Source organism: Lithobates pipiens, unplaced genomic scaffold (genome assembly GCF_037356315.1).
Source record: "Lithobates pipiens isolate NorthernLeopardFrog02 unplaced genomic scaffold, aLitPip1_a1.2 Scaffold_18, whole genome shotgun sequence".
Classification (NCBI taxonomy): Eukaryota; Metazoa; Chordata; class Amphibia; order Anura; family Ranidae; genus Lithobates; species Lithobates pipiens.
Genome location: NW_027507758.1, coordinates 656,097,773 through 656,230,711, shown reverse-complemented (window position 1 = coordinate 656,230,711; position 132,939 = coordinate 656,097,773). Strand labels below are relative to the sequence as shown.

Sequence of the window (132,939 nt, the reverse complement as noted above, 5' to 3'; positions counted from 1 at the left end):
GGTTCCGATGAGCGGAAGGTCCACTTTAGGGTGGACTTCCGCTTTAATTATCTAAGATGAGCTCGATACAGAAGACACCGAGAACCTAAATCCATAGAGCAGAACTTCTCCTAAAATGTTTGGAAGAACCAACCTGCCGTGTCCCTCAGACTGGAGATCCAATGCTGCTTGAAAGCCGGAGTGCCACTGGACACTGAATATCTGATTTTTAAGGTGGTGGGGGGGGGGGGGTGTTTATTTTATATTCTTTTTTTCTTAATGCAATTTCGTTTTTGAATGCATTCTCAGCATTTTTTTCACCACTAACCTTTCTATTGCAAAAATTGCAGTCTGGCCCTAAATTTTTAAATTTTACCTTTTTTGTGTGGAGGTGGCTCCCTGTATCCTCGGGTGTAGATAAAAGCGCTAGTTGTCTGACCCTCTTCACACGGGTGTGGCGGTTCCTTGTTTAATGGTCTTGTCTCGGTGGATTGTGTGTTTTGCAGTTACCAGATCTGGTCCCTCAGCTCGGGTCCCTCTACCAGCTCATGGAGACACGGGTGAAGACTCTGAATAAAATGTCCCGGCTGAATGGAAAGCTTTATCTTCTCATCACACAGGTGAGACGGGTCGTGGGGTGGTGACGGGGTTTCACCCTAATCCCTGTATTGGGTATTTGCTCGATTTGTACGGACACAGGCAGGGAAAGGGGTATAGGGGGCGCTCCTGTGACGTTTGTCCGGTCCTGATGGGTTATTTTTGTTTTGCTGTAGGTGGCCACATCTGAGATCTCACAGAGGATACAAGCCAACCAGGAGGCCCAAGTCGTGTATGAGGAAGGTGAGTTCCGGGGGGCGGCTTCCATGTAAAGACCACACCAAAGATTGGCTGTAAGCAGGGGGTGCAGTGTACGGTCGGCTGTAATTCTCTGCCTAGGACTTGCAGCCTGTCCAGAGCGACTGTACAGCGATCGATTCACCTCTGAGTGGTGCTCGTGTCTGGGGGTGTATGCACTGCCCCCAATGCATGTGACTCCGCTATGAATACATTGCATGTCTATTCACTGGTATATCAGAGGGGGGAGAGGCGGACTCGCTGTAATTGTTGTTTTTGTTTTGCAGAGTCTTCAGATGAGGAATCTGGAGAGGAGCAGAATTCGGACTCTGATGTGAGTATATTATAGATTTGTTGGGAGTCTCCCATTGCTGTGAGTTCTCTGAACGCAGCGAATCGCATGGTGTGGAGAGCAAATGCTTCCTGAAACCGCTGAAATGTGTCTTGCAGCAGCTGTGCACGGTACAGCCCTGGGTTGAAGGAGAGTATTGTAGCAAAAGCCTTTTAGCCCTACCCCATATCGGGTGTCCTATAGTAATTGACTTCTTCTGCATTACGGAGAGATCACTCTTTGCTTAAAGCAGTGTTCCAGTCTAGGGGGGGGGGGAAATGTCCAGCGCCTGAGCTTGTCTGGACTGATGCCCACCTCAGCAAGCCGCTCAGCGCTCCAGTGAGCTTGCGGGGGTTAGGGGCGGAGGGCTGCTGACTGATGGGCAGCAGCTCTCCTCTTGGGGTCTTGCAGTCTCCCCATTCCTGCACCCCCCCCCCCCCCCCCCAGCAGGCACTGGAAGGGGGGAGAAAGCAGGTCAGCTGTGTATCCACTTCTGGGTGGAACCCCACTTTAAATTAAAGCTGAGCTCCACCCACTTGTTTTGCACCCTAAGCGTGTGGACGGCAATAGGACAGCCAGGGGAGTACAAAGGGAAGAAGGGGTTATGACTGGAGTTGGATGGAGGATGGGAGTTGGATTGTTGGGGAGAAGTAGGTGGTTCAGGGGGATAATGGGAGTTAGGGGAAGAAAGTGGTATGGGGGGAGGACTGAAGTTGGATGGATGGAAGTGTGGGGGTGGATGGGAGTACAGGGGGGAGGAGGGTGGGATGATGGGAGTACAGAGGGAAGAAGTGGGAAGGGGGGAGGATGATGGGAGTACAGAGGGAAGAAGTGGGTATGGGGGAGGATGATGGGAGTACAGAGGGAAGAAGTGGGTATGGGGGAGGATGATGGGAGTACAGAGGGAATAAGTGGGTATGGGGGAGGATGATGGGAGTAGAGGGAAGAAGTGGGTATGGGGGAGGATGATGGGAGTACAGAGGGAAGAAGTGGGTATGGGGGGAGGATGATGGGAGTACAGAGGGAAGAAGTGGGTATGGGGGAGGATGATGGGAGTACAGAGGGAATAAGTGGGTATGGGGGAGGATGATGGGAGTAGAGGGAAGAAGTGGGTATGGGGGAGGATGATGGGAGTACAGAGGGAAGAAGTGGGTATGGGGGGAGGATGATGGGAGTAGAGGGAAGAAGTGGGTATGGGGGAGGATGATGGGAGTACAGAGGGAAGAAGTGGGTATGGGGGGAGGATGATGGGAGTAGAGGGAAGAAGTGGGTATGGGGGAGGATGATGGGAGTACAGAGGGAAGAAGTGGGTATGGGGGGAGGATGATGGGAGTACAGAGGGAAGAAGTAGGTATGGGGGAGGATGATGGGAGTACAGAGGGAAGAAGTAGGTATGGGGGAGGATGATGGGAGTACAGAGGGAAGAAGTGGGTATGGGGGAGGATGATGGGAGTAGAGAGGGAAGAAGTAGGTATGGGGGGAGGATGATGGGAGTACAGAGGGAAGAAGTGGGTATGGGGGGAGGATGATGGGAGTACGGGGGGGGACGATGGTAGTTGGGCGGATGGCGTTGGCCTTTTTAAGGTTTAATTTAGCTTTGTAAAAATTCTCTTCATTTCTTAGGATAATTGGGAGGAGGAGGAAGACGAGGATGATGGAGAATCTGAGACATCGGGAGATTCTGAGGAGGACATGAATGTGGACAAAGTAAATGGCGATTCTGATGGCGATCCGGGGAACGAAAGTGAAGAAGAATAGCAGTTTCGCTGTAGAAGGGACGATTGTTCTATAATGCCCAAAACTGTCCGGCCCGTCACTGTGCAGACTCTCGGCAGCTGTGCTGAAAGATGGGGTGACGTCAGCAAGATTGGGAGTCAGACCAACCTACGGAATGTTTAACCACATCTGCCTTTTCACTGAGAATCGCATCCGCCCTCCCGGTTCCAAACTTCGCAACTAGTCCAGACCTTCCTCAGAGGTTTCCTCCATAACCTTCGGTTCATTTCCGTGTACATTTCTGCTGTCCTTTTTCCTTGTGTTTTTTTTTTTTTCCCCCCTCCCATGTGACACCTCCAATCGTGTTCTTGGTTTCATTTGGTTAGTTGGCGCCATTATTGGTAGCAAACCAATTTTGCGGGAAATGGCGAAATTTCTCAGACATTTCATTATTGTTCCTCGGCCTCATGGAAAGGAACTGAACAAACTTTTTCAAGCAGTCCAAACCCATGAATTTATCTTATTTTTCGGTCCCAGATTAAGCCAATCGAGCGTGGAATTCAGTCGCTGTCCGATCACCACTTTGTCCATTCTCCAACTATTTAATTTTTACTGTTTTTGCTGATTTTTACATATAAATCCGTGTCATTGGCTTTTTTTTTTTTTGTGCATTTATTTTTAAAAATGAGTAAACGGACTTCGGTTTCCTTTTTTTTATTTTTAAATTAAGCCTGTACATTTCTGAAAATGGCCATCGATCCTTAGGGTGTAAAATAAACCTTTAAAAAAAAAAAAAAAAAAAATCCCCCTATCTTTAATGCAAATTTTTTTTTTTTTCTTCAGCAATTCTGGTTTCATTTTTTTGTTTTTTGAAGGCTGAATTTGTGTTTTTATTTTTAAGAGGCAACTGCAGTTGTTTGTATAACCTCCAGGATATAATGTACAGTATATTTGTCTATAAAGCTGTTAATGGCATCGTTAATAACGCCACCTTTGTAAAGTGAATAAAAAAAATCTAGTTCTCCTTTGTCCTGTGTTTTGGTGTTGTGAAGATCACGTGGTCATCTGTTTGCTGATGGTAACCAATCACATCGCCTTGTTCTGCACCTCAAAGTTCAATTTTTATTTTGTTCAACAAAAGTTTTCCAGCGTCATTCTCGTTAAAGGTTTATCTTGAAGCTTTCAAAAAAATGTGACAACAGTTGTGATCACGTGGGGAATATTGCTTTTGTAAGGCTCCAGCATGTCCCTTTTGACAAAAATCTATTGGCCTCTATCAAGTGGGGGTGGCTACACATCGATCACAATTCCGGGGGTCTCTGCTGAACCTGGCCGGTGTTGTGCCATATAGTGTCCGCCACGTACTGCGCATGCGTAGTACAGAGCAGACGAAGCTTCGGAAAATCTCCGAAGATGAACGGCGCCTGCACCGTGAGTGGAGGTGGTGGCCCCACCATCCAAGCGGACATAGGGTTGTGAATATTAGAGGGCCCCTCGCGGGCGAGCTTTGCTCGCCATGCTTCAGGCTCGGCCTCTCTGCGCGCGGCTCTTTTATATTCCTACTCTATGTCCACTTAGATAGTGGGGATAGAACCTGGACTCACGGCGCAGGCGCCGTTTGTCCTCGGCAATTTTCGGAATCTGTGTTGTGTACTGCGCATGCGCAGTACGCAGCGGACACTATCGGATGGAGGACCTTATATGATAAGACACTGGCCTTATCTGTGTTGGGTATGGTGTCCTTGGCTCTATCCTGGGAGAAATTTTCACTAGGCACTGCTGGTACAGAAAGGGAGGGGCAGAGTGTGCAGCACAGTGGTGTAGTGGTTAGCACTCTCACCTAGCAGTAAGAAGGGTCGCTGGTTCAAATCCCGACCACCACACTACCTGCCTGGTGTTTGCATGTTCTCCCTGTGCCTGCGTGGGTTTCCTCCCACAATCCAAAGACATGCAGGTAGGTTAATTGGCTTCTGTCCAAAATTGGCCCTAGTATATGAATGGGGACCTTGGATTGTGGGCTCCTTGAAGGTAGGGACTGGTGTGAGTGTACAGGGATGGGGACAGTTGTAGACACTCAGTAAGGTTGAATAGACACCAGTTCAACCTGAGTAACTATGAAACTATGAATGTATGGTCCAAACCAGTGATGGTGAACCTCGGCACCCCAGATGTTTTGGAACTACGTTTCCCATGATTGATGCTCATGCACTATGCAGTGTAGTTGAGCATCATGGGAAATGTAGTTCCAAAACATCTGGGTTGCCAAGGTTTACCATCGCTGGTCTAAGCTAACCTGGATGGATGGGGATAGGATTTGTGCTCAGGTCATCCTTGGATCTGGTAAGTGGGTCTTGATGAAAATTGAATGGGTGACCTCTCCCTGGCTTGGTGTAGCCTCATTGAAGGTTCCTGTTGGTGTAGTCTGGAGCTGAAGGCTTGCTTGGTCCTTCTGGCAGTGGAGGGTCTGGTGTCAAGATGTCGTGCCCCCCCTTGGCAATGACTGCTGGGAAAGGAAGACTTTTCTTCCTGTCTCGTGGGCAGGTGCCGCTGTATGATGTCACTTCCGGTGCCGGGGACAGGAACTTGAATGGTGGCCATCTAGGTACACCCTAATGCGTCCAGGAGGAAAAATCTGTGTGTATGGCTGGGATTACAGCACCAGGTAAGCCCTTATGCTATACAGGTGGTGCCATTTCCATAGTGCCGCTCTGGCTATTCCACTCCACCATATAAAAGGGTGTAGACAAAGCATGGCGTCTGGTGACTTCAGGTGAGCTAGCATGGAGAAGGCAGGTCTGGAGGTGCCAGCAGCTGATGCCGGCCCGAAGCTAAGAAAGCAGGGGGCTAGTTTGTGCTCTTCCTTTCCCTCCTGTGGTGGAGGCACAGGGGTGTTTTTTTTTTTTTTGCATAGTGGACAGGGGTTTCACTGATTAGTGCCAGCTCCGGTGGTGGGTGCTTTCCGAACTATCCAGTGTGTGTTTGGTAGGGGTGCAACGGATCAAAAAACGATCGGATCATTTTTCAGATCAGCAAATAATTGAATTTGCAAAAACCTGTGAAAATTCCACCACCATATAGTCCCCACTGTAATATCCACAATCTCCCCTACTCTAACTTCCATGTCCCCCACCCCACTGTAATATTGGCAGGGTATGGAGGGATGGCTGCTTCCATCCGCTCTCTCCCATCCACTGTACAGATTAATACAGAGAGGGGAGAGAGAAAACTGTCCTGACATGACTCCGGTTTGTTTACAAGTGACTGCTCCGTTGCGGGCAATCGCATTGTAAACGGCCTGGGTGTAGAAAGGAAAGGCCGCGGCTTCGGCGGCCAACTAAGGCTGAGACCATGGAGCGGATCGGGGCATGTGCCGATCTGAGCGGGGGTGACCCGTTTGGATCACGGATCGGTGACGATCCATTGCACCCCCTAGTGTTTGGTTATGTCTGTTACTACAGAGGAAGTAATTGGGATCCTTTACCACAGTGGTTCTCAACCTCAGTCCTCAAATACCCCCCCACAGGCCATGTTTTTGGAACTTCCCTTAGATCAGGCATGTCCAAAGTCTGGCCTGCATTCCGGTTTAATATGGACCCCCTGCTAATTTTGGATATTTCTTTTGTGGTCCCCCAGGGCCACAAAAGAGATTCCGCATTTATCGGTGCTGCCTCGCAGGGGGTGGGACAAGTGCTCTGTTTACATACAGGAGAATGTTAACATGGCAGCCTCTGTAGGAGGAAGTCCCCTCTCCTGGGTTGGCATTGGCCGACTGTTCTGTCTATCATAGGAGGTGAGACTTTGTATTAAAGAGGGTGCTGAGTAACCAGGAGATTCTCCTGTTTGTAATCTGTTGGCACTCGTCCGCTCCCCTTTTGAGGGTGTAGATGGGCATGGATCAGGCTGCACTAATGGCAATGGTGAGGCTGCATTCATGGCCACTGACACTTACAGGTGCTATTCAAAAAATTAGAATATCATGCAAAAGTTCATTTATTTCGCTCATTCTACTTGAAAGGTAAAACTAATGAGATTATCTCTGTTGCTTTGCATCTAAGGTGTGATTTGTTATAATTGTGATTATTATGGCTTACAGTTCATAAAAACCCCAAATCCACAATCTCAGAAAATTAGAACATTACATGCAATCAATAAAACAAGGATTGTACATAGAACAATATCTGACATCTGAAAAGTATAAGTATGCAGATGTACTTGGTTTGTGCCCCTTTTGCAGCGATTACTGCCACAATGTGGTGTGGCATGGAAGCGATCAGCCTGTGGCACTGCTGAGGTTTTATGGACGACCAGGATCCTTCAATGGCGGCCTTCAGCTCTTCCACATTGTTGGGTCTCATGTCTGTCATCTTTCTCTTGGCAATGCCCTATAGCTTCTCTATGGGGTTCAGGTCATGTGAGTTTGCTGGCTAATCAAGCCCAGTAATCCCACGGTCATTGAACTGAGTTTTGGCGCTGTGGGCAGGTGGTGCCAAGTCCTGCTGGAAAAATGAAGTCAACATTCCCATAGAGCTGGTCTGTGGATGGAAGGATGAAGTGTGCCAAAATCTCCTGGTAGACGGCTGCGATGACTCTGGACTTAATGAAGCACAGAGGACCAACAGCAGCAGATAACGTGGCTCCCCCAAATAAACACAAACTGTGGAAACTCCACGCAGTGTGCGCCTCTCCGTTCTTCCTCCGTACTCCCGATCCTTGGTTTCCAAATGAGATCCAAACTTTGCTCTGGTCAGAAAAGAGGACTTCGGACCACTGAGCAACAGACCCGCTCTGATTTTTCTTTAGCCCGGGTAAGACGCTTCAGATGTTTGTTTTTCAGGAGTGGCTTGACAAGAGGAATAGGACATTTGAAGCCCATGTCCCGGATCCGTCTGTGTGGTGGTGGCTCGTGATGCGCCAACTCCAGGCCGCAGTCCACTCCTTGTGAAGGTCCCCAACACTTAGGAATGGCCTTTTCCTGACAATCCTCTCCAGGCTGCGCTCATCCCTGTTGCTTGTGCACCTTTTTCTTACTTCTATTAATGTGCTTTGATACGGCACTTTCCATCCAACTTTTTTTGCAATTACCTTTTGAGGCTTTCCTTATGGAGGGCGTCAATGATGGTTTTCTGCCCAACTGTCAGGTCAGCAGTCTTTCCCATGATTGTGGTGCCTACAGACTGAGAGACCATTTAAAGGCTCAGGAACCCTTTGCTGGTGTTAAAGAGGAAGTAAAGGCTATTAAAAAAAAAAAAAAAAAGGGCAACCTGCAAGGCAAAGGCATAATGAGCTAGTATGCATAGCATACCAGCTCATTATGAATAACTTACCTGAGAACAAAGCCCCCGAAGCGGTCCTCTGTCTTCAGATTCGCCGCTGCCATGTATCCCGGAGTGACTTCCGGGTCTCGCTGCTCCGACGCTGTGATTCGCCGGAGCTGCGATGATGTCGCGTATGCGCACGGGAGCCGACACGAGCGGCATATCGCAGTGATCTGTGGCCGGCTCAGTGCGCCTCTGTCTACGGCGCATGCGCCGTAGACAGCAGTGCCTGTCTTTTAGTAAATATCTCCTAAACCGTATAGGTTTAGGAGATATTTCTTGGACCTACAGGTAAGTCTTAATTTAGGCTCACCTGTAGGTCAAAGTGGTTTGTAAGGGTTTACAAGCACTTTAAGGCTTAATTATCTGAATAGAGCGGGACACTTTGAGCCTAGAGTGTCGCACCTTTTCACAATATTCTAATTTTCTGTGGATTTGGGGTTTTCATGAGCTGTAAGCCATAATCATCACAATGATGACAGATCAGGGCTTGCACTATCTTGCTTTGCATGTAATGAGTCCGTCTCATATATTAGTTTCACCTTTAAAGTTGCATTAGTGAAATAAATTAACTTTTGCACAATATTCTAATTTCTTGAGTATGGCCTGTATTTTTCTTCACAGTTCTTTATTGAAAATTGAAGTTATTTTTTCCTGAAACTTCCCTCTTAAAGTGAAGGTGTTTGTTATACACCAATAAATACGATCTATACAAATTACACGCCCAAGCTCATCCTTAGTCCTGGGCAGCATTCAGGGAGTCGTTGGGGGGGGGGCCACAAAAGACACATATATATATATATATTCTTGTTAGGCAGTGTATTATTGCTCTGAGGAACACACTTATGCCGCGTACACACGATCGGACATTCCGACAACAAAATCCATGGGATTTTGTTCCCGACAGATGTTGGCTCAAACTGGTCTTGCATACACACGGTCACACAATGTTGTTGGAAATTCTAAACGTCGAGAACGCGGTGACTTACAGCGCGTACGACGAGCCGATGTAAGGTCAATAGCCAGTGCGGCTGTTCTGCTTGATTCCGAGCAATGCGTGGAACTTTGTTGCGTCGAAATTGTGTACACGCGATCGGACTTTCCGACAATGGATTTTGTTGTTGGAAAATTTGAGATCCAGATCTCAAATTTTGTGTGTCGGAAATTCCGATGCAAAATGTCCGATGGAGCCCCGCACACGGTCGGAATTTCCGACAAAAAGCTCCCCTCGAACATTTTCCGTCTGAAAATCCGACCGCGTGTACGCGGCATTAGGCCGAATTTTAATGGTTCAAGGAATGTCAGACAAAATGGTCGGCCCTCACGCATGTTCACTTCATCAAATCTTTAAAAAAAAATAAAGTTTGGACATCCCCACCTTAGATAAAATAGCTCTCATCAATACCATGTCATTGATATTGATTTAAAGCAACTGCAGTTTAAAGGAAAACCTGAAAACATGGCCCATTGGGGGCGGGGGTACTTGAGGACTGAGGTTGAAAATCATTGCTATACCAGAACCTGGCCTGTAAAAAAAAAAAAAAAAAGTGGAGTTGCCGTGGGATACCTTTTATCAAGGGACTTGCCAGAGCCAAGAGTATTTGCTCTAATAAAAGAACCCCTAAGGCAGTGATGGTGAACCTCGGCACCCCAGATGTTTTGGAACTACATTTCCCATGATGCTCAACTACACTGCAGAGTACATGAGCATCATGGGAAATGTAGTTCCAAAACATCTGGAGTGCCAAGGTTCACCATCAATGCCCTAGGGTTTGGCTGAGAAGGGTTCCTTTGGTTACTCCCAGATCTCAACCACCAAAGCTTGGCTCAAACCTGGCATCCCGTTTGCCTGCAAAACCTGGTTGATTCCAAAAAATGTGGGAATCTGTTATCCTTTGCAGACGTTAGGATAGATCAGTGTTTCTCAACTCCAGTCCTTAAGGCGCCCCAACATGGCATGTTTTCAGGATTTCCCTCAGATGAAACAGCTGTGGTAATTACTAAGGCAGTGAAACTGTTAAAATCACCTGTGCAAAATAATGGAGAGCCTGAAAACATGGCCTGTTGGCCTTGAGGGCTGGAGTTGAGAAACGCTGGGGTAGATGAATGAATACCCGGGGCTCTTCTCTCGGCTCCTCGCTTTTGCTTTCCAACCTGCCCACGTCACTGCACAGGATAGCAGATCTTCAAGCAGCCCGTTTTCTGGAATGTCCCTGGGTCAGAATGGATTCAGGTTTTCTACCCCAACCTGTTCACAGCTTCCAAGTTAATGGAGGGCGTGTATCTACCCTTGTCTGGTTCTCAGGGCACTAAATGTCTTCATTAAGGCCCAGAAACATCTGCATGGAATCCAAGTCTTTCATAACCTCCTTAGCCAGGGAGACTTTCTGACCTCTGTGGACATCAATGGTGGTCTCCTTCCAGGCGGTCCTGTTTGCCCAGTTCCACTCCAAACCCCTACAACTCAACATCCTTACATCTTGGTTGAAGTTCAGTCCTTGGACGGGCTTCTTTGCCTGGCGCTGATGATCAGGTTGGGCCTGGCCAGGTGGCTAAAAAATACTGTGATGAGGAAGAAGTCTTTTCTTTGATCTCTTGGAAGATCCCCAGGATGGATATCAGCCTTTCGGCTGGGAAGAAGTCCTGGAAACCTTGTTGGTGCCGGGGACTTGGATCTCTGAGGAATGTCATTCTGGCTGACCTTCTGGGCCGCTCCAGTTGATCAGAAGGAGAACGCATTTGTGACGGACTGGGGTTTATATGGTCACAAAACAGACACCCCAAAGCAAAGTACATATTCATTTTTTTTTAATTTTATTTCTAAACATCTCCCTTCTATTCTATTAATAACCAGTAGATGGCAGAGAAGGTACACAAACAGAGTCTATATAAGGCCACACACCATGTGACTGGAAATTAAACTACTTCCAGCCATAAAGTCAGTGGTCATATCTCATTCTGTTTGTGTGATTCTTTGCAGGTATGTACTCTAAATTGTTCCTAATCTGTATTAACCTGTCATAGAAAGATTCCTAAACATCTTGAGCAGATGCAGAAAAAGTCTCAGCAGATTTTATGCTATAGTTTTGCTGTAATTAGAAGTTTAGAACAGCATGTGTCAGAAACAAGTGAAAAGTGCATAAGAACATGAAAATACTGCATTAGTCAGAACAAATGTCTATGATAAACACTAAACCTTTCTAAATAGGTATATTTAAACCTGATTTATTGAAAATGGCATAGATTTATAGAAGCACATGTTTTCTGTTATTTAATATAGAAAAACCTATTGTATGTAAAGCTTATGTATTGCATCATACAGACATGCAATGTGCACCATCTAGTGGTTAAAAAAGAGTACTACCATGAAAATATTTGTATTAAAGCAATGCATTGCCAGTATGATTATTGCACACTTAAAGTGTACCAGAGAGATAAGGATAATTATCTATAACACTGAATAACAGGGATATATATGTTATAAAATATAGTAATGTTCATTGTTATAACTACGTTTTAAAATACTTTAGTTAAAATCGGTATTATATATATTGTTAATGTTTATAAACATGTGACTATAAAAATGTAAAAGATGTATTGTTATGTAAAAATTAAACTACTTCCAGCCATAAAGTCAGTGGTCATATCTCATTCTGTTTGTGTGATTCTTTGCAGTCCACGCCAAGCTGATCACCTTATCTCATCGCGTCTACAATCATCGGCTCTCTTAATTCACATTTTGAGGCCGGTAACACATTGCCTAAATTAATCTTGTACCGAGTGTCCACCTCACAGACACTTATTTCATTAGAAGGACTGACTGTCATTATTAAAGGGGGACCAGATTCTCATTCTCCAATTGTTACTCAGGCTCAAAGGGCCCATCCATTCAAGCTTCTGGTATTAAGGTTTGGGTTCCACCATTTTCTACCGGATCTGAGTGCTATTTGTTTTTTTTTGGCATCAGTCTGCTGTTTTCTAGATATGCAAGACCCTCAATGAAGTGTCACTGAATGAACTCCAAGAAATGGATTTTTACAGTAGATATAAACATTTTTTTTGGTTGGTGGGTTTAGATCCACTCACCAAATTCCCCATCCTCTTTAATGTCTGATTCAGGTCACCATCCTATTGTAAAAACATGTAAAACTGGTGGCCATGTGCAGGCTGTCTCACCCCTTTGCGTGTTTAGAGGTTGAAGGAGACCACCACCGTTCCCATTCTATAGCGCTCCCCCACCACTCCTGTGTCCCCAGAATACCCTGTGCTTCCAGGTATAGGGGAAGCATGTGACCTCTTCCCATGTTGCAGTGCTCAGATCTAATGGCCACTAGTGGGATTTACATACATTGTGAGAGTGATGGGGAAATTTTTTTTCAGAATGATCTCTTGGCTGTTCTCTAGTTGATAAAGGCTTCACTTACGTACAAGACCCTGCAGACCATTTGCTGTGCCCGGAGCCACCAAACCACCCAGAAAGCCCGTAGACCATTTCCTGTGCCTGGAGTCACCAAACCACCCAGAAAGCCCGTAGACCATTTCCTGTGCCTGGAGTCACCAAACCACCCAGGAAGCCCGTAGACCATTTGCTGTGCCTGGAGCCACCCAGGAAGCCTGCAGACCAGGGCAGGACTTAGGGTGGTCGGGGCCCCTGGGCTTGAGTCACTTTTGGGCCCTATCTTCTATACATTACCATATTTATCAGCGTATAACACGCGCCCCAAGTTTAGGAGGGAATTGTAAGGAAAAAAACTTTTAGAAGGGAAGTTTAAGGAAAAAACTTACATTTAAATGCCCATCAATGCAGCCTTATCAGTGTCCATCTGCAGCCTTTCCCATCCATCAGCAGGCTTGTCCAGTGTCATTTGCAGCCTTGTCATTGCAGTCTTGAAGTTTAAAAATGGCGCCGCCGAGATACAGAGTCCTGTGTTTCTCGGCAGCTCTTGGGTCCTCTTGGCGGCTCTCAGGTCCTCTCAGCAGCTCTCGGGCCCTCTCGGCGGCTCTCGGGTCCCTTCACAGTCCCGAGCGGAGCCGAGAGTAGCCGAGTGTACTCGACTCGGCTCACAGTCACGCTCAGTCCCTGTGTTATGTCCATCATAGGGCAGGACTGGGCGTGACTATGAGAAGAGCCAAGCCGAGTACACTCGTCTGTGTATCTCGGGGGGCTTGCGGGGCCCCCTATTGGGCGGGGCCCATGGGCTTGAGCCCAGTCAAGCCCAATGGTAAGTCCAGCCCTGCTGCAGACCATTTACTGTGCCTGGAGCCACCCAGAAAGCCTGCAGACCATTTGCTGTGCCTGGAGTCACCAAACCACCCTAGGAGCCTGTAGAACAGGGGTGTTAAACTCAATTTCATAATGGGCTGCATCAGCATTATGGTTGTCCTCGGTTGTTATCTGATAGATGTCCAGAGCATCCTCCTATCTTCTCCTTACAAGAGATGTCAGGAGCCTCCCTTACATCACAGTGGACAGTGCAAAAAGTTCAGGGTCTGGCTGAGGACAGGAATCAGCTGCCAGAGTCTGCTGAATGCTGAGACCAGATGAGACGGAGATGAGGGGGTGCTGCGGCTGCACAGCAAAGCGCAGGATCTGTAGGAAGGAGTTCTGTCCTCTCTGCTGCCCACTGCTGGGATGGGGGTGGGGACCAAAGAGGAGCCTCTCTGCGGCTGCATGGAGAAGTGCAGGATTTGGTGGAGGAGTTCTGTCCTTTCTGCTGAGAGGAGGTGGGGGTGGAGATGAGGGGATGCCGGACAAGTGTGAGGGCCTGCTCATCTCACCAAACCACCCAGGAAGCCTGCAGACCATTTGCTGTGCCCGGAGCCACCAAACCACTTTTTTTTTTCTAAAAGGGGATGAGTGACAGGGGGGTATGTCTGATTGAGCCTATTGTGTACACGTAAAAGCTGAACTGTTGGTATCGGTGAAGCTTCTCGTGAACAATGTCACATTATTATTATTCCCCATATGAGCCCCTGGATAGGGTTGGGTGTGATGTGGCCTCCCCTAATCTTGGAGTTGCTCTATCGGTAGTATTAACCCTTTATTGGGGATCTGTAGACGGTGAGGACCCCCCCCCCCCCTCCCTTCTATGATTAGACCTCCATCAGTTGGCGTCCTTCACACGAGATCTCTCAGGGCCTCTCCCGCCGGCTCCATTCATTTAATATTCAATTCATGCTTCATGTTGTGAAAAGGGGTCTGCAAAATGATTAACCACCATGGGAATGGTTGTCCAGGGCAACCACCAAACAACAGACCCCTCCCCCCTCCCCAGAATTAAAATTCTCTTCCCTCTCTCTAGCAGAGAAGAGCCCGGAGGACCCCGGAGAACCCCGGAGAACAATGGCGGGGAGGAAAGTCACTTTTGGGGCGGATTCTAGTGAAGGTCGGTCGCCCTCGTGGGATTTATTGCTCCGTCTTTGTTGTGAGTAATTCATAAAATTCTCTCCGATGTTTCTGTTGAGTGGAAAAGTGTGACGGAGCGTTAGATTGTCACAAGTCTGCCAGAATATAAATGGTCAACCTGGAAAATCATCACTTAACTTATATCCGGAGAGCGGTGATGTCACTCCTGTATAATATATCTGGAGAGTGGTGATGTCACTCCTGTATAATATATCTGGAGAGCGGTGATGTCACTCCTGTATAATATATCCGGAGAGTGGTGATGTCACTCTTGTATAATATATCTTATATCTGGAGAGCGGTGATGTCACTCCTGTGTAATATATCTTATATCTGGAGAGTGGTGATGTCACTCCTGTATAATATATCTTATATCTGCAGGGCAGTGATGTCACTTCTGTATAATATATCTTATATCTGGAGAGCAGTGATGTCACTTCTGTATAATATATCTTATATCTGGAGGGCGGTGATGTCACTCCTGTATAATATATCTTATATCTGGAGAGTGGTGATGTCACTGCTGTATAATATATCTGGAGGGCGGTGATGTCACTCCTGTATAATATATCTTATATCTAGAGAGCGGTGATGTCATTCCCATATAATATATCTTATATCTGGAGAGCGGTGATGTCACTCCCATATAATATATCTTATATCCAGAGAGCGGTGATGTCACTCCTGTATAATATATCTTATATCTGGAGAGCGGTGATGTCACTCTTGTATAATATATCTTATATCTGGAGAGCGGTGATGTCACTCTTGTATAATATATCTTATATCTGGAGAGCGGTGATGTCACTCCTGTGTAATATATCTTATATCTGGAGAGCGGTGATGTCACTCCTGTGTAATATATCTTATATCCGGAGAGCGGTGATGTCACTCTTGTATAATATATCTTATATCTGGAGAGCGGTGATGTCATTCCCGTATAATATATCTTATATCTGGAGAGCGGTGATGTCACTCCCGTATAATATATCTTATATCCGGAGAGCGGTGATGTCACTCCTGTATAATATATCTTATATCTGGAGAGTGGTGATGTCACTCCTGTATAATATATCTTATATCTGGAGAGCGGTGATGTCACTCCTGTATAATATATCTTATATCTGGAGGGCGGTGATGTCACTCCTGTATAATATATCTTATATCTGGAGGGCGGTGATGTCACTCCTGTATAATATATCTTATATCTGGAGAGCGGTGATGTCACTCTTGTATAATATATCTTATATCTGGAGGGCGGTGATGTCACTCCCGTATAATATATCTTATATCTGGAGAGCGGTGATGTCACTCCTGTATAATATATCTTATATCTGGAGAGCGGTGATGTCACTCCTGTATAATATATCTTATATCTGGAGAGCGGTGATGTCACTCTTGTATAATATATCTTATATCTGGAGAGCGGTGATGTCACTCCTGTGTAATATATCTTATATCTGGAGAGCGGTGATGTCACTCGTGTGTAATATATCTTATATCTGGAGAGCGGTGATGTCACTCTTGTATAATATATCTTATATCTGGAGAGTGGTGATGTCACTCTTGTATAATATATCTTATATCTGGAGAGCGGTGATGTCACTCCTGTATAATATATCTTATATCTGGAGAGCGGTGATGTCACTCCTGTGTAATATATCTTATATCTGGAGAGCGGTGATGTCACTCTTGTATAATATATCTTATATCTGGAGAGCGGTGATGTCACTCCTGTGTAATATATCTTATATCTGGAGAGCGGTGATGTCACTCGTGTGTAATATATCTTATATCTGGAGAGCGGTGATGTCACTCTTGTATAATATATCTTATATCTGGAGAGCGGTGATGTCACTCCTGTATAATATATCTTATATCTGGAGAGCGGTGATGTCACTCCTGTGTAATATATCTTATATCTGGAGAGCGGTGATGTCACTCCTGTGTAATATATCTTATATCTGGAGAGCGGTGATGTCACTCTTGTATAATATATCTTATATCTGGAGAGTGGTGATGTCACTCCTGTATAATATATCTTATATCTGGAGAGCGATGATGTCACTCCTCTATAATATATCTTATATCTGGAGAGCGGTGATGTCACTCGTGTGTAATATATCTTATATCTGGAGAGTGGTGATGTCACTCCTGTATAATATATCTTATATCTGGAGAGCGATGATGTCACTCCTCTATAATATATCTTATATCTGGAGAGCGGTGATGTCACTCGTGTATAATATATCTTATATCTGGAGAGCGGTGATGTCACTCTTGTATAATATATCTTATATCTGGAGAGCGGTGATGTCACTCTTGTATAATATATCTTATATCCGGAGAGCGGTGATGTCACTCTTGTATAATATATCTTATATCTGGAGAGCGGTGATGTCACTCCTGTATAATATATCTTATATCTGGAGAGCGGTGATGTCACTCCTGTATAATATATCTTATATCTGGAGAGCGGTGATGTCACTCCTCTATAATATATCTTATATCTGGAGAGCGGTGATGTCACTCTTGTATAATATATCTTATATCTGGAGAGCGGTGATGTCACTCCTGTATAATATATCTTATATCTGGAGAGCGGTGATGTCACTCCTGTATAATATATCTTATATCCGGAGAGCGGTGATGTCACTCCTGTATAATATATCTTATATCTGGAGGGCGGTGATGTCACTCCTGTATAATATATCTTATATCTGGAGAGCGGTGATGTCACTCCTGTATAATATATCTTATATCTGGAGAGCGGTGATGTCACTCCTGTATAATATATCTTATATCCGGAGAGCGGTGATGTCACTCTTGTATAATATATCTTATATCTGGAGGGCGGTGATGTCACTCCTGTATAATATATCTTATATCTGGAGAGCGGTGATGTCACTCCTGTATAATATATCTTATATCTGGAGAGCGGTGATGTCACTCCTCTATAATATATCTTATATCTGGAGAGCGGTGATGTCACTCCTGTATAATATATCTTATATCTGGAGAGCGGTGATGTCACTCCTCTATAATATATCTTATATCTGGAGAGCGGTGATGTCACTCTTGTATAATATATCTTATATCTGGAGAGCGGTGATGTCACTCCTGTATAATATATCTTATATCTGGAGAGCGGTGATGTCACTCCTGTATAATATATCTTATATCCGGAGAGCGGTGATGTCACTCCTGTATAATATATCTTATATCTGGAGGGCGGTGATGTCACTCCTGTATAATATATCTTATATCTGGAGAGCGGTGATGTCACTCCTGTATAATATATCTTATATCTGGAGAGCGGTGATGTCACTCCTGTATAATATATCTTATATCCGGAGAGCGGTGATGTCACTCTTGTATAATATATCTTATATCTGGAGGGCGGTGATGTCACTCCTGTATAATATATCTTATATCTGGAGAGCGGTGATGTCACTCCTGTATAATATATCTTATATCTGGAGGGCGGTGATGTCACTCCTGTATAATATATCTTATATCTGGAGAGCGGTGATGTCACTCCTCTATAATATATCTTATATCTGGAGAGCGGTGATGTCACTCCTGTATAATATATCTTATATCTGGAGAGCGGTGATGTCACTCCTGTGTAATATATCTTATATCTGGAGAGCGGTGATGTCACTCTTGTATAATATATCTTATATCTGGAGAGCGGTGATGTCACTCCTGTATAATATATCTTATATCTGGAGAGTGGTGATGTCACTCTTGTATAATATATCTTATATCTGGAGAGCGGTGATGTCACTCCTCTATAATATATCTTATATCTGGAGAGCGGTGATGTCACTCCTGTGTAATATATCTTATATCTGGAGAGCGGTGATGTCACTCTTGTATAATATATCTTATATCTGGAGAGCGGTGATGTCACTCCTGTATAATATATCTTATATCTGGAGAGCGGTGATGTCACTCTTGTATAATATATCTTATATCTGGAGAGCGGTGATGTCACTCCTGTATAATATATCTTATATCTGCAGGGCAGTGATGTCACTTCTGTATAATATATCTTATATCTGGAGAGCAGTGATGTCACTTCTGTATAATATATCTTATATCTGGAGGGCGGTGATGTCACTCCTGTATAATATATCTTATATCTGGAGAGTGGTGATGTCACTGCTGTATAATATATCTGGAGGGCGGTGATGTCACTCCTGTATAATATATCTTATATCTAGAGAGCGGTGATGTCATTCCCATATAATATATCTTATATCTGGAGAGCGGTGATGTCACTCCCATATAATATATCTTATATCCAGAGAGCGGTGATGTCACTCCTGTATAATATATCTTATATCTGGAGAGCGGTGATGTCACTCCTGTGTAATATATCTTATATCCGGAGAGCGGTGATGTCACTCTTGTATAATATATCTTATATCTGGAGAGCGGTGATGTCACTCCTGTATAATATATCTTATATCTGGAGAGCGGTGATGTCACTCCTGTGTAATATATCTTATATCTGGAGAGCGGTGATGTCACTCTTGTATAATATATCTTATATCTGGAGAGCGGTGATGTCACTCCTGTGTAATATATCTTATATCTGGAGAGCGGTGATGTCACTCCTGTGTAATATATCTTATATCCGGAGAGCGGTGATGTCACTCTTGTATAATATATCTTATATCTGGAGAGCGGTGATGTCATTCCCGTATAATATATCTTATATCTGGAGAGCGGTGATGTCACTCCCGTATAATATATCTTATATCCGGAGAGCGGTGATGTCACTCCTGTATAATATATCTTATATCTGGAGAGTGGTGATGTCACTCCTGTATAATATATCTTATATCTGGAGAGCGGTGATGTCACTCCTGTATAATATATCTTATATCTGGAGGGCGGTGATGTCACTCCTGTATAATATATCTTATATCTGGAGGGCGGTGATGTCACTCCTGTATAATATATCTTATATCTGGAGAGCGGTGATGTCACTCTTGTATAATATATCTTATATCTGGAGGGCGGTGATGTCACTCCCGTATAATATATCTTATATCTGGAGAGCGGTGATGTCACTCCTGTATAATATATCTTATATCTGGAGAGCGGTGATGTCACTCCTGTATAATATATCTTATATCTGGAGAGCGGTGATGTCACTCTTGTATAATATATCTTATATCTGGAGAGCGGTGATGTCACTCCTGTGTAATATATCTTATATCTGGAGAGCGGTGATGTCACTCGTGTGTAATATATCTTATATCTGGAGAGCGGTGATGTCACTCTTGTATAATATATCTTATATCTGGAGAGTGGTGATGTCACTCTTGTATAATATATCTTATATCTGGAGAGCGGTGATGTCACTCCTGTATAATATATCTTATATCTGGAGAGCGGTGATGTCACTCCTGTGTAATATATCTTATATCTGGAGAGCGGTGATGTCACTCTTGTATAATATATCTTATATCTGGAGAGCGGTGATGTCACTCCTGTGTAATATATCTTATATCTGGAGAGCGGTGATGTCACTCGTGTGTAATATATCTTATATCTGGAGAGCGGTGATGTCACTCCTGTATAATATATCTTATATCTGGAGAGCGGTGATGTCACTCTTGTATAATATATCTTATATCTGGAGAGCGGTGATGTCACTCTTGTATAATATATCTTATATCTGGAGAGCGGTGATGTCACTCCTGTATAATATATCTTATATCTGGAGAGCGGTGATGTCACTCCTGTATAATATATCTTATATCTGGAGAGCGGTGATGTCACTCCTCTATAATATATCTTATATCTGGAGAGCGGTGATGTCACTCTTGTATAATATATCTTATATCTGGAGAGCGGTGATGTCACTCCTGTATAATATATCTTATATCTGGAGAGCGGTGATGTCACTCCTGTATAATATATCTTATATCCGGAGAGCGGTGATGTCACTCTTGTATAATATATCTTATATCTGGAGAGCGGTGATGTCACTCCTGTATAATATATCTTATATCTGGAGAGCGGTGATGTCACTCTTGTATAATATATCTTATATCTGGAGAGCGGTGATGTCACTCCTGTATAATATATCTTATATCTGGAGAGCGGTGATGTCACTCCTGTATAATATATCTTATATCTGGAGAGCGGTGATGTCACTCCTGTATAATATATCTTATATCTGGAGAGCGGTGATGTCACTCCTGTATAATATATCTTATATCTGGAGAGCGGTGATGTCACTCCTCTATAATATATCTTATATCTGGAGAGCGGTGATGTCACTCCTGTATAATATATCTTATATCTGGAGAGCGGTGATGTCACTCCTGTGTAATATATCTTATATCTGGAGAGCGGTGATGTCACTCTTGTATAATATATCTTATATCTGGAGAGCGGTGATGTCACTCCTGTATAATATATCTTATATCTGGAGAGTGGTGATGTCACTCTTGTATAATATATCTTATATCTGGAGAGCGGTGATGTCACTCCTCTATAATATATCTTATATCTGGAGAGCGGTGATGTCACTCCTGTGTAATATATCTTATATCTGGAGAGCGGTGATGTCACTCTTGTATAATATATCTTATATCTGGAGAGCGGTGATGTCACTCCTGTATAATATATCTTATATCTGGAGAGCGGTGATGTCACTCCTGTATAATATATCTTATATCTGCAGGGCAGTGATGTCACTTCTGTATAATATATCTTATATCTGGAGAGCAGTGATGTCACTTCTGTATAATATATCTTATATCTGGAGGGCGGTGATGTCACTCCTGTATAATATATCTTATATCTGGAGAGTGGTGATGTCACTGCTGTATAATATATCTGGAGGGCGGTGATGTCACTCCTGTATAATATATCTTATATCTAGAGAGCGGTGATGTCATTCCCATATAATATATCTTATATCTGGAGAGCGGTGATGTCACTCCCATATAATATATCTTATATCCAGAGAGCGGTGATGTCACTCCTGTATAATATATCTTATATCCGGAGAGCGGTGATGTCACTCTTGTATAATATATCTTATATCTGGAGAGCGGTGATGTCACTCCTGTATAATATATCTTATATCTGGAGAGCGGTGATGTCACTCCTGTGTAATATATCTTATATCTGGAGAGCGGTGATGTCACTCTTGTATAATATATCTTATATCTGGAGAGCGGTGATGTCACTCCTGTATAATATATCTTATATCCGGAGAGCGGTGATGTCACTCCTCTATAATATATCTTATATCTGGAGAGCGGTGATGTCACTCGTGTGTAATATATCTTATATCTGGAGAGTGGTGATGTCACTCTTGTATAATATATCTTATATCTGGAGAGCGGTGATGCCACTCCTCTATAATATATCTTATATCTGGAGAGCGGTGATATCACTCCTGTATAATATATCTTATATCTGGAGAGCGGTGATGTCACTCTTGTATAATATATCTTATATCTGGAGAGCGGTGATGTCACTCCTGTATAATATATCTTATATCCGGAGAGCGGTGATGTCACTCTTGTATAATATATCTTATATCTGGAGAGCGGTGATGTCACTCCTGTATAATATATCTTATATCTGGAGAGCGGTGATGTCACTCCTGTATAATATATCTTATATCTGGAGAGCGGTGATGTCACTCCTCTATAATATATCTTATATCTGGAGAGCGGTGATGTCACTCCTGTATAATATATCTTATATCTGGAGAGCGGTGATGTCACTCTTGTATAATATATCTTATATCTGGAGAGCGGTGATGTCACTCCTGTATAATATATCTTATATCTGGAGAGCGGTGATGTCACTCCTGTATAATATATCTTATATCCGGAGAGCGGTGATGTCACTCTTGTATAATATATCTTATATCTGGAGAGCGGTGATGTCACTCCTGTATAATATATCTTATATCTGGAGAGCGGTGATGTCACTCCTGTATAATATATCTTATATCTGGAGAGCGGTGATGTCACTCCTGTATAATATATCTTATATCTGGAGAGCGGTGATGTCACTCCTGTATAATATATCTTATATCTGGAGAGCGGTGATGTCACTCCTGTGTAATATATCTTATATCTGGAGAGCGGTGATGTCACTCTTGTATAATATATCTTATATCTGGAGAGCGGTGATGTCACTCCTGTATAATATATCTTATATCTGGAGAGTGGTGATGTCACTCTTGTATAATATATCTTATATCTGGAGAGCGGTGATGTCACTCCTCTATAATATATCTTATATCTGGAGAGCGGTGATGTCACTCCTGTGTAATATATCTTATATCTGGAGAGCGGTGATGTCACTCTTGTATAATATATCTTATATCTGGAGAGCGGTGATGTCACTCCTGTATAATATATCTTATATCTGGAGAGCGGTGATGTCACTCTTGTATAATATATCTTATATCTGGAGAGCGGTGATGTCACTCCTGTATAATATATCTTATATCTGGAGAGCGGTGATGTCACTCCTCTATAATATATCTTATATCTGGAGAGCGGTGATGTCACTCCTGTGTAATATATCTTATATCTGGAGAGCGGTGATGTCACTCCTCTATAATATATCTTATATCTGGAGAGCGGTGATGTCACTCCTGTATAATATATCTTATATCTGGAGAGCGGTGATGTCACTCTTGTATAATATATCTTATATCTGGAGAGCGGTGATGTCACTCCTGTATAATATATCTTATATCTGGAGAGCGGTGATGTCACTCCTGTATAATATATCTTATATCCGGAGAGCGGTGATGTCACTCTTGTATAATATATCTTATATCTGGAGAGCGGTGATGTCACTCCTGTATAATATATCTTATATCTGGAGAGCGGTGATGTCACTCTTGTATAATATATCTTATATCTGGAGGGCGGTGATGTCACTCCCGTATAATATATCTTATATCTGGAGAGCGGTGATGTCACTCCTGTATAATATATCTTATATCTGGAGAGCGGTGATGTCACTCCTGTATAATATATCTTATATCTGGAGAGCGGTGATGTCACTCTTGTATAATATATCTTATATCTGGAGAGCGGTGATGTCACTCCTGTGTAATATATCTTATATCTGGAGAGCGGTGATGTCACTCGTGTGTAATATATCTTATATCTGGAGAGCGGTGATGTCACTCTTGTATAATATATCTTATATCTGGAGAGTGGTGATGTCACTCTTGTATAATATATCTTATATCTGGAGAGCGGTGATGTCACTCCTGTATAATATATCTTATATCTGGAGAGCGGTGATGTCACTCCTGTGTAATATATCTTATATCTGGAGAGCGGTGATGTCACTCTTGTATAATATATCTTATATCTGGAGAGCGGTGATGTCACTCCTGTGTAATATATCTTATATCTGGAGAGCGGTGATGTCACTCGTGTGTAATATATCTTATATCTGGAGAGCGGTGATGTCACTCCTGTATAATATATCTTATATCTGGAGAGCGGTGATGTCACTCTTGTATAATATATCTTATATCTGGAGAGCGGTGATGTCACTCTTGTATAATATATCTTATATCTGGAGAGCGGTGATGTCACTCCTGTATAATATATCTTATATCTGGAGAGCGGTGATGTCACTCCTGTATAATATATCTTATATCTGGAGAGCGGTGATGTCACTCCTCTATAATATATCTTATATCTGGAGAGCGGTGATGTCACTCTTGTATAATATATCTTATATCTGGAGAGCGGTGATGTCACTCCTGTATAATATATCTTATATCTGGAGAGCGGTGATGTCACTCCTGTATAATATATCTTATATCCGGAGAGCGGTGATGTCACTCTTGTATAATATATCTTATATCTGGAGAGCGGTGATGTCACTCCTGTATAATATATCTTATATCTGGAGAGCGGTGATGTCACTCTTGTATAATATATCTTATATCTGGAGAGCGGTGATGTCACTCCTGTATAATATATCTTATATCTGGAGAGCGGTGATGTCACTCCTGTATAATATATCTTATATCTGGAGAGCGGTGATGTCACTCCTGTATAATATATCTTATATCTGGAGAGCGGTGATGTCACTCCTGTATAATATATCTTATATCTGGAGAGCGGTGATGTCACTCCTCTATAATATATCTTATATCTGGAGAGCGGTGATGTCACTCCTGTATAATATATCTTATATCTGGAGAGCGGTGATGTCACTCCTGTGTAATATATCTTATATCTGGAGAGCGGTGATGTCACTCTTGTATAATATATCTTATATCTGGAGAGCGGTGATGTCACTCCTGTATAATATATCTTATATCTGGAGAGTGGTGATGTCACTCTTGTATAATATATCTTATATCTGGAGAGCGGTGATGTCACTCCTCTATAATATATCTTATATCTGGAGAGCGGTGATGTCACTCCTGTGTAATATATCTTATATCTGGAGAGCGGTGATGTCACTCTTGTATAATATATCTTATATCTGGAGAGCGGTGATGTCACTCCTGTATAATATATCTTATATCTGGAGAGCGGTGATGTCACTCCTGTATAATATATCTTATATCTGCAGGGCAGTGATGTCACTTCTGTATAATATATCTTATATCTGGAGAGCAGTGATGTCACTTCTGTATAATATATCTTATATCTGGAGGGCGGTGATGTCACTCCTGTATAATATATCTTATATCTGGAGAGTGGTGATGTCACTGCTGTATAATATATCTGGAGGGCGGTGATGTCACTCCTGTATAATATATCTTATATCTAGAGAGCGGTGATGTCATTCCCATATAATATATCTTATATCTGGAGAGCGGTGATGTCACTCCCATATAATATATCTTATATCCAGAGAGCGGTGATGTCACTCCTGTATAATATATCTTATATCCGGAGAGCGGTGATGTCACTCTTGTATAATATATCTTATATCTGGAGAGCGGTGATGTCACTCCTGTATAATATATCTTATATCTGGAGAGCGGTGATGTCACTCCTGTGTAATATATCTTATATCTGGAGAGCGGTGATGTCACTCTTGTATAATATATCTTATATCTGGAGAGCGGTGATGTCACTCCTGTATAATATATCTTATATCCGGAGAGCGGTGATGTCACTCCTCTATAATATATCTTATATCTGGAGAGCGGTGATGTCACTCGTGTGTAATATATCTTATATCTGGAGAGTGGTGATGTCACTCTTGTATAATATATCTTATATCTGGAGAGCGGTGATGCCACTCCTCTATAATATATCTTATATCTGGAGAGCGGTGATATCACTCCTGTATAATATATCTTATATCTGGAGAGCGGTGATGTCACTCTTGTATAATATATCTTATATCTGGAGAGCGGTGATGTCACTCCTGTATAATATATCTTATATCCGGAGAGCGGTGATGTCACTCTTGTATAATATATCTTATATCTGGAGAGCGGTGATGTCACTCCTGTATAATATATCTTATATCTGGAGAGCGGTGATGTCACTCCTGTATAATATATCTTATATCTGGAGAGCGGTGATGTCACTCCTCTATAATATATCTTATATCTGGAGAGCGGTGATGTCACTCCTGTATAATATATCTTATATCTGGAGAGCGGTGATGTCACTCTTGTATAATATATCTTATATCTGGAGAGCGGTGATGTCACTCCTGTATAATATATCTTATATCTGGAGAGCGGTGATGTCACTCCTGTATAATATATCTTATATCCGGAGAGCGGTGATGTCACTCTTGTATAATATATCTTATATCTGGAGAGCGGTGATGTCACTCCTGTATAATATATCTTATATCTGGAGAGCGGTGATGTCACTCCTGTATAATATATCTTATATCTGGAGAGCGGTGATGTCACTCCTGTATAATATATCTTATATCTGGAGAGCGGTGATGTCACTCCTGTATAATATATCTTATATCTGGAGAGCGGTGATGTCACTCCTGTGTAATATATCTTATATCTGGAGAGCGGTGATGTCACTCTTGTATAATATATCTTATATCTGGAGAGCGGTGATGTCACTCCTGTATAATATATCTTATATCTGGAGAGTGGTGATGTCACTCTTGTATAATATATCTTATATCTGGAGAGCGGTGATGTCACTCCTCTATAATATATCTTATATCTGGAGAGCGGTGATGTCACTCCTGTGTAATATATCTTATATCTGGAGAGCGGTGATGTCACTCTTGTATAATATATCTTATATCTGGAGAGCGGTGATGTCACTCCTGTATAATATATCTTATATCTGGAGAGCGGTGATGTCACTCAAGTATAATATATCTTATATCTGGAGAGCGGTGATGTCACTCCTGTATAATATATCTTATATCTGGAGAGCGGTGATGTCACTCCTGTATAATATATCTTATATCCGGAGAGCGGTGATGTCACTCCTGTATAATATATCTTATATCCGGAGAGCGGTGATGTCACTCCTGTATAATATATCTTATATCCGGAGAGCGGTGATGTCACTCCTGTATAATATATCTTATATCCGGAGAGCGGTGATGTCACTCCTGTATAATATATCTTATATCTGGAGAGCGGTGATGTCACTCTTGTATAATATATCTTATATCTGGAGAGCGGTGATGTCACTCCTGTATAATATATCTTATATCTGGAGAGCGGTGATGTCACTCCTGTATAATATATCTTATATCTGGAGAGCGGTGATGTCACTCTTGTATAATATATCTTATATCTGGAGAGCGGTGATGTCACTCCTGTATAATATATCTTATATCTGGAGAGCAGTGATGTCACTCCTGTATAATATATCTTATATCTGGAGAGCGGTGATGTCACTCCTGTATAATATATCTTATATCTGGAGAGCGGTGATGTCACTCCTGTATAATATATCTTATATCTGGAGAGTGGTGATGTCACTCCCGTATAATATATCTTATATCTGTAGAGTGGTGATGTCACTCTTGTATAATATATCTTATATCTGGAGAGCGGTGATGTCACTCCTGTGTAATATATCTTATATCTGGAGAGCGGTGATGTCACTCTTGTATAATATATCTTATATCTGGAGAGCGATGATGTCACTCGTGTGTAATATATCTTATATCTGGAGAGCGGTGATGTCACTCTTGTATAATATATCTTATATCTGGAGAGCGATGATGTCACTCCTGTGTAATATATCTTATATCTGGAGAGCGGTGATGTCACTCCTGTATAATATATCTTATATCTGGAGAGCGGTGATGTCACTCGTGTGTAATATATCTTATATCTGGAGAGCGATGATGTCACTCGTGTGTAATATATCTTATATCTGGAGAGCGGTGATGTCACTCTTGTATAATATATATTATATCTGGAGAGCGATGATGTCACTCCTGTGTAATATATCTTATATCTGGAGAGCGGTGATGTCACTCCTGTATAATATATCTTATATCTGGAGAGCGGTGATGTCACTCCTGTATAATATATCTTATATCTGGAGAGTGGTGATGTCACTCCCGTATAATATATCTTATATCTGTAGAGTGGTGATGTCACTCTTGTATAATATATCTTATATCTGGAGAGCGGTGATGTCACTCCTGTGTAATATATCTTATATCTGGAGAGCGGTGATGTCACTCCTGTATAATATATCTTATATCTGGAGAGCGGTGATGTCACTCTTGTATAATATATCTTATATCTGGAGAGCGGTGATGTCACTCTTGTATAATATATCTTATATCTGGAGAGCGGTGATGTCACTCCTGTATAATATATCTTATATCTGGAGAGCGGTGATGTCACTCCTGTATAATATATCTTATATCTGGAGAGCGGTGATGTCACTCCTGTATAATATATCTTATATCTGGAGAGCGGTGATGTCACTCTTGTATAATATATCTTATATCTGGAGAGCGGTGATGTCACTCCTGTATAATATATCTTATATCTGGAGAGCGGTGATGTCACTCTTGTATAATATATCTTATATCTGGAGAGCGGTGATGTCACTCTTGTATAATATATCTTATATCTGGAGAGCAGTGATGTCACTCTTGTATAATATATCTTATATCTGGAGAGCGGTGATGTCACTCTTGTATAATATATCTTATATCTGGAGAGCGGTGATGTCACTCGTGTGTAATATATCTTATATCTGGAGAGCGGTGATATCACTCCTGTATAATATATCTTATATCTGGAGAGCGGTGATGTCACTCCTGTATAATATATCTTATATCTGGAGAGCGGTGGTGTCACTCCTGTATAATATATCTTATATCTGGAGAGCGGTGATGTCACTCTTGTATAATATATCTTATATCTGGAGAGCGGTGATGTCACTCTTGTATAATATATCTTATATCTGGAGAGCGGTGATGTCACTCCTGTGTAATATATCTTATATCTGGAGAGCGGTGATATCACTCCTGTATAATATATCTTATATCTGGAGAGCGGTGATGTCACTCTTGTATAATATATCTTATATCTGGAGAGCGGTGATGTCACTCTTGTATAATATATCTTATATCTGGAGAGCGGTGATGTCACTCCTGTATAATATATCTTATATCTGGAGAGCGGTGATGTCACTCGTGTGTAATATATCTTATATCTGGAGAGCGATGATGTCACTCGTGTGTAATATATCTTATATCTGGAGAGCGGTGATGTCACTCTTGTATAATATATCTTATATCTGGAGAGCGATGATGTCACTCCTGTGTAATATATCTTATATCTGGAGAGCGGTGATGTCACTCCTGTATAATATATCTTATATCTGGAGAGCGGTGATGTCACTCCTGTATAATATATCTTATATCTGGAGAGTGGTGATGTCACTCCCGTATAATATATCTTATATCTGGAGAGCGGTGATGTCACTCTTGTATAATATATCTTATATCTGGAGAGCGGTGATGTCACTCCTGTGTAATATATCTTATATCTGGAGAGCGGTGATATCACTCCTGTATAATATATCTTATATCTGGAGAGCGGTGATGTCACTCTTGTATAATATATCTTATATCTGGAGAGTGGTGATGTCACTCCTGTATAATATATCTGATCTAATATATTGTTATGGTTGTTACCATCTGCCGCAGAGTAGTTTATAGCTCGGTGTATATGGCTTTGTACTGTATATACAGATATATTTCAGATTTGGGTTTTCAGCACAAGCTCATTATTCTTCCCTCTCCTCCGGTGTCCAGCTTGGGAAAGTGACTCCTAATTATTATATGACATCATTATTGTCATATTATATTCAATGTGTGTATATATATATATATATATATATATTATTACAAGTTTTCAGTCTCTGCTGGCTTGTTTGTCATCCTGATCCGTCACTATCAGGATCAGCTAAGTAATAAATAATGAGAATTATTGGCTCCTCATTCTTCCAATCAGAAATGATTTACCCAAATACACCAACATGATTCTTTACCAGTATGGGGGAGGGAGGTTTTCATTGCTGGCTGTGTCCCCATTGGAGTTTTTCCCTCACTTCCTGTCTGCATTAAATCATGAGCGAACCCCCCCCCCCTCTCCAATAAGATTTATAGAAAACGTCACACCAGTCTCCACCCCTGAGGAGCTCATTATAACCCCCGAGGAGTCACACCCTGGGGACAATGTGATAAAGTAGAGCTCTAACTACATTTCTTTTCATCCCCCAATATGAAAAATTCCCAATCAATCAGCTGCCCCCAGGGCACCCCCCCCTCCCAGGCTTTCTGTTCCTCCATCCAGCCCCAGCATTCCTCATTGACATTCTGCCCCCTTCCTCTGACCCCAGACTGTCATTTGCATGTCTCCCATAGGGGGCGCCTCACCACACAGCCTGATCCCCCTGTACTCTGTGTAATGATGTGTGCGCCGCTCAGTCCGTGAGGAATGCCCACCCCCGATCCCTACCCCGCTGTGCTCTGTGGTTCCTCCTACTGGTCACCTATGTCATTACAGGAAACGGGGACTGGTGGATCAAACCACTGAGCACGGCGGGGTGGGGGGGTTCTCGGGAATGCAACGTGTTTGGCCGGTGTCATGTCATGTCACTCCTGTGTAATATATCTTATATCTGGAGAGTGGTGATGTCACTCCTGTATAATATATCTTATATCTGGAGGGCAGTGATGTCACTCCCGTATAATATATCTTATATCTGGAGAGTGGTGATGTCACTCCTGTATAATATATCTTATATCTGGAGAGCGGTGATGTCACTCCCGTATAATATATCTTATATCTGGAGAGCGGTGATGTCACTCTTGTATAATATATCATTACACAGAGTACAGGGGGATCAGGCTGTGTGGTGAGGCGCCCCCTATGTCATTACAGGAAACGGGGACTGGTGGATCAAACCACTGAGCATGGCGGGGTGGGAGGGTTGTCGGGAATCCAACGTGTTTGGCCGGTGTCATGTCAAATAGTGTCCCCCGTTGGATAGTGTCGGCTGTGTACTGTGCATGCGCAGTACACAGGACAAGTAGATTTGGAAAATCTCTGAAGATGAACGGCGCCTGCGCCGTGAGTCCTGGTGCAAGCCCCACCATCCAAGTGGACGTGCCCGAAGTGTGGCGAGCGAAGCGTGGCAAGGGGCCCTCTAATATGTGCAGCCCTATGTCCACTTGGATGGTGGGGCTTGCACCTCGACTCGCGGCGCAGGCGCCGTTCATCTTCGGAGATTTTCCGTATCTCTTTGTGCCCCGTACTGCGCAAGCGCTGCGCCTGCGCAGTACACAGCGGACACTATTTGATAGGCGGACATTTTTGAACACCGGAACTTGGGTTGGGACCCAACCTGTAAGGTAGATGTCACTCACTCCCACTGCTGCCCAATCAACTGCCGCCAGGGCATTCGGCACCCCGCAGCTGCACAGAGGGGCAGGGAACGTCATGACATCATTGATGGCCATATTAGGTCACCTACATTGAACCCTGCAGTCATATTAGGCCAATGATGTCATGAGCATCTCCACCCCTTTGTGCATCTGTTGGAGGGCGGGGAACCCCTGGTGACAGGTGATTGGGTGACAGTGGTCAAGATTGACATCCTCCCTTTCCAGGATTGGTTAGAACCCAAGTTCAGAGCAAACCCATGCTCACCCTATGTGGGGACAGGTAGGTGTTCATTCTGTTTTTAGGGAAGTTGTCTTTTACTGTAGTTCCGGCTTCCAGCCCGGATCTTTCCACGGCTGAGCTGCATTCCCAGCCGGATTTGTACCCGGGGGATTACCATGACTACGGTTCCCATAGTTCGGAATGCTGAGAATGTTTCCTGTTGGGCGCAGAGACGAAGCTCCTCCCCCTGGTGGTGCGTCGGTCTCCCCATACACCGTACAATGGCTTCTCATCCATCATTTTACCATTATTCGTTCTTTCCTTGTTATGCGGGAAAGAACGTTGTTTCTTTTTTTTTTTTTTCCTTGTTTTCATCAAAGTAAATTGTTTTCCTCTCACACTAATAATGATGACCCCTGAGATGACGGGGGGCAGAGATAAGACACCCCCTGAAAATAAACCCTAGTGTGTTATTTGTAGCCAAAAATTAATTATAAGACCCGGTCTTATTTTCCGGGAAACACAGTAGTATTGTTCCCCCGGGGATAGCATTGTTCAATGCATAAACATGACAGTTGTAGATGGAAGCCAATCAGCCCAGCCCCCACCCCCCCACCCACCCTACAATCACATGGTGAACGTTTTCCATCTCATCCAATTGGCCTTCCATTAACTATCATTGAATTTTTTTTTGCAAAATGAATAAAAAATATATATATATTTTGTATGGGAATAGAGTGGCAGAGCAATGTACAGGGCCAGCCGCCTATCCCCGGCATCGGTGAGAATGGAGCCGGGGCGATGGAACGCCAGCTGTTACTTGTTCCGGGGGGGTGGGGCGGGGGCGGGACTCAGATTGGGGCAAGTAGTATTTTTCATCAGGAGTTCGGCATTGGCTGTTCCATATTACTCTCACGATAGGTTCGTTTATCGATGTCTTTGTCACGCATCGCGGTGGAAGCGAAAGTGGTGAGAGGACTTCCCTTTGCGGCTCCCTGAAATGTGGAATCAGGAGTGAGGCTAATGTCGCGTACACACCACCGGACTTTCCGCCAGACTAGGTCCGACGGTCTTCCCGACTGACTTTTCAGCGGAGTTCCCACGGACTTTCCGAACGAACGGACTTGCCCACACACAATCACACCAAAGTCCGACGGATTCGACCGTGATGACGTACGACCGGACTAGAATAAGGAAGTTCATAGCCAGTAGCCAATAGCTGCCCTCGCGTCGGTTTCTGTCCGTCAGACTAGCATACAGATGAACGGATATTTGGACCGGACTCAAGTCCGTCGGAAAGATTTGATGTAATTCTGCCCACTTCCTCTGACCCCAGACTGTCATTTGCATGTCTCCCATAGGGGGCGCCTCACCACAGCCTGATCTCCCTGTACTCCGTGTAATGATGTGTGCGTGCCCCCGATTCCCTGCCACGCTGTGCTCTGTGGTTCCTCCTGCTGGTCACCTATGCCATTACAGGAAACAGGGACTGGTGGATCAAACCACTGAGCACGGCGGGGTGGGGGTGTCTGGAATCCAACGTGTTTGGCCGGTGTCATGTCAAATATTGTCCCCCGTTGGATACTGTCCACTGTGTACTGCGCATGCAAGCAGAGAGGACTTCCCTTTGTGACTCCGGTCCAAACACCCCTGAATGTGGAATCAGGAGTGAGGCTAATGTCGCGTACACACGACCGGACTCTCCGCCAGACTAGGCCCGACGGTCTTCCCGACGGACTTTCCGAACAAACGGACTTGGCCACACACAATCACACCAAAGTCCGACGGATTCAAACGTGATGACGTACGACCGGACTAGAATAAGGAAGTTCATAGCCAGTAGCCAATAGCTGCCCTCGCGTCGGTTTCTGTCCGTCAGACTAGCATACAGATGAACGGATATTTGGACCGGACTCAAGTCCGTCGGAAAGATTTGATGTCATTCTGCCCCCTTCCTCTGACCCCAGACTGTCATTTGCATGTCTCCCATAGGGGGCGCCTCACCACACAGCCTGATCCCCCTGTACTCCGTGTAATGATGTGTGCGCGTCCCCGATTCCCTGCCCCGCTGTGCTCTGTGGTTCCTCCTGCTGGTCATCTATGTCATTACAGGAAACAGGGACTGGTGGATCAAACCACTGAGCACGGCTGGGTGGGGGTTGGGGGGAGGGGTTGTCGGGAATCCAACGTGTTTGGCCGGTGTCATGTCCAATAGTGTCCCCCGTTGGATACTGTCCGCTGTGTACTGCGCATGCAAGCAGAGAGGACTTCCCTTTGCGACTCCGGTCCGGGATCCGACTTGTGAGGCCCCCAAGTCGCATGAGATGTCGAATCCCATGCTAGTCCATGAGAGTTGTCTAAGCCCCCGTACACACGGTCAGACATTCCGAAAACAAAATCCGTCGGATTTTTACCTGGTGTTGCATACACACGGTCGGACAAACTTATCGGAAAATCCGATCGTACATAGCGTGATGACGTTATTTCGTTACGACGGGACTACATTCAGGCTAGTAGCCAATAGCTTTGGTCTAGAAATTTGATCTGAGCATGCGTGGCACTTTGTCCGATCGGAATTCTCTACAAACAATCGGACAAAGTCTGATCGGATCATGTTGTCGGAAAATGTTATATCCAGCTCTCAAACTTTGTTGGTCAGACATTCCGACGGAAAAAGTCCGATGGAGCCCACACACGGTTGGATTCTCCGACAACACAGTCCAATCGGACGTTTTCCATCGGAATTTCCGACCGTGTGTACAAGGGCTTAAAGTGGAGTTACACCCAAAAGGGGGAAGCCCCCCTGCCACATTTGGTACTTTTAAGGGGGGGGGGGGGTACCTGATTTTGATTGCTGCGGCAAACTGAGGTTCTCCCCCTCCCCCCCTCCTTCCCATGCAGTCTTTCTGGGACACATCGAGGTCCCAGAAGACTGCGGCACCATTCACAAGGCGCAGGGTGACTTGCGCATGCACAGTAGCAAGGCTTCGCTGCCTGTTTCCCTTACTAGAGATGCCAGTGCCGGCACCTGAAGCTGATTGAAGAACCGGCTCGGGTGAGGGCATCGCTGGATCTAGGGCTGCCACCTTTTCTTCAAGCCAAATCCAAACACTTTAGCGGCACACAGCAATTACATTTTATTTATTTTTTTAAACCGGTTCTGACCGGCTCCTGTACTTATATGTCGGCACGGCTGGGCAAAGTAATGTACCCGTACGTTAGTTTGAATTTCCCGCCGTGCCCATGCGCGCGCCTGATGCAAGCTCCGTGACCGCGCCCACGGGTCCCGCGGACTCGATCGCCGCGGGGATACCTGCACACCAAGCAGCTTGCTATGGGGTCACCCAAGCCGAGCCGCTGCTCCGTGTGTTCATTCAGACACGGAGCCCTGGCTTGGCTCCACCCCCTCTCTCTCCTCATTGGCTCACCGAATTTGCCAGCAGCGAGAGCCAGTGGTGTCTCAACCAATCAGGAGAGAGAGAGTCCCGGACAGCCGAGACCTTCGTGCAACATCAGTGGATGGAGGTGGGGTGCAGGTAAGGTTCGGGGGGGGGGGGGTATCTTAATGCATAGGTTGCACCTTTACAATCACTTTAAAATAAAACTAAACACTAGAATCTCATAATTTGTTCATTTCTGTAGTGATTTGCAGTGTTTTTAAATCTGCAGTTTTCATTAAGATAATCCCCGGTGATCCCGCCATGATGGTCCTTGTTCCGGCACTTCCTGTTATAGGGTGACAACGCTCTGAACCTGTTCCCCAATTGCTTTCCCTCGTTGTCACCCTGTCACATGTGCCTCTGATTACAAATGACCTTTAAAACACATTAGACACAGAATTCATTGTTGTCACCATCAGGAGAGCTGCTCTGGGAATTGCCATCGCTGGAGTGCGAATAGGAAGTGGCTTAAAAAAAAAACAGATGAAAGGAGCTAAAAACAAGTATTTTATGAATAAAAGTCAATTATTTATACAAAGCTAGATGCTATTCAGTTAGCGTTTAGGTTCCAGTGTGGGGAAAAAGTATTGTTATAGTTTTACCTTTTTTTTTTGGATAATTAATGAGATTATAAATGGAAGCTTTCCGATCACTAGGCTGCTTCCTCAGACATATTGGCAAATAAAAAAAAAAATGTAATCAATTAATAAAGTCTACATTTTTATTATTTTTGATTTTACACTAAATTGTATCACTAGGACAAGACTTTTTTTCTTATTTTTGGTTAACACAATACAACATGTTCTACATTCTACCATCAGAGAGTAATCCGCGAGATTCTTATTAGGAGTAGTACCGCACAGTGACCACTAGATGTCACATTACACATAGTTTTCTGGAGAGTTCACTGTGATCTGTATATACAATATATATATATATAACTTGTACCATTCATTGACACTGCCCGGCCAGCACAGCTTCTATTTGCAGTTCATGAAATCACAATAAGATGCCGCACTTTATTTATATTATTACAGATACTTAATTACCAGCAGAGATTTACCCCACTAGTTTTTTTAGGAACTATAATAATATTACACCTTTAAAATGATAACAATGTGTTCATATTCTACAACCGGTGACATCACTGAGAATGCAGCCTATCCATTCACTAGAGAGCGGTGACATCACTAAGAATGCAGCCTATCAAATCCGATGACATCACTGAGAATACAGCCTATCCATTCACTAGAGAGCGGTGACATCACTGAGAATGCAGTCTATCCATTCACTAGAGAGCGGTGACATCACTGAGAATGCAGCCTATCCATTCACTAGAGAGCGGTGACATCACTGAGAATGCAGCCTATCCAATTACTAGAGAGCGGTGACATCACTGAGAATACAGCCTATCCATTCACTAGAGAGCAGTGACATCACTGAGAATGCAGCCTATCAAATCCGATGACATCACTGAGAATGCAGCCTATCCATTCACTAGAGAGCGGTGACATCACTGAGAATACAGCCTATCCAATCACTAGAGAGCGGTGACATCACTGAGAATGCAGCTTATCCAATCACTAGAGAGCGGTGACATCACTGAGAATGTGGCCTATCCATTCACTAGAGAGCAGTGACATCACTGAGAATGCAGCCTATCAAATCCGATGACATCACTGAGAATGCAGCCTATCCATTCACTAGAGAGCGGTGACATCACTGAGAATGCAGCCTATCCAATCACTAGAGAGCAGTGACATCACTGAGAATGCAGCTTATCCAATCACTAGAGAGCGGTGACATCACTGAGAATGTGGCCTATCCATTCACTAGAGAGCAGTGACATCACTGAGAATGCAGCCTATCCAATCACTAGAGAGCGGTGACATCACTGAAAATGCAGCCTATCCAATCACTAGATAGCGGTGACATCACTGAAAATGCAGCCTATCCAATCACTAGAGAGAAGTGACATCACTGAAAATGCAGCCTATCCAATCACTAGATAGCGGTGACATCACTGAGAATACAGCCTATCCATTCACTAGAGAGCGATGACATCACTGAGAATACAGCCTATCCATTCACTAGAGAGCGATGACATCACTGAGAATGTGGCCTATCCAATCACTAGAGAGCGATGACATCACTGAGAATGTGGCCTATCCAATCACTAGAGAGCGATGACATTACTGAGAATGCAGCCTATCCAATTACTAGAGAGCGGTGACATCACTGAGAATGTGGCCTATCCAATCACTAGAGAGCGGTGACATCACTGAGAATGCGGCCTATCCAATTACTAGAGAGCGGTGACATCACTGAGAGTGCAGCCTATCCAATCACTAGAGAGCGGTGACATCACTGAGAATGTGGCCTATCCAATCACTAGAGAGCGGTGACATCACTGAGAATGCAGCCAATCCATTCACTAGAAAGCGGTGACATCACTGAGCCCTGTGAGGGGTCCCAGACACGGGGTGTTCGACATCCTGCAGCATGTTCCTATCAGTGGCCCCTGATATACCCTTCTGGTCTGGGGTGAGGATTCGTCTGTTCCCAAGTCTCAGAACCGGCTAGTCCCAGGCGCAGTAACTGAGGGAGGATTCGTAGTGTCCGGGTGTCCGGGTGTGCTCTTGACTTGGAGGGACACCACAGCTCGTGGAAGTGATCGGGGGAGGACTCTTCGGAGGAGGGCCGGCAAGTGTCATCCTGAGAAGTGCCTGGTTACTGAGTTGGGAAGGACATTGACGAGTCGGCACTTTTCCAGTACCTCAAATGAAGCTGGAGACGTTCCAGGTACGGAGGAAAAAGGTTCCTGTTTATCTTCAGTTGATTGTTCAAGTTTTGAGTCAACGTACCGACTGCCATGATCTCTGGCTAGAGGTCTGTTCAGCCTTGAAGTGCCCAGCTGCGAGTGGCTACTCTCTGGGTGGAAGTAGAGACTTTGTTACAACCAGCAGTTCAAGGTACCTGAGTTCTTCACCCCGTGCCCTCTGTTCCCTAAGAGACTGTGTTTTGTGAAAGTTCTACTACAAAATGAAACCTTTTGAAAGGACTTTATCTGTGTCAGTGTACAAGTCGTTGGGTGTCCACCCTGGGAACCCCTAGATGTGGAGGAGCAGGCCGAGAGAAGGTCACCGGTAAGCCCATTCAGTCCAGTCCACCCTGCAACGGGTTATAGGTGCTACAGAAGAGACACAAAATAACGATGGATCTCCTCGGTCTGGGGCTCCATGGAAGATCTCACCTCGTGGAGGATCAATGATCAGGAGAACGGTGAGGAATCCGCCCAGAACTACACCGGAGAATCTTCTCCATGATCTCAGCTGGGACCATAGTCACCAAGAGAACAATCGGTGACACACTACACCGCGAGGGACTGAAATCCTGCAGCCCCCGCAAGATCCCCCCGCTCAGGAAATCACATGTACAGGTCCCCCCCGCTCAGGAAATCACATGTACAGGTCCCCCCCGCTCAGGAAATCACATGTACAGGTCCCCCCCGCTCAGGAAATCACATGTACAGGTCCCCCCCGCTCAGGAAATCACATGTACAGGTCCCCCCCGCTCAGGAAATCACATGTACAGGTCCGTCTGAAGATCACTAATGACCATCGAATGATTCCGAGGAGAACCGGGGGAAGTTTCCCCAAGAACACCATCCCCCACCACCATACATGGAGGACCTATGACCCCTAAGAACACCATCCCCCACCGTCATACATGGAGGTCCTATGACCCCAAGAAACCCATCCCCCACCATCATACATGGAGGACCTACGACCCCAAGAACACCATCCCCCACCGTCATACATGAAGGTCCTATGACCCCAAGAACACCATCCCCCACCGTCATACATGGAGGACCTACGACCCCAAGAACACCATCCCCCACCGTCATACATGGAGGACCTATGACCCCAAGAACACCCTCCCCCACCGTCATACATGGAGGACCTATGACCCCAAGAACACCATCCCCCACCGTCATACATGGAGTTCCTATGACCCCAAGAACACCATCCCCCACCGTCATACATGGAGGACCTATGACCCCAAGAACACCATCCCCCACCGTCATACATGGAGGACCTATGACCCCAAGAACACCTTCCCCCACCGTCATACATGGAGGACCTATGACCCCAAGAACACCCTCCCCCACCGTCATACATGGAGGACCTATGACCCCAAGAACACCATCCCCCACCGTCATACATGGAGTTCCTATGACCCCAAGAACACCATCCCCCACCGTCATACATGGAGGACCTATGACCCCAAGAACACCATCCCCCACCGTCATACATGGAGGACCTATGACCCCAAGAACACCTTCCCCCACCGTCATACATGGAGGACCTATGACCCCAAGAACACCCTCCCCCACCGTCATACATGGAGGACCTATGACCCCAAGAACACCATCCCCCACCGTCATACATGGAGTTCCTATGACCCCAAGAACACCATCCCCCACCGTCATACATGGAGGTCCTACGACCCCAAGAACACCATCCCCCACCATCATACATGGAGGACCTACGACCCCAAGAACACCATCCCCCACCATCATACATGAAGGTCCTATGACCCCAAGAACACCATCCCCCTCCGTCATACATGGAGGTCCTATGACCCCAAGAACACCATCCCCACCGTCATACATGGAGGTCCTACGACCCCAAGAACACCATCCCCCACCGTCATACATGAAGGTCCTATGACCCCAAGAACACCATCCCCCACCGTCATACATGGAGGTCCTATGACCCCAAGAACACCATCCCCCACCGTCATACATGGAGGTCCTACGACCCCAAGAACACCATCCCCCACCGTCATACATGAAGGTCCTATGACCCCAAGAACACCATCCCCCACCGTCATACATGGAGGTCCTATGACCCCAAGAACACCATCCCCCACCGTCATACATGAAGGTCCTATGACCCCAAGAACACCATCCCCCACCGTCATACATGAAGGTCCTATGACCCCAAGAACACCATCCCCCACCGTCATACATGAAGGTCCTATGACCCCAAGAACACCATCCCCCACCGTCATACATGAAGGTCCTATGACCCCAAGAACACCATCCCCCACCGTCATACATGGAGGTCTACACATTATGCTTTGAGTATTTTTCTGCTAAGGGGACAGGACAACTTCACCTCATCAAAGGGATGATGGACGGGGTCATGTACCATCAAATCTTGGGTGAGAACCTCCTTCCCTCAGCCAGGGCATTGAAGACGGGTCATGGATGGGTCTTCCAGCATGACAATGACCCAAAACACACGACCAAGGCAACAAAGGAGCGGCTCAAGAAGAAGCACATTAAGGTCCTTGAGTGGCCTAGCCAGTCTCCAGACCTTAATCCCATAGAAAATATGTGGAGGGAGCTGAAGATTGGAGTCACCAAACGTCAGCCTGGAAACCTTCATGACTTGGAGAGGATCTACAAAGAGGACAAAATCCCTCCTGAGATGTGCGAACCTGGAGGCCAACTCCAAGAAACGTCTGACCTCTGTGATCACCAACAAGGGTTTCTCCACCAACCACTAAGTGATGTTCTGTGAAGGGTTCACATACTTATTCCACTCACTTTTTTCAATCACTTAAAATGCAAATCAATTTATAACTTTTTTTGAAATGCGTTTTTCTGGATATTTGTTCTGTTCTTCTCTCTCTGTTATAATAAACCGACCAATAAAATGATAGACGATCGTTTCTTTGTCAGTGGGGCGAGTGTACAATACTTCCCCCCCTCGCGGTGTACTGCGGCGGGGTCGGTGTACTCGCAGTCTGTATTCCTCGCAGATGATATCACACACACGGCTGTATTTGCAGAGCGGCTCTGTAATGTTTGCTCGGTATTGATTGGCCTGATCCGGTTTTCTCAGCAAACACCTACAAAGGGGCCCCCTTCCCCCACCGCTCGGCCTTCGCTGTGCGCTGACTTCTGTATCATTATTATCAGCGGAGAAGCTCTCGGGTTCTACGGATAAGAACACAGATGAAGATCAGCGACAGTAATCCTTAGAGGAGTCAGCAGACTCTCTATAGAGCTGCAGCCTCGGAGCGATGGTGTCACCCTCCCTGTGTAATGCACCTTAGCGCACACTAGGGGGCGGAGATCACATTGTGCCCAATACTCTGCAAAACATGGAAACTGAGACAATTTCTATGGGGGAGATTTACTAAATCTGAGGCAGCTGTACACGGCGGCCAATCAGCTTCTAACTTCAGCTTTTTTCAATGAAGCTTTGACAATAAAATCTGGAAGCTGATTGGCTGCTATGCACAGCTGCATCAGATTGTATGTGCTCCGGTTTTAGTAAATCTCCCCCAATATGTCTTCTGATGTTGGGTCCGAGTGCCCCTTTACATCGGGTGTTCCCATCGGAGTGCCCCTTTACATCGAGTGTTCCCATCGGAGTGCCCCTTTACATCGGGTGTTCCCATCGGAGTGCCCCTTTACATCGGGTGTTCCCATCAGAATGCCCCTTTACATCGGGTGTTCCCATCAGAGTGCCCCTTTACATCGGGTGTCCCCATCAGAGTGCCCTTTTACATCGGGTGTTCCCATCAGAGTGCCCCTTTACATCGGGTGTTCCCATCAGAGTGCCCCTTTACATCGGGTGTTCCCATCAGAGTGCCCCTTTACATCGGGTGTTCCCATCAGAGTGCCCTTTTACATCGGGTGTTCCCATCAGAGTGCCCCTTTACATCGGGTGTTCCCATCAGAGTGCCCCTTTACATCGGGTGTTCCCATCAGAGTGCCCCTTTACATCGGGTGTTCCCATCAGAGTGCCCCTTTACATCGGGTGTTCCCATCAGAGTGCCCCTTTACATCGAGTGTTCCCATCAGAGTGGCCCTTTACATCAGATGTCTGCATCAGCGTACCCCTCTATATCGGGTGTCCCCATCAGAGTGCCCCTTTACATCAGGTGTCCCCATCAGTGTGCCCCTTTACATCAGGTGTCCCCATTAGAGTGCCCCTTTACATCATGTGTCCCCATCAGAGTGCCCCTTTACTTCAGGTGCCCCGTTAGAGTGCCCCTTTACATTGGGTGTCCCCATCACAGTGCCCCTTTACATCAGGTGCCTTGTCAGAGTGCCCTTTTACATTGGGTGTCCCCATCAGAGTGCCCCTTTACATCAGGTGTCCCCATCAGAGTGCCCCTTTACATAGGGTGTGCCCATCAGAGTGCCCCTTTACATCAGGTGTCCCCATCAGAGTGCCCCTTTACATTGGGTGTCCCCATCAGAGTGCCCCTTTACATCAGGTGTCCCCATCAGAGTGCCCCTTTACATTGGGTGTCCCCATCAGAGTGCCCCTTTACATTAGGTGTCCCCATCAGCGTGCCCCTTTACATCAGGTGCCCCACCAGAGTGCCCCTTTACATCATGTGTCCCCATCAGCGTGCCCCTTTACATCAGGTGCCCTATCAGAGTGCCCCTTTATGTTGGGTGTCCCCATCCGAGAGCCCCTTTATATCAGGTGTCCCCATCAGAGTGCCCCTTTACATCAGGTGTCCCCATCAGAGTGCCCCTTTACATCAGGTGTCCCCATCAGTGTGCCCCTTTACATGGGGTGACCCCATCAGAGTGCCCCTTTACATCAGATGTCTGCATCAGCCTCGATAGAAAAGGGCCACCCCAGCCCCCATAGAGAAGGGTCACATCAAACCCCATAGAGAAAGGTCACAGTAGCCCCCAATGAGAAGGGCCACACCAGCCCCCCATAGAGAAGCCCCCCTCAGCCCCCCATAGAGAAGGCCCCCAGCCCCCATAGAGAAGACCCACACCAGCCCCCCATAGAGAAGTCCCCCCCAACCCCCCATAGAGAATGCCCCCCCAGCCCCCATATAGAAGGCCCCCATAGAGAAGACCCACACCAATCCCTATAGAGAAGGGCCACCTCAGCCCCCCATAGAGAAGGCCCCCCAACCCCCATAGAAAAGGGCCACACCAATCACCAGGCCACACCAATCACCATAGAGAAGGGCCACACCAATCACCATAGAGAAGGGCCACACCAATCCCCATAGAGAAGAGCCCCCCAGCCCCCATAGAGAAGAGCCCCCCAGCCCCCATAGAGAAGGGCCCCCCCAGCCCCATAGAGAAGAGCCCCCCCAGCCCCCATAGAGATGATTGATTTGATGGTTGAACGTAGAAAGTGAACCGTCCAGAAGTTCCGGAAGAAAGTGAACAATGGAGGAAGGTAACAATGTATCGGCCTTGTATGTGTATAGATATCATGGTGTGTACGAGGACTGCGGAGGCATTTGTGTGTCACCCCCCCCGGGGGCACTCTAATTACACCCTGGCACTGCGAGGAGGAATGCGGTTGCCATGGGTCTGATCTCCCCGGTGAGCGAGGCTGAGAGCCGTGTGATGGAAAGAACTTGTAGAGAGCAATCCTGCAAAGACGCCGGAACCTCACCGACCTGCAAAGAGACCACTGCGACTCTGACAGGTGAGGGGGGGACTCCATCACCTGGAGGGACAGACCACTGCGACTCTGACAGGTGAGGGGGGGACTCCATCACCTGGAGGGACAGACCACTGCGACTCTGACAGGTGAGGGGGGGACTCCATCACCTGGAGGGACAGACCACTGCGACTCTGACAGGTGGGGGGGGACTCCATCACCTGGAGGGACAGACCACTGCGACTCTGACAGGTGAGGGGGGGACTCCATCACCTGGAGGGACAGACCACTGCGACTCTGACAGGTGGGGGGGGGACTCCATCACCTGGAGGGACAGACCACTGCGACTCTGACAGGTGGGGGGGGACTCCATCACCTGGAGGGACAGACCACTGCGACTCTGACAGGTGAGGGGGGGACTCCATCACCTGGAGGGACAGACCACTGCGACTCTGACAGGTGAGGGGGGAATCACCTGGAGGGACAGACCACTGCGACTCTGACAGGTGAGGGGGGGACTCCATCACCTGGAGGGACAGACCACTGCGACTCTGAAAGGTGAGGGGGGGACTCCATCACCTGGAGGGACAGACCACTGCGACTCTGACAGGTGAGGGGGGACTCCATCACCTGGAGGGACAGACCACTGCGACTCTGACAGGTGAGGGGGGGACTCCATCACCTGGAGGGACAGACCACTGAGACTCTGACAGGTGAGGGGGGGAATCACCTGGAGGGACAGACCACTGCGACTCTGACAGGTGAGGGGGGAATCACCTGGAGGGACAGACCACTGCGACTCTGACAGGTGAGGGGGGGACTCCATCACCTGGAGGGACAGACCACTGCGACTCTGACAGGTGAGGGGGGGACTCCATCACCTGGAGGGACAGACCACTGCGACTCTGACAGGTGAGGGGGGACTCCATCTCCTGGAGGGACAGACCACTGCGACTCTGACAGGTGAGGGGGGGACTCCATCACCTAGAGGGACAGACCACTGCGACTCTGACAGGTGGGGGGGACTCCATCACCTGGAGGGACAGACCACTGCGACTCTGACAGGTGAGGGGGGACTCCATCACCTGGAGGGACAGACCACTGCGACTCTGACAGGTGAGGGGGGGAATCACCTGGAGGGACAGACCACTGCGACTCTGACAGGTGAGGGGGGGACTCCATCACCTGGAGGGACAGACCACTGCGACTCTGACAGGTGAGGGGGGAATCACCTGGAGGGACAGACCACTGCGACTCTGACAGGTGAGGGGGGACTCCATCACCCGGAGGGACAGACCACTGTGAAACTCTGACAGGTGAGGGGGGGACTCCATCACCCGGAGGGACAGACCACTGTGAAACTCTGACAGGTGAGGGGGGGACTCCGGCAGGACGCAGTGTTGTACTTTTAGGCACAAATCATTGCAGTTTATGTAACGGAAATCTTGTAGATCGGGAAACAAGGTAACATTTTATTATTATTATTATTCAGGATTTATATATATTTTGTTACTTTTTCAACCTCTGCGACTTTGAAGCGGAACTCCAGACAAACCGCTAATTACACGGATGAGACACACATGTTAGAAATGCGTTGCGTGTCGAGGATTCGCATTTGTCCATCCGGTCCTGAGAATTTCACAGCTCTGCTGCACAGTCATAATAACCCTTTTTCTGTACTAAAGTCGAGCAACGTGGCTGGCTCCCCTCCCCTCCCCGCCCCGCCCCTAGCGTATGAGTGGACAGCGAAAGGAGCAGCGACTATTGTGGGGCTCTCTACTCCTGTCAGCGTGCTGATTTTCAGGGCGGGGGGGGGGGGGGGGGGAGTGACGGCTGCTGGATTGGCTTCCTGTGCCCAGAAAACGACGGGGAATGCAACATTTTAGGGCCGCTTCACACCATAAAATTCAGTCCAGATGCGTCTCTGTATTGGGCGTTTTTGATGCGTTTTGTTGCGTTTTCAAAGTGTTACGGTTATGGCTTGGATGATTATAGTTACCTAGATACACCACATCTACGGGCCTTCCTTTATCTAGATACACCACATCTACGGGCCTTCCTTTATCTAGATACACCACATCTACGGGCCTTCCTTTATCCAGATACACCACGTCTACGGGCCTTCCTTTATCCAGATACACCACATCTACGGGCCTTCCTTTATCCAGATACACCACGTCTACGGGCCTTCCTTTACCTAGATACACCACGTCTACGGGCCTTCCTTTATCTAGATACACCACGTCTACGGGCCTTCCTTTATCTAGATACACCACGTCTACGGGCCTTCCTTTATCTAGATACACCATGTCTACGACCTTCCTTTATCTAGATACACCACGTCTACGGGCCTTCCTTTATCTAGATACACCACGTCTACGGGCCTTCCTTTATCCAGATACACCACGTCTACGGGCCTTCCTTTATCTATAAACACCACATCTACAGGCCTTCCTTTATCTAGATACACCACATCTACGGGCCTTCCTTTATCTATAAACACCACATCTACAGGCCTTCCTTTATCTAGATACACCACATCTACAGGCCTTCCTTTATCTAGATACACCACGTCTACGGGCCTTCCTTTATCTAGATACACCACGTCTACGGGCCTTCCTTTATCTAGATACACCACATCTATGGGCCTTCCTTTATCTAGATACACCACATCTACGGGCCTTCCTTTATCTAGATACACCACGTCTACGGGCCTTCCTTTATCTAGATACACCACGTCTACAGGCCTTCCTTTATCTAGATACACCACGTCTACGGGCCTTCCTTTATCTAGATACACCATGTCTACGGACCTTCCTTTATCTAGATACACACGTCTACGGGCCTTCCTTTATCTAGATACACCACGTCTACGGGCCTTCCTTTATCTAGATACACCACGTCTACGAGCCTTCCTTTATCTAGATACACCACGTCTACGGACCTTCCTTTATCTAGATACACCACGCCTACGAGCCTTCCTTTATCCAGATACACCACATCTACGGGCCTTCCTTTATCTAGATACACCACATCTACGGGCCTTCCTTTATCTAGATACACCACGTCTACGGGCCTTCCTTTATCTAGATACACCATGTCTACGGACCTTCCTTTATCCAGATACACCACGTCTACGGGCCTTCCTTTATCTAGATACACCATGTCTATGGGCCTTCCTTTATCTATAAACACCACATCTACGGGCCTTCCTTTATCTATAAACACCACATCTACGGGCCTTCCTTTATCTAGATACACCACGTCTACGGGCCTTCCTTTATCTAGATACACCACATCTACGGGCCTTCCTTTATCTAGATACACCACGTCTACGGACCTTCCTTTATCTAGATACACCACGTCTACGGACCTTCCTTTATCTAGATACACCACGTCTACGGGCCTTCCTTTATCTAGATACACCACATCTACGGGCCTTTCTTTATCTAGATACACCACATCTACGGGCCTTCCTTTATCTAGATACACCACATCTACGGGCCTTCCTTTATCTAGATACACCACATCTACGGGCCTTCCTTTATCCAGATACACCACGTCTACGGGCCTTCCTTTATCTAGATACACCACGTCTACGGGCCTTCCTTTATCTAGATACACCACGTCTACAGGCCTTCCTTTATCTAGATACACCACGTCTACAGGCCTTCCTTTATCTAGATACACCACATCTACGGGCCTTCCTTTATCCAGATACACCACGTCTACGGCCCTTTCTTTATCTAGATACACCACATCTACGGGCCTTCATTTATCTAGATACACCACGTCTACGGGCCTTCCTTTATCTAGATACACCACGTCTACGGGCCTTCCTTTATCCAGATACACCACGTCTACAGGCCTTCCTTTATCTAGCTACACCACATCTACGGGCCTTCCTTTATCTAGATACACCACGTTTACGGGCCTTCCTTTATCTAGATACACCACATCTACGGGCCTTCCTTTATCCAGATACACCACGTCTACAGGCCTTCCTTTATCTAGATACACCACGTCTACGGGCCTTCCTTTATCTAAATACACCACCGTCTATGGGCCTTCCTTTATCCAGATACACCACGTCTACGGGCCTTCCTTTATCTAGATACACCACGTCTACGGGCCTTCCTTTATCCAGATACACCATGTCTACGGGCCTTCCTTTATATAGATACACCACGTCTACGGACCTTCCTTTATCTAGATACACCACGTCTACGGGCCTTCCTTTATCTAGATACACCGCGTCTACGGGCCTTCCTTTATCTAGATACACCACATCTACGGGCCTTCCTTTATCTAGATACACCACGTCTACGGGCCTTCCTTTATCTAGATACACCACGTCTACGGGCCTTCCTTTATCTAGATACACCACGTCTACGAGCCTTCCTTTATCTAGATACACCACGTCTACGGACCTTCCTTTATCTAGATACACCACGTCTACGAGCCTTCCTTTATCCAGATACACCACATCTACGGGCCTTCCTTTATCTAGATACACCACATCTACGGGCCTTCCTTTATCTAGATACACCACGTCTACGGGCCTTCCTTTATCTAGATACACCATGTCTACGGACCTTCCTTTATCTAGATACACCACGTCTACGGGCCTTCCTTTATCTAGATACACCACGTCTACGGACCTTCCTTTATCCAGATACACCACGTCTACGGGCCTTCCTTTATCTAGATACACCATGTCTACGGGCCTTCCTTTATCTATAAACACCACATCTACGGGCCTTCCTTTATCTATAAACACCACATCTACGGGCCTTCCTTTATCTAGATACACCACGTCTACGGGCCTTCCTTTATATAGATGGCAACTCACCTCCTCATAGAAGATTAGTAGATTGGTTTGGCAAGAACGATTCTTCATGAATCCATGCTGATTACTGCTAATGATAGCGTTCTCATTACTAAAATCTTGTATATAGTCCCTTATCATCCCCTCCAAGAGTTTACATACTATTGATGTTAGGCTGACTGGTCTGTAATTCCCAGGGATGTATTTTGGCTCTTTTTAAATATTGGAGCTACATTGGCTTTTCTCCAATCATCTGGTACCATTCCAGTCAGTAGACTGTCAGTAAAAATGAGGAACAATGTTCTGCCAATTACTTGACTGAGTTCCCTAAGTACCCTCGGGTGCAAGCCATCTGGTCCCGGTGATTTATTAATGTTATGTTTTTCAAGTCTAATTCTCATTCTGTCCTCTGTTAGCCATGAGGGTGCTTCCCGTGACATTATGGCTATGGTTAGGGTTAAGGTTATGACTAGGGTTAGGGTTATGGTTAGGATTATAGCTTGGGTTAGATTAGGGTTTGGGTTAGGGTTATAAATAGGGTTAAGGTTATGTCTAAGGTTAGGGTTATGGCTATGATTAGGGTTGTGAGTAGGGTTATGGCTATAGTTAGGGATAGGCTAGGGTTATGGCTAGGGTTAGGGTTATAGCTATGGTTAGGGTTGTGGCTTGGGTTAGATTAGGGTTTGGGTTGGGGGTATAAATAAAGTTCAGGTTAGGGTTAATGCCTATAGTTAGGTTTATGGCTATGGTTAGGGTTGTGAGTAGGGTTATGGTTAGGGTTATGATTAGGGTTAGACTAGGGTTTGGGTTATGGCTATGGTTATAAATAGAGTTAGGATTAGGGTTATGGCTATGGTTAGGGTTAGACTAGGATTGGGGTTATGATTAGGATTAGGGTTATGATTAGGGTTAGGTTTATGGTTAGAAATAGGGTTAGTGGCTCATTGCTGGCAATAATGGAAGGAATTATGCCCCATTGTTGGTGTCAGTGTATGGAATATTACCCCCCGGGCCGCAGTATGGAGCCTGCTGTTCTACATAATTGCAACAAGAATGTATGGACTTTCTTTTAAAGAGCACTCATCCATTAACACTTGAGACATGACATTAGCTCTGGGGGGGGGGTTGTATTGTTTTCTGAATGACCTCCAGACTTGTTTGGCGAGAAGGGGCGGTGAAGCAGGAAGCAGGCAACGAGTATGTAACGAGGAGATACGTAGATAAGTCTGTCCTTTGCACACAGATGATTGGGATGTAGATACGCTGATCTCTATGACCGGTATATATTGTGTGTACTTCCCCTTTAAATGCAGACACTCAGGAGATGAAGGTAAGTGTCTCTCCCACTGATGGACTTCATATTATGTGACATCATCTTCTCTGAACCGCTATTTACTAAAAAGAACCTTCCGGATATGTTCCATCACAGCTCCGACAGTGCGATCACCCGACAAAAAAGAATAGGCCTAGAAAATGAATTTCCTGCAGGAGCCAATCAGATCACAGCTGTCATTTTTCTTGTGCTAGGAAAAAAATGAAAGCTAAACCCCCTTTACACACTCACCTGTCTGCGATTTGCCAGGGCGACAAAAGCGCATAAAAATTATTCCCCATTAAATCCTATGTAACTGTTCACACTGCAGGTTCTCTGCACAAGTCCTGCATGCGTGTCAGTCAATGGGAACATCAGTGTGAAGAGGTCTAAAATCTGATCAGGATGACGGCAACAAAGGCAACATTGATAGTCTTTTACATGATTCCTTCCTTCCTCCTCTCCTTCCTTCCTTCCATCCTTCCTTCTCACCTTCCTTCCTTCCATCCTTCCTTCTCACCTTCCTTCCTTCCATCCTTCCTTCTCACCTTCCTTCCTTCCATCCTTCCTTCTCACCTTTGTTACTTTCTTCCATCTCTCATTGCTTCCATCCTTCCTTCTCTCTTTCCCTCCTTCCTTCCTCCTCTTCCTTCTCTTCTTCCTTCCTTCCATCTTTCCTTCTCTCCTTCCTTCCATTCTTCTCTCCGTCCATTCTTCCTTCCATCCTTCCTTCTCTCCTTTCTTCCATCCTTCTCTCCATCCTTCCTTCCTTCTCTCTTTCCTTCCTTCCTCCTCTACCTTCTCTCCTTCCATCCTTCTCTCCGTCCATCCTTCCTTCTCTCCTTCCTTCCTTCCATCCTTCCTTCCTTCTCTCCTTTCTTCCATCCTTTCCTTCCTCCTTCCTTCCTTCCTTCCTTCTCTCCTTTCCTCCTTCCTTCTCTCTTTCTCTTATTTCTTCCATCCTTCTCTCTCCATGCATCCTTCCTTCTCTCCTTCCTTCCTTCTCTCCTTTCCTCCTTCCTTCTCTCTTTCTCTTATTTCTTCCATCCTTCTCTCCATGCATCCTTCCTTCTCTCCATCCTTCCTTCCTCCTCTTCCTTCTCTCTGTCCATCCTTCCTTCTCTCCTTCTCTCCTTTCTTCCATCCTTCTCTTCATACTTCCTTCCTTCTCTCCTTTCCTCCTTCCTCCCTTCTCTCCTTTCCTCCTTCCTTCTCTCCATCCTTTATTCTCTCCTTCCTTCCTTCTCTCAATGATTCCTTCTCTCCTTCTCTCTTTCTCTCCTTCCTTCCATCCTTCTTCCTTCCCTCTCTCCTTCCTTCCTTCTCTCATTCATTCCTTCCTTCTCTCATTCATTCCTTCCTTCCCTCTCCTTCCTTCCTTCTCCCCTTCCTTCCTTCTCTCCTTAATTTCATTCTCCCATCCTTCCCTCCCTCCATCCATCCTTCCTTCCCTCCCTCCCTCCCTCCTTCCTTCCCTTCCTCCTTCCTTCCCTTCCTCCTTCCTTCCCTCCCTCCCTCCCTCCTTCCTTCCCTTCCTCCTTCCTTCCCTTCCTCCTTCCTTCCCTCTCTCTCTCCCTCCTTCCTTCTCTCCTTTCTTTAACTCTCCCATCCTTCCCTCCTTCCTTCCTTCCTTCTTTCTTTTCTTCTATCTTCCCTTCCTTCTCTCTATCCTTCCTTTTTCCCCTTTCTCCTTCCCTCCCTCCTTCCTTCCTTTCGCCTTTCTTTCATTCTTCCTTCCTTCCCTCTTTCTTTTCTTTGATCCTTTCCTCCATCCCTCTCTCCTCTCTTCCCTCCATCCTTCCTTCCTCCTCTTTTTTCGTTCTTTCCTTCCTTATCGTTTTTCTTCCATCCTTCCTTCCTTCTCTTCAGTCTTCCATAATTTTCCCTTCCTTCCTTCTCTCTTTCCTTCCATCCTTCCTCCCTCCCTCCTTCCTTTTCTTTTTTCTTTCATTCCCTCTCTCCTTCCTTCCTTTCCTTCCTTTCTTCCCTTTCTCCTACCTTCCTTCCTTTTCTCCCTTTCTTTTTCTCTCTGTCTCTCCTTTTTTTTACTCTTTATCAATTCATATTTTCTTTCTATTTCTCAAAATCTATCCCCCCTCCTCTCCTCTCCTCTCTTCCCCATCTCACTCCTTTTAATCCTCCTCTCAGGTTTAGGATGAGAGGAGATGGATTGGTGCTCCTGAGTTGTGACACTTCTTTATCTGCACTCAGAGCTCCTTCACACCTTCATATGTGGAGAGGAGGATTGCAGAAGACAATCGTTTCCCGTGGGCCCCATTCACACCACAATGTACAGTGCGGTGTGTTGTGGAAACCTGCAGAGATTAACCTCTGTGTCACCGGAGTGCAGAACTAAAGTGTTCTCCTGAGACCACCAGAGACCACCGGAGACCATCGGAGACCACCAGAGATCACCGGAGACCATTGGAGATCATCTGAGACCATCTGTGACCATCAGAGACCATCGGAGACCATCGGAGACCATCGATGACCACCGGAGACCACCAGAGAACCAAAGGCCATTGGAGACCACCAGAGAACATCAGAGACCATCGGAGACCATCGGAGACCATCGATGACCACCGGAGACCATCAGAGACCACCGGAGACTGCCGGAGACCATCGGAGGCCACCGGAGACTATCAGAGACCACCGGAGACCATTGGAGACTACCGGAGAACTTTAGAGACCACTGGAGACCACCTGAGACCACCAGAGACCATTGGAGACCACCAGAGACCATCGGAGACCACTGGAGACCACCAGAGACCATCAGAGACCATTGATGACCACCGGAGACATTAGAGACCACCAGAGACCATTGGAGACTGCCAAACACCATCAGAGACCACCGGAGACTGCCGGAGACCATCGGAGGCCACTAGAGACTATCAGAGACCACCGGAGACCATCGGAGACCAACAAAGACCATTGGAGACCACCGGAGACCTTTAGAGACCACCGGAGACCACCAGAGACCATTGGAGACCACCAGAGACCATTGGAGACCACCAGAGACCATTAGAGACCACCGAAGACCTTCAGAGACCATCGGAGACCACCAGAGACCACCAGAGACCGTTGGAGACCATCGGGGACCACTGGAGACCATCAGAGACCACTGGAGACCATTGGAGACCATCAGAGACCACCAGAGACCATTGGAGACCACCGGGGACCATCAGAGACCATCGGAGACCACCGGAGACCATCGGAGACCATCAATGACCGTCGGAGACCATCGGAGACCACTGGAGACTGCCGAAGACCATCAGAGACCACCGCGGACTGCCGGAGACCATCGGTGGCCACCGGAGACAACCTGAGACCATCAGAGACCACCGGAGACCATTGGAGACCACCAGAGACCATTGGAGACCACCGGAGACCATCATAGACCACCGGAGACCATCATAGACCACCGGAGACCACCAGAGACCACCGGAGACCATCAGAGATCTATGACCACCCATGACCCCCTATGACCACAAGAGCCTTCCCCATACTTCTCCACTGAATACTTCTCTCTTTCTCTCTCTCTCCTCTAAACTTCAATATACGTTTTGTTGGCGGGATCAAATACACCCCAACATTGCCAAAGTAGCTGCATTTGTAGAGGATTGGATGGGAAGGGGAGTAAAGCTCTCTCTCATCTCTCTTTACTCTCCTCTCCCTCTTCTTCTCTCTCCTTCCCACTCTTTCTTCTCTTTCCCCCTTCTTCACCCTCTTCCCTCACTTCTCTCTCTCTCTTCTCCTGTCTCTCTCTTCTCTCTCCTTTCTTTCTCTCTCTCCTCCCTCTCTTCCTCTCTCTCTTCTCTATCTTTTCTCTCCTCTCCTCTCTCCTCCTCCTTTCTCTCTCCCCTTCTCTCTTATCTCTCCTTCTCTTCTCTCCCCCTCCTTTCTCTCTTCTCTCCTCTCCCTCTCTTTTCTCCTCTCCTCTCTCTATTTTCTCTTGTCTCCTCCCCCCCTCCTCCCTCTTCTCTCCTCTCCTTCTCTTTTTTCCACTCCCTCTCTTCCTCTCCCTCTCTTTTCTCCTCTCCCTCTCCTCTCCCCCTCTTTTTCCTCTCCCTCTCTTCTCTCCTCTCCTCTTCCTCTCTTCTCTTCTCTCCCCCCTCTCTTCTCTCCTCCCCCCCATCCCCTATCTATATGTGGGGGGTACCCATGCCCTGTAGCGGTGAGGTTGGCAGTGAAGGGGTTAATCTGGGGCTCTCCTGCAGAGAGTCTCATTGCTGTCAAGGACACTCAGGTGTGACTCTCCTCTCAGGTATTAACATGACAATGGACGGCTCTGCCCCAGGAGTGACACTTCACACCGCGCCTGGATACCGGGTGTCACCCTGACACCGAGCCTGACACCCGGACACTGCCAGAGCCTGCACCAGGTACCCTCTTCTCTCATCCCATCCAGGGGGGCCCTAATCTAGGGGGGCCACATCTTCTCTGATGATACTTTGTAACTGTTTTCTTATTACACAATCTGAGTACAGCGCCGTGTATACTGTATATATGTACAATGTGCAAAGTGCCATGTATACTGTGTATATAGATGTATGTATTTATGGATGAAGACACACACAATGCGTGCACAGTGCCGTGTATACTATATATATATATATGGATGAAGACGCACAATGTGCACGCAGTGCCGTGTATACTGTGTATATTGATGTATATATTTATGGGTGAAGACACACACAATGTGCGGACAGCGCCGTGTATACTGTATACATGGATGAAGACACACACAATGTACGCACAGCGCCGTGTATACTGTATACATGGATGAAGACACACACAATGTACGCACAGCACCGTGTATACTACATATATAGATGAAGACACACACAATGTACGCACAGCACCGTGTATACTACATATATAGATGAAGACACACACAATGTACGCACAGTGCCGTGTATACTGTATATATGGATGAAGACACACACAATGTGCGCACAGTGCCGTGTATACTGTATATATAGATGAAGACACACACAATGCGTGCACAGTGCCGTGTATACTGTATATATAGATGAAGACACACACAATGTACGCACAGTGCCGTGTATACTACATATATAGATGAAGACACACACAATGCGTGCACAGTGCCGTGTATACTGTATATATGGATGAAGACACACACAATGTACGCACAGTGCCGTGTATACTATATATATAGATGAAGACACACACAATGTACGCACAGTGCCGTGTATACTATATATATGGATGAAGACACACACAATGTACGCACAGCGCCGTGTATACTGTATATATGGATGAAGACACACACAATGTGCGCACAGTGCCGTGTATACTGTATATATAGATGAAGACACACACAATGTACGCACAGTGCCGTGTATACTGTATATATGGATGAAGACACACACAATGTACGCACAGTGCCGTGTATACTGTATATATGGATGAAGACACACACAATGTACGCACAGCGCCGTGTATACTATATATATAGATGAAGACACACACAATGTACGCACAGTGCCGTGTATACTGTATATATGGATGAAGACACACACAATGTGCGCACAGTGCCGTGTATACTATATATATAGATGAAGACACACACAATGTACACACAGTGCCGTGTATACTGTATATATGGATGAAGACACACACAATGTACGCACAGCGCCGTGTATACTGTATATATGGATGAAGACACACACAATGTACGCACAGTGCTGTGTATACTGTATATATAGATGAAGACACACACAATGTACGCACAGTGCCGTGTATACTGTATATATGGATGAAGACACACACAATGTACGCACAGCGCCGTGTATACTGTATATATGGATGAAGACACACACAATGTACGCACAGTGCTGTGTATACTGTATATATAGATGAAGACACACACAATGTACGCACAGCGCCGTGTATACTGTATATATAGATGAAGACACACACAATGCGTGCACAGTGCCGTGTATACTGTATATATAGATGAAGACACACACAATGTACGCACAGTGCCGTGTATACTATATATATAGATGAAGACACACACAATGTACGCACAGCGCCGTGTATACTATATATATAGATGAAGACACACACAATGTACGCACAGTGCTGTGTATACTGTATATATGGATGAAGACACACACAATGTACGCACAGTGCCGTGTATACTACATATATAGATGAAGACACACACAATGCGTGCACAGTGCCGTGTATACTGTATATATGGATGAAGACACACACAATGTACGCACAGTGCCGTGTATACTGTATATATAGATGAAGACACACACAATGCGTGCACAGTGCCGTGTATACTGTATATATAGATGAAGACACACACAATGCGTGCACAGTGCCGTGTATACTATATATATAGATGAAGACACACACAATGTACGCACAGTGCCGTGTATACTGTATATATAGATGAAGACACACACAATGTACGCACAGCACCGTGTATACTACATATATAGATGAAGACACACACAATGTACGCACAGTGCCGTGTATACTACATATATAGATGAAGACACACACAATGTACGCACAGCACCGTGTATACTACATATATAGATGAAGACACACACAATGTACGCACAGTGCCGTGTATACTATATATATAGATGAAGACACACACAATGTACGCACAGCACCGTGTATACTACATATATAGATGAAGACACACACAATGTACGCACAGCACCGTGTATACTATATATATAGATGAAGACACACACAATGTACGCACAGTGCCGTGTATACTATATATATAGATGAAGACACACACAATGTACGCACAGTGCCGTGTATACTGTATATATGGATGAAGACACACACAATGTACACACAGTGCCGTGTATACTGTATATATGGATGAAGACACACACAATGTACACACAGTGCCGTGTATACTGTATATATGGATGAAGACACACACAATGCGTGCACAGTGCCGTGTATACTGTATATATAGATGAAGACACACACAATGTACGCACAGCGCCGTGTATACTACATATATAGATGAAGACACACACAATGTACGCACAGTGCCGTGTATACTATATATATAGATGAAGACACACACAATGTACACACAGTGCCGTGTATACTGTATATATAGATGAAGACACACACAATGTGCGCACAGTGCCGTGTATACTGTATATATAGATGAAGACACACACAATGCGTGCACAGTGCCGTGTATACTGTATATATAGATGAAGACACACACAATGTACGCACAGCGCCGTGTATACTGTATATATAGATGAAGACACACACAATGTACGCACAGCGCCGTGTATACTGTATATATAGATGAAGACACACACAATGTACGCACAGTGCCGTGTATACTATATATATAGATGAAGACACACACAATGTGCGCACAGTGCCGTGTATACTGTATATATAGATGAAGACACACACAATGCGTGCACAGTGCCGTGTATACTGTATATATAGATGAAGACACACACAATGTACGCACAGTGCCGTGTATACTATATATATAGATGAAGACACACACAATGTACGCACAGTGCCGTGTATACTGTATATATAGATGAAGACACACACAATGTACGCACAGCGCCGTGTATACTGTATATATGGATGAAGACACACACAATGTACACACAGTGCCGTGTATACTGTATATATAGATGAAGACACACACAATGTACGCACAGCGCCGTGTATACTGTATATATAGATGAAGACACACACAATGTACGCACAGTGCCGTGTATACTACATATATAGATGAAGACACACACAATGCGTGCACAGTGCCGTGTATACTGTATATATAGATGAAGACACACACAATGTACGCACAGTGCCGTGTATACTGTATATATAGATGAAGACACACACAATGTACGCACAGTGCCGTGTATACTATATATATAGATGAAGACACACACAATGTACACACAGTGCCGTGTATACTGTATATATAGATGAAGACACACACAATGTACGCACAGTGCCGTGTATACTATATATATAGATGAAGACACACACAATGTACATACAGTGCCGTGTATACTGTATATATGGATGAAGACACACACAATGTACGCACAGTGCCGTGTATACTACATATATAGATGAAGACACACACAATGTACGCACAGTGCCGTGTATACTACATATATAGATGAAGACACACACAATGCGTGCACAGTGCCGTGTATACTGTATATATAGATGAAGACACACACAATGTACGCACAGTGCCGTGTATACTGTATATATAGATGAAGACACACACAATGTACGCACAGTGCCGTGTATACTGTATATATAGATGAAGACACACACAATGTACATACAGTGCCGTGTATACTATATATATAGATGAAGACACACACAATGTACATACAGTGCCGTGTATACTGTATATATAGATGAAGACACACACAATGTACATACAGTGCCGTGTATACTGTATATATGGATGAAGACACACACAATGTGCGCACAGTGCCGTGTATACTGTATATATAGATGAAGACACACACAATGCGTGCACAGTGCCGTGTATACTGTATATATAGATGAAGACACACACAATGTACGCACAGTGCCGTGTATACTGTATATATAGATGAAGACACACACAATGTACGCACAGCGCCGTGTATACTATATATATAGATGAAGACACACACAATGTACGCACAGTGCCGTGTATACTGTATATATGGATGAAGACACACACAATGTACGCACAGTGCCGTGTATACTGTATATATGGATGAAGACACACACAATGTACGCACAGTGCCGTGTATACTGTATATATGGATGAAGACACACACAATGTACGCACAGCGCCGTGTATACTACATATATAGATGAAGACACACACAATGCGTGCACAGTGCTGTGTATACTGTATATATAGATGAAGACACACACAATGTACGCACAGCGCCGTGTATACTACATATATAGATGAAGACACACACAATGCGTGCACAGTGCCGTGTATACTGTATATATAGATGAAGACACACACAATGTACGCACAGTGCCGTGTATACTGTATATATGGATGAAGACACACACAATGTACGCACAGTGCCGTGTATACTACATATATAGATGAAGACACACACAATGCGTGCACAGTGCCGTGTATACTGTATATATGGATGAAGACACACACAATGTACGCACAGTGCCGTGTATACTGTATATATAGATGAAGACACACACAATGCGTGCACAGTGCCGTGTATACTGTATATATGGATGAAGACACACACAATGTACGCACAGCGCCGTGTATACTATATATATAGATGAAGACACACACAATGTACGCACAGTGCCGTGTATACTGTATATATAGATGAAGACACACACAATGTACGCACAGTGCCGTGTATACTGTATATATGGATGAAGACACACACAATGTACACACAGTGCCGTGTATACTGTATATATAGATGAAGACACACACAATGTACGCACAGCGCCGTGTATACTATATATATAGATGAAGACACACACAATGTACGCACAGTGCCGTGTATACTGTATATATGGATGAAGACACACACAATGTACACACAGTGCCGTGTATACTGTATATATGGATGAAGACACACACAATGTACACACAGTGCCGTGTATACTGTATATATAGATGAAGACACACACAATGCGTGCACAGTGCCGTGTATACTGTATATATAGATGAAGACACACACAATGTGCGCACAGCGCCGTGTATACTATATATATAGATGAAGACACACACAATGTACGCACAGCACCGTGTATACTATATATATAGATGAAGACACACACAATGTACGCACAGCACTGTGTATACTATATATATAGATGAAGACACACACAATGTACGCACAGCACCGTGTATACTGTATATATAGATGAAGACACACACAATGTACGCACAGCGCCGTGTATACTACATATAGATGAAGACACACACAATGTACACACAGTGCCGTGTATACTGTATATATGGATGAAGACACACACAATGTGCGCACAGTGCCGTGTATACTGTATATATAGATGAAGACACACACAATGCGTGCACAGTGCCGTGTATACTGTATATATAGATGAAGACACACACAATGTACGCACAGCACCGTGTATACTACATATATAGATGAAGACACACACAATGTACGCACAGCACCGTGTATACTATATATATAGATGAAGACACACACAATGTACGCACAGCACCGTGTATACTGTATATATAGATGAAGACACACACAATGTACGCACAGCACCGTGTATACTGTATATATAGATGAAGACACACACAATGCGTGCACAGTGCCGTGTATACTGTATATATAGATGAAGACACACACAATGCGTGCACAGCGCCGTGTATACTGTATATATAGATGAAGACACACACAATGTACGCACAGCGCCGTGTATACTACATATATAGATGAAGACACACACAATGTACGCACAGTGCCGTGTATACTATATATATAGATGAAGACACACACAATGTACGCACAGTGCCGTGTATACTGTATATATGGATGAAGACACACACAATGTACACACAGTGCCGTGTATACTGTATATATGGATGAAGACACACACAATGTACACACAGTGCCGTGTATACTGTATATATGGATGAAGACACACACAATGTACGCACAGTGCCGTGTATACTATATATATAGATGAAGACACACACAATGTACACACAGTGCCGTGTATACTGTATATATAGATGAAGACACACACAATGTACACACAGTGCCGTGTATACTGTATATATGGATGAAGACACACACAATGCGTGCACAGTGCCGTGTATACTGTATATATAGATGAAGACACACACAATGTACGCACAGTGCCGTGTATATACTACATATATAGATGAAGACACACACAATGCGTGCACAGTGCCGTGTATACTGTATATATAGATGAAGACACACACAATGTGCGCACAGCGCCGTGTATACTGTATATATAGATGAAGACACACACAATGTACGCACAGTGCCGTGTATACTGTATATATAGATGAAGACACACACAATGTACGCACAGTGCCGTGTATACTACATATATAGATGAAGACACACACAATGTGCGCACAGCGCCGTGTATACTATATATATAGATGAAGACACACACAATGTGCGCACAGCGCCGTGTATACTGTATATATGGATGAAGACACACACAATGTACGCACAGTGCCGTGTATACTACATATATAGATGAAGACACACACAATGCGTGCACAGTGCTGTGTATACTGTATATATGGATGAAGACACACACAATGTACGCACAGTGCCGTGTATACTGTATATATGGATGAAGACACACACAATGCGTGCACAGTGCTGTGTATACTGTATATATAGATGAAGACACACACAATGTACGCACAGCGCCGTGTATACTACATATATAGATGAAGACACACACAATGCGTGCACAGTGCTGTGTATACTGTATATATGGATGAAGACACACACAATGTACGCACAGTGCCGTGTATACTGTATATATAGATGAAGACACACACAATGTACGCACAGCGCCGTGTATACTATATATATAGATGAAGACACACACAATGTACGCACAGTGCCGTGTATACTGTATATATGGATGAAGACACACACAATGTGCGCACAGTGCCGTGTATACTGTATATATAGATGAAGACACACACAATGTACGCACAGTGCCGTGTATACTGTATATATAGATGAAGACACACACAATGCGTGCACAGTGCCGTGTATACTGTATATATAGATGAAGACACACACAATGTACGCACAGTGCCGTGTATACTGTATATATAGATGAAGACACACACAATGCGTGCACAGTGCCGTGTATACTGTATATATAGATGAAGACACACACAATGTACGCACAGTGCCGTGTATACTATATATATAGATGAAGACACACACAATGTACGCACAGCACCGTGTATACTGTATATATAGATGAAGACACACACAATGCGTGCACAGTGCCGTGTATACTACATATATAGATGAAGACACACACAATGTACGCACAGTGCTGTGTATACTGTATATATGGATGAAGACACACACAATGTACGCACAGTGCCGTGTATACTGTACATATAGATGAAGACACACACAATGTACACACAGTGCCGTGTATACTGTATATATGGATGAAGACACACACAATGTACGCACAGTGCCGTGTATACTGTATATATAGATGAAGACACACACAATGTACGCACAGTGCCGTGTATACTGTACATATAGATGAAGACACACACAATGTACACACAGTGCCGTGTATACTGTATATATGGATGAAGACACACACAATGTACGCACAGTGCCGTGTATACTGTATATATGGATGAAGACACACACAATGTACGCACAGTGCCGTGTATACTGTATATATGGATGAAGACACACACAATGTACGCACAGTGCCGTGTATACTACATATATAGATGAAGACACACACAATGTACGCACAGTGCCGTGTATACTGTATATATAGATGAAGACACACACAATGTACGCACAGCACCGTGTATACTATATATATAGATGAAGACACACACAATGTGTGCACAGTGCCGTGTATACTGTATATATGGATGAAGACACACACAATGTACGCACAGTGCCGTGTATACTGTATATATAGATGAAGACACACACAATGTACGCACAGCGCCGTGTATACTATATATATAGATGAAGACACACACAATGTACGCACAGTGCCGTGTATACTGTATATATGGATGAAGACACACACAATGTACGCACAGCACCGTGTATACTACATATATAGATGAAGACACACACAATGTGCGCACAGCGCCGTGTATACTATATATATAGATGAAGACACACACAATGTGCGCACAGCGCCGTGTATACTGTATATATGGATGAAGACACACACAATGCGTGCACAGTGCCGTGTATACTGTATATATAGATGAAGACACACACAATGTACGCACAGTGCCGTGTATACTACATATATAGATGAAGACACACACAATGCGTGCACAGTGCCGTGTATACTGTATATATGGATGAAGACACACACAATGTACGCACAGTGCCGTGTATACTGTATATATAGATGAAGACACACACAATGTACGCACAGCGCCGTGTATACTATATATATAGATGAAGACACACACAATGTACGCACAGTGCCGTGTATACTGTATATATAGATGAAGACACACACAATGCGTGCACAGCGCCGTGTATACTATATATATAGATGAAGACACACACAATGTACGCACAGCGCCGTGTATACTATATATATAGATGAAGACACACACAATGTACACACAGTGCCGTGTATACTGTATATATAGATGAAGACACACACAATGTACGCACAGTGCCGTGTATACTATATATATAGATGAAGACACACACAATGTACGCACAGTGCCGTGTATACTGTATATATAGATGAAGACACACACAATGTACGCACAGTGCCGTGTATACTGTATATATAGATGAAGACACACACAATGTACGCACAGTGCCGTGTATACTATATATATAGATGAAGACACACACAATGTACGCACAGTGCCGTGTATACTATATATATAGATGAAGACACACACAATGTACACACAGTGCCGTGTATACTGTATATATGGATGAAGACACACACAATGTACGCACAGTGCCGTGTATACTGTATATATAGATGAAGACACACACAATGTACGCACAGTGCCGTGTATACTACATATATAGATGAAGACACACACAATGTACGCACAGCACCGTGTATACTATATATATAGATGAAGACACACACAATGTGTGCACAGTGCCGTGTATACTGTATATATGGATGAAGACACACACAATGTACGCACAGTGCCGTGTATACTGTATATATAGATGAAGACACACACAATGTACGCACAGCGCCGTGTATACTATATATATAGATGAAGACACACACAATGTACGCACAGTGCCGTGTATACTGTATATATGGATGAAGACACACACAATGTACGCACAGTGCCGTGTATACTACATATATAGATGAAGACACACACAATGTACGCACAGTGCCGTGTATACTATATATATAGATGAAGACACACACAATGTACGCACAGCACCGTGTATACTGTATATATGGATGAAGACACACACAATGTACGCACAGTGCCGTGTATACTGTATATATGGATGAAGACACACACAATGTGCGCACAGTGCCGTGTATACTACATATATAGATGAAGACACACACAATGTGCGCACAGCGCCGTGTATACTACATATATAGATGAAGACACACACAATGTGCGCACAGCGCCGTGTATACTGTATATATAGATGAAGACACACACAATGTACGCACAGTGCCGTGTATACTACATATATAGATGAAGACACACACAATGTACACACAGTGCTGTGTATACTGTATATATGGATGAAGACACACACAATGTACGCACAGCGCCGTGTATACTATATATATAGATGAAGACACACACAATGCGTGCACAGTGCCGTGTATACTGTATATATAGATGAAGACACACACAATGTACACACAGTGCCGTGTATACTGTATATATGGATGAAGACACACACAATGTACACACAGTGCCGTGTATACTGTATATATGGATGAAGACACACACAATGTACGCACAGCACCGTGTATACTACATATATAGATGAAGACACACACAATGTACGCACAGCGCCGTGTATACTATATATATAGATGAAGACACACACAATGTACGCACAGTGCCGTGTATACTACATATATAGATGAAGACACACACAATGTACGCACAGCGCCGTGTATACTACATATATAGATGAAGACACACACAATGTACGCACAGCGCCGTGTATACTATATATATAGATGAAGACACACACAATGTACGCACAGCGCCGTGTATACTACATATATAGATGAAGACACACACAATGCGTGCACAGTGCTGTGTATACTGTATATATGGATGAAGACACACACAATGTACGCACAGCGCCGTGTATACTATATATATAGATGAAGACACACACAATGTACGCACAGTGCCGTGTATACTGTATATATGGATGAAGACACACACAATGTACGCACAGCGCCGTGTATACTATATATATAGATGAAGACACACACAATGTACGCACAGTGCCGTGTATACTACATATATAGATGAAGACACACACAATGTACACACAGTGCCGTGTATACTGTATATATGGATGAAGACACACACAATGTACGCACAGTGCCGTGTATACTACATATATAGATGAAGACACACACAATGTACGCACAGTGCCGTGTATACTGTATATATGGATGAAGACACACACAATGTACGCACAGCGCCGTGTATACTATATATATAGATGAAGACACACACAATGTACGCACAGTGCCGTGTATACTACATATATAGATGAAGACACACACAATGTACGCACAGTGCCGTGTATACTGTATATATGGATGAAGACACACACAATGTACGCACAGTGCCGTGTATACTACATATATAGATGAAGACACACACAATGCGTGCACAGTGCCGTGTATACTATATATATAGATGAAGACACACACAATGTACGCACAGCACCGTGTATACTATATATATAGATGAAGACACACACAATGTACACACAGTGCCGTGTATACTGTATATATGGATGAAGACACACACAATGTACGCACAGTGCCGTGTATACTGTATATATGGATGAAGACACACATAATGTACGCACAGCGCCGTGTATACTGTATATATGGATGAAGACACACACAATGTACGCACAGTGCCGTGTATACTGTATATATGGATGAAGACACACACAATGTACGCACAGTGCCGTGTATACTATATATATAGATGAAGACACACACAATGTACACACAGTGCCGTGTATACTATATATATATAGATGAAGACACACACAATGTACGCACAGCGCCGTGTATACTACATATATAGATGAAGACACACACAATGTACGCACAGCGCCGTGTATACTACATATATAGATGAAGACACACACAATGTACGCACAGCACCGTGTATACTATATATATAGATGAAGACACACACAATGTACGCACAGTGCTGTGTATACTATATATATAGATGAAGACACACACAATGTACGCACAGTGCCGTGTATACTATATATATAGATGATTTGCGCGCAGTGCCGTGTATACTGTGTATATTGATGTATATATTTATGGTTGAAGACACACACAATGTGTACACAGCGCCGTGTATACTGTATATATGGGTGAAGACACACACAATGAACGCACAGCGCCGTGTATACTGTATATATGGGTGAAGACACACACATTGTACGCACAGTGCCGTGTATACTGTATATATGGGTGAAGACACACACATTGTACGCACAGTGCCGTGTATACTGTATATATGGGTGAAGACACACACATTGTACGCACAGTGCCGTGTATACTGTATATATGGGTGAAGACACACACATTGTACGCACAGTGCCGTGTATACTGTATATATGGGTGAAGACACACACATTGTACGCACAGTGCCGTGTATACTGTATATATGGGTGAAGACACACACATTGTACGCACAGTGCCGTGTATACTGTATATATGGGTATTAGATTCCATCTAAAGACAAAACTCGTACTTGTGACTATGGGAAGAGGATATAAAACCTGATTGGGGGTCACAATTCCGATTCCATCCGAAGCGCAACACAAAGTTTTGCCTTTAAAAAAACTTCACCTGAAGTGATAATAAACCTGAACTCAGAAATCTCATATATTGCAGCTTAGCGGGTCTGACATGTGACGTCCGCATTCGTTTTCTTTTTTCACACTAGGTGAGCTTTCTCCTGAGTCTGTCGTCACGCTGCGATTCGTAGCAGTCCCAATCACATGACCCTCTATGGTGTCCATTCACATTCATGTGACGCGGTGCAGTGTGAGCTTCACAGGGTGACATTTTTGTCCCATAGACATCGATGGGAGAACATGGAGAGCGCAGACATGCGTCCTTGCAGCGTCTTTGCATCGTTTTCTGCTTAACCCCTCGCCATCCGGGCGATACCATATTCACGTCACACACATGTTGTCATATTCACGTCACACACATGTTGTCATATTCACGTCACACACATGTTGTCATATTCACGTCACACACATGTTGTCATATTCACGTCACACACATGTTGAAATCACGTTTTTGCTAGAAAATGACCATATTGTCTGAAAGCAGAGACCCTGGAGAAAAAAATGGTGACTGTTGAAATTTTTTATGTCACATGATGTTTGCGCAGCTGTATATTAAACACAAATTTCCGGGAAAAGAAATACAAAAATAAGTTTTAGTGTTCAGAATCCCCCCCCTACTGAGAGACAGGGTGCCCCCCCCACACTGAGGGACAGGGTGCCCCCCCCACACTGAGGGACAGGGTGCCCCCCCCACACTGAGAGACAGGGTGCCCCCCCACACTGAGAGACAGGGTGCCCCCCCCACACTGAGGGACAGGGTGCCCCCCCACACTGAGGGACAGGGTGCCCCCCCACACTGAGGGACAGGGTGCCCCCCCACACTGAGGGACAGGATGCCCCCCCACACTGAGGGACAGGGTGCCCCCCCACACTGAGGGACAGGATCTCCCACACGCCCCCCCCACACTGAGGGACAGGATGCCCCCCCACGCCCCCCCACACTGAGGGACAGGGTGCCCCCCCACACTGAGGGACAGGGTGCCCCCCCCACACTGAGGGACAGGGTGCCCCCCCCACACTGAGGGACAGGGTGCCCCCCCCACACTGAGGGACAGGATGCCCCCCCACACTGAGGGACAGGATGCCCCCCCACACTGAGGGACAGGATGCCCCCCCACACTGAGGGACAGGGTGCCCCCCCACACTGAGGGACAGGATGCCCCCCCACACTGAGGGACAGGATGCCCCCCCACACTGAGGGACAGGGTGCCCCCCCCACACTGAGGGACAGGGTGCCCCCCCCACACTGAGGGACAGGGTGCCCCCCCCACACTGAGGGACAGGATGCCCCCCCCACGCCCCCCCCCCACACTGAGGGACAGGATGCCCCCCCACGCCCCCCCAACACTGAGGGACAGAGTCCCCCCCCACACTGAGGGACAGGGTGCCCCCCCACACTGAGGGACAGGGTGCCCCCCCCACACTGAGGGACAGGGTGCCCCCCCCACACTGAGGGACAGGGTGCCCCCCCACACTGAGGGACAGGGTGCCCCCCCCACACTGAGGGACAGGGTGCCCCCCCCACACTGAGGGACAGGATGCCCCCCCCACGCCCCCCCCCCACACTGAGGGACAGGATGCCCCCCCACGCCCCCCCAACACTGAGGGACAGAGTCCCCCCCCACACTGAGGGACAGGGTGCCCCCCCCACACTGAGGGACAGGGTGCCCCCCCCACACTGAGGGACAGGGTGCCCCCCCCACACTGAGGGACAGGGTGCCCCCCCACACTGAGGGACAGGGTGCCCCCCCACACTGAGGGACAGGGTGCCCCCCCACACTGAGGGACCTCGGGTGAAGGAGACGAGGATCACCACGAAGACGATCTGATGAGGTTGTTGGGCACCAATCATTTTCTTTTATCATCAGTTGAAAGCCGCCACGTTTCTGGGCATGGGAACCCTTCTTCAGGGTTGGGATGTGCCGGAGAATGGCTGGTCTGCCTGGCATAGCAAGCTGTGTGATTCTGCTGGAGAAGTCGCCATCTGAAGGCAGCAATCCCATTGGTTCATCGCCTTGGCACCTCTTTTCTTCCTTGTGTCTGTGCCCTGCACGGTTCACACCGCTGACACCCCAAAGTCATGTGACTTCAATGCAACTTTCAGGAGACTTCGATGTTTTGCAGCTTTGTCTTTGGTAAATCATAACAATACAGAGTGTGGTACATACAGCGCCTTGGAAAAAGTATTCATACCCCCTGAAATTCCCCACATTTTGTTACACCCAAAACCGTAAATGTATTTTATTGGGATTTTATGTGATGGACCAACACAAAGTGTCACATAATTGTGAAGTGGAAGGAAAATGATAAATGATACAAAGAAATATGTGAAAAGTGTGGGGGGAGGGGCATTTGTATGGAGCCCCCCGGAGTCAATACTTTGTAGAACCCCCTTTCTCTACAAGTCTGGCCACAGATTCTCAATGGGATTTAGGTCTGGACTGTGACTGGGCCATTCTAACACATGAATATGCTTTGATGTAAACCATTCCATTGTAGCTCTGGCTGGATGTTTCGGGTCGTTGTCCTGCTGGAAGGGGAACCTCCGCCCCGGTCTCAAGTCTTTTGCCGACTCTAACAGGTTTTCTTCTAAGATTGTCCTGTATTTGTCTCCATCCATCTTCCCATCAACTCTGACCAGCTTCCCTGTCCCTGCTGAAGAAAACCATCCCCACCACATGATGCTGCCACCACCATGTCTCACGGTGGGGATGGTGTGTTTGGGGGATGGGCGGTGTTAGTTTCCCCCACACATAGCGTTTTGCTTTTAGGCCATAAAGCAGAATTTTGGTCTCCTCTGACCAGATCACCTTCTTCCACATGTTTGCTGCCCCCTCCCCCACATGGCTTCTCACAAACTACAAACAGGACTTCTTATGACTTTCTTTCTCCAATGTCTTTCTTCTTGTCACTCTTCCATAAAGGGCAGATTTGTGGAGAGACGACTAATAGTTGTCCTGTGGACAGATTCTCCCCCCTGAGCTGTGGATCTCTGCAGCTCCTCCACAGTTACCATGGACCTCTTGGCTCTTCTCTGATGAATGCTCTCCTTGCCCGGCCCGGTCAGTTTAGGTGGACGGCCATGTCTTGGTAGGTTTGCGGCTGTGCCCATACTCTTTCCATTTTCCGATGATGGATTGAACAGAGCTCCGTGAGATGGTCAAAGCTTGGGGGAGATTTTATTATAACCCGACCCTGCTTTATACTTCTCCACAACTTCATCCCTGACCTGTCTGGTGTGTTCCTTGGCCTTCATGATGCTGTTTGTTCACTAAGGTTCTCTAACAAACCTCTGAGGGCTTCACAGAACAGCTGTATTTATACTGAGATTAAATGACACACAGGTGGACTCTATTTACTAATTAGGTGACTTCTGAAGGCAATTGGCTCCACTAGATTTTAGGGGTATCAGAGTAAAGGGGGCGCCATACAAATGCCCCTCCCCCACACTTTTCACATATTTATTTGTATCATTTTCCTTCCACTTCACAATTATGTGACACTTTGTGTTGATCCATCACATAAAATGCCAATAAAATACATTGATGGTTTTGGGTGTAACATGACAAAATGTGGGGATTTCAGGGGGTATGAATACTTTTTCAAGGAACTGTATCTTTATTTGTATATTTATTTATGTATCTTTATTTATTTGTGTATAAATAAATAAGGGGTATGAATACTTTTTCATGGCTCTGTATTAATAGACAAAACCCTCTGAAGTCGCAGTGAAGTCACAAAGGAGCGACTTCCTCGCCACTCTCTGTGATTTTGCGGCATTGCGGTGAGGAGGTTCTGCCGCTTTCTGGTGAATTTGGAAATGTCTGCTTTCGATGTGATCGGAGAATTCGGGGGGTCGGGAACTTTCTTTGGTTTTGTTTGATATGATGCGTCGCCCTTCTTTGCGCTTTTCGCTGCGATGGTCGGTTATCGGTTTGCGGTCATTTGTTCGTCAGGTTTCACGGAAGACACAGAAAAGTAATGCAGGAAATTTTTATTTATTTATTTTTTTGTGGCTGGAACTCCAGTTGCCCCCCGGTTGTAAATGAATGCGCTTTGACTTGTCATGCGACTTTCTGTGTCGCAGCTGAAATGCGAAGCTGCAGTGATGTGAAGCAGAGCCGACAGAGGTAAAGAAAAGAAATTGTAATCAAATGTAACAATCGGAGGGTTGTATATTGGGACGCTGGAGGGGCACTTTGTAGGCTTTCGTTGCTATTCAGTCTGTGGCCGTATCTGTCCAGGGCTGGTGCGAGGATGTCTGACACTCAGTCTAGACGAAACATGATTTTGTAGCCCCCCCTCCCTCCTGGCTCCACCCCTGAAGCCACCCCCTTTGCCCTGCCCATTTATATGCCACCTTTTTAATGAAGCATCCATAAAATGCAGCCTCACCAGCGCCCATCAATGCAGCCTCACCAGCGCCCATCAATGCAGCCTCACCAGCGCCCATCAATGCAGCCTCACCAGTACCCATCAATAAATGTTGGCTTGCTTCCATTCATTCCAGAGTTGGGACACAGACACAGTCCTCCTCCACCACCGTTGCTCCTCTGATACCATGTGCGAATGGAGAGGCGGCTGTCTGCTGATCCTGAGATTTATTTGCTTGCTGCAGAGAGAAGAGAGTAGGAACACCAGTGGCCGGGCGCCCTAGGCGGCTGCCTGGTTTGCCTAGTGGTAGCACCGGCCCTGTATCTGTGTTGGGGGTCAGCTGAAGAAGAAATGTTTTGAATGTTGACTAAGGCCCCCTTTCACACTTGTGCGACTTGTCCTGCAAATTCGCATGACAAGTCGTACCCCACGATTGTACCCCAATTGCCATCAGTGCAGCCTCACCATTGCCATCAGTGCAGCCTCACCATTGCCATCAGTGCAGCCTCACCATTGCCATCAGTGCAGCCTCACCATTGCCATCAGTGCAGCCTCACCATTGCCATCAGTGCAGCCTCACCATTGCCATCAGTGTAGCCTCACCATTGCCATCAGTGCAGCCTCTCCATTGCCATGAATGCAGCCTCTCCATTGCCATCAGTGCAGCCTCTCCATTGCCATCAGTGCAGCCTCTCCATTGCCATGAATGCAGCCTCACCATTGCCATCAGTGCAGCCTCTCCATTGCCATGAATGCAGCCTCACCATTGCCATGAATGCAGCCTCTCCATTGCCATGAATGCAGCCTCTCCATTGCCATGAATGCAGCCTCTCCATTGCCATGAATGCAGCCTCTCCATTGCCATGAATGCAGCCTCTCCATTGCCATGAATGCAGCCTCGCCATTGCCATGAATGCAGCCTCGCCATTGCCATGAATGCAGCCTCGCCATTGCCATGAATGCAGCCTCACCATTGCCATGAATGCAGCCTAGCCATTCTCCATCCTGGAGTCTCATTATAGGTCATTTAATGTGATGGGTTGTTTTGTTGACCAATAGGAAGGCATTGATGCAGGAAGGTTTACTGGGCTTCCAGGAGAAGCTGCCCATTTTTTTGGTGGGAGCGGAGTTCTTTCTTAATTAGAGAAGAAGAGAGATGCAGAGATGTGAGGATGGGAAGGAACCTCTCCAGAGGAAAGCCTCATATCGGGATTTTAGACCCACACACCCGCCATAGTCTAGGCTGGCTATGGACACAGATAGCACAGAACCCCATCCGAGGACCCTTCAGTGGGAAGTATTTTCATATCAACTGCAAGTTGCAGTCCAACCAAAAGTGACGGTTCTGCCGGCCGGAGAAGCTGTCGTGGTCGGAGGTAGAGGGGAAGCTGTCACCACTAAGGGGCCGACCACCTTATTATTACCGGGGACCACCGTGAGTAGCTGGAGCAAGTACCAGAGCAGCATTCTCACCAACCAGGGAGGATGGAGAATGGGGGAACTTCAGCAGGTTCCAAGCCAGGGACCTAACCAGCGGAGGTGACGCTTGCCGAGCAGCCTTGTGTGCCAAGCCAGGGACCTAACCAGCGGAGGTGACGCTTGCCGAGCAGCCTTGTGTGCCAAGCCAGGGACCTAACCAGTAGTGATGGACGAACTTCCGACGGGACGTTTCGCGAACGCGAAACGCGAACGGACACAAACGTTCGCGAAAACGACCGTTCGCCGCGGGCTCCATTGACTTCAATGGGAGGCGAATTTCGCAAACCTTTAGGTCGAATTTGCGGCCACGGGGTAATTATTAGGGGGTAGCACGTAGTCCCACCACCTGGACAATAGCATAATACATGTATGAGGTGAATTTGGGATCGATAACTACAAGCATTTTTTTTTTATTTGGGAAATTGTTCTGACAATTCAGGACTATGGAGCTAATGAAGGCAATGGAGGAGAGGGAAGGTCAGGGACCAGGGTAGGCAAACAAGAGGGTGCAGGAGATACAGAGCACTGACAGCAGCACCGTAATACAGAGCACTGACATCAGCACCGTGACATACAGCGCTGACAGCAGCTCCGTGACATACAGCGCTGACAGCAGCTCCGTGACATACAGCGCTGACAGCAGCTCCGTGACATACAGCGCTGACAGCAGCTCCGTGACATACAGCGCTGACAGCAGCTCCGTGACATACAGCGCTGACAGCAGCACCGTGACATACAGCGCTGACAGCAGCTCCGTGACATACAGCGCTGACAGCAGCTCCGTGACATACAGCGCTGACAGCAGCTCCGTGACATACAGCACTGACAGCAGCTCCGTGACATACAGCGCTGACAGCAGCTCCGTGACATACAGCGCTGACAGCAGCACCGTGACATACAGCGCTGACAGCAGCTCCGTGACATACAGCGCTGACAGCAGCTCCGTGACATACAGCGCTGACAGCAGCTCCGTGACATACAGCACTGACAGCAGCTCCGTGACATACAGCGCTGACAGCAGCTCCGTGACATACAGCGCTGACAGCAGCACCGTGACATACAGCGCTGACAGCAGCTCCGTGACATACAGCGCTGACAGCAGCTCCGTGACATACAGCGCTGACAGCAGCTCCGTGACATACAGCGCTGACAGCAGCTCCGTGACATACAGCGCTGACAGCAGCTCCGTGACATACAGCGCTGACAGCAGCTCCGTGACATACAGCGCTGACAGCAGCTCCGTGACATACAGCGCTGACAGCAGCTCCGTGACATACAGCGCTGACAGCAGCACCGTAAGCAGCCCCAGGAGGAAGTCAGCACAGCACAGGGATGGTGTGATCCCCTCATAATAAGAACCCCCAGGAGGAAGTCAGCACAGCACAGGGATGGTGGGAGCCCCTCATAATAAGAACCCCCAGGAGGAAGTCAGCACAGCACAGGGATGGTGGGAGCCCCTCATAATAAGAACACCCAGGAGGAAGTCAGCACAGCACAGGGATGGTGGGAACCCCTCATAATAAGCAGCCCCAGTAGAAATATGACACCGCTCAACCTCTTCAAAGAGGAGGGTAGGGGCATATAGTACGGTGTGCTTTTTTGGGTCAGGGAAGTGAGCCAAATGAATTAAGAAGGTCTGTGTGCTTGATTCCAAAAATTGTTTATAGACATATACATGGTCTACTGATCACATGTGTTGAATTCCTCCGAGATCCATGCCTCATTCATTTTTAGAAATGTGAGGTAGTTAACACTGTCGTGAGCTAGGCGAGTACGCTTATCGGTCACAATCCCCCCTGCTGCGCTGAACGTCCTTTCGGACAGGACACTGGATGAGGGGCAAGCCAACAGTTCGATTGCAAATTGGGCAAGCTCTGGCCAGAGGTCAAGCCTGCCCACCCAGTAGTCTAGGGGTTCATCACTCCTCAGAGCGTCCACATCGGCCGTTAACCCGATGTAGTCGGACACCTGACGGTCTAGGCGTTCCCTGATGCTGGATCCGGATGACACCTGTCGATGGGTCGGCTGAAAGAATGACCTCATATCCGAAGTCACCAACACATCTTCAAACCGGCCTCTTCTTGCAGGCGCTGTTGGATTGGTACCCGCAAATCCTTCTCTGGGAGTGGGAATTGCTCCTCTGCCAGCGCACGCAAAAGCAGAATGCAGCATTTCTCGAAGCAAGGCCTGGAAGTGCTGCATTCTGACAGCCCTCTGCGACGGCGGTAACATTTCCGCCATTTTGTGTTTGTACCGGGGATCTAAGTACGTTGCCACCCAGTACTGGTCCTTGACCCTCATGCTTTTTATACGGGGGTCCCTATTAAAACACTGGAGCATGAAGGCCCCCATTTGCACTCAAGCGGAAGGTATGTGGTGGTGGTGGTGTTGTTGGTGGTAGTGTCTTTGGGGGTGCACATAGCAGAGAGTGAAGAAGAGGGTGCAGATCGAGAGGATGAGGAGGGTGCAGAAGAATAAGGCTGAGTGAGCCACTCAACCAAGTCTGGTGCGTCCTTTAAAGTAATTGAACGCACCTTCTGCAACTTCCCACTTTGGCTCAAGGCTGTTGCTCCTGCCCTACCCCTACCACCCCTGCGGAAGGGCCTGCCTCTTCCTCTGCCTGTCATTTTTTAAATCACCCTGTGACAAAACTCTTAGTCCCTATACCGCTGAAGGACTGCTGCAGTATAGGGCAGCGGTCAGCAGTAGTGCACGTCAACCCTATGTATTGTGGACCGATAGCGGTCCTTACAGAACAGCAGACTGTACTGCACTCAGGCCTATGTACCGTAGCACCCTATACCAAGTTACCAGTCCTTATAAAAACTTTTGTGGACCAAGCAGGTTGTGTGTTAGTGATTAGCAGACTGTACGTCAGTCCCTATACCAATGAAGGACTGCTGCAGTATAGGGCAGCGGTCAGCAGTAGTGCACGGCAACCCTATGTATTGTGGACCGATAGCGGTCCTTACAGAACAGCAGACTGTACTGCACTCAGGCCTATGTACCGTAGCACCCTATACCAAGTTACCAGTCCTTATAAGAACTTTTGTGGACCAAGCAGGTTGTGTGTTAGTGATTAGCAGACTGTACGTCAGTCCCTATACCAATGAAGGACTGCTGCAGTATAGGGCAGCGGTCAGCAGTAGTGCACGGCAACCCTATGTATTGTGGACCGATAGCGGTCCTTACAGAACAGCAGACTGTACTGCACTCAGGCCTATGTACCGTAGCACCCTATACCAAGTTACCAGTCCTTATAAAAACTTTTGTGGACCAAGCAGGTTGTGTGTTAGTGATTAGCAGACTGTACGTCAGTCCCTATACCAATGAAGGACTGCTGCAGTATAGGGCAGCGGTCAGCAGTAGTGCACGGCAACCCTATGTATTGTGGACCGATAGCGGTCCTTACAGAACAGCAGACTGTACTGCACTCAGGCCTATGTACCGTAGCACCCTATACCAAGTTACCAGTCCTTATAAGAACTTTTGTGGACCAAGCAGGTTGTGTGTTAGTGATTAGCAGACTGTACGTCAGTCCCTATACCAATGAAGGACTGCTGCAGTATAGGGCAGCGGTCAGCAGTAGTGCACGGCAACCCTATGTATTGTGGACCGATAGCGGTCCTTACAGAACAGCAGACTGTAACGCACTCAGGCCTATGTACCGTAGCACCCTATACCAAGTTACCAGTCCTTATAAGAACTTTTGTGGACCAAGCAGGTTGTGTGTTAGTGATTAGCAGACTGTACGTCAGTCCCTATACCAATGAAGGACTGCTGCAGTATAGGGCAGCGGTCAGCAGTAGTGCACGGCAACCCTATGTATTGTGGACCGATAGCGGTCCTTACAGAACAGCAGACTGTAACGCACTCAGGCCTATGTACCGTAGCACCCTATACCAAGTTACCAGTCCTTATAAGAACTTTTGTGGACCAAGCAGGTTGTGTGTTAGTGATTAGCAGACTGTACGTCAGTCCCTATACCAATGAAGGACTGCTGCAGTATAGGGCAGCGGTCAGCAGTAGTGCACGGCAACCCTATGTATTGTGGACCGATAGCGGTCCTTACAGAACAGCAGACTGTAACGCACTCAGGCCTATGTACCGTAGCACCCTATACCAAGTTACCAGTCCTTATAAGAACTTTTGTGGACCAAGCAGGTTGTGTGTTAGTGATTAGCAGACTGTACGTCAGTCCCTATACCAATGAAGGACTGCTGCAGTATAGGGCAGCGGTCAGCAGTAGTGCACGGCAACCCTATGTATTGTGGACCGATAGCGGTCCTTACAGAACAGCAGACTGTACTGCACTCAGGCCTATGTACCGTAGCACCCTATACCAAGTTACCAGTCCTTATAAAAACTTTTGTGGACCAAGCAGGTTGTGTGTTAGTGTTTAGCAGACTGTGCGTCAGTCCCTATACCGCTGAAGGACTGCTGCAGTATAGGGCAGCGGTCAGCAGTAGTGCACGGCAACCCTATGTATTGTGGACCGATAGCGGTCCTTACAGAACAGCAGACTGTAACGCACTCAGGCCTATGTACCGTAGCACCCTATACCAAGTTACCAGTCCTTATAAGAACTTTTGTGGACCAAGCAGGTTGTGTGTTAGTGATTAGCAGACTGTACGTCAGTCCCTATACCAATGAAGGACTGCTGCAGTATAGGGCAGCGGTCAGCAGTAGTGCACGGCAACCCTATGTATTGTGGACCGATAGCGGTCCTTACAGAACAGCAGACTGTACTGCACTCAGGCCTATGTACCGTAGCACCCTATACCAAGTTACCAGTCCTTATAAGAACTTTTGTGGACCAAGCAGGTTGTGTATTAGTGTTTAGCAGACTGTGCGTCAGTCCCTATACCGCTGAAGGACTGCTGCAGTATAGGGCAGCGGTCAGCAGTAGTGCACGGCAACCCTATGTATTGTGGACCGATAGCAGTCCTTACAGAACAGCAGACTGTACTGCACTCAGGCCTATGTACCGTAGCACCCTATACCAAGTTACCAGTCCTTATAAGAACTTTTGTGGACCAAGCAGGTTGTGTGTTAGTGTTTAGCAGACTGTGCGTCAGTCCCTATACCGCTGAAGGACTGCTGCAGTATAGGGCAGCGGTCAGCAGTAGTGCACGTCAACCCTATGTATTGTGGACCGATAGCGGTCCTTACAGAACAGCAGACTGTAACGCACTCAGGCCTATGTACCGTAGCACCCTATACCAAGTTACCAGTCCTTATAAGAACTTTTGTGGACCAAGCAGGTTGTGTATTAGTGTTTAGCAGACTGTGCGTCAGTCCCTATACCGCTGAAGGACTGCTGCAGTATAGGGCAGCGGTCAGCAGTAGTGCACGGCAACCCTATCTATTGTGGACCGATAGCGGTCCTTACAGAACAGCAGACTGTACCGCACCCAAGCCTATGTACCGTAGCACCCTAGACAGACCAAGTTACCAGTCCTGATAAAGAGCTTTGTGGAACAAGTGAGTTGTGAATGATTAGCAGACTGCAGCAGAAGGGCAGCAGTCAAGTATAATATTCTTTCTATATTTGGAAGAAAGAATATTATACGTGTACAAGCCTATTACCGTACCACTGATACCAGTCCTGAAAAGAACCTTTGTGGAACTAATAGTAACAGCAAGTCTTTAAAATTATCCTCACTGCCTGACACACTGCTTCCTGCCTGTCCCTATACAAATTGGCAAAAAAGAGTAGGCTGGAACGATTAGCTGGAACAGCTCTTTTGTGGACCTGATAGTAACAGCTAATGATGATGATGATGATGATGATGAAGAAAGACTAATCTGGCTGAGCTGTCCCTAAAATAGCAGCATACAGCGCTCTGTCCCTTTATCTAAACTGACAAAAGAAACTCAGGCTGCTGACCTAACACCTATACCAGTCCTGAAAAGAACTTTTGTGTACCAAATAGCTAGCGTTTTCTCTGTCCCTACTCCACACAGGATCCTTTCCCTACAGTGACAGAAGAAAGAATGTAAAATGGCCACCGGATCGGGTGTATTTATAGGTTAGGGGGAATGTCCAAGTGTCCATGAGCTGTCATGTCTCAATTGGTTGTCCTGTAACACATGATAAACGTGTCACGAAAGGTTAAAGTTCTTGTATACATTAAACACGTAAGTCCGCCGGGGCGAACGACGGAAAAAGGCGTTCGAACCCGCGGACGGCGAAAGTCGGAAATTCGCCGCGAAACGACCGCCGGGCGAAACGTTCGTCCATCACTACTAACCAGCGGAGGTGACGCTTGCAGAGCAGCCTTGTGTGCCAAGCCAGGGACCCAACCAGTGGAGGTGACGCTTGCAGACCAGTCTTGTGTGCCAAGCCAGGGACCCAACCAGCGGAGGTGACGCTTGCAGAGCAGTCTTGTGTGCCAAGCCAGGGACCCAACCAGCGGAGGTGACGCTTGCAGAGCAGTCTTGTGTGCCAAGCCAGGGACCCAACCAGCGGAGGTGACGTTTGCAGAGCAGCCTTGTGTGCCAAGCCAGGGACCCAACCAGTGGAGGTGACGCTTGCAGAACAGCCTTGTGTGCCAAGCCAGGCACCCAACCAGCCTTGTGTGCCAAGCCAGGCACCCAACCACCTCTCAAGCCAGGGACCCAACCAGTGGAGGAGACGCTTGCAGACCAGTCTTGTGTGCCAAGCCAGGGACCCAACCAGCGGAGGTGACGCTTGCAGAGCAGCCTTGTGTGCCAAGCCAGGGACCGAGCAGGGACGTGGGGGTGACGCTTGAGGAAGATACTCAGTGGGAAGATTTGAAGAGCTCAGAAGATCCCGTGGCAGAGGATCAGCAAGTCTAGTGAGAGAGACCAGGAGCTCAGTTGGGTGAAGATCTACAAGAGGAGATTGTAGAAGAAGTAAATGAGTTTTTTACAACTTGTGTTAGAAACTGTTATGAGACTGTTGCCATAGGAGACAGCAATCTCACTCATGCAGAAGTGGTGTCTTGCGCGATGCCTTTCCTTGCATGGCTGTCTGCCTATAGAAGCCTCGGAGTCTGCCAAATTGACATTGCAACTACTAAAGGGTGTCCTGGCCCCAACCCTCTCTCCCACAGTTCTGTTCAAGAGAAAATAAATCTCTTTGCATTCAAGAAGTGTCTGGCACCCATGAATCTATCTTGCATTACACCCACCATGCTTCCTAATTTGGAACCACTAATGAGTATGGGGATAGGTGTTACCTATCTATAAATTTCTATGTCACCACTCTACACAGAAGGATGTCCGCCTGTCCCTAACTCTGGAGGTCACCATTAGGCCCCAGGGGTCCCGGGATCTCTCTACATAAGCTTGTGGAACAATGATGTTGGGTGAAGTAGGTGAGAACAAGAATGTTCACCTTTGAGTGAGTTCTTTGTAAGTGGTACCATGGAAGTGAGTGTAATTGCTTTAAGGCTGCAGGCAGTCAGGTACACCAGTGAAGCCGGTGAGGGGTGACAACTCATGGGGCCCCCCGGGCAATAGCAGATTATGGGGCCACACAGTACACAATCACACAGTATACACACACACACTGTATACAATCACACAGTATACACACACACACTGTATACAATCACACAGTATACACATACATGTACACACAGTATATACAGACATGTTTCTATTGGCTGAGAAGGTACTGGAGAGGTGGGGCAGCGATAATCTCAGGATTTTTAGACCAAAAGGATGTCGGTAAGGGACATTTCAGAGACAAATGTAAAAAAAACACAGATATTTACATACTGTCCCTGGTTTTACTGAGGCTGGTGTAGTGTCACAGTTTGCTGCCTATCACAGGATGGTGCGGAAGTGACGTTGTTGCGTACTGCGCATGCGCGATGCGTTCCAAACGCTCGCGCCGTGCGTTCCAACATAGTTTCGGCAATACAGTTCAGCGAAACCATCACATAATGTTACGGAAGTGAAGTTACACACAACACAAACACTGGGCCGTTCGTTACAACACTAATACTTCCCTTGTTACCTAGTAGGTTTTGCATTGCTGGGACTTGTAGTGCCTATCCTGAGCTACATGCTTCAATGTTCAGTGTCCTCATCCCTATCCCCATGCTTCAATGTTCAGTGTCCATCCTTATCCCCGTGCTTCAATGTTCAGTGTCCTCATCCTTATCCCCGAGCTTCAATGTTCAGTGTCCATTCTTATCCCCGTGCTTCAATGTTCAGTGTCCTCATCCCTATCCCCATGCTTCAATGTTCAGTGTCCATCCTTATCCCCGTGCTTCAATGTTCAGTGTCCTCATCCTTATCCCCATGCTTCAATGTTCAGTGTCCTCATCCCTATCCGCGAGCTTCAATGTTCAGTGTCCTCATCCTTATCCCTGTGCTTCAATGTTCAGTGTCCTCATCCCTATCCCCATGCTTCAATGTTCAGTGTCCTCATCCCTATCCGCGAGCTTCAATGTTCAGTGTCCTCATCCTTATCCCTGTGCTTCAATGTTCAGTGTCCTCATCCCTATCCCCATGCTTCAATGTTCAGTGTCCTCATCCCTATCCGCAAGCTTCAATGTTCAGTGTCCTCATCCTTATCCCTGTGCTTCAATGTTCAGTGTCCTCATCCTTATCCCCGAGCTTCAATGTTCAGTGTCCATCCTTATCCCCATGCTTCAATGTTCAGTGTCCTCATCCCTATCCGCGAGCTTCAATGTTCAGTGTCCTCATCCTTATCCCTGTGCTTCAATGTTCAGTGTCCTCATCCCTATCCCCATGCTTCAATGTTCAGTGTCCTCATCCCTATCCGCGAGCTTCAATGTTCAGTGTCCTCATCCTTATCCCTGTGCTTCAATGTTCAGTGTCCTCATCCCTATCCCCATGCTTCAATGTTCAGTGTCCTCATCCCTATCCGCAAGCTTCAATGTTCAGTGTCCTCATCCTTATCCCTGTGCTTCAATGTTCAGTGTCCTCATCCCTATCCGCAAGCTTTAAATGTTCAGTGTCCTCATCCTTATCCCTGTGCTTCAATGTTCAGTGTCCTCATCCTTATCCCTGAGCTTCAATGTTCAGTGTCCTCATCCCTATCCCCCTGCTTCAATGTTCAGTGTCCTCATCCCTATCCGCGAGCTTCAATGTTCAGTGTCCTCATCCTTATCCCCCTGCTTCAATGTTCAGGGTCCTCATCCTTATCCCCGAGCTTCAATGTTCAGTGTCCTCATCCCTATCCCCCTGCTTCAATGTTCAGTGTCCTCATCCCTATCCGCGAGCTTCAATGTTCAGTGTCCTCATCCTTATCCCCCTGCTTCGATGAGGACACTGAACATCGAAGCATGGGGATAAGGATGAGGACACTGAACATTGAAGCTTGCGGATAGGGATGAGGACACTGAACATTGAAGCACAGGGATAAGGATGGACACTGAACATTGAAGCTCGGGGATAGGGATGAGGACACTGAACATTGAAGCAGGGGGATAGGGATGAGGACACTGAACATTGAAGCTCGGGGATAAGGATGAGGACACTGAACATTGAAGCAGGGGGATAGGGATGAGGACACTGAACATTGAAGCTCGGGGATAAGGATGAGGACACTGAACATTGAAGCTCGGGGATAGGGAGGAGGACACTGAACATTGAAGCTCGGGGATAGGGATGAGGACACTGAACATTGAAGCATGTAGCTCAGGATAGGCACTACAAGTCCCAGCAATGCAAAACCTACTAGGTAACAAGGGAAGTATTAGTGTTGTAACGAACGGCCCAGTGTTTGTGTTGTGTGTAACTTCACTTCCGTAACATTATGTGATGGTTTCGCTGAACTGTATTGCCGAAACTATGTTGGAACGCACGGCGCGAGCGTTTGGAACGCATCGCGCATGCGCAGTACGCAACAACGTCACTTCCGCACCATCCTGTGATAGGCAGCAAACTGTGACACTACACTGGCAACCCTAATGGGGCCCCCTAGTGGCTCGGGGCCCTCGGGCAGTGCCCGAGTGGCCCAATGGTCAGTCCGTCCCTGATGACAACAGAACTAGACTACGACTTCTTTCAGCCAATGCCTCGGGGGAAACAAATGCATGGGAGTCAGTTCAGGAAAGGAGTGCTGGTGGTCAGTTTTGGTGAGTCATCTGCCTGGAAGGTTCCCGGTGCTTCTACCGCGGCTGCCTGGTTTGCCTAGTGGTAGCAACGGCCCTGTATCTGTGTTGGGGGTCAGCTGAAGAAGAAACGTTTTGAATGTTGACTAAGGCCCCCTTTCACACTTGTGCGACTTGTCCTGCAAATTCGCCTGACAAGTCGTACCCCACGATTGTACCCCAATTGCAGCCTCACCATTGCCATCAGTGCAGCCTCACCATTGCCATCAGTGCAGCCTCTCCATTGCCATGAATGCAGCCTCGCAATTGCCATGAATGCAGCCTCGCCATTGCCATGAATGCAGCCTCGCCATTGCCATGAATGCAGCCTCGCCATTGCCATGAATGCAGCCTCGCCATTGCCATGAATGCAGCCTCGCCATTGCCATGAATGCAGCCTCGCCATTGCCATGAATGCAGCCTCGCCATTGCCATGAATGCAGCCTCGCCATTGCCATGAATGCAGCCTCGCCATTCTCCATCCTGGAGTCTCATTATTGGTCATTTAATGTGATGGGTTGTTTTGTTGACCAATAGGAAGGCATTGATGCAAGAAGGTTTACTGGGCTTCCAGCAGAAGCTGCCCATTTTTTTGGTGGGAGCGGAGTTCTTTCTTAATTAGAGAAGAAGAGAGATGCAGAGATGTGAGGACGGGAAGGAACCTCTCCAGAGGAAAGCCTCATATCGGGATTTTAGGCCCCCACACCCGCCATAGTCTAGGCTGGCTATAGACACAGATAGCACAGAACCCCACAGCGATCACAGATGGTCACACCCCGACTGTGCACGGCGCATGCGCGCGATCGTGAGCGTGCTGCGCGTGCACGTCGGTGGCGGCGTGTTCCCCGGGAACACTGCTCGTCACCGATGCTGGTAAACAGCTATTGGCCGGCTGTTTACCCACGTGATCGGCTGTGATCCTTTCACAGCCGATCACTAAAATGTAAACAAACCGCGGTAACGTGATGTTACCGGTTTCTCCTCCTCACACACCGATCGTGTGTGAGGAGGCGATTGCGGTAACATCTCGTTACCGCCTACAGTACACGTCAAGCACACTGATTGCCCCCCCCCCCCCCCAATAAAGAGGACCTGTCACCACCCCTCATAGTACCAGTCAATCACAGCCCATCAGAGTACCCGAGTACCTGTCACCGCCCTTCAGAGTACCAGAGTACCTGCCACCAGTCCATCAGAGTACCCGAGTACCTATTTGCAGCCCATGTCTCATAGAATATACGTTGGGGTGTTTGCTTTCCAAAATGGGGTCATTTTGTGGGTAATTTCACTGTCCTGGTGGTTCAGGACCTTCAAAAGTGTGATGGGTAGGAATGAAATGAGATGTGTCATTTATGCTCCTAGAACGCCTGAACGTACTACTTCAATGTTGGTCCTCTCTATGTGGCCAGGCTGTGTAAAAGTCCTACACATGTGGTATCGCCATACTTGGGAGGAGTAGCAGAATGTATTTTGGGGTGTCATTTTTGCTATACACATGCTATGTGTTAGAAATATCTTATAAATTGACAATTTTGTGTAAAAAAAAAAAAAAAAATGCGTTTTAATTTCTTTCCACATATTACAAAAACTTCTGGAAAAAAATTAACCGTTCAAAAGACTCATTATGCCTCACAGATTATACGTTGGGGTGTTTTCTTTCCAAAATGGGGTAATTTTATGGGAAATTCCATTGTCCTGGTACTCCAGGGCCTTCAAAAGTGTAATAGGTGGTTGAGAAATGAGATGCGTAATTTTTGTTCGTAGAACGTCTGAAGGTACTACATCAATGTTGGTCCTCTGTATGTGGCCAGGCTGTGTAAAAGTCTCACACATGTGGTATCGCCGTACTCGGGAAGAGTAGCAGAATGTATTTTGGGGTGTAATTTGTTGTATGCATATGTTGTGTGTGAGAAATAACCTGATAATATGACAATTTTGTAAAAAAAAATAATAATTAAAAAAAAATCTTCATTTGCAAAGAATTGTGGGAAAAAATGACAACTTAAAAAAACTCACCATGCTACTTACTTAATACCTTGGGATGTCTACTTTGTAAAAAGGGGTCATTTGGGGTATTTGTACTTTCCTGACTTGTTGGTGTCTCAAGAAATGAGATACACCTGATGTACTGAAGGCCTGATCAGAAGTGATCAATTTTCAGCAAATGGCACCATAGTTTGTAGACTCTATAACTTTCACAAAGACCAAATAATATCCACTAATGTGGGTTATTTTTACCAAAGATATGTAACAGTATAAATTTTGGCCAAAATTTATGAAGAAAAATTACTAATTAGCAAAAATTTATGACAGAAACGAAGAAAAAGGCATTTTTTTTCACAAAATTTAAGTTTTATTTTATTTATAGCACAAAAAATAAAAAACCCCACTAGTGATTAAATACCACCAAAAGAAAGGTCTATTTGTGTGGAAAAAAGGACGCAAGTTTCATATGGATACAGTGTTGCATGACTGAGTAATTGTCATTCAAACTGTGAGAGCGCTGAAAGCTGATAATTGGTGTGTACAGGAAGGGGGTGTAAGTGCCCGGTATTGAGGTGTCTATTGTTATGTTTAGGCATTGGTCTTCTATTGGGCCCAGATATGGGTGCCAACCCCCTGTATCCGCGGTGTCATACGCCGGCCCCCCCTGTTGACAAGAACTCTGTTCTCTTATCCAGGCCTACGACCTCAGGAACGGAACCAGTTAATCGATTGTGTTTTAGAACCAGTAGGACTGTTTTGGGGCTTCGGCCCCCCACTCTCCTTGAAATGCTGTGGAACCCGGTGGTCTTTTTGGCCCCTTTCTGTTCTTCCGCAGTTCAGCATGTTTAATTTTTTTTTCTGTGAAATTCAAGACTCCGGGCACAGCGATCAGCTGCATTTGTACAGTGCAGTTACCTGCGTTTATGTGCGTTTCTGTGCAGTTGCGTTCAGCTGCGGTTATCTAATATAGTCGTTCCCATAGCAACCCTTTTTTTTATTTTTTTGGTCCCTTGAATCCCTTCTCACTCTGTTATCCGCAGTTGACACAAAAGTCTGCGATTACCTGCGGTTAGGTGCATATAGCTGAGCTACATCGCACCTGGACGCATTCAATTCTATTTTTTTCTATTCGCACCGAACCGCATGTAATGAAATCGCAGCTAAACGCTGTGTGTGAATGGGGCCATAGGAAAGCATTGTGTGCTTTTTAGCTGCGGTAGAAAACTAGAAAATCCGCAGCTAAAAGCACCGCTCTATCCGCCCGTGTGAAAGGGGCCTTTAGGTCCCCTACATGGAGGGGATTGATCGGAGCTTAGTGGAGGGCTGCGCATGGCTTCAGCTGTCTATGTTTGCCATATTTTGTATTATCTTTACGTGTACAGTGAAAAAGTATTCATACCCCTTGACATTGTCCACATTTCGTCATGTTACATCCAAAAAACTTAAATGTCTTTTATTGGGATTTTATGTGATGGACCAACACAAAGTGTCACATAATTGTGAAGTGGAAGGAAAATTATAAATGATAAGTGAAGAAGTCACCTAATTAGTAAATAGAGCCCACCTGTGTGTCATTTAATCTCAGTATAAATACAGCTGTTCTGTGAAGCCCTCGGAGGTTTGTTAGAGAACCTTAGTGAACAAACAGCATCACGAAGGCCAAGGAACACACCAGACAGGTCAGGGATAAAGTTGTGGAGAAGTATAAAGCAGGGTTAGGCAGGGCTGGACTGGGGGAAAAAAATGTGGCCCTGGACTTCATCCAGACCGGCCCACTTTTTATGAATAAAATGCTGCCCCCTCCCAAAAAAAAAAAATCACCCCCACCATAAGTACCTCACATCCATTATTGAATATCATGAAATGGTGAGAGAAGGGGGTTGAGGGAAAGGGGACAGAGGGGGTGGATGAGAGAGAGGAGGGGGCTGCGAGACAGTGGGGGGGCTGAGAGATGGGGGGGGGGACTGATAGACGGGGGGCTGAGAGCCAGATAAGGCTGAGACAGAGGGGGGGATGAGAGACCACATAGCACTGTTCCTATGTGCAGTCCCCCCCCCCCCCGCAGGCTCTGTGTGTGGGCAGGTATGTGTAGTATGCGGGGTACCTGATGGCCAGCAGTGACAGAGCCGATTCTCCCTCTGGATCCGGGGCTGTTCTCGTGTTCTGCTCCTTCCAGTGACTCCTTGGCAGCCTCCACCTCCCACCTGTCCTCTTCCTCTGGGCCCCCAGTCATCCTGTCTCCGGCCTGGGCCGCACTGTTCTTGGAGCAGAGAGGAGTTGGAGGAAACGAGGTTCTGGGAGCGCTGGAGTGGCTGCGCCCTCTCCTGTTTGCCTCTTCGGTGACCAGGGAGGGGGTTGTCCACTTCTCCCTCCCGGGCTCTCATATCTAACTGCCCTCCTCGCTGGTCACCTTACTCGAATCCCCGCCGCTGTTTGCTGCCACACTCCCGCTGCCGCCAAACGCTGCATAAAAAACGGCCCACTGAGCCATCGGCCAATCGGGAAACTCCCTGTAGTTCCGATGACCAGTACATGCCTGGGGTTGGGTTATAAAGAAGTATCCCAAGCTTTGACCATCTCACGGAGCTCTGTTCAATCCATCATTGGAAAATGGAAAGAGTATGGCACAACCGCAAACCGACCAAGACATGGCCGTCCACCTAAACTGACCGGGCCGGGCAAGGAGAGCATTCATCAGAGAAGAGCCAAGAGGTCCATGGTGACTCTGGAGGAGCTGCAGAGATCCACAGCTCAGGGGGGAGAATCTGTCCACAGGACAACTATTAGTCGTCTCTCCACAAATCTGCCCTTTATGGAAGAGTGACAAGAAGAAAGACATTGGAGAAAGAAAGTCATAAGAAGTCCTGTTTGTAGTTTGTGAGAAGCCATGTGGGGGAGGGGGCAGCAAACATGTGGAAGAAGGTGATCTGGTCAGAGGAGACCAAAATTCTACTTTATGGCCTAAAAGCAAAACGCTATGTGTGGGGAAAACTAACACCGCCCATCCCCCGAACACACCATCCCCACCGTGAGACATGGTGGTGGCAGCATCATGTGGTGGGGATGGTTTTCTTCAGCAGGGACAGGGAAGCTGGTCAGAGGTGATGGGAAGATGGATGGAGACAAATACAGGACAATCTTAGAAGAAAACGTGTTAGAGTCGGCAAAAGACTTGAGACCGGGGCGGAGGTTCCCCTTCCAGCAGGACAACGACCCGAAACATCCAGCCAGAGCTACAATGGAATGGTTTACATCAAAGCATATTCATGTGTTAGAATGGCCCAGTCACAGTCCAGACCTAAATCCCATTGAGAATCTGTGGCAAGACTTGAAAATTGCTGATCACAGACGCTCTCCATCCAATCTGACAGAGCTTGAGATATTTTACAAAGAAGAAGAATGGGCAGAAATGTCCTCTCTAGATGGGCAAAGCTGGTAGAGACACCCCCAAAAAGACTTGTAGAGAAAGGGGGTTCTACAAAGTATTGACTCCGGGGGGCGCCATACAAATGCCCCTCCCCCACACTTTTCACAGATTTATTTGTATCATTTAGCACCAAAGCAATAATGGATGCCGTGCTTGGTGTAGGGAACTTGGAAAATGTTGTAGAATAATGAGAAGCTCAGTGTCTAGCTTGAAAGTGGTTTCAGTTCTTGGAAATAAAGGATGGTGGGCTTGTTTTAGAGAACTTGGAGCACTTTGTAAAATCTCGGTGTCTAGCTGGAAAGTGACCTCATTGCTTGGAAATAAAAGATAACGAGCTCGGTGTAGGGAACTTGGAGCCCTTTGTAGCCTAACGAGAATCTCTTGGAACAATTTGTAGAATAATGAGAACCTTGTGTCTAGCCAAAAGTGGCTTCTTTTCTTGGAAATTAAGGATGGTGGGCTTGGTGTAGGGAACTTGGAACAATTTGTAGACTAATAAGAAACCTCATGTTTAGCCAAAAGTGGCTTAATTTCTTGGAAATAAAGGATGGTGGGCTTGGTTTAGAGAACTTGGAGCACTTTGTAAAATCATTAGAACCTCGGTGTCCAGCTGGAAAGTGGCCTCATTGCTTGGAATAAAGGGTGGCGTGCTTGGTGTAGGGAACTTGGAACAATTTGTAGAATAATGAGAACCTTGTGTCTAGCCAAAAGTGGCTTCTTTTCTTGGAAATTAAGGATGGTGGGCTTGGTGTAGGGAACTTGGAAAACATTGTAGAACAATGAGAACCTCAGTATCTAGCTGGAAAGTAGCTTCCATCTTGGAAATGGCATGCTTGGTGTAGGGAACTTGGGGCACTTTCTAGACCAATGAGAACCTCTATGTCTAGCTGGAAAGTGGCTTAATTTCTTGGAAATAAAGGATGGCGTGCTTGGTGTAGGGAACTTGGAACAATTTGTAGACTAACGAGAACCTCTTGGAACAATTTGTAGAATAATGAGAACCTTGTGTCTAGCCAAAAGTGGTTTCATTTCTTGGAAATAAAGGATGGTGTGCTTGGTGCAGGGAACTTGGAACAATTTGTAGACTAATAGGAAACCTCATGTTTAGCCAAAAGTGGCTTAATTTCTTGGAAATAAAGGATGGTGGGCTTGGTTTAGAGAACTTGGAGCACTTTGTAAAATCATTAGAACCTCAGTGTCCAGCTGGAAAGTGGCCTCATTGCTTGGAATAAAGGGTGGCGTGCTTGGTGTAGGGAACTTGGAACAATTTGTAGAATAATGAGAACCTCAGTCTCTAACTGGAAAGTGGCTTCAGTTCTTGGAAATAAAGGATGGCGTGCTTGGTGTAGGGAACTTGGAAAATGTTGTAGAATAATGAGAACCTCACGTCTAATCAAAAGTGGCTTTATTTCTTGGAAATAAAAGATGACATGCTCGGTGTAGGGAACTTGGAGCACTTTGTAGACTAATGAAAACCTAATTGGAACAATTTGTAGAATAATGAGAACCTTGTGTCTAGCCAAAAGTGGCTTCTTTTCTTGGAAATTAAGGATGGTGGGCTTGGTGTAAGGAACTTGGAAAACATTGTAGAACAATGAGAACCTCAGTATCTAGCTGGAAAGTAGCTTCCATATTGGAAATGGCATGCTTGGTGTAGGGAACTTGGGGCACTTTCTAGACCAATGAGAACCTCTGTCTAGCTGGAAAGTGGCTTAATTTCTTGGAAATAAAGGATGGCGTGCTTGGTGTAGGGAACTTGGAACAATTTGTAGACTAACGAGAACCTCTTGGAACAATTTGTAGAATAATGAGAACCTTGTGTCTAGCCAAAAGTTGTTTCATTTCTTGGAAATAAAGGATGGTGTGCTTGGTGTAGGGAACTTGGAACGATTTGTAGACTAATAGGAAACCTCATGTTTAGCCAAAAGTGGCTTAATTTCTTGGAAATGAAGGATGGTGGGCTTGGTGTAGGGAACTTGGGGAATGTGGTAGAATAATGAGAACCTCTGTATCTAGCTAGAAAGTGGCTCCAGCTTTTGGTAATAAAGGATGGTGTCTTTGGTGTAGGGAACTTGGAGAACGTTGTAGAAGAATGAAAACCTTGATGTCCAGCTAAAAGTGGCTAAATTACTTGGAAATAATGGATGGCATGCTTGGCGTAGGGAACTTAGAGAACATTGTAGATTAATGAGAACCTTGGTGTCTAGCTGGAAAGTGGCTTCAGTTCTTGGAAACAAAGGATGGCGTGCTTGGCGTAGGGAACTTGGAACTCATTGTAGAATAATGAGTACCTGAATGTCTAGCTGGGAAGTGGCTTCATTTCTTGCAAGTAATAGATGGCGTGCTTGGCGTAGGGGCGGTAATCCTCACTCCATTCATGTCATTGCCACTACGCTGTTTATTGCTTAATGAAACAATATAACACCTAGTTACCACATTGCAGCAACCAGGAATTCCCAGGCAGTTACTCACCCACTAATTCTTCTTCATTAACAGAAGAGCTTATTAGTGCCATTGACAGAAATGCCAATAAAAGCGTAAATGTCAGCATTATATTTCACAAGGGAAAGTCATTAGCAGGCCTTGTAGGCATATCACATTCAGACCTTTCATAGCCGGGGAATTTACATCCTGGCTCCTTAGTAGCCAGTCTGGCTACTTGTATCATTCATGGGTGGGCATTGCCTGTAGAAGAGAAAGAAAGAGTAGAGAGAATATGAAAGGAACAAAGCTGGCGGATGTATGAATGAATGACCTAATGAATGAACATAAGCTCATATCAAGAATAATTGCCAATTGTTAGATCAGCCGGGAGAGTCCCGTGTTTAACTGACTAGACCTGAACTAATACTGAAGAACTCCCTCCCCTTGGGACCCCGTTATTTGATAAGTCCAGTGGTATAAGTAAAGGGCCACCAGACTTACCACGTGTGTTTCATTGAGCAGTGGCACATCACTGTCCATAACAGGAGAGTTCTCCTATTTCATAACACAACCACGTGTGCCACTTTCTTATTTGGGTGTCAATGTCACAAAGGCCAGCGATTCTCACCCAATAGTCCTTGTGACACTAAAAGAAAGACCCCCATTTGTTTCCTCTGGGTTACCAGTGGTCACAGGAAAGGAGGCCACGTTCTACTGGAGTACAGGCTTCCTGTGTGGGAAGGAATCTCTGCCACTCTGCTGTGCCTTTAGACCAGTGATCATCAACCGTGTCCTCAGGGCCACTAACGGGCCAGGTTTGCAAGATAACCGAAATACATCCCAGGTGATATCATTTGCTGCTCAGTGATTTCCGTATTCTAGTCTGCGTCTCCCCCCCAAGGTAATACATAAAACCTGGCCTGTTAGTGGGCCCTGAGGATAGGGTGGATGACCCCTGCTTTAGACTACTTTACCTTTTCACTTTGATGAGATCTGGCTGTTACCAAACGCACAGAGATTTCTGATTAAAATTGAAAACAAAGTCACTCTTCCTCATTGCCACCATTCTCTCATTATTTCAGTCTACCCCGTGCCCGTCCTCCTGGGTCACATGTGCCAAATTCCCTGTAGATTTGCTTACATCCAACCAAACACAAATAGTCCTTAGAGAATCTGAAAACCTTTCCGGCATGAATTGCTTTTAAATAGTTACCTTTCCTTTTCCCTTTTCCTTTCCCTTTTTCTTCTTGTCCCTGCCTTCAGTCCTTTGTCCCTTCTTCCCTCCCTCCCTTCCTCCTTCCCTACTTCCATCACTCCCTTCCTCCTTCCCTACTTCCATCACTCCCTTCCTCCTTCCCTCCTTCCATCACTCCCTTCCTCCTTCCATCACTCCCTTCCTCCTTCCCTCCTTCCACCACTCCCTTCCTCCTTCCCTCCTTGCATCACTCCCTTCCTCCTTCCCTCCTTCCCTTCCTCCTTCCCTACTTCCATCACTCCCTTCCTCCTTCCCTCCTTCCACCACTCCCTTCCTCCTTCCCTCCTTCCATCACTCCCTTCCTCCTTCCCTCCTTGCATCACTCCCTTCCTCCTTCCCTCCTTCCCTTCCTCCTTCCCTACTTCCATCACTCCCTTCCTCCTTCCCTCCTTGCATCACTCCCTTCCTCCTTCCCTCCTTGCATCACTCCCTTCCTCCTTCCCTCCTTCCCTTCCTCCTTCCCTACTTCCATCACTCCCTTCCTCCTTCCCTCCTTCCATCACTCCCTTCCTCCTTCCCTCCTTCCACCACTCCCTTCCTCCTTCCCTCCTTGCATCACTCCCTTCCTCCTTCCCTCCTTCCCTTCCTCCTTCCCTACTTCCATCACTCCCTTCCTCCTTCCCTCCTTGCATCACTCCCTTCCTCCTTCCCTACTTCCATCACTCCCTTCCTCCTTCCCTCCTTCCACCACTCCCTTCCTCCTTCCCTCCTTGCATCACTCCCTTCCTCCTTCCCTCCTTCCCTTCCTCCTTCCCTACTTCCATCACTCCCTTCCTTCTTCCCCTATTTTTTCCTTCCACTCTCCCTTCTCCTTCTTATCTCTCACTCCTTTCCTTGTTTTGTTCTTTCCTTCTCCCCCTCACTTTTCACTCCCTTCGTCTCCTTCCTTTTCCTTTCCTTTCTTTCTTTTTTCCTTTCCTCTCTCCTTTTTTTTTTCCTTTCTCATTTCCCTTTTCCTATCCTTTGCTTTTTTCTTTCCTTTCATTTTTTTCCATCCCTTTCCTTTCCTTTGTTTTGCATTCTTTTTTGCTTTTTCTCTTTTCCTTTTTTCTCCTTTCCTATCTCTCCTTTCCTTTGCTTTCTCTTTTCCTTTGCTTTCTCCTTTCCCTTTTTCCTTTTTGTTTCCTTTCCTTTCCTTCTCGTTACTTCTTCCTTTCCTTTCCTTTTTTTTCTCATTTCCTTTGCTTTCTCCTTTTCCTTTGCTTTCTCATTTCCTATTATTCTTTCCTCCTCCTTCCTTTCCTTTCCTTCCTTTCCTCTTTTCTCCTTTCCATTCTTCTTTCCTTTCCTTTCCTTTCTTTTCCCCTTTCCTTTTTCCGGTCCTTTACTTTCTTCTTTCCTTTCCTTCTTCATCCCCATCCCTTTGTTTTATTTTCCTTTCTCCATCCTTCCTTCTTCCTTTCCTTTACTTTCCCTTTTCCTTTCGCCTTTTATTTCTCCTTTCCCTTTCCTTCGTTTTTATTTTCCTTTTTTCTCCATTCCTTTGCTTTCTCCTTTTCCTTTTTTTCTCCCTTCCTTTTTTCCTTCCTTTCTCCTTTCCTTCCTTTCTCCTTTCCTTTGCTTTCTCCCTTGCTTTCTCCTTTCCTTTTTCCTTTCCCCTTTCCTTCCTTTCTCCTTTTTTTCTCCTTTCCCTTTTCCTTTCCTTTGCTTTCTGTTTTCCTTTGCTTTCCTATCCTTCTTTTCCTTTCCTCTTTTTGACTTTCCTTTTTTCTTTCCTTTGCTTTCTTTCTCCTTTCTTTTCTCCTTTCCTTTTTTCCTTTCCTTTCTCATTTCCTTTTTCCCATCCTTTGTGTCTTCTTTCCTTTCCTTATTTTTTTCCCCCATCACTTAGCTTTTTTTTTTCCTTTCCCCTTTCCTTTCTTTTGCTTTATCCCTTCCTTTTCTTTCTCCTTTCCTTTGCTTTCTCGTTTCCTTTTCTTTCTCCTTTCCTTTCTTTTTTCTTTCCATTATCCTTTCCTATCCTTCTTTCCTCCTTCTTACTTTTCTTTCCTCTTTTCTCCTTTCCTTTTTTCTTTCCTTTTTTCCTTTCCTTCCTTTTCTCTTTTTTTCCTCCATTCCTTTGCTTTATCTTTTCCTTTCATTTGCTTTTTCCTTTCCTATCCTTCCTTCCTCCTTCCTCCTTCTTCCTTTCCTTTTTCTTTTCCTTTCCTTTCCTCTTTCCTCATTTCATTCTCTTTCTTTTCTCCTTTTCTTTTTCCTTTGTCTTCCTTTGCTTTCTACTTTCCTTTTTTATTTCCTTTTCTTTGCATTATCCTTTCCTTCCTCTTTTCCCTTTTTTTGTCCTCCTTTCCTTTCCTTCCTTTTTTTCCATCCCTTTGCTTTCTCTTCCCTTCTCCCTCCTTTCCTTTTCATTTCCTGTTACTATTCTTTTCCTGTCCTTTCCTTCATCATTCCTTTCAGTTTTTCCCCTCTTTACTTTTTGATGCCCCGTACACACGAGCGGACTTTTCGACATCCAAACTCCGACGGACTGAGTCCGGCGGACTATCCGATCGTGTGTGGGCTGCAACGGACTTTAGCGAAGCTAAAGTCTGACGGACTTTAGAAATGAAGCATGCTTTAAATTTTCCCGACGGAACTCCGCCGGACCCGGTCCCCTTTGAAAAATCCGCTCGTGTGTGTGCTACTCCGACGGACTAAAACCGACGCTAGGGCAGCTATTGGCTACTGTCTATGAACTTCCTACGTCGAATCCAGTCGTACGTCATCACGTTCGACTCCGTCGGAGTTTGGTGTGATGGTGTGTGGTCAAGTCCGTTCGGTCGAAAAGTCCGCCAGAACTCCGTCGGAACTCCAGCGGAACTCCGGCGGAACTCCTTTGGAGGTCTGTCAGACTTAATTCCTCTCGTGTGTACGGGGCATTAGTTTTGTTTTCCTTTTCTTTTGTTCCATCCTTTTTTTTTTCCTTTCCTGTCCTTTTCCTTTTACTTTCCACGTTTCCCTCTCTCTATTCTTCTTCCTGCTTTCCTTCCGTTTCTCTCCTTTCTTTTTCCTCTTTTCCTTTTATTTTCCTCTCTTTGGAAGTGTCACTTGTATCTCTTCTTCTGGTAGAGGAATGTAATGTTGGGAGTACGGCAGTGTCTGTGCGATCGATCTGTAATGTCCCAGCATGCTCTGCTCTAGTCCACAGCAATGGAGTCCAGATGCCGCAGATTGCTGGGACTTGTGGTTCCTCGGGCTGGGCTCTCCGTCTGCTTTGATTTGGATTTCAGGGTCAGAACAATCGCGTTCCTTTCTGTGTTTGCCGTTATTCATTCCGTTGCATTCCCTCCGGGAGGATCCGCAGCGTTGGGTGTGATTTACAGCAAACAAAAGATAATATATAATTATGTAATACATGCTGAGTGTCTGGAGAGGAACGTGCGCTGCTCGCCGATCGCTGTTATCGCTCAGTAAATACACATAAGAGGAGTTCATTGTTACAGTTTAGGTGTTAAATCCTCCCTTCCGACCCCCCCCCCTTCAGTCTTACACAGGTATACCGGTGTTCTGGCAGATAGTGTCCTGCCATCATATAGCGTCCGCCGCGTACTGCGCATGCGCAGTATGGAGCAGACGAAGCTTCGGAAAATCTCCGAAGCTGAACGGCGCCTGCTCCGTGAGTGGAGGTGGTGGCCCCACCATGCAAGCGGACATAGGGTTGTGAATATTAGAGTGCCCCTCGCGGGCGAGCTTCGCTCGCCACGCTTCGGCCTTGGCCTCGCCTCTTTTATATTCCTACTCTATGTCCACTTGGATGGTGGGGATAGAACCTGGACTCATGGTGCAGGCGCCGTTCATCCTCGGCAATTTTCGGAATCTGTGTTGCTGTGTACTGCGCATGCGCACTACACAGCGGAAACTATCGGATGGGGGACCTTATATGATAGGACACCGGCTCCTCTCCGGGACCGAAACGTCTTCCTCTGATGTCACTGCACACTAGTGATGTCCAGTTCATGAACGGATCGTTCTTTTGAATCGGTTCTTTTTAGTGAACTGGATGAATCGATTCATCTGAGTGATCTGATTCGTTTGAAACATTTCACTATGACCTCAGTACATAGCAGAGCAGGCAGTGGTAATATGATCCTAGAGTGAGAGAGCTCCGCCCCTCCCTGCAACCAATCAGCTGACTCAAAGCACAGCGACACTCAGGAACTGGATACAAACTTAAAACAAGAGTCAGGAGTTCACAGCACACCGAGATAAAGAATCATACAAGTTACCGAGTTAAAGAATCATACAAGTTACCGAGTTAAAGAATCATACAAGTTACCGAGTTAAAGAATCGTACAAGTTACCGAGTTAAAGAATCGTACAAGTTACCGAGATAAAGAATCGTACAAGTTACCGAGTTAAAGAATCATACAAGTTACCGAGATAAAGAATCGTACAAGTTACCGAGTTAAAGAATCATACAAGTTACCGAGATAAAGAATCGTACAAGTTACCGAGTTAAAGAATCATACAAGTTACCGAGTTAAAGAATCATACAAGTTACCGAGTTAAAGAATCGTACAAGTTACCGAGTTAAAGAATCGTACAAGTTACCGAGATAAAGAATCGTACAAGTTACCGAGTTAAAGAATCATACAAGTTACCGAGTTAAAGAATCGTACAAGTTACCGAGTTAAAGAATCGTACAAGTTACCGAGATAAAGAATCGTACAAGTTACCGAGTTAAAGAATCATACAAGTTACCGAGATAAAGAATCATACAAGTTACCGAGTTAAAGAATCGTACAAGTTACCGAGTTAAAAGGGAAGTAAACCCTTCCAAACAACTTTGACCTACAGGTAAGCCTAGATTAAGGCTTACCTGTAGGTCCAAGAAATATCTCCTAAACCTATATGGTTTAGGAGATATTTGCCCGAAAATGGGCACCGCTGTCTACGGCGCATGCGCCGTAGACAGCGGCGCGCATGCGCACTAAATGCGGCAAGTCCAAGAATGGATTTGCCAAATTTGTCGACTCCCGTGCGCATGCGCGGGAGTGACGTCATCGCGGCCTCGCCGTATGACAGCGGCGGAGCTGCGAGGCGCGACTCCCGTGCGCATGCGCGGGAGTGACGTCATCGCGGCTTCGCCGCTGTCATTGGTCGGAGCTGCGAGACGCCACCAGCAAGATGGACGCGGCGGACTACAGGGATCAGCGGCGACTTCGCTGGCTCCTGTGTCAGGTAAGTGACACATAATGGGCTACTAATGCGATGCGATGTGATGCATAGTAGTCCATTATGCTTTACCTTTGCAGGGAAAAAAAGAGGAAGTAAACCCATCAGGGTTTACTTCCTCTTTAAAGAATCATACAAGTTACCGAGTTAAAGAATCATACAAGTTACCGAGATAAAGAATCATACAAGTTACCGAGATAAAGAATCGTACAAGTTACCGAGATAAAGAATCGTACAAGTTACCGAGATAAAGAATCATACAAGTTACCGAGATAAAGAATCGTACAAGTTAACGAGATAAAGAATCATACAAGTTACCGAGATAAAGAATCGTACAAGTTACCGAGATAAAGAATCGTACAAGTTAACGAGATAAAGAATCATACAAGTTACCGAGATAAAGAATCATACAAGTTACCGAGATAAAGAATCGTACAAGTTACCGAGATAAAGAATCATACAAGTTACCGAGATAAAGAATCGTACAAGTTACCGAGATAAAGAATCATACAAGTTACCGAGATAAAGAATCATACAAGTTACCGAGATAAAGAATCATACAAGTTACCGAGATAAAGAATCGTACAAGTTAACGAGATAAAGAATCGTACAAGTTACCGAGATAAAGAATCGTACAAGTTAACGAGATAAAGAATCATACAAGTTACCGAGATAAAGAATCGTACAAGTTAACGAGATAAAGAATCGTACAAGTTAACGAGATAAAGAATCATACAAGTTACCGAGATAAAGAATCATACAAGTTACCGAGATAAAGAATCATATCAGTCTTTAGAACCCAGTACACTGAAAGAACCGCAAGTCCCACCAGTAAAACAATACACTAAACCAATGAGGTGGCAGCAGTGATCAGGTGGTACGGACAGCCTGAGGCCCTTTCACACTCGTGCGACTTGTCCTGCGACTTGAGACTGCAAAGTCACACCCCGTGATTTCCAACCAGTTCAGTTCATATCTGTGCGACTTCAAAGTAGTTTTTGTACTACTTTTGAAAAAAAAAGAAAAAGGGAGAACTGCGCTTAAAGTGGTTGTATACCCAAATTTTTTACTTTTACCTACAGGAAAGCCTATAATAAGTCTTACCTGTAGGTAAAAAAAATATCTCCTAAACCTGTATGGTTTAGGAGATATTCCCCTCGGTATGCGCCGCTGACTGCAGCGGCGCATGCGCACAAGGGGATTCCCGGCCTGAAAATCCGGCAGTGGCCGGCCGGCCGGAATGAAATCTCCCGCGCGCATGCGCGGGAGTGACGATATCGCGGCTCCGGCCACTCACAGCGCCAGAGCCGCGATACCCGGAAGAAACGCCGAGGGAGCATGTCAGCTCCCTTGGCGTGGATCGGGCCAGATGTCGGGGCCTCGTTCTAAGGTAAGTATTTCATAATGAGCTAGTATGCGGTGCATACTAGCTCATTATGCATTTTGCTTTGCAGGTTTAAAAAAAAAAAAAAAAAAAATTGCGGGTTTACTACCGCTTTAACCTAAAAATTCCAAATGTTGTGCCTATGAAGTCACCTCCAAGTATGGCACATATGCATGTATGTGCATCTGTGTGCAACACTGCTCCCCTCAAGTGAAATATAATAACATAGTATTAATGTGACAAAAAAGAAAAAACACTGTGTAGTGAAAAACCAATGAAAAAATCCAATGAACCAAAAGACATAAAAGAAAAAAATAGCCCAATTATAAATACATAATAGTAAAGCAATAATTTGAACACCAATAATTTAAACAATATCGACACTGAATAACGTCCATGTGATCATATATATCCTGTTATTAACCACTTCCCGACCAGCGCACAACGATGTACGTTGACAGAATGGCACGGGCAGGCATATTGGCGTACAGGTACGTCCAATATTCGATGCCGCCCTGCCATCGGGAGCGCGCCGGTGGCGCACTCCCGCGCTGGTCGGGACCCGCGGACTCGATCGCCGCGGGCATCCCCGCGATCGTCTCACGGAGCGGCCGAATGGAGGAAATGCTGTATAAACAACATTTCTCCATTCTGCCTAGCAACTAGTGACGCTGATCTCTGCTCCATGTGATTGGAGCAGAGATCAGTGTTCACTAAATGAAAGCCCAACCCCCCTCACAGTTAGTAACACACCCCTAGGAACACTTAACCCCTACACTGCCACCCACTGGTTAACCCTTTCACTGCCAGTGTCATTTACACAGGAATCACTGCATTTATATAGCAGTGATTACTGTATAAATGACAATGGTCCCAAAAATGTGTCAAAAATGTCCGATGTGTCCCCCACAATGTCGCAGTCACAATAAAAATCGCAGATCGCCGCCATTACTAGTAAAAAAAAAAAATTATAAAAAATTATTAATAAAAATGCTATAAAACTATCCCTATTTTGTAAACGCTATAACTTTTGCGCAAACCAATCAATAATCGCTTATTGCGATTTTTTTTTTAACCAAAAATATGTAGAAGAATACGTATCGGCCTAAACTGAGGGAAAAAAATGTTTTTTTATATATTTTTGGGGGATATTTATTATAACAAAAAGTAAAAAATAATGCGTTTTTTTCTAAATTGTCGCTCTATTTTTGTTTATAGCGCAAAAAATAAAAATCGCAGAGGTGATCAAATACCACCAAAAGAAAGCTCTATTTGTGGGGAAAAAAGGACGTCAATTTTGTTTGGGAGCCACGTCGCACGACCGCGCAATTGTCAGTTAAAGCGACGCAGTGCCGAATCGCAAAAAGTGGTCTGGTCTTTGACCAGCAAAATGGTCCGGTCTGCAAGTGGTTAAAGTGAAATGTCTATATGATTAATCCAACACCAGTGAGGAATCTTCATATAGATAACTTGATTAAAACACGCTATTCTTTTCTCTCCAAAGACAATGTGCGCTTTCCCATCACCAGATATATAGATTGGCTCCTTACCAACCTGAGGCGACCCCCCCCCCCCCCCCTCCCGTTACAGAGGGTCACAACAGGCAAAATAAGTTTAGATGGACATCCAGATTATTGTACCCTTCAATCGGTCCCAGATCCTCCACAAGATAGAGTTATGGTGGTCACTATCGTCACTCCATGTTACACTCCCCACTCGGCGTGGTATCATATAGAGAAAACATAGGCTCCAAATAGTGTAAAACCGATGACTTTTAATTTAAAACCAAAATAAATGCACTTACATAGAAAAAGTAACAACAGGCTCGATACGAAGCGTGCGCCGGCCGGACACACGCCAAAAAAACCAACCCGTCCTTCCTGGTATATGTCAAGTGAGCACGACTGGGGTAACGTTCGTACGTCGCTCCGCCCTCCGCGTTTCGTAATAACTTACGTCGTTCCGACGTAAGTTATTACGAAACGCGGAGGGCGGAGCGACGTACGAACGTTCCCCCCCTGTTGTGCTCGCTTGACAGTCGCAGGACAAGTTGCACAAGTGGAACACAGAGCCTCAATGAAAAGCGGGGTTTGTGTGCATGTGAACTGCATTCTGGGGCAACTTCACAGGTAACATTGCTATGCATCAAATTTGCGGAAACCTCGGCTCAGGGCCGGTTCACACTGCTGCGTGGTGCAAAATCGCAGTGCAAATCACAGGCGATGTCCGTGCAATGCGATTTCAGCCATACAGATAGTATGGCTGAAATCGTATCGCATTGGCACTAAACTCGCACAGGACCCTTTTTTTTTGGTCCGCACCAGAATCAGATCGCATGGCACCCATGTGATCCGATTCATGTCCAAACTGACACTTCACAGTGCGACATGCGAGCTGAAATGGGGGTGTCATTAACATTGTATGACACTCCTCCGCAGTTCGCATAAGTCGTTGTGAACTGTTGTGCGAGTCGGGTGCGATGCGGGAACCCGCAGTGGAATCGCAGGATTCCCGCATCGCACAGGTGTGAACCCAGCCTAACACAGCTGTTTGTGTATCACCAAAATTCATGACACCGAGCTAATCTGACAACAATAGGCTTGTGCTCTGCGCCAATCAACTAAATCAAAGCAAACGTCTGGAGGAGGAGCTGCCAACCTCCTGTGTGAATCACTCTTCTGATTCTAATCATTTAATATGGTAGAATCAGAGCTTCGGTTCACTTGCTTGTCAGGAGACTCAGCGAGTGAACCGAAGAACCGAAGAATCGATTCATTGAATCGGTTCATTTCAGTGAGCAGTTCGAAATGACCCGATTCACTTTAAAGATCCGGACTTCCCATCACTACTGCACACTGTGAGCTTCTCACAATCTGCATTAGAAGCTACAGAAAGTCAGATGGAGCCCCGCCCCATTTCCTGGCTGGAGGACGTCCAGCATCATTTGGCTCTTTCCTCCCTGGCCTCACTTTCCGAGGCCCACCCCCAGGCCCATTTTACCTAGGGTGGTCTGCATGCAAATTCTGTTTCCTGACACCCACCCATTAAGGCATTTTCTTATTTGCATAACTCCTACCACTGCTTGTATCGGGACTGAGGGCTCCTCCTGAGAGGAGTACTGAGGGAGGGGACTGGGATGTTTTCAATAAGCTCCTCCCACCCGCCGTGGTCTGCCTGCATTGTATAGAGGAGCACAGAGACCCGGTGATGTCACTGGGACTGAAATAAGGTATATACAATGAAAAGGGTTCATTGATAAATGTCATTAGCGTGGCGACCTGACGCTGCTGGCACTCCGCGCACGCCGCTGGCACTCCGCGCACGCTGCCAGGAAAGGAAGGCGAGTCGGTTTGCTGTAAGTGACACTTGTATGTGTGTTTGCTGATCCTCCCCAGCCGGCCAATCGCAGATCTATATTTATCCCTGACGGTTGAACTAATTGTTTATTGTGCTGAGGCGGGAGGCGGGGTCGCGCCCGCGTGTCTCTGAGCGGATGCCAATCAGCTGGGGGCCCCGGGGACACCCGATATGTACGGCCGTGCCATCCATAGGGAGGCCAGGTGCTGGAACAATGGGCTCCACACATCACTTGTATAACATGGATTAACGGGATTAATGCTCCCGAGTCCCGGAGGACGGGAAGATGTTTTCATTGGACGGCGGAGCTGAGAATGTGTCCGAACACGCCGGCAGTGACGCTATTGGGGGAAATAAGTGAACCTTTCCGTTATTTATATATTATTGATGCGAGTGATGTGTCAGTGTGACCCTTCCAGGCATTTATTACCTCCCACAGAGATCACAGGACTCCCCCTGGCAATGTCTTCATCTGATTTCCCCTCCAGAAGGAAGGTGCCATCTTTGTTCAGGCATCATCCAGGGCCACCATCTACTTCCTGGACTGACATCGTAGCTCAGAGATGACACTGTCATGTAAATACTGGTGCCTATGTAGTTCACAAATGTGTACCACACATCAGCCCCTGCTGCTGCCCCTTACCTTGAGACTGGCTACAAAGTTGCAATGTACAGTCTGATCACTGGGGGAGGGGAGACTGAGGAAATGACTCCTCCCCTTCTACAAAGTTACAGTGTACAGTCTGATGATCACTGGGGGAGGAGAAATGCCTCCTTCTCCTGCCCTGGTGGACAGGAGGTTAAAAAGGCTTTGAGATGACCACAGGGATAGTAAAGGACTACAGGTGTGGGATTTGCATGAAAGAATATTTCTACAAACAGCACAGTACATTTTACACTCCTGATTAAGGGGGCTCTGATGGGAACTCGAATGTAAGGGGGACTTTGATATAAATAAGGGACTCTGCTGAGGACACTTATGTAAAGCGGGACATTGATGGATACTTCTGATGTAAGGGGGGCTCTAATGGGGACCCTTATATAAGGGTGGACTCTGATGGGATGAGGATTGTGATGGAGTAATGAGGATTGTGATGGAATGGTGAGGATTGTGATGGAGTGATGAGGATTGTGATGGAGTGATGAGGATTGTGATGGAGTGATGAGGATTGTGATGGAGTGATGAGGATTGTGATGGAGTGATGAGGATTGTGATGGAGTGATGAGGATTGTAATGGAATGGTGAGGATTGTGATGGAGTGATGAGGATTGTGATGGAGTGATGAGGATTGTGATGGAGTGGTGATGATTGTGACGGAGTGGTGATGATTGTGACGGAGTGGTGATGATTGTGACGGAGTGGTGATGATTGTGACGGAGTGGTGATGATTGTGACGGAGTGGTGAGGATTGTGATGGAGTGATGAGGATTGTGACGGAGTGGTGATGATTGTGACGGAGTGGTGATGATTGTGACGGAGTGGTGATGATTGTGATGGAGTGGTGATGATTGTGACGGAGTGGTGATGATTGTGACGGAGTGGTGAGGATTGTGACGGAGTGGTGAGGATTGTGACGGAGTGGTGAGGATTGTGACGGAGTGGTGAGGATTGTGACGGAGTGATGAGGATTGTGACGGAGTGGTGATGATTGTGACGGAGTGGTGATGATTGTGACGGAGTGGTGATGATTGTGACGGAGTGGTGAGGATTGTGATGGAGTGATGAGGATTGTGACGGAGTGGTGATGATTGTGACGGAGTGGTGATGATTGTGACGGAGTGGTGATGATTGTGATGGAGTGGTGATGATTGTGACGGAGTGGTGATGATTGTGACGGAGTGGTGAGGATTGTGACGGAGTGGTGAGGATTGTGACGGAGTGGTGAGGATTGTGACGGAGTGGTGAGGATTGTGACGGAGTGATGAGGATTGTGACGGAGTGGTGATGATTGTGACGGAGTGGTGATGATTGTGACGGAGTGGTGATGATTGTGACGGAGTGGTGAGGATTGTGATGATGGAGTGGTGAGGATTGTGATGATGGAGTGGTGAGGATTGTGATGATGGAGTGGTGAGGATTGTGATGATGGAGTGGTGAGGATTGTGATGATGGAAGGATGAGGATTGTGATGATGGAAGGATGAGGATTGTGATGATGGAAGGATGAGGATTGTGATGGAGTGATGAGGATTGGGATGTGGCCTCTGGTGTAAGGCCAGCCCTTCACAGAGCCAATTTATTTCCTGCAACCACGGGTTGCAGGAAAGAAATCCCCTCGAATCCCCCCTCAACACACAAAATGTTGACAGGGGAATCCGTCCCTGGCCATTGTATCCAGCAATAATCACTGTCCTCTCCCGGCGGGGACGGCCACTTTGGCCCCTCCCATAACAGCCGCTAGCAAATAATCGCATGTAATACTTGGAAGGCTGGTTGTATCCAAGTTGATCAATCGATTAACTTGGGTGCATTCAGCTATTCCCATTCATGGTTTCGTCTGAATCCAGCTGATATTTGAACCATCTGTGACCGGCTTAAGGGGAACTCTGATGTAAGGGGGGAATCTGATTAAAGGTTTTGATTTATGGCTTTCATTGTGTGCTATCGTGATGAGCTCTGATTAGTCGCAGTCATCACATGGTACAGACAGCACCAATCACAGCCCATCTGTACCATGTGATTAGCTGTGGCCAAGCACAGCTAGTAAACACGGATTCATTTTCATTTAAAACAAAAAATGTTGCTTATAATTGTAAAATTATCAGTTATAAGAAATGATAATGTGTAAAAAAAATCCTGCTCAGAGTAGTACCGTGTTACTATGGCACCATTGTATTTCTCTGGTCTATATATGTAAAAAACAAAACAAAAAAAATGCAATAAAAGAAATATTAAAAAATCTGAAAGATATACGATGGCTCTGTACTGCACCAGTGACAGTATGTAAAAAATAAAAAGTAAATATTTTTTAATTTCTTAATTTTCCCAAAAAAGTGACAAAAAATGACAACTCAGATTGTCTACTGTCCAAAAAAAAGGGGTGATTAGGGGGGGTATTTGTACTGTCCTGGCATTTTCGGGGCTCAAGAAATGAGATTGGCCGTCAGTACATCGGGATTGGTGGATTATCAGATATATATCTCATAGTTTGTAGACTCGAGAATTTTCCTACAGACTAAATAATATACACTGATTTGGGGGATTTTCACCAAAGAAATGGAGCAGAATACATTTTGGCCGAAATTTTTCTCCTCAGACCGGAGATAGAGAGATACAAAGTAACATTGTTTATAAAAATTGATCAGACGGGAGATAGAGAGATACAAAGTAACATTGTTTATAAACATTGATTAGACAGGAGATAGAGAGATACAAAGTAACATTGTTTATAAAAATTGATCAGACGGGAGATAGAGAGATACAAAGTAACATTGTTTATAAACATTGATCAAACCACAGATAATTATTTTTGTCTTGTTAACCCTTAAAAAAAAAAAGAAGAAGAGATTCCTCCCTCCACACAAGTGAGATGGATGGAGGAATTCCCCTCGCTGGGACTCTCCGCTGTCACAATACACGGATCGGTGGCTACAGCCACTAATCCTCAAAAGTTTTCCAACATTCCCCTTTGACAAAAGTCTAAGGCTCGGTTCACACAGGGGGCGATGCGAGGCGACACGACTTGCCTCGCCGCGACCTGCCGCGACCTCAGCGGCGACTTGCAAATGACTTCTGTATAGAAGTCAATGCAAGTCACCCCGAGGTCGCCCAAAAGTAGTACAGGAACCTTTTTTCTAAGTCGGAGCGACTCGAGTCGCTCCTCTCAGAACGGTTCCGTAGTACAGAACGGGGGCGACTTGTCAGGTCGCGGCACGGCAAGTCGTGTCGCCTCGCGTCGCCCCCTGTGTGAACCGAGCCTAAGGATGTCCTGGTGTCGCTGATCTCGCGTCAGTGGTGACACCTCAGACAGTCCCCTTGCATGCTCTCAGGGGGAAACCGATTGGACGAGTCAGAGACCCGCCCTGGACCACTATTGTGTCCGCCAGGATCAGCCAGTGTCCGGTCCGATGACCCGAGTGTTACCATTCGCCATTCCAGCTTTACCAACTTTCATTGACCGGCTTTCCCGGCACCGTGGGGTGATGTTTATTAGCACATTGTCTCAGCTGTTGTTTGTATTCTTTGTATTATCTTCTATACAATAACAATAATAATAATAAGATCTTTTCTCTGGGGTGACGAATCCACAGACGTTCTTATTATAGCTCCAGCAGGATGTTGTTGTCGGAGCCAATGGGAAACAAAACATGTTTGTATTTCGGTTGTCATGCTGCTGCTGCTGCAAAAAAAAAAAAAAAATATATATATATATATTAATAATGATTGTGATTTTACCGTTTTATCACCAACTTTGCCAAGCTCTTTGGTGGCATTTTAGATTAGTTTATAAACCAAATACCCAATAGGGTTCATTTTAACAGAAATGGGTGGGGCCGAACATGAATATTGGACTTAAAGGGAATGCACAGGGATGGTGATGGTGACCACCGAGCTGGATCACCAGATTCCCCCACTTGTTGTTAACAAACATGGACCTAGTGCTGGGCTTTCTTACTAGAGAGCCCAGCATGCTTGGAAACCCCCAGATCATACATGTGTGGTCAGGGGAACCCCCAGATCATGCATGTGTGGCCAGGGAAACCCCCAGATCATGCATGTGTGGTCAGGGGAACCCCCAGATCATTCATGTGTGGCCAGGGAAACCCACAGATCATGCATGTGTGGTCAGGGATACCCACATATCATGCATGTGTGGTCAGGGGAACCCCCAGATCATGCATGTGTGGTCAGGGATACCCACATATCATGCATGTGTGGTCAGGGGAACCCCCAGATCATTCATGTGTGGCCAGGGATACCCACATATCATGCATGTGTGGTCAGGGGAACCCACAGATCATGCATGTGTGGTCAGGGGACAGCTGATGCAGGCTTTTGTTAGGAAGCCTAACACCTACCTACAGCCTACCAGGTGGTAAAAATGAAATGCCCTTCTCACAGCTGCTCCAGTGATGGTGACTGTTTACTGTAACATACAGATTTGGTAAGGAAGCCTCATTGGGGACGGTCACACAAGCAAGGATGAAATTGGAACAACAAAGGAGATTGGGAAGAGAGAAGCTTGCCACTAGGAAAGAGCAAGAGGGTCAGTGTTGGGGATACAGGGAGAGTTAGTGTTCGGATTACAGAGGGGTTAGTGTTGGGGTTACGGGGAGGGTTGGTGTTGGGGTTACAGGGTGGGTTAGTGTTGGGATTACAGAGAGGGATAGTGTTGGGATTACAGGGAGGGTTAGTGTTGGGGTTGCAGGGAGGGTTAGTGTTGGGATTACAGGGAGGGTTAGTGCTGGGATTACAGAGAGGGTTAGTGTTGGGATTACAGAGAGGGGTTAGTGTTGGGGTTACGGGGAGGGTTGGTGTTGGGGTTACGGGGAGGGTTGGTGTTGGGGTTACAGGGAGGGTTAGTGTTGGGATTACAGAGAGGGTTAGTGCTGGGATTACAGAGAGGGTTAGTGCTGGGATTACAGAGAGGGTTAGTGTTGGGATTACAGAGAGGGGTTAGTGTTGGGGTTACGGGGAGGGTTGGTGTTGGGGTTACAGGGAGGGTTAGTGTTGGGATTATAGGGAGGGTTGGTGTTGGGGTTACAGGGAGGGTTAGTGTTGGGATTACAGGGAGGGTTAGTGTTGGGATTACAGGGAGGTTTGGTGTTGGGATTACAGGGAGGTTTGGTGTTGGGATTACAGAGAGGGTTGGTGTTGGGGATACAGGGAGGGTTAGTGTTGGGATTACAGGGAGGGTTAGTGCTGGGATTACAGGGAGTGTTAATATTGGGAATACAGGGAGGGTTGGTGTTGGGGTTACAGGGAGGGTTAGTGTTGGGATTACAGAGAGGGTTAGTGTTGGGATTACAGAGAGGGTTATTGTTGGGATTACAGGGAGGGTTAGTGTTGGGATTACAGGGAGGATTAGTGTTGGGATTACAGGGAGGATTAGTGTTGGGTATACAGGGAGGATTAGTGTTGGGATTACAGGGAGGATTAGTGTTGGGTATACAGGGAGGATTAGTGTTGGGATTACAGGGAGGGTTAGTGTTGGGATTACAGGGAGGATTAGTGTTGGGTATACAGGGAGGATTAGTGTTGGGATTACAGGGAGGGTTAGTGTTGGGATTACAGAGAGGGTTAGTGTTGGGATTACGGGAGGGTTAGTGTTGGGATTACGGGGAGAGTTGGTGTTGGGATTACGGGGAGGGTTAGTGTTGGGATTACGGGGAGGGTTAGTGTTGGGATTACAGAGAGGGTTAGTGTTGGGATTACGGGAGGGTTAGTGTTGGGATTACGGGGAGGGTTGGTGTTGTGATTACAGGGAGGGTTAGTGTTGTGATTACAGGGAGGGTTAGTGTTGTGATTACAGGGAGGGTTAGTGTTGGGATTACAGTGAGGGTTAGTGTTGGGATTACAGTGAGGGTTAGTGTTGGGATTACAGGGGGGTTAGTGTTGGGATTACAGTGAGGGTTAGTGTTGGGATTACAGTGAGGGTTAGTGTTGGGTTTACAGGGAGGGTTAGTGTTGGGATTACTGGGGGGGTAGTGTTGGGATTACAGGGAGGGTTGGTGTTGGGGATACAGGGAGGATTAGTGTTGGGATTACAGGAAGGGGTTAGTGTTGGGATCACAGGGGGGTTGGTGTTGGGATTACTGAGGGGGTTAGTGTTAGGGTTCCAGGAAGAATTAGTAATTGAAGGCGACTCAGATTGGGGGGGGGCGTGACCCTCATCATTGAAAACGATGATCTGTAAACGTCCAGTTCTGGGACTGGACACATCGCGGTGTCATTGCTTTGTAGGTAAATAATAATCGGTCCTGTACATATATTGTAGATCGCCCTCTGAGGGTGAGAGGAGTGGAGTGTTGACCCGATACAAGGCCGGGGAATACTGAACACACCTTAGCAGCAGTGATGGAAAATTCTTCTCTATCAATGTCACATGACGATCCATCCCTCTGCACAATGTTTACTGACGCCGTGTTATTAAGTTGGGCCTTTGTTGTGGGGATTGTAGGGGAATTCATGGCCGGTACCGTATACATCCAAAGGAAAATTGATCGCTTGGGGGAGGGGTAACTGTAAACTGAGACTAACATTATGGTTTGGCTCATTGATTGATTGAATTGATTTTATTGGTTCATTGAAAGCGGCCAAAGAGTTCAAGGGGAGCGCTAAAGCCCTTTTTGGCCTATATGTGTGACCTCCATGAGATGGGAGTCTGTAGGGACTCTGCTTCAGTATGTCACTGTACATCCAATGACGGGGCACGCCGGGGGGCGGGGCCGAGTGATACCTCGAGCGGTTAAGGCCTATGTCTACATATGTTTGCTAATAGGTGTCCATTCCCATCCCAAAAAGTTGGGAGGTGTGGCCTCCTCCTATTACTCTTAATGTGTGTGGAGTCCCCACACACTGATTTCCTGGGATTCGATGACACAGAGTCACCATGCCCTGTAGGCACTGCTGTGTCACACCTTTCACAGAGCCCGCCTTCTGAGGGGAGGGGTTTCAGGAGACAGAGTCAATAAAGGAATCAGTAAGGTACCATGGGATATGTAGTCCTTAGAAATGGAGGAGAAGCTGCAAAGCATGCTGGGAATGCAGGAAGTTGTAGGAAGAGACGGCCAGCAGACAGACGGCGCTCACACCATGAAAGGTGATTGTTCTGCTAATCTTATATCAGATTGACAGAAATAACTATTGTTTGTATCCTTATTACAATGCTGATGGTATTAAAGTGGTTGTAAACCCTTACAAACCACTTTGACCTACAGGTAAGCCTAGATTAAGGCTTACCTGTAGGTCCAAGCAATATCTCCTAAACCTATACGGTTTAGGAGATATTTGCCCGAAAACGGGCACCGCTGTGTACGGCGCATGCGCCGTAGACAGCGGCGCGCAGGCGCACTGAGCGCGGCATTTCCAAGAATGGAGCTTCGCCGAATGACAGTGGCGGAGCTGCGAGACGCCACCAGCAAGATGGATGCGGCGGACTACAGGGGACAGCGGCGACTTCGCTGGCTCCTGTGTCAGGTAAGTGACACATAATGGGCTACTATGCGATGCGATGCGATGCGATGCAATGCGATGCGATGCGATGCGATGCATAGTAGTCTATTATGCTTTGCCTTTGCAGGGAATGAAAGAGGAAGTAAACCCATCAGGGTTTACTTCCTCTTTAAAGGAGAGTGCGTGCTGTGACCGGAAAATGTTGTGGTTTGCAAGAGGTTTACCGGGGTTATGGATGAAGCTATCAGCTATGACTCTGAAAGTGGTCACAGCGGCTGATTAGCTGCTGGATTGCTTTTAGAAACAGCGGGAAGGGTCATTTCCCCTCCTCCCTCCACTCGCCAGTGTTTCTCAGATTGTTTTCACTGGCGCACCCAAGAAACGACCTGATGGTGCGGCCGGGCTGGTCACAGAGGCTACTAGAGACCAGATCATCTCTGATCACCTCTATGGTCTTGGAGGACTGGACGTCATTTCCGGTCTAGGGTGGAAGTAAACTATTTTTTTTTATTTATTTTTTTAAGCAAAAGATCAAAATGGTGTTTTATTTATTTATTATTTTATATTTTGCTTTTAAAGGTAAAGAAGAGATCTGGGGTCTTATAGACCCCAGATCTCCCCATAAAGAGGACCCGTCATCTCTTATTTCTATTACATGAGATCCCCATAAAGAGGACCCGTCATCTCTTATTTCTATTGCATGATCCCCATAAAGAGGACCCGTCATCTCTTATTTCTATTACATGATCTCCATAAAGAGGACCCGTCATCTCTTATTTCTATTACATGAGATCCCCATAAAGAGGACCTGTCATCTCTTATTTCTATTACATGATCTCCATAAAGAGGACCCGTCATCTCTTATTTCTATTACATGAGATCTCCATAAAGAGGACCCGTCATCTCTTATTTCTATTACATGAGATCCATAAAGAGGACCCGTCATCTCTTATTTCTATTACATGAGATCCCCATAAAGAGGACCTGTCATCTCTTATTTCTATTACATGAGATCCATAAAGAGGACCCGTCATCTCTTATTTCTATTACATGAGATCCCCATAAAGAGGACCCGTCATCTCTTATTTCTATTACATGAGATCTCCATAAAGAGGACCTGTCATCTCTTATTTCTATTACATGAGATCCATAAAGAGGACCTGTCATCTCTTATTTCTATTACATGAGATCCATAAAGAGGACCCGTCATCTCTTATTTCTATTACATGATCTCCATAAAGAGGACCTGTCATCTCTTATTTCTATTACATGATCTCCATAAAGAGGACCCGTCATCTCTTATTTCTATTACATGATCTCCATAAAGAGGACCTGTCATCTCTTATTTCTATTACATGAGATCTCCATAAAGAGGACCTGTCATCTCTTATTTCTATTACATGATCTCCATAAAGAGGACCTGTCATCTCTTATTTCTATTACATGAGATCTCCATAAAGAGGACCTGTCATCTCTTATTTCTATTACATGATCTCCATAAAGAGGACCTGTCATCTCTTATTTCTATTACATGATCTCCATAAAGAGGACCCATCATCTCTTATTTCTATTACATGAGATCTCCATAAAGAGGACCTGTCATCTCTTATTTCTATTACATGATCTCCATAAAGAGGACCCGTCATCTACCCCCGTCATCTCTTATTTCTATTACATGAGAATCTCCATAAAGAGGACCCTGTCATCTCTTATATCCATTACATGAGATCTCCATAAAGAGACTCATGTCATCTCTTATTTCCTATTACATGAGATCTCCATTAAAGAGGACCTCATCGCATGTCAGGAGTATACCCGTCATCTCTTATTTCTATTACATGAGATCTCCATAAAGAGGACCCGTCATCTCTTATTTCTATTACATGAGATCTCCATAAAGAGGACCTGTCATCTCTTATTTCTATTACATGAGATCTCCATAAAGAGGACCTGTCATCTCTTATTTCTATTACATGATCTCCATAAAGAGGACCCGTCATCTCTTATTTCTATTACATGAGATCTCCATAAAGAGGACCCGTCATCTCTTATTTCTATTACATGAGATCTCCATAAAGAGGACCTGTCATCTCTTATTTCTATTACATGAGATCTCCATAAAGAGGACCCGTCATCTCTTATTTCTATTACATGAGATCTCCATAAAGAGGACCTGTCATCTCTTATTTCTATTACATGAGATCTCCATAAAGAGGACCTGTCATCTCTTATTTCTATTACATGAGATCCCCATAAAGAGGACCTGTCATCTCTTATTTCTATTACATGAGATCTCCATAAAGAGGACCCGTCATCTCTTATTTCTATTACATGAGATCTCCATAAAGAGGACCTGTCATCTCTTATTTCTATTACATGAGATCTCCATAAAGAGGACCCGTCATCTCTTATTTCTATTACATGATCTCCATAAAGAGGACCCGTCATCTCTTATTTCTATTACATGAGATCTCCATAAAGAGGACCTGTCATCTCTTATTTCTATTACATGAGATCTCCATAAAGAGGACCCGTCATCTCTTATTTCTATTACATGAGATCTCCATAAAGAGGACCTGTCATCTCTTATTTCTATTACATGAGATCTCCATAAAGAGGACCCGTCATCTCTTATTTCTATTACATGATCTCCATAAAGAGGACCCGTCATCTCTTATTTCTATTACATGAGATCCCCATAAAGAGGACCTGTCATCTCTTATTTCTATTACATGATCCCCATAAAGAGGACCTGTCATCTCTTATTTCTATTACATGATCTCCATAAAGAGGACCTGTCATCTCTTATTTCTATTACATGAACTCCATAAAGAGGACCTGTCATCTCTTATTTCTATTACATGATCCCCATAAAGAGGACCTGTCATCTCTTATTTCTATTACATGATCTCCATAAAGAGGACCCGTCATCTCTTATTTCTATTACATGATCTCCATAAAGAGGACCCGTCATCTCTTATTTCTATTACATGAGATCTCCATAAAGAGGACCCGTCATCTCTTATTTCTATTACATGAGATCTCCATAAAGAGGACCCGTCATCTCTTATTTCTATTACATGAGATCTCCATAAAGAGGACCCGTCATCTCTTATTTCTATTACATGAGATCTCCATAAAGAGGACCCGTCATCTCTTATTTCTATTACATGAGATCCATAAAGAGGACCCGTCATCTCTTATTTCTATTACATGAGATCCCCATAAAGAGGACCTGTCATCTCTTATTTCTATTACATGAGATCCATAAAGAGGACCCGTCATCTCTTATTTCTATTACATGAGATCCCCATAAAGAGGACCCGTCATCTCTTATTTCTATTACATGAGATCTCCATAAAGAGGACCTGTCATCTCTTATTTCTATTACATGAGATCCATAAAGAGGACCTGTCATCTCTTATTTCTATTACATGAGATCCATAAAGAGGACCCGTCATCTCTTATTTCTATTACATGATCTCCATAAAGAGGACCTGTCATCTCTTATTTCTATTACATGATCTCCATAAAGAGGACCCGTCATCTCTTATTTCTATTACATGATCTCCATAAAGAGGACCTGTCATCTCTTATTTCTATTACATGAGATCTCCATAAAGAGGACCTGTCATCTCTTATTTCTATTACATGATCTCCATAAAGAGGACCTGTCATCTCTTATTTCTATTACATGAGATCTCCATAAAGAGGACCTGTCATCTCTTATTTCTATTACATGATCTCCATAAAGAGGACCTGTCATCTCTTATTTCTATTACATGATCTCCATAAAGAGGACCCATCATCTCTTATTTCTATTACATGAGATCTCCATAAAGAGGACCTGTCATCTCTTATTTCTATTACATGATCTCCATAGAGAGGACCCGTCATCTCTTATTTCTATTACATGAGATCTCCATAAAGAGGACCTGTCATCTCTTATTTCCATTACATGAGATCTCCATAAAGAGGACCCGTCATCTCTTATTTCCATTACATGATCTCCATAAAGAGGACTTGTCATCTCTTATTTCTATTACATGATCCCCATAAAGAGGACCCGTCATCTCTTATTTCTATTACATGAGATCTCCATAAAGAGGACCCGTCATCTCTTATTTCTATTACATGAGATCTCCATAAAGAGGACCTGTCATCTCTTATTTCTATTACATGAGATCTCCATAAAGAGGACCTGTCATCTCTTATTTCTATTACATGATCTCCATAAAGAGGACCCGTCATCTCTTATTTCTATTACATGAGATCTCCATAAAGAGGACCCGTCATCTCTTATTTCTATTACATGAGATCTCCATAAAGAGGACCTGTCATCTCTTATTTCTATTACATGAGATCTCCATAAAGAGGACCCGTCATCTCTTATTTCTATTACATGAGATCTCCATAAAGAGGACCTGTCATCTCTTATTTCTATTACATGAGATCTCCATAAAGAGGACCTGTCATCTCTTATTTCTATTACATGAGATCCCCATAAAGAGGACCTGTCATCTCTTATTTCTATTACATGAGATCTCCATAAAGAGGACCTGTCATCTCTTATTTCTATTACATGAGATCTCCATAAAGAGGACCTGTCATCTCTTATCTCTATTACATGATCTCCATAAAGAGGACCCGTCATCTCTTATTTCTATTACATGATCTCCATAAAGAGGACCTGTCATCTCTTATTTCTATTACATGATCTCCATAAAGAGGACCCGTCATCTCTTATTTCTATTACATGATCTCCATAAAGAGGACCCGTCATCTCTTATTTCTATTATATGATCCCCATAAAGAGGATCCGTCATCTCTTATTTCTATTACATGATCCCCATAAAGAGGACCCGTCATCTCTTATTTCTATTACATGATCTCCATAAAGAGGACCCGTCATCTCTTATTTCTATTATATGATCCCCATAAAGAGGATCCGTCATCTCTTATATCTATTACATGATCTCCATAAAGAGGACCTGTCATCTCTTATCTCTATTACATGATCTCCATAAAGAGGACCTGTCATCTCTTATTTCTATTACATGAGATCTCCATAAAGAGGACCCGTCATCTCTTATTTCTATTACATGAGATCTCCATAAAGAGGACCCGTCATCTCTTATTTCTATTACATGAGATCTCCATAAAGAGGACCTGTCATCTCTTATCTCTATTACATGATCTCCATAAAGAGGACCCGTCATCTCTTATTTCTATTACATGATCTCCATAAAGAGGACCTGTCATCTCTTATTTCTATTACATGATCTCCATAAAGAGGACCCGTCATCTCTTATTTCTATTACATGATCTCCATAAAGAGGACCCGTCATCTCTTATTTCTATTATATGATCCCCATAAAGAGGACCCGTCATCTCTTATTTCTATTACATGAGATCTCCATAAAGAGGACCCGTCATCTCTTATTTCTATTACATGAGATCTCCATAAAGAGGACCTGTCATCTCTTATTTCTATTACATGAGATCTCCATAAAGAGGACCTGTCATCTCTTATCTCTATTACATGATCTCCATAAAGAGGACCTGTCATCTCTTATCTCTATTACATGATCTCCATAAAGAGGACCTGTCATCTCTTATTTCTATTACATGAGATCTCCATAAAGAGGACCCGTCATCTCTTATTTCTATTACATGAGATCTCCATAAAGAGGACCCGTCATCTCTTATTTCTATTACATGAGATCTCCATAAAGAGGACCCGTCATCTCTTATTTCTATTACATGAGATCTCCATAAAGAGGACCTGTCATCTCTTATCTCTATTACATGATCTCCATAAAGAGGACCTGTCATCTCTTATTTCTATTACATGATCTCCATAAAGAGGACCCGTCATCTCTTATTTCTATTACATGATCTCCATAAAGAGGACCTGTCATCTCTTATCTCTATTACATGATCTCCATAAAGAGGACCTGTCATCTCTTATTTCTATTACATGATCTCCATAAAGAGGACCCGTCATCTCTTATCTCTATTACATGATCTCCATAAAGAGGACCTGTCATCTCTTATCTCTATTACATGATCTCCATAAAGAGGACCTGTCATCTCTTATTTCTATTACATGAGATCTCCATAAAGAGGACCCGTCATCTCTTATTTCTATTACATGAGATCTCCATAAAGAGGACCCGTCATCTCTTATTTCTATTACATGAGATCTCCATAAAGAGGACCCGTCATCTCTTATTTCTATTACATGAGATCTCCATAAAGAGGACCTGTCATCTCTTATCTCTATTACATGATCTCCATAAAGAGGACCTGTCATCTCTTATTTCTATTACATGATCTCCATAAAGAGGACCCGTCATCTCTTATTTCTATTACATGATCTCCATAAAGAGGACCCGTCATCTCTTATTTCTATTACATGATCTCCATAAAGAGGACCCGTCATCTCTTATTTCTATTACATGATCTCCATAAAGAGGACCCGTCATCTCTTATTTCTATTACATGAGATCCATAAAGAGGACCTGTCATCTCTTATCTCTATTACATGATCTCCATAAAGAGGACCTGTCATCTCTTATTTCTATTACATGAGATCTCCATAAAGAGGACCTGTCATCTCTTATTTCTATTACATGAGATCTCCATAAAGAGGACCTGTCATCTCTTATTTCTATTACATGAGATCTCCATAAAGAGGACCTGTCATCTCTTATTTCTATTACATGGGATCTCCATAAACGGGACCTGTCATCTCTTATTTCTATTACATGAGATACCCATAAAGAGGACCTGTCATCTCTTATTTCTATTACATGAGATCTCCATAAAGAGGACCCGTCATCTCTTATTTCTATTACATGAGATCTCCATAAAGAGGACCCGTCATCTCTTATTTCTATTACATGAGATCTCCATAAAGAGGACCTGTCATCTCTTATTTCTATTACATGATCTCCATAAAGAGGACCTGTCATCTCTTATTTCTATTACATGAGATCTCCATAAAGAGGACCCGTCATCTCTTATTTCTATTACATGAGATCTCCATAAAGAGGACCCGTCATCTCTTATTTCTATTACATGATCTCCATAAAGAGGACCCGTCATCTCTTATTTCTATTACATGATCTCCATAAAGAGGACCTGTCATCTCTTATTTCCATTACATGAGATCTCCATAAAGAGGACCCGTCATCTCTTATTTCTATTACATGAGATCTCCATAAAGAGGACCCGTCATCTCTTATTTCTATTACATGAGATCTCCATAAAGAGGACCCGTCATCTCTTATTTCTATTACATGAGATCCCCATAAAGAGGACCTGTCATCTCTTATTTCTATTACATGAGATCTCCATAAAGAGGACCCGTCATCTCTTATTTCTATTACATGATCTCCATAAAGAGGACCCGTCATCTCTTATTTCTATTACATGATCTCCATAAAGAGGACCCGTCATCTCTTATTTCTATTACATGAGATCTCCATAAAGAGGACCCGTCATCTCTTATTTCTATTACATGAGATCTCCATAAAGAGGACCCGTCATCTCTTATTTCTATTACATGAGATCCCCATAAAGAGGACCTGTCATCTCTTATTTCTATTACATGAGATCTCCATAAAGAGGACCCGTCATCTCTTATTTCTTATGGGATGTTTACATTCCTTGTAATAGGAATAAAAGTGCTAAAAAAAGTGTAAAAAAAAAAAAATCAAATAAGATTTTTTTTTTTTAAAGCGCTCCTATCCCTCCATGCTCGTACACAGAAGCGAATGCATACGTAAGTGGCAACACCCCTATGTAAACGGCATTCGTACCACATATGTGAGATATCGCCACGAACGTTGGAGCGAGAGCAATAATTCTAGCACTAGGCCTCCTCTGTAACTCTAAACTGGCAATCTGTAAAAAAAAAGTGTCACCTATGGAGCTTTTTCAGGACCGCAGCGTGTGCAAATTTAAAGTGTGACACGTTAAGTATCTATTTACTCGGCATAACATCATCTTTTATCTCTTACCAATAAATTGGGTTATATATTGTGGTTTTTTTTTTGCATTAAATTCATTAGAGTGTACTATTTCTACAAAAATTGCATTTGAAAAACCGCTGCGCAAATACCGAGTAACATAAAAATTGTAACGACATTTTATTCCCTGAGGTCTATGATAAAAACAATATAATGTTTGGGGGTTATAAGTAATTTTCTAGCAAAAAATACTGATTTATACTTGTAAAGAAAAAGTGCCAGAAAAGGCCGGGTCAGCACGTGGGGCCCTGCACACAATGAAGGATATCCGCTGCTATTGCTGACCTCTCGTTTTGGAAAAGCGAGTTGCCTGGCTGTCATACTGACCCAGAACAAGTAAGCAGATTGGAAGTTCAGACTTCACCGGGGGCTTGTTCTGAGTCAGGCACTTCATGGGTTGAAGCCAAAGACAACCAGGAAACTGGCATTTTCACAGCAAAGTCAGTAATCAATACACCTCCCCCTCTCCTTTTCTCATAACATAGAGGGCGGTGTTCTGTAGTCCTCAAAGTAAACTGAGATGAATGTAACTGATAGCAGTCAGCACAGGCAGAGAACACGGGAAGTTATCAGGTCACATGATTTCTGGAAGGATCGGCGGGTATTTTATGGAACAGAGAGAACCAAACACTTTCAGTGGTGTATATAACAGACCAAAACCAAGCGAATAAGAGGAGATGATTGTTGGGGTTTATCATACATCGGTATATTGGGGTTACTGGTCCCCCCTCTCTGGGTTGTATAGCTTTGTTCTATATACCTGTTAATGACTGCTGTGTGTATATGATGTCCTGGTGACCCCTCCCCCATCATTTCCCTTTACAGGAATTTATGGCAGGACACAGTAAAAGGAAGAACTCCGCTGGTGATGTTTGGCCCTGACAGGAAGCCCCACAACCTCCAGAATGACCCACAATGATTATACTGCAGGTAACCAGGTGACTGCAATGTATATAGATGCCTGGGGGTGGGGGGACTTCACTTGGATGTTTTGCATATATTAGCAAGGTGACTTCTTTGGAGTTGTGTGCTCTGTGCACTGCGTGTACTGTGTGTGCTCTGTGCACTGCATGTACTGTGTGTGCTCTGTGTACTGTATGTGCTCTGTGCTCTGTATGTATTCTGTGTACTGCGTGTGCTCTGTATGTACTCTGTGTACTGTGTGCTCTGTGTACTGTGTGTGCTCTGTATGTACTCTGTGTACTGTGTGTGCTCTGTATGTACTCTGTGTACTGTGTGTGCTCTGTCATAGTTGCCAACATTGTAAAAAAAAATGTTGGGACACTTTTTTGGCAGTAGGCGGAGTTGTGTTATAATTAGGGGGTGGGGAATGCGGTTATAGGTGTGGCATAGGAAAAGGATAAAATGCAGCGCGCGCAGCAGCAAAATATGGGCGTGGTTTACGTAAAATAGTGGCAGTGGCTTACATGGGGCGTGGCTCAAAGGGGTGTGGTTAGTGTCTGAGATGAATGCGGGTTGGAGAGGGAAAAGGGGGGGGGGGAGGGTGGAGGGACAGCAGCCCCCCGATCCTACACCACAATAGCAATATGTGTTTTACAGAGTTTGACAATCAGCAGATAAAGATACTCCAAATACCTGGTGTTGGCGCTTCAATCATCCCGGCGCCATGATTGTTATGGTGTCAGGATGATTGAAGCACATTATTTCTATTATTACATTGTAATATGAAATGAAATCATTCAACTCACCATAATGCAGAATCAGTGGGAGCCCTGAGCGCGTCACTAGCCACGTCGCCTGCCATCAGATGCCATCAGGTGTCCCAAGCGGAGTCTGTCCTTACATCAGGTGCCCCATCAGAGCAGCCTTCCTCACATCTGTGTCCATCTGCGGAGCCCCTCCTTACATCTGGCGCCCCTCTGACATCCAGACTCTGACTGCGCCCCCCTGACATCCAAACTCACTGGTGCCCCTCTGACATCCAAACTCACTGGTGCCCCTCTGACATCCAAACTCACTGGTGCCCCCCTGACATCCAAACTCACTGGTGCCCCTCTGACATCCAAACTCACTGGTGCCCCCCTGACATCCAGACTCACTGGTGCCCCTCTGACATCCAAACTCACTGGTGCCCCCCTGACATCCAGACTCACTGGTGCCCCTCTGACATCCAAACTCACTGGTGCCCCTCTGACATCCAAACTCACTGGTGCCCCTCTGACATCCAAACTCACTGGTGCCCCTCTGACATCCAGACTCACTGGTGCCCCTCTGACATCCAGACTCACTGGTGCCCCTCTGACATCCAGACTCACTGGTGCCCCTCTGACATCCAGACTCACTGGTGCCCCTCTGACATCCAAACTCACTGGTGCCCCTCTGACATCCAAACTCACTGGTGCCCCTCTGACATCCAGACTCACTGGTGCCCCCCTGACATCCAAACTCACTGGTGCCCCTCTGACATCCAAACTCACTGGTGCCCCTCTGACATCCAAACTCACTGGTGCCCCTCTGACATCCAGACTCACTGGTGCCCCTCTGACATCCAGACTCACTGGTGCCCCTCTGACATCCAGACTCACTGGTGCCCCTCTGACATCCAAACTCACTGGTGCCCCTCTGACATCCAAACTCACTGGTGCCCCTCTGACATCCAAACTCACTGGTGCCCCCCTGACATCCAAACTCACTGGTGCCCCTCTGACATCCAAACTCACTGGTGCCCCCCTGACATCCAGACTCACTGGTGCCCCTCTGACATCCAAACTCACTGGTGCCCCCCTGACATCCAGACTCACTGGTGCCCCTCTGACATCCAAACTCACTGGTGCCCCTCTGACATCCAAACTCACTGGTGCCCCTCTGACATCCAAACTCACTGGTGCCCCTCTGACATCCAGACTCACTGGTGCCCCTCTGACATCCAGACTCACTGGTGCCCCTCTGACATCCAGACTCACTGGTGCCCCTCTGACATCCAGACTCACTGGTGCCCCTCTGACATCCAAACTCACTGGTGCCCCTCTGACATCCAAACTCACTGGTGCCCCTCTGACATCCAAACTCACTGGTGCCCCTCTGACATCCAGACTCACTGGTGCCCCTCTGACATCCAGACTCACTGGTGCCCCTCTGACATCCAGACTCACTGGTGCCCCTCTGACATCCAAACTCACTGGTGCCCCTCTGACATCCAAACTCACTGGTGCCCCTCTGACATCCAGACTCACTGGTGCCCCTCTGACATCCAAACTCACTGGTGCCCCTCTGACATCCAAACTCACTGGTGCCCCTCTGACATCCAGACTCACTGGTGCCCCTCTGACATCCAAACTCACTGGTGCCCCTCTGACATCCAAACTCACTGGTGCCCCTCTGACATCCAAACTCACTGGTGCCCCCCTGACATCCAGACTCACTGGTGCCCCTCTGACATCCAAACTCACTGGTGCCCCTCTGACATCCAAACTCACTGGTGCCCCTCTGACATCCAAACTCACTGGTGCCCCTCTGACATCCAGACTCACTGGTGCCCCTCTGACATCCAGACTCACTGGTGCCCCTCTGACATCCAAACTCACTGGTGCCCCTCTGACATCCAGACTCACTGGTGCCCCTCTGACATCCAAACTCACTGGTGCCCCTCTGACATCCAAACTCACTGGTGCCCCCCTGACATCCAGACTCACTGGTGCCCCTCTGACATCCAAACTCACTGGTGCCCCCCTGACATCCAGACTCACTGGTGCCCCTCTGACATCCAAACTCACTGGTGCCCCTCTGACATCCAGACTCACTGGTGCCCCTCTGACATCCAAACTCACTGGTGCCCCTCTGACATCCAAACTCACTGGTGCCCCTCTGACATCCAGACTCACTGGTGCCCCTCTGACATCCAAACTCACTGGTGCCCCTCTGACATCCAAACTCACTGGTGCCCCTCTGACATCCAGACTCACTGGTGCCCCTCTGACATCCAAACTCACTGGTGCCCCCCTGACATCCAGACTCACTGGTGCCCCTCTGACATCCAGACTCACTGGCACCCCCCCTGACACCCAGACTCTGACTGCGCCCCCCTGACATCCAGACTCACTGGCACCCCCCCTGACATCCAGACTCTGACTGCGCCCCCCAAGACATCCAGACTCACTGGCGCCCCCTCTGACATCCAGACTCTGACTGCGCCCCTCTGACATCCAGACTCTGACAGTGCCAGCTGACATCCAGACTCTTGCGCCCCCTCTGACATCCCCAGACTGGCCCCCTCTGACATCCCATCCACAGACTGGCCCCCGACATCCCGTCGTTGCCGCGCGGAGACTTTAAACTGTGGCGCCGCCCACTGCACTTTACACACACACTGGCAGCGGGGGTGGGCGGCGCCACAGGTTCTCTATTGAAGACCAGCTTCTGGTCTTCTTAAAAATGGTGGCCGGTGGAGACATTGTCTCCACCGGCCGCACACCTCTAGCGGCCGGCGGCGAAATTTGAATTTCCCGGGACAAACAGAATTTCCCGGGACAAAATTAATTCGGGACAAATGTCCTAATCCCGGGAATGTCCCAGGAAATTCAGGACCGTTGGCAAGTATGCGTGTGCTCTGTGTACTGCGTGTACTGAATGTATTCTGATTTTGTTTGCTCTGCCTCTGTGTACCCTTTATCTATGACTATTTCAAATGCAGACTACAGTGTCCTCTGAGGATGTGCACTCTGCTTGTGTACTATGTGTGTTCTGTATGTACTCTGTGTACTGCATGCGCTCTGTGTACTATGTGTGCTCTGTGTACTGTGTGTACTGCCTGTATTCTGGTTTTGTTTGCTCTGTGCTCTGTGTACTTTCTTTGACTATTTCAAAAGCAGGCTACAGTGTCCTCTGAGGATGCGCACTCTGCTTGTGTACTGTGTGTGCTTTGCCGGTGGGTTCTGTGTGCTGTGTGGTCAAACATTCCCATAGACACCCTCCTAAACCTTGTGGACGGCCTTCCCAGAAGAGGTGAAGCTGTTATAGCTGCAAAGGGCCAACTCCATATTGATCCCTCCAGACTAAGACTGGGAGGTCATTACAGTTCATGTGTGTGTAAAGGCAGGCGTCCCAATACTTTTGACAATATTCTTCAGGCAGAAGAGGGCGCTGTTTATCTCCAAGCTTCTTTCCTATAGTAAAATGACAGCAATAGCGCTACATGTGTTGCAAGTCATAAACTACTTCAGGCAGAAGAGGGCGCTGTTTATTCAAAAGGCCCTTTCTAAATGGTAGTAAATCAGTCACATAGCTCAGGATGCTGGAGGAGAACGTCTCTAGGAGGCAGCCGTGATATACCGTGTTCACACTGCAATCCCCAAATGTTCTTATAGATATCTGGCTGCCAGTGGGAGCCTCTTCCAGGAATCTGGCAGAGGAGACACCCCCGTGATGGGTAGCTCTCCTCTAAGCCCTTGTACACACCATCGGAGAGTCCGACTGTGTGTGGTCTACATCGCACTACTCCGACGGACCAAGTTTTCCAACTTGTTGTTAAATTTTTCCAACAAAATGCTCCGATCGGACATACTCCGATCATGTGTAGAGAATTCCGATCGGAACAAAGTGCCACGCATGCTCAGATCAGATTCCTACACCAAAGCTATTGGCTACTAGCCTGAACGTAGTCCCGTCGTAACGAAATAACGTCATCACGTCGGATTTTCCGACAACTTTGTCCAACCGTGTGTATGCAACAGTTTCGGACAAAATCCGACGGATTTGGTTGTCGGAATATCCGACCCGTGTGTACAGGGGGCTTACACTCTTCTGTCTCTCTCCATAACCAGTAGGCGCTCTGTCCTTATCTCCATCCTATGCTCCAAGCTTGCCAGTATAATACTAATTATAAGATCCTTAATCAACATGGTTGCCCAGATCTCACAGGACTTCGGAATCCAGTAGTCTTGCCATCCTCCCCAAGATGGCTGCCTGGAGCCCATAGCAGGAGACCATTAATCTTCAGCCTGAAGAAATGCCATAGTGCCATCGTTCGGTTGGAGGATTTACTGAGGCCTCCACCTGTCTACAACGTGTTCTGCAAACCATTTAGGTCGGGCATTCTCATCCAGGTTTCCATGGACCTCTAGGGTTCCTCCAGACATTGCTAGGGGTTTCTTGAGCTGTTGCTGGTTGACTTTCTACCTGACGGTGCCCACCAAATTCCAGGTCTGATGCCATTTGGCAGAGCCAACACCAAGACACCAATGTTGGTTTAAGCGCAAGGGGGGCATTCTGAGCACCATTGTATGGGGGACATTGTTCCTACTGACCACCAATTCATTAATTTTAGCGTAGGTTCCCTTAGATCTAATGAATTATTTGAAGGGCGCCTCTGGGGGTAAAAATGTTGAAAAGGGTGACTTGTGTGAACAGGGTGGGGCTTTCAGTGGGATTCATGTATATTGCTGACTGATAGGACTTTGTTTCTAAGCTAACGTTATGTTTATTTCCTACGCCAGCCAAGTTCAGAGCCCCCGTTGCTGTGTACTGCGGCAGCGTTCCCAAGATGAAACCTGGATTTGCGTCTCTACGCAATGGGGATCCCAACCTGCAGCTGTACGGCAACCGCTGGGCTGGAGCTGACCCAGGTCTGTACGATGATCAGGAGATATGTGGGTCTGGAGTTTCAATGATACGTTGTTTTTATAGTCTTTAGGTTTCACCAAGCAGCGCGGAACACAAAGGTTCATTGAACTTTCTTTATGGTCTTCAGCTGCTCTACAGCCCTCCTTGAGCCTCCAGATGAAGAGGTCCTACTTGTGGGGTGGAGATGACCTTCAGACGGACATCCTGCCTCCACCGCTGGACTTGGAGGGAAATAGTGACCCCCTTTCTAAGAACCAGAGGCACGAGGAGGTGGACAGCGCCACCCTGGAGACTGCCCGGCTGAAGGACAAACTCAAACGGAAGATGTCTGAAAGCTCCAGTGCCAGAGGAGGTAAGACCAACCAATACCCGGAAATCATGAGAATTTCGGGACCCTCCGCTGAATCCTAAAAAAGGAGACCTGTAGCGAGGTGAGAATGCTAGGTGCCTGGCTGTCTGAGGGAACTATACTGAGGCACCATCCCAGGAGAAGCATGCATATTAGAAAGTCAAAGCCAAGTTAAACCTCCTGGTCAGGACTTCTTCAGGGTGGACTTGTCAGAATATTGAAGGGCAATGGACCAGATTGAGAGCCAGCATTTTCCAAGGAGAGGTCAGCAATTCAGCAATGGCCTTCCCCTTATACTTCTAGTACAGGTCTCCTTATCCACTTGTCTACCAGAGCTTTTTATAGGGATTTTAAACGCAGCTGGGGCAAGAAGTGAAAGAAGCCTGGTCACTTTCACTACTACCCCCCCCCCCCCCCGTACCACTCCCCAACCCGACTACCCCCACCATATCGCTTAGTCTCCACTACTGCTCCTGTGGGCTTGGAGTGTAACGGGCAATGGAAGGGCAATGAAGACTTCTTCAGGGTTGTCAAAATATTAAAATGGGAAATAGACCAGATTGCCAGCCATCATTTTCCAAGGAGAGCTCAGCAATGGCCGTCTTCCTATACTTCCAGTACAGGTCTCCTCATCCACTTGTCTACCAGTGCCGTTTAAAAACATTGGCTGGTAGTACGGGAGTTTAAACTTTGGGGCTCTGCTTACATCTGTCATCTGATTGTTGGATTTCTGGTGGAAGCAGCCTGGTCACTTCCACCATATACCTCCCCCCAAGTACCACTCCCAAACCCGACTACTCTTGTGGGCATGGTGGGTGTTGGCAGGTGGAATAGAGAGATGTCTCCCCTGGTGAATGAACCTGGAAGTGACAAGTTCAGGCATGCCGTTCCCCTGCAGTTCTGGCTGGGGAAGAAGCTGATCAAGCACAATCTGCACTTGATCAGCTTCAGTTCAGCTTCAGCTCCAACCTGCTACTAGGTGGACCTAATAAAGAGGGTCCAACCCACTGCTAGCAAGGGTGACCTAATAATAGGGGTCTAACTTGCTACTAGCAAGATGGACCTAATAATGGGGGTCCAACCTGCTACTAGCAACGGGGACCTAATAATGGGGGTCCAACCCGTAGCTAGCAAGGGGGACCTAATAAAGAGGGTCCAACTAACTGCTAGCAAGGTGGACCTAATAATGGGGGTCTAACTTGCTACTAGCCAGATGGACCTAATAACGGGGGTCCAACCTGCTACTAGCAACGGGGACCTAATAATGGGGGTCCAACCCGCTGCTAGCAAGGGGGACCTAATAAAGGGGGTTCAACCTGCTGCTAGTAAGGTGGACCCAATAAAGGGGGTCCAACACGCTACTAGCAAGCAGGACCTAATAAAGGGGTCCAACCCACTGCTAGCAAGGTGGACCTAATAATGGGGGTCCAACCTGCTACTAGCAAGGTGGACCTAATAATGGGGGTCCAGTCTACTACTAGCAAGGGGGACCTAATAATGGGGGTCCAACATGCTACTAGCAAGGGGGTCCAACACACTACTAGCGAGGAGGACCTAATAAAGGGGGTCCAACCGCTACTAGCAAGGAGGACCTAATAATGGCGGTCAAGCCCGCTACTAGCAAAGGGGGACCTAATAATGGGGGTCCATCCCACTACTAGTAAGGTGGACCCAATAATGGGGGTCCAGCCCGCTACTAGCAAGGTGGACCTAATAAAGGGGGTTCGAAACACGCTACTAGCAAGGGGGACCTAATAAAGTGTTTTGGAGGTTTTAACTAATCTTCAGGCCTAAAACGTGCATTTTAATAGAAAAACAAAGCCTCTGGCATAAAAGTGATTAAAGTAGTATTTTTTTGCGGTCCAATGCCTGCGTCTCCTTCTTAGATATTATATTCCGTATGTAAAATGTTACAAAGAGGTGTAAATTGTTTCTGGTTGTCACCATAACAGCGCCGATTGAGTTCATGAACTCTGTGAACACGCCTCTCAAACCCGCCGTTCCGAGGAGCGCCTCGCAGAGGTTGATGACCGTCACGAAGCCCGTACCTCCCATCCAGAGGAGTCCGACACCTCGCCTGGGGACCCCGGAGGAGGACGGCGTTCCGAGGAATGCCCTGGAGAAGGGGGACCGTGTGGGAGGACAGACGGAGAAAACGTTGGCTATTACAGAGGTAGGATGGCAATGGCGGCACCAAACCCGGAATCACAACTTTGCGCATGCCGTGCACCCAGAAATCTCTCCTCAACATAAATGTATCATTTCAACCAATTTGTATGTTTCGATTGATTAGGGAAGGGGGGGGAGGACTTCGTCTTTTGATGTGTGTCCCAATGGGGGTCACAAAAGAAAATTGTGTTTTTAGAGAAAGTTTAGAGTTTTCTTGAATGGGTAATGGGAAGATGTTATATTCGAATATTAGGTGCAATCGATTTCTTGTAAATATTCTTCACCATAGACACCCAGATCATCCCGATCTCTTGCCCTCCCCCCCTCCAGGACTCCCTGCATTACGTGCGATCCAGCGCAGAGAAGAAGCGGAAATCCCTTGGCGGGATCGTCATCCCGCCCATCTCCAAATCCTCCAGCTTTCCAGCAGATCAGATTGGCAATGACATCGCCCAGCATACCGGAATCTCACCCAGGGGCGAGCAAGCACACACAAGGTGACGTCTCTCATGAAACTGGAATTTTAATTTTTTATTAAATTAATTCTTAGGCCCGGCAATGCGGAGCACACGGCTTCTCTCAACCTCTCAGATAAAAAAAAAAGTCCAGCAAAACTAAGATGAAAATTAGTCTGAACACGATAAAGTTCAAACACGGTGCCAGATGCAGTGAAAATCTTCAGCAAGTGTACGCGTTTCGTCATTAATAGCGTCATCTGGGGCCCCATGCCCCAGAAATTAGACATGTGCAATTAGTTTAGTTCTGAATTCGTTTTTTAACGCATTTTGAAAAATTAATTAATTCCGAAATTTCTGAATTTCCACATTTTTAATTTCCGAAAATGTTAAATTTTCCAAAATTTCAGAAATCGGAAATTTCCAATTTTTGAAATTCCGAATTTCTGAAATTCGGAAATTCGAAATTCAGAAATTGGAAAATACTAAATTTGGTAAATTTGAAATTTCGGAAATTCAGAAATTCGAAATTAGGAAATTAAAAAATTTGAAATATCCTAAATTAGAAAATTAGAAAATTAAAAAATTTGGAAATTTGAAAATCCAAAAATAAGAATGAAAATCAGAAAATTCAAAAGAATGAAAATCAGAAAATTCCAAAACCAGAAAATCTGAAATAATAACTAACTGATAATAAATATTAAACTATAAGTATTGAAATTTCCTTTCAAATTTGGCTGTTAGTGAACGTAACGAGTACGAATTTATCCAAAGTTACAAATTATCTGAAATAATGAATGCTGCATCTAAATAAATGGAATGTAACTAATAATAAGAAATAATAATAATAATAAAACCTTATTATTAATTTGTTCCGTTCCATTTGTTTAGATGCGGCATTTGCTATGTCGGATAATTCGTAACTTCAGATAAATTCGTATTCGTTACTTTCACTAACAGAAAAATTTGAAAGGAAATTCCAATACTTATAATTTAATAGTTAGTTATTATTAGTTAGTTATTATTTGGAATTTTACTGATTTTCTTTCTTTTTTTCAGATTTTTGGATTTTAGAATTCAGAATTCTTGAATTCTGAAAATTCGGAAATTCATAATTCTAAAATTTGGAAATTCGAAATTTGAAAATTTAGGAATTTGAAAATTCAAAAATCGGAAATTTGAAAAATCGAAAATTCAAAATTCGCATATTTGAAAATCCAAATTTTCGAATTTCCGAATTCTGAATTTCTGAAAAAAGCAAAAAAACAAATGAAACAAAAACGAACACATTTTTTGTCAGTGACCTTGTCTACCAGAGATTGTCCTGTGAAGTGGGTTGTTGAGGGGCAACTTGCATTGGTTATGAAGATGCAGCTTATCCAGAAGCAGCGCACTACAACATGCCAAGCCAAGGGCCATTTCCGATTGTTCATTAAAGGGATTGTAAGCCCTCGAGGTTTGCATTCTATGCATTCAAGTAAAAAACCTTCTGTGGTGCAGCTCCCCTCCCCCCCCAGAGCCCCCCATTTCACTTACCTGATCCCGATCTTTCCAGCGATGAGAACGAGCCCAGCACCTCCAGCCGCTGCCTCGGCTCCTCATTGGATAGATTGATAGCAGTCAATGAGCCATTGGCTGTCAATCAAATCCAGTAAAATGGGAGCGGGGGGTGGGGGGAGTCCTGCTGTCTGTGTCAATGGATGTAGCAGACGGACTCTTTAGGGCACCAACATGAGTGCCCCCCCCATGGAAATCGGCTCCTTGGGGGTACTTGCAGAAGAGGAGGAGCCAGGAGCGCCACAGGGGGGACCCCAGAAAAGGAGGATCGGGGCCGCTCTGTGCAAAACCCTTCCACAGTGCAGGTGAGTGTAATGTGTTTGTTACTTTAAAAAAAAAAATGAACATTTATAATGACTTTAAAGACTTTTATCCTCATTTACAGCTTTGCCTCGGAGCCCCAACCCTACAAGATGTGTGGTGAGTCCGACAATCAGTAATAATAGTTCTACTCCGAGTCTATGATGATAGAGATAGTAAAAGGGAATCGTGACCTGGGGTGTGACCTGGGGTGTGACCTGGGGTGACCTAGGGGGTGGTCTCGGGTGACCTGGGGGGTGGTCTTGCATGACCTGGGGGGTGACCAGGGGGATGACCTGGGGGGTGGTCTCGGGTGACCTGGGGGGTGACCTGGGATGACCCGGGGGGTGACCTGGGGGGTGACCAGGGATGACCTGGGGGGTGACCTGGGGTGACCTGGGGGGTGGCGTAGTCACATGGTCGGAATGCCTAAAGGGGGCAAAAATAAAGACAGTAGGATGAGTCGGCAAAACCGATTGAAAGTATCGCATTCACATTAATCAGCCACATACATGAAATCTCGGGGCGTCCCGACATGTGGATCCGGGACACACATAGAGAAACGCGTTGAATTCCATCTACACAAAGTCTTTATAATGTGGGCCGGGACCAAGGCGGGCCCGTCCATTAAGGGTGCCGCCCCCTTTCTCCAACCACCCCCTCTCTGACCAATGATTGATGCATTGCATGAACCTATCCATGGCCGCCGCTGCCACCCCCTGTTCAGGCGCCTGGATCCTTTTCGGGCACCTGAATTACAGTGGGGGGGGGGGAGGGGGGGGGTGTATTTTTGAAGCACCTGATTGGAGCCAGAGGCTCTAATAGACTTCAAAAAAGGTGAACTGCGAGTGCAGAGCATTGCACTCAGAGCCCACCCAGGTGTGTTAGAAAAGCAAATGAATATTTGCTTTCTTAACACTGAAGCCACCTCTCCGCCAATCAGGTTTCCTCGGTTCTGTTACCCGTCACCTGATTGGCTGAAAGGACAGGCCCTGTGATTGGACGTCTATCAGGCATCCAATGGCCTATAGGAGAGGACGGGAGAAGACTTGGAGGACACCGCTCGCCGCCGCCACCCACTGCCCCACCAAAACAGGGTAAGTGCCAGGCAGAGGGTGAGCGGGGGATGGGTCACAGTGGCAGCATTTGATGGGCACAGAGAGGCTGCGATTGATGGGTTTTTTTCAGTTTGTTTGTGCCCCCCCCCACCCCCCCCAGAATTTTGAGCACCGGCCGCCACTGGAGAGGAGCGTTATAGAGGAAGGGGCAGAGTCCTCTTAGCAGAGCAGAGTATTTCAGTAGAGGAGCCTTATAGAGGAAGGTGCAGAGTCCTCCCACAGAGTATTTCATTAGAGGAGCATTATAGAGGAAGGAGCAGAGTCCTCCAGCAGAGTATTTCGGGAGAGGAGAGTTGTAGAGGAAGGAGCGGAGTCCTCCAGCAGAGTATTTCGGGAGAGGAGAGTTGTAGAGGAAGGAGCAGAGTCCTTCAGCAGAGTATTTTTGGAGAGGAGAGTTGTAGAGGAAGGAGCAGAGTCCTCCAGCAGAGTATTTTTGGAGAGGAGAGTTGTAGAGGAAGGAGCAGAGTCCTCCAGCAGAGTATTTCAGGAGAGGAGAGTTGTAGAGGAAGGAGCAGAGTCCTCCAGCAGTGCAGAGTATTTTGGGAGAGGAGAGTTGTAGAGGAAGGAGCAGAGTCCTCCAGCAGAGCAGAGTATATCAGGAGAGGAGAGCTATAGAGGAGGCAGCAGAGTCCTCCAGCAATGAAGAGTATTTCAGGAGAGGAGAGTTGTAGAGGAAGGAGCAGAGTCCTCCAGCAGAGTATTTCGGGAGAGGAGAGTTGTAGAGGAAGGAGCAGAGTCCTCCAGCAGAGTATTTTTGGAGAGGAGAGTTGTAGAGGAAGGAGCAGAGTCCTCCAGCAGAGTATTTTTGGAGAGGAGAGTTGTAGAGGAAGGAGCAGAGTCCTCCAGCAGAGTATTTCAGGAGAGGAGAGTTGTAGAGGAAGGAGCAGAGTCCTCCAGCAGTGCAGAGTATTTTGGGAGAGGAGAGTTGTAGAGGAAGGAGCAGAGTCCTCCAGCAGAGCAGAGTATATCAGGAGAGGAGAGCTATAGAGGAGGCAGCAGAGTCCTCCAGCAATGAAGAGTATTTCAGGAGAGGAGAGTTGTAGAGGAAGGAGCAGAGTCCTCCAGCAGAGTATTTCGGGAGAGGAGAGTTGTAGAGGAAGGAGCAGAGTCCTCCAGCAGAGTATTTTTGGAGAGGAGAGTTGTAGAGGAAGGAGCAGAGTCCTCCAGCAGAGTATTTCAGGAGAGGAGAGTTGTAGAGGAAGGAGCAGAGTCCTCCAGCAGTGCAGAGTATTTTGGGAGAGGAGAGTTGTAGAGGAAGGAGCAGAGTCCTCCAGCAGAGCAGAGTATATCAGGAGAGGAGAGCTATAGAGGAGGCAGCAGAGTCCTCCAGCAATGAAGAGTATTTCAGGAGAGGAGAGTTGTAGAGGAAGAATCGGAGTCCTCCAGCAGAGTATTTCGGGAGAGGAGAGTTATAGAGGAAGGAGAAGAGTCCTCCAGCAGAGTATTTCAGGAGAGGAGAGTTGTAGAGGAAGAATCGGAGTCCTCCAGCAGAGTATTTCAGGAGAGGAGATTTGTAGAGGAAGGAGAAGAGTCCTCCAGCAACGTTTCTCGTTTATGAAGATCACTGGACTTGGGAGGACACCTGATATCTTACTATATGGACTTGGTCTGCCAGCTCTTCATTGGCTCCATGTCCAGGGCTGAGATGAGTCTGGCAGGACCCCGGAGAGCCGCGCCATGAATAGCCGGGTAATTGGCTGCTCATTGTGTGGGGTAATTAGCGGTGCGCTTGTCAGACCTGCCCAGGGGAAGAATTATGTCACCAGCACAATACGGGAGACACAGTAGCCATGTTTATTGCTACATAGTGCAAACTGTCAGCACAATGAAGGGATAATGACAGGGAGAGCTTTCCAAGTCGGTGACACGGAGCACAATGTGGTGATGGAGTCACTAATTGCCAATAAGGAATTCTATATTGTTTATAAAATCTTGTCAGGCGTGAGTTACCTGATGTGGCAGAACTACAAGTGCCAGCATGCCACAGGCCGAGTCAAAAGGATGCCCTACACGTCCTTTTATACTTTACAAGCCCAAGACTGGCGAGGCCTCCTGGGTCTTGTAGTTCCTGAACAGATACATTTTAGAAACATTAATATTAAGTTAATTAAAATAAATAAATACATTTCTGTCGCCAGTTTTTATGGCGGAGAAAAGTGTGATAAATTCGGGACAAATTGTTAGAGGTTGTGAGACATTTCACCCTTTATCCAAGTGGCTTCCTCTATTCTAGCCAGTGTCGGGAGGTACCCCAATATATAGAGCCACGTGGGTGACTCACCTAAGAACCGTGGAATGTGCCAAGGCCGGTGCTGATCACTCCACAACAAAATGGGAGATTTGAAAGTCTTATTTTGGGTTGTCCCCGATTTTGCTACAACCCGGCCAACCTACAAAGTCCGCAAAAACAGGACAAAAGTGGCCGAGGTACCACCAACCACCAAATGTTGGGGTACAGGGGTGTTTCTAGGCAGTGCCGGGACAAGGTCATCCAGAGCCCAGGGCAAACATGCCAAACTGCACCCCCCGCCCCCAAGCTGTATGAGAATTATGCATCATCAAAAATCCCCCCCCCCAAAAAAAACTGAGCACTAATCTTTTTCACCCCCTAAGCATAAATTCCCCCTCCTTCCAGTGCAAATCTGTTCCCCCCGAAATCCCCCTCAATTCAAGTGCCCCCTCCAAAGAATCACTCCTCCTAGCAC

The 132,939-nt window shown here is 46.0% G+C and overlaps 2 protein-coding genes across 12 annotated transcripts in view; both read left to right on the top strand.

Annotated features, from left to right (window-relative positions):
* Positions 1–3,888, top strand: part of LOC143986916 (WD repeat-containing protein 43-like) — an 18,620-nt gene extending 14,732 nt beyond the window's left edge. Inside the window, exons 6-9 of the mRNA XM_077485325.1 lie at positions 458–599; positions 753–819; positions 1,101–1,147; positions 2,768–3,888. Of these exons, the coding sequence (XP_077341451.1) occupies positions 458–599; positions 753–819; positions 1,101–1,147; positions 2,768–2,902 (391 nt within the window). The 3' untranslated portion in view covers positions 2,903–3,888. The remainder of the gene's footprint in view (positions 1–457; positions 600–752; positions 820–1,100; positions 1,148–2,767) is intronic.
* A 10,579-nt stretch (positions 3,889–14,467) lies between these two features.
* Positions 14,468–129,330, top strand: LOC143989343 (TOG array regulator of axonemal microtubules protein 2-like). 11 transcript variants are annotated; one of them, XM_077489442.1, is made up of 8 exons: positions 43,540–43,644; positions 54,004–54,121; positions 118,533–118,645; positions 124,160–124,288; positions 124,414–124,638; positions 126,588–126,808; positions 127,135–127,301; positions 129,202–129,330. In XM_077489442.1, the coding sequence occupies exons 4-8, from the start codon at positions 124,207–124,209 to the stop codon at positions 129,254–129,256; spliced, it is 750 nt and encodes a 249-aa protein (XP_077345568.1). In that variant the 5' UTR covers positions 43,540–43,644; positions 54,004–54,121; positions 118,533–118,645; positions 124,160–124,206; the 3' UTR covers positions 129,257–129,330. The 11 variants fall into 11 exon arrangements, with proteins under 11 accessions (XP_077345564.1, XP_077345559.1, XP_077345568.1 ...); XM_077489434.1 differs by having other exon boundaries at positions 43,543–43,644; positions 118,533–118,637; XM_077489438.1 differs by lacking the exons at positions 43,540–43,644; positions 54,004–54,121 and adding an exon at positions 14,468–14,600 and having other exon boundaries at positions 118,533–118,637.
* The last annotated feature ends 3,609 nt before the right edge of the window (positions 129,331–132,939 follow it).

Bases quoted from the DNA above. Each gene is read 5' to 3' on its own strand.
- LOC143989343 (XM_077489438.1), top strand. From the start codon at position 118,613: ATGACCCACAATGATTATACTGCAG. The intron at 118,638-124,159 runs GTAACCAGGTGA...TTCCTACGCCAG, and splicing joins CCACAATGATTATACTGCAG to CCAAGTTCAGAGCCCCCGTT. The intron at 124,289-124,413 runs GTCTGTACGATG...TATGGTCTTCAG, and splicing joins CTGGGCTGGAGCTGACCCAG to CTGCTCTACAGCCCTCCTTG.